Below are 122,022 nucleotides of genomic sequence, written 5' to 3' on the forward strand. Positions count from 1 at the left end.
GTGCTTCAGCAAAGAGGCTAGTACTGCAGAAAGAATGTACTCACTCAGACCCCATGCACACGATGGTCTGCAATTACGGACCTATTCACTTCTATTGACCACGGGCACCTTCCCGTATATTTGCGGGAAGGTGTCCAGGCCATAGAAAGCCTCCGCAAAAGATAGGACATGTCCTATCTTTTGATTTTTATGGTCTGTTTTCCCATAATTTGTACGGGAGCATGGGCCTGAAAATGCGGGTGGCAGTCCATGACCGCTAGCGGCCCGTCGTGCACGTAATCGCGGACCGTGATTACGAGCACGGCAGTGTGCATGAGACCTCAGACCACAGCAGATTGAGGACTTCATGTAGCCACAGCCTAATCAGTTTAAGGCTACGTTCACACAGAGCGGATACACTGCGTAAAGGTACACAGCTGATCCACCCTGGCACCCGCAGGGAATTCCTGTTGAAAAACCGCACCAAATTGTGGTGCACTTTTTTGGACTGAATGTCCGCTGCGGAAAACAAAAAAGTGTATACTTACCCCTCAGATGTCCTGCAGATCGGCCTCCTGGGATGAAGTTTCATTCCATGTTACCGCTGCAGAGGCTGACCTGGACGAAGAAGCCGAGAATTCTGGGTAAGTATAAGATGTTATTTTTTGCTGGATCGCAGCTTTTCCGCCACAAAAATCGCAACATCTGCTATTTGTTGTGGGTATTACCTCTCCATTGAATTCAATGGGGAAAACCCGCAACAAAAAAGCAGCGATTACGCAAATACTATTGACATGCTTCAAATTTCCGCTTATCATTTACGCAGCATGCGGATGACATTTGTTCATATCTCATCCACTCTGCTGCCACTGTATTATGCTGCAGACTTTAATTTTTCATGGTGAAGGTAACGTCGAGAAATTATGTGTATTCATTAATAAATTAAACAAATTCAGGTTGTTTGGGATATATCTAGCCCTTAACTCTTTGATTTTGGAAAAAAGATTCAATTTTATGCGGTAAATGTATTCTTCACTCCTTCAGTCATTTCATAGTTTTTTTTTTAGCACATCTGCAGCAGACACACAGCAGTCGTGATTCTACCGTATATCTCAAGTAAAAGACAAAGTCATAGAATGTCCTTGAAAAATGTGGACAAAACAATGGGCAGCAGCTACTTCTGGATTCCATTTGCATCCTTTGTCTCCAGTAGGAATGTATTAACCATTATTTATCTTGACCAAGTAGACATTATTCACTGCTAGCTCAGCTCTCCGCACTAATTCCCTGTGGCTTCCCGCACTCCCTCCCATATTACAAGTATACAGCAGTTTCCATTGGCAATAAAAGTGGTCTGTGTTTTCCCACAGAAGTATATAGGCAAATATATTATGTTAACTGCATTGGCACATAGAGACACAAGTTTTATTCTTTTTGTGTGAATTTTGCTGAAAAGCAAAAAAATAAATAAAATAAATAATAATAACAAAATCCTCTTTTATATTTCCGCCACCAATTCCTTGACTTGCTGAATTGGGATCAGGATACCGCCGCTCTCCTGATAGTTAGGACATTTATGGTAAACCCTGTTTATATATTATAAATACCAATTTAATGAAGATCAGCCTTTGATGAATTCCGAAATATTGAAATATTCGGAATATTCTGTAATTATGTTTTTATTAATTATTACATCGTTCCTATAATAACCTGCAGGGCTGATTAGCAGACCCGTCTGCAGATGTTGACTGTTTTATGACATCCTGAAGAAATCCGCTTTCATGGCAGAATACAGGCAGCCGTAGCTTTCATTCTGCTGATGGGTCTGTAGGGCAAGGTTGGGGAATATGAAATTATTTTCAGCAGTCCTCAGAACATTCCTACACCTAAGTTAACAATTCAGGTAAGAAATTCCTAATAATGCAAATCCCTAAAACGCAGTAATATGAAAAAGTATACGTCCTCCTTTCAGATCGCCACTTTTATTGCATATTTGTCACACTAAATGGTTTCTGATATTTAACGGGGTTGTCTCATCTCGACAATCCCTTTTTCATTTCAAACTGACCCGTTCTTCAGCTGATCGCTGCGAGTCCGGCTTCAGAAACCCCCTGGCCATCCACTCAAATGCATGGCCGACCTTGTAATAGTGGTTAGCGGCTCCTCGCTTTGACTAATAAAAGGGAGTTACAAACATAGAGCCAGTGAATATGTAAAACGATTGTTGAGATAAGTCAATCCAATTAAGCAATTGAAGTGAACAATAAATTTTCCAGGGGCCGTTCACACGGTTCATTAAAAAAAACGGTCGTGGCTCGCTAAGGTTTCTAAAATGTTAGATGGCTTTTCCAAACCTATGTTCTCGAGGGCAGGTAGAGTGGCTATTCTTAAAATTATGGTTTTATCTATAATATTGTATCTATTTCGTACTGTTGTGATCCCTGTCTCCAAAAGTTACCTCCTCAAACTTCAAAAGATTCTCAAAGATTTAGGCCCCATGCACACGAACGTAAAAACGCCCGTAATTACGGGCCCATGGACTTCTATTGGCCACGGGTACCTCCCCGTATGCTTACGGGAAGGTGCCTATGCCGTTGAAAAATATAGAACATGTCCTATTTCAGGCCGTAATTACAGCACGGGCAGGCCCATAGAAGTGTATGGGGCTCCCGTAATTACGGGTGACTACGTGTGTGCACCCGTAATTACGGGAGCGTTGCTAGGCGACGTCAGTAAATAGGCACTGTCCAGGGTGCTGAAAGAGTTAAGCGATCGGCAGTAACTGTTTCTGCACCCTGCACAGTGACTTCCGATCACAATATAGAACTCCCTGCTTCTTCCTCCAGTCCGGCCTCCCGGGATGACGTTTCAGTCCATGTGACCGCTGCAGCCAATCACAGGCCAATCACTGGCTGCAGCGGTCACATGGACTGCCGCGTCATCCTGGGATGTCGGGCTGGATGTCAATAGAGGGACGCGTCACCAAGACAACGGCCGGGTACGTATGAATTTCTTTTACTTTTTCTGCGGAAAGGGCTGTCCCTTCTCTCTATTCTGCACTGATAGAGAGAAGGGCTGCCGATTAGTGCAGTGTAATTTTGCAGCGAAAACGTGCCCGTAAATACGGGTGGAATACGGGTGACACCGGACCCGTATTTACGGGCACGGGTCCGTAAATACTGGTGCAATACGGGTCGAATACGTGTGACTAAGGACCCGTATTTACGCCAGTATTTACGGGAGGACAAAAATACGTTCGTGTGCATGAGGCCTTAATTTGGGCTGGGAGAAAACCCAGAATTTGTTTCTGCACTATGACTAGACACTGGTCCTGTTGGGGTATGGAAGTCCTAGATGTCAAGAAGTATTATCATTCCACAATTCTAACACACCTTAAACAATGCTGGAATGGCAATACCGACCTAAAATGGGTTGAGATTTAAAAAGCTGCCTCTGATCTCTCTTTTACCGATTACTAGAACTCACCAGAATCTGACCTCTGTGAACATTTCCTCAATTACTGCCTCAATATCTTCCTGAAGATAAACTGCAGAATTTAGCCAGCATGCCGGCCTCCTGGGATGACGTTTCATCCCAGGAGACCGCTGCAGCCTGTGATTGGCTACAGCGGCGGTCACATGGGAGGAAACGTCATCCCAGGAGGCCGCGCTGGAGGGAGGAACACAGACTTCTGGGTAAGTATAAGATTTATTTATTTTCCCGAGTTGCGTTTTTTGCGGCAGAATTGCTGCGAACCCGCTGCAAATAAACGCAACAACTGCTATTTGTTGCGGGTTTTACTTCCCCATTGAATTCAATGGGGAAAACCCACGATAAATAAGCAGCGTTTACGCAAATACAATTAACATGCTGGGGAATAAAACTCCACGCCTCAGGTGAATTTCTGAGCGTTTTTTCCGCACTGTATTTACGCAGCGTGTGGATGAGATTTGTTTTATCTCATCCACTTTGGTGGTACTGTATTTGCTGTGGATTTTCTGCAACTAATTCCTTTGCGGGAAAAAGCACAGTATTTATGCAACGTGTGAACTGACCTATATTCAGAGATTCCGCACCGAAATTTACCAGCGGTGCGAGTTTTTGTGGTTGCGGAATCGCCGGTAGTTTGTTGCGGGTTTTCCCCATTGAATTCGATGGGGATCTAAAACCCGAAACAAACAGTTGCAACTTTTGCAGCGGAATCGCAGCGATTACGCCAAGAAAACACAACTTAGAAAAAATAAAAAGGATAAATACCTTATACTTACCTCTGACGTTCCGCAGGCCGACCTCCTGGGATGACGTTTCAACCCGTGTGACTGCTGCATCCAATCACAGGCTGTAGCGGCGGTCACGTGGATGAAACATCATCCCGGGAGGCCGACCTGAATGACGTCAGAGGGCCGGCCTCCTGGGATGACGTTTCATCCAATGTGACTGCCGCGGCAGCCAATCACAGGCTGCAGCGGTCTCCTGGGATGAGACTTCATGCTGCAGTTTTCCTCAGCTGACATTCCGGGCAGAAAACCGCACCACAGTTTGGTGCTGTTTTTCGGCCGGAATATCCTGCGGCCACCGGGGCGGATACGCTGTGCAACTTTACACAGCATATCCGCCCCGTGTGAACTTCGCTTAACTGTCCATCAAAGCCAATGGGAGATATAGGTTGCTATTATAAACAGTCAACCAGCCTGTTGTCAGAACCCCCCCCCCCCCCCCCCAAGACAGAAAAGCCGCTGAATTTCCATCCTTAGGCTATGTTCACACGGAGTATTTTGGGGGAGGAATATCTGCCTCAAAATTCCGTTTGGAACTTTGAGGCAGATATTCCTCTCCCTGCACGCCGATTTTCGCGGCAATTATCGCGCCGTTTTTCGCCCACGGCCATTGAGCGCCGCGGGCATAAAACAGCGAGAAATACGCTTTCTCCTGCCTTCCATTGAAGTCAATGGGAAGTCAGAGGCGGAAGCGCCCGAAGATAGGGCATGTCGCTTCTTTTTCCCGCGAGGCAGTTTTACTGCTCGCGGGAAAAAGACGCCGACGCCTCCCATTGAAATCAATGGGAGGCGTTCTCGGGCCGTTTTTGCCGAGTTTTGCGACGCGGTTTCCGCGTCAAAAAACTCGGCAAAATACCCCGTGTGAACATAGCCTTATTATCTAGAAAAGATTGTGATCATAATAAGAGCATATTACAATTTTGCTGTTTTTTTATTTTTATTTGAATAAATGCTACATTTATATACAGATGTTGACTAACATGTGCGTGCGTGTGTGTGTTTATGCAGCCTACAAACGTTTATTAAATTTCCACACAAAATAATTTATATCATATTTTACAGCTCTAAATTTACAAGCACAGCTGAACACGCAGCCATATAAATATGGGGTCAGAGCAGACACCAGACGTCTCGTCCAGCTCAGTCTCCTCTGTCTGAGCTGTAATCGACGGAACTGTGCAGCTCTTAAATCTCCCCGCATCGACAACGCGCCGCAATGCATGCTGGAAAATGTAGTCTATTACCTCACTCGATCAGTGGATAACACAGTAGGAAGAGACTACAAATCCCATAGCCGGTTGTGAACACAACCAGAAAAACTAGTCTGTCGCTGCATTGTCGATACTTTGCTCCAACCATTCAAATCTGTGTGCGATGGTAAGAAGTGAGTGAAGCTGCTGGTTGTATGTAGATCGTGTGCATATCGTTTACTAACGTTGATGAAAGTATGTGCACCTCTGTGTATTCTGCTTTATGACAGTGTTACTTTTTATGTGAATAATAATATAGCAGGCGCATCATATGTGAAATATGAAGTTATATGGGATCCAGGGAAAGTTGGGTGACAACCAGTTAGGTCGGCGTAATAAAGCAGCGCTGTCACGCAGAGCTGCGTATCGCCGTATAGCGCTTCAGTATGACCTCATAGCGTGGGTTAATTTTCCCATAAAATATTGTTTCCAGATGAGAATACCTGCATAATATAGCATGCGGCCATATTTTTTACTCATGGTTCTGGATTAATCTGCAAAAAATAAAAAAATGTGCTTCTGTATGAAAACTGAGGCATAAGGAGATACGTTAGGGCTCCATAGATTCGTGATAGTGTCATAATATGGCGCCCTACAATACGGCACTTGTATACAGCAGTAATATAGTCGTGCATGAGCCTTAATTCTTATAGTGATGGGCACCCATTTTTTTTTCTGTCTCCAAAGTGGTAAATCATACAGTCATTCACCCTTTTTGCGATGCGTAAATACATTTTCAGCAATAAAGTTCTAAAACCGTAAAATCCGTGCATATTTTGTTGTTTTTTTTTTTTTGTTTTTTTTTGCTTCCCATTGATTTGAATGAGAATTTTTGGGGCGGATTCCGTGCCTAGATAGGTCCAGACGCTGTTTCTTTAGCAGCGCTTCTTATTCTAAGGCAGCGCGTGGAAAATTGAAAACGATGGGAGGCAAAAATAGAGCTGTTTTCCACGCTGATTCTGATGTGGAAAAAGCATCCGTATCAGGCTGCAAGAAACCACTGCATTCAGATTTTCAGTCGCAGATATTTCTGCAACAAATATGCCACATGTGAACATACCCTAACGGGTCGTCATTCAGGTTTCCCAGAAAATAATATTGTTCAGATAACAATAAATAGGATAATTTACAGCAGAAATGGACAAATCCTGGACTGTTACTTACTGGTTTTTTTAATTGGAAATTCTCACATCTATCTTTAAACAATCTGTCTCTTTGTTTCGATATTTAGTTGTCTGTTTTTAATAATCTGACATCTCTTTTCTTTTAGAGGCTTTCTAAACCCTTTGCGTTGTGATGAAGACCTGCGATCATTGAGTAACAATGCAATTACAAAATGTAAAACACATTATTAATATTCCCTGAGCAGCAATGAGCACTGACGTGAACCCAAACCCCAGCGCAGCACCACAAAGGACTTGCAGAACATTATATTCAAGGGCAGGGACTGTGAAAAATGTCTGTATCCTCGCCAATAGAAGGTCCCTGGGATCCCTCCCAAATGCTTCTTATCACAGGATTAACATGGATATTTTAAGGAAAATTGTCTGCCAGGTAATGGGACTATTTGATAGATATCATTGTGTCCGTAGAGGTTTCTCTGAACATATATTTTGCCTCATTGATGTTATATCACACAAGATATGCTGGGTGTTGTGTTCCGAAATCCTGACCACGATAGACCTTTTACATAAAGATGTACATTCTGACTTCATGTCTGTGCCAGGTTAGGAATAAGGGGGAGGCGCAAACAATGTCCGTTCATTTCAGGGGATATAAAACATCCCTAGCATTTTCCCCACAGCTGAAACGCATGGAAAGAGGACGCCACCGTATCGGGAACCCACCCCTGCAACCTAGTATAATAAAATACACAGAATCAAAACATGTCCATGTAGACAAAATGTCTCTAAGGCCTCATGCACACTGTCATATTACATATCTGTATGTGCATATTTTATATGGAGACAAACAATGTTGTTGTTTTTTCCCTACTCTCAGGAAAATCTTGACTTGCTCCATCACGTGCTGTATTACGGAGATATTCTCTAGCAGTATTTCTTCTATGGGATAATATGATGCCTCACTGGCACCAGGGCATGGGTATAACTGCAACCTGTGCACCCACCCATAGTTATACCCCTGGTAGCAGTGTCTTTGCTAGGACCCTGATCAACTTTTGTCAATAGGTAGACTTTTACTGCACCAAAAGCCACCATGGATTTGCTTTTTTGGCTTTAGCGATCGGGTGGACGCTTAATCAGCACTTGCTTCTGTAAGGTATACAAGTCATTTGAAAATAGGTATTGTGTTAGTGAAAAAAACATTGAAATAAATGATTAGATAGTTATTTATTTCTCTGTATTTATAGATCACCAACATGTTCCACAATGCTGTACACAGGATGTGTCCATTCACACCCGATCCCTTCCCCTTTAGAGCTCATAATCTTATAGGGAAATCTTATAGGAAACCTGGTAACCTACCAGATCTACTAAAGGCTATCAAATCTTAATCGTGTATCAACTGTGGTCCTTGTATTAGGCCAGTGCACCCAATGGGATGAGTCCATGACACATTTTTTGCATCCAAAATAGAAAATAATTTGGTTTTCGATTGTCAGAAGTGCTCCATAACCCACTTATCCCCCAATCTTAAATGGGCGGTTATCGAATGGCTTAAAAAGATGCTCTGCTAATGGTTTTCTTGACTGGGACAACAATGACTTACAGTACCTGCAATTCAGGCAGGGTGACACGGCAATCTTTGGCCACGCGACCTGTGTCACGGACAAAGCGACCGTGCAGACCTAGCCTAAAGGAAAGGAACAAATGTTGAGAGTTGCAATCAGTGAGATGTTTTGTAGGGACAAAAAAAAAATGTATATCTAAATTTTTGTCTTTTAGAAAAATACCACATTTAAGAAAGTCTGGACTAAGCATTCAAAGTCTTCCATCAACTATGTAAACGGAAGAATTTATTTTGCTAACTTTGGCTGTTGTTATAGCAGGTAATGAATGTGATCATAAGTATATATCTGGATATGTGTTGGGCTCTGTCCAGACTTGTGTTAATGGGGTTTGTCGGGCATTCTGGCATTTATTAAGGCAAGAATAGCGCAGTCTGCAGTGCTAATCTCTCCGTCAAAAATACCAGAACCCCAATGGGATCCCATTACAATCAGTGGGGTCCATCAAGAATCACTATTCAAGTACAGATCTGACATACAGTAGCTGTCGTGGCTCCGTTATGACCACAGCACCGTTTGAAGGGTCATAACGATGATTGCCTTCAAGTGAGCCAAACCATGAGCAGTATAATATTGATCCTCAGAGACGAAATAGATAACTTCAAGATATAAACAATTTTCCCACATGCATGGAAATTTATAATTTTGCGTATTACAAATTTTCATTCACAAATAATTCTGCTCAGTTTCTGGAAGATCTCAGGGATATGTGAGATGAAGTAGTGATTATGATGGAAGATATTTTTTCCATTAGTAACACTACAATCGGCCTTCCCCAGCCTAACATGGCTGATCACATTGGACAATTGATTGGATAATATAACACGACATTAACTTTAATGGGGTTTTCTGAATTATTTAAAAAATTGTCCACGGTAGGAGGGATGCAAAAAAAAGCGCCATTGCTCCCCTTGCATATCCCCATATTTCCAGCCTCGCCGCTTCCGGTCCTCCCCGCCGCTGTGTATTGACATAGCTGCGGCGATGATGTACTTGTATACCCACATGATTGCTGCAGCCAATTACTGGTCTCAGTGGGTATACGGCACAGTATCGCTGCGGCCAGTGCTTGGCTTGAGCAATCTCGTGGGTATACAGGCCCGACATGTCAGTAAACAGCGGCGGAGAGGAACGGAGCGGTGGCGCTGGAATGACTGGGATCTGTGAGGTAATGGCTTTTTTTATTCTTTTGCACCCTTCCTACCTTAGTACAACCAAGGAATCTAGTAGTGATCACACACCAACTAGTATCAGATAGTGTATACAAATAGTTTTTTAGGAGGTGATCAAATGGCACATATATATTGCCTGCATCATGTCATGATATATACCAAAGATGAAAGAAAGATGCAGATAGCAACAATTTGGTATAAAAAAAAAAGAAGGAAATCCTTAACAAATAATAAATACATATAAAAATGGTCCACAAACACACTAAAAAGGGGACAGCCTAATCCGAATGCTCTAGTTAATAGGGGACAGAGTATAGGTATAATACATACTGGCAGCATAGGAATACATAGAAAATAGTCATTTCAACAGTATATTACAATCATATGCCTATGGCACAGTTTAGTTAATTAGAGACCATCATACTGACCCATGATGTAACAACTGAACAGAGCAACAGATGTCCACCCTGATGCGCGTTTCGGTGCACTTGCTTTTGTCTGTGGGTGATTAGGGTGTCCTCTTTTTAGTGTCTGTGGACCATTTTTATATGTATTTTTTAATAAAGATTTTATACCTAATAGTTGCTATCTGCATCTTTCTTTCATCTTTGGTATATATTTTTCCTATCTTGGCCAATTTTGGAAATAATTTGGAAAATCCATTTAGTTACACAAGTTTAGATTCCCATCTATTACATATGAAATAATAAAAAAAAATTCATTAATTGATATTTTTTGTTTTCATAGTATTGTCCCTAAACCACAACTACTATATGAAATGCCTCGATGTTTAAAGTCTGAGAAAATTGAGGATGCAATTCTATGTGAATGTGCATTGGTAAGTACTCTATGTAATGTGTAGGTGCCACATCATAAGTGAACTAGCGTGTAAATTCAGAGTGAAACTCCTTCCATAAAGAGAGCACCTCCAGTGATAACATTATGCTAGGCTATTTAAAGAGGCTCTGTCACCAGTTTATAGCTGCCCTATCTTCTACCTAATCTAATAGGCGCTTTATGGTTCAATCTTTTTATTAAAGTTTTTCATATATAACAAGCATGACATTACACTTATTAATTCCATAAGCATAGTATTGCAAATTTCTGTCATACATAACTTCAAAAATATATTCATCAACCAGACGCATTGAAAAACACATTAAACAACACATATACATGTATTTCTTCCACAAAGTTGACGTTAAGATGTCTCGTTTAGCTTATATTTATGTTCGATTTGCATATATTTTTAACATTCTTATCTCAGGTTGATTTCAGTCATCTCTTCTTTCTCAATACTATTTGGTCCTCCCAATCCGAGCCTCCCAAACACACTTCACTTGAGGTTGTTAGTTCTTATAGTTGGAGTTAAGTCTCCATGCCTCCCATACCTTCGAAAAGGATTGGGGAACCGATGATCCATATGCCACTATCTTCTCATATAAATATGTATTATTTATTTCCAATATTACTTCTTCAATTGAAGGAACGAAACTGGATTTCCAGTATCTGGACAGAATAATTTTAGCTATAACTAATATTTTGCAAATCAGAGCTCTGAATCTCGGAGGGACAACCCGAAGCTCCATGAATAGCAAGGCAAGTTGAGGCGATCCTATGACAGATGTTCCTATAATATCAGACACTAGATTAAATATCAATCCCCAGTACCCTACAATACTTGGACATTTCCATAAAGTATGCAATAAAGTACCCTTTTGACCACACCCCCTCCAACACAGGTTCGAGGATGTTGGATACATTTTACTTAACCGTTCTGGAGTATAATACCATCTTAATATTGTTTTCATTGCTGATTCATAATGTGAGCTGCAGTTTAGAGATTTGTTAATCCAGCTTAACGCCTTAGCCCACTCCTCATTATCAAAGGTAATACCTAAATCTCGTTCCCATTCCCGATATGGGTATGTCTTAACAAACGTATTTTTTCCCTCGATAAGAGAATATATATGTTTTAACCCTTTTTTCCGCTGTGTGAATATCTGAAAGATAGATGTATTACCCCTAGTCTCCTCCTGACTTTGAGTTGTTATGAAGTGTTTAATTTGTATATATTTATATCTGTCTCTGTAAGGGCATATGTACCAGATAATCTTTCAAAAGGCAAAATTTGGGAATTTACACATATTTTGGAGATGTCCAAGATACCCTTTTGGATCCATGCTGTCATATTTAAATTTGGAATCGCCACTTCCAATAATTCCGTGGGGTATGAATATCTATCTAAAACAGTATTCGGTACTGAAAGCTCGTGAAATTTTGACCAAATATGTAGGGAGGTTTTAATTAATGGAGATGTTTTTGAAGAAATGGGCATCTTCCAGTATGCTGCCATCATCATCAGTTTCAAGTTAAACGGTTGAACTCCGTGGTTTTCAATTTGTACCCAATGTTTGTGTGTGTCTAGTCGCCACCATGATACCAGCGGAGAAATTAGAGAAGCTATATAGTAGTGGTATATGTCTGGTATCTAATAGGCGCTTTAATGTAGATAAGTAACATGTTGTTTTTGTGTTTTTTTTTAAAAAAAAAGCTTATTTTTGACAAAGTTATGAGCATTTTAAGTGTTCTGCAAATTTGTTCTTAATGCCTAAGTGGGTGTTTGTTTTTTTTTACTCTTGACCAAGTGGGCGTAGTAAAGAGAAGTGTATGACGCTGACCAATCGGCACCCTACAGCTTAATCCACAACACAGTGTGATCTCGCGAGATCACGCTGTGCTGTCACTCCCGTAGCTCCTTCACACAAGCGACAGGAGAATGACCAGACATCGCCTCCAGCCTTTCTCTTTCATTGGATTCATCCAAAACAGGTAGACTCCCTCTCAAATGGAAGATAAATGTGTCTCTTTTGACAATCCCGGAATTTCGCAACACACTCTCTGACATAGAGCAGTTCTTTCTAACTAACAATAAGTCTGCTTTGGATCCTCACTGGGTATGGTTGGCTCCTAAAGCCTATATTAGGGGTAAATTTATTTCCATGGCATCTAAGGTGAAAAGGGAGAGACAGACCCAAAGGGACCTAAAATACAAACTGATTCGGTTGAATAAAGTATACTCCCGAAAACATTCTGTCTACCTCAACAATGCCATCAGAGACACAAAATAGGAATTAGATACAGTCTTGACTCACTAGACTGAAATGGCCATTAGGTGGACTCCGATTATTACAAATGGGCAAACAAACCTCACAAACTACTTGTGCAAAAATTGAGCTACCACAGAGGCTGAACCATATATATAAGATACAAAGGCAGGTAGGCCAAACTACCTCCAACCCTGAGGTTGTCTATAAAATCTTCAGAGATTATTAGAAATTATATAATACCACGCACACTGTTTTCAGATTTTGGTATTTTTTGACTATTCCCATCCCTAAGCTAACATTTCAGGCCAAGAGGTGTCTGTGCAGGACATTCTCAAAAATGGTAAATTGGGAAAAATTCCCCCTCTTACTATCCAATTACAGTCCCATAAAATGCTTACATCCATCCTTGCCAATAGATTAAATGCTATCTTTCCGGCACTCATACATAGGGATCAGGTTGGGTTCATTTCCCTGAGGCAAGCCCCTGACAATTCTAGAAATGTTTTGAAAATTATTCATTGGCCAAGCTCACATTTACAGCTCATATGTGTTTAGCTCTTGATATCGAGAAGGCTTTGGATAGCTTTCCATGAAGTTACCTTTTTAACATACTCTCCCACTTGGGTATTGACAGGAATTTTGTAGCATCCCTCCGCATTTTATACTCCATCCCTAAGACCTACCTTATCAGTATTAGGGTATGCTCACACGGTAAAAAACTAATCGGACTGAAACGCGTTTTTTCCCATTGAAATCAATGGGCAGATGTTTAGAGGCGTTCAGCTTCCGTATTTTCAGCCTTTTTCGGGGGGTTTAAGGCTCGAAAAAGGTGTGAACATATCCTAAGGCTTAGATGAGGTGTCAGAGGCACACAGAAGCCGCTGTCAGCTGAGCCATTCGTCCAGCTTACTGACCGATTCAGCTGACAGTGGTGTCCTGCAGCTTCTATATACAGAGAATACATAGAAGCTAGAACGGAGCAATATTTTTTTTATAAAGTATATAACAAAAGTGAATTGTATCCCAAAATGCATAAATTTCCTTAAAAAAAAAAAAGCCACTAAAAATTTCCACAGCCAGGGACAGGGGTTATCCGGGGACCAAAAATTGCATTGCAATAATAAATTTATGTGAAACTAAGTAACTTACTAATATACCGGTACTTTAATTTAAAATTCTGTACTAAATGGTGCAGTTCAAACCTCCATGAATTATTCCCGGAAGTGCTGGAGCTTTTCTAATAATGATGACGTACCGACACGGCCCCACGTGACTGAGCGCTTGCTTCATGTGCTGTTCGTGAACATGACCGCAAGGGGCTGTCACATTGCCTATTGCTTGAGTCCCAAGCAGAGCATCAGCTAGCGCTTTGCTCGGGACTCCAGCACTGCTCCCAACGTCCATATTTGGTCAATTCAGGGGTTTCCTATCACTGGAGTTCCTGAGCAGAGCATCAGCTGATGCTCCGCTTGGGAACTCCAGCTATAGGAAACCCCTGAAGTCACTGACCATATATGGACAGTGACGTCGGGAGCAGGGCTGGAGTCCCCGGGCAGAGCATTGATTATGTTCATGAACAGCACATGAAGCAAGAGCTCAGTAACGTGGGGCCGTGTCCGAGCGTCACCATTATTAGAAAAGCTCCAGCACTTCCGGGAACAATTCACAAGGTTTGAACTGCACCATTTAGTAAAGAATTTTAAATTAAAGTGCCGGTATATTAGTAAGTTACTTAGTTTCACATAAATATATTATTGCAATGCAATTTTTGGGCCCCGGATAACCCCTTTAATCCTCAAAATGGTTATTACGCATATTAACCAAATATATGAGGAATTAAACGCAACCACCAGGGATGCAATGGAAAGCTACCTAAAAGATATGGCAGCCTTCGATGTCCTCCTCCCATTCCCCCAATATATTGTTTCATATTACTCTGTGATGGTCTGCGAAATTAGATTTCCTTTGGCTAAGGGGTTTGAATTTCTGACTTCTCCTTTCACAAAAAAATGGTGGGACACGTTTAGAACTAGACTTTCTACCCGACTAAATCTTTCCGAGACTTAAAAACAAATTTCAAGCCGTAGTTCTGTTCATTGCATTATTTCTCTAATACTCTGTTACATCAAACAACTGTTTTCTTGCTTACAAACTGATTCCCTCAGTGCGGGGTTAATACTTTTGTATTATTGCTGTGAAAGCAACAATACAATAAATAACTTTTGAAACCTAATTTGATCTTACTCTTCAGGGGGAGCCCCTTGCTCGGGCTTCGGACTATACCTCCTCACTCATTGCTATAACTGGCCACAATTGGTTGCTTCGTATTGCAGCCGATACTGGGCAAACGCTACAGAAGGTGTACCTTGGATCATACAGAAAATTCAGGTAACTGAGAAAATATATTTTATTATGATGAAAACCCTGCTTAACCCCTTAAGGACGCAGCCTAGTTTGGGCCTAAAGGCTCAGAGCCCATTTTTCAAATCTGACATATTTAACTTTGTGGTAATAACTTCGGAATGCTTAAACCTATCCAAGCGATTCTGAGATTATTTTCTCGTGAGACGCTGGGATTTATGTGACTGGTAAAATTTGGTCGGTATATTCAGTCTTTATTTGTGAAAAATTGCAAAATTTAGAAAAAAATTACATTTTTCTGAATTTAAAGGGAAGGTGTCATGAAATTATTATTTTTTTTATCATATTGTTTTTAGTATGATAAAAAAATATTTCTTTGTGTTCGTGTGTCCTACTTTTTTGTAACATTTTTACTTCTCTATGGGGGCTGCCATTTTACGACACATACAGAGATGGAATACGGCACATACATCCCCATAGAGGATGGGAACGGGAGCCGTTCCATTCACTGCAGCGTACGCCGTCTGTGTGGGAACGGCGCATGCGCCGCTCCCACACAGACCAAAACGAAGCTCATAAGCAGAGCGAAATCCGGCTCCATTTTCATGTGGACCGGAAGCCGCAGCCAGACAGATAACTACTTCCGGCCATATGTTCAAGGAAGCGAAGGCGCAAGGAATAGGAGCGGAGGTGGCAGGAGCAAGGTAAGTTATGTTTGTGTATGTGATGTGTGTATTATGTTTGTGTTATACTGTCTGCTTAGCACTGTATTAAATCCTCCTACACTGTGCATTCGCTCAGAAAATGGCGGGACACCGTGTAGGAGGTTTGAAGATTCAACCCCCTCCTTCTCCAGGCACTAGCCAGAATGAGGGAGGGAGGATTGTGTGAGGACACTAGAGGAGAGTGTGTCTACCCCAAATTTGCAGCATAAAGCAATGAGGCTGCTTTACCACATTGACCATGCTGCAATTTTTTGGAACAGCTCCCTCTAGTGACCAGCACATGGAAATGTTATAAAATGTGAAAAAATTAAAACCATGTGTAATCACTCAAATAATGATTGTTTAACTAAAAAAAAAAGAAATTCTAGTGACACATTCCCTTGTAAAAGAGATGGTTATACCACCCAAAATAGTTACTAGTTCACATTTCCCATATGTCTACTTTAGATTGGCATCGTTTTTTGAACATTCTTTTATTTTTCTTGGACGCTACAAGGCTTAGAACATAAACAGCAATTTCTATTTTTTAAGAACATTTCACAAACCTTTTTTTTAAGGTACCTGTTCAGTTCTGAAGTGGCTTTGAGGGGCCTATGTATTAGAAACTCCCATAAAACACCCCATTTTAAAAACTAGACCCCTAAAAGTATTCAAAACAGCAATTAGAAAGTTGTTTTTTTTAACCCTTTATGCATTTCACAGGAATTAAAGCAAAGCAAAGTGAAGGTGAAATATGCAAATTTAATTTTTCTTGCTGAGTTTAAATTTTATATATTTTTTTTTCTGTAACGCAGAAGGTTTTACCAGAGAAACACTACTAAATATGTATTGTCCAGATTCTGCAGTTTTTGGAAATGTCCCACATGTGTCTCTAGTGCGCTCGTGGAATAAAACACAAGCCCTAGAAGCAAAGAAGCACCTAGTGCATTTTGTGGCCTCTTTTTTTTTTTTATTAGAATATATATAATATATGACTAAAAAACATTAATTCTACTATTGTTTTTTTATTCTATTTTTTTTACAGCGTTCACCGTGCGATATAAATGACATATTCACTTTATTCTGCGGGGCGATACGATTACGGCGATACCAGATGTTTATAGTTTTTTTTTATGTCTTATGGCGTTTGCACAATAAAATACTTTTTGGAAAAAATGATTTACTTTTTGTTTCGCCATATTCAAGAGCCATAACGTTTTTATTTTTCCATCAAGAAAGCCGTGCGAGGACTTGTTTTTTGCGTAACGAATTTTTAGGTACATGCGACTTTTTGATCTTTTTATTAAATTTTTTTTGGGAGGTGAAGTGACCAAACAATTGTGATTCTGGTACGGTTTATTGTTTTCTTTTATGGCGTTCAATGCACGGGATAAATATCAAAATGCTTTTGTAGTTCAGGCCGTTACGGACGTGGCGATACCAATTATGTATAGTGTATTTGTTTATTTTTGTTAATAATAAAGGACTGATAAGGGAAAAAGGGTGATTTTAACTTTTAACACTTTTATTTTCTTATTTTTACACAACTTTTTTTTAACTTTATTTCTTTGTCCTACTAGAGGACTTGAGGGCAGGAGGCCCTGATCGCAATTCTAATACACTGCACTACAAGCGTAGTGCAGTGTATTAGAGCTGTCGGCTACTCACTGACGGCAAGCATAGTGGGTCCTGACATGTAGCGGGCCGACGATGGTAGCTTAACCCCTAAGAAGCCGCGATCGATATTGAACGCGGCTTTTAAGGGGTTAATCAGCAGGGACACAGCGATCGGTCTCTGCTATGGGAGCTGCGGCAACTGCTGTACGAGATGGCAGCTGTCATGGCTCCTGTATGTGTCGGGAAGACGGCCGAAATGGCCAATCCTCCCGTGACGTACTATTCCGTCATGGAGCGCAAACGGGATGGTTACCATGACGGAATAGTACGTCACTGAGCGTTGAGGGGTTAAATTGTCTCATACTCTGATCACATTTCTGTTAAGGTGTTCCGTTGGGGTTTTCCATATTTTGGAAAGAATAATGCAGTGACCTAATTAATTAAATAAGTTTGTATTAAGACCACCAGTTATGGTGTTATCACAAACTGCGGTTATAGAGCATTTTTTTAAACCTGCGGACTAGTGTTTTACAAAAATTATTGCAAAAACTGCTATATCACCACAAAGTGTGAACACACACCGAGTCAGTCATTTTTTGGAGATTTGACTCACCTGTGTAATTAGTCTTCTGCCATAGAACGTAAATTTAATTTGCAGGGAAACTATATTATTTTATATTGGGTGTTTTTTGTTTTTTACAACAGGTATATTATGTGGGATGCTCCCCAAGAGACATTAGTGGTCAAGTCTATCCAGAAGAATTGTTTCGCTGAAAATCAGCAGGTATGTGAATTTTCTAAGCACATGGACGGAATCCGCAACAAATATTAATAGTTTTATTGTGTTCTCCTAGTCTGGGAAAATTGTCACTATATGGCTGTGGCTGTCAGAATTGTCCTTTTCTCAACTTCATGTTTTATTGCAATATTACATTAATGCATCTAAAATGAAGAAGTAGCAACTTTGCAAATATTAAACCGGATCTGTCATTCTAATATGCTCTCCTGTTATAATGTGGTGACAGAGCCTCTTTAAAGTGCCCTATATTGTACGTGATGTGATCGGCGCTGTAATGTAGATTACAGCAGTGTTTTTTATTTAGAAAAACGATCATTTTTGATGGAGTTATGACCTATTTTAGATTTATGCGAATGACTTTCTTAATGAACAACTGGGCGTGTTTTACTATATGGCCAAGTGGGCGTTGTACAGAGGAGTGTATGACGCTGACCAATCAGCATCATACACTTCTCCCCATTCATTTACACTGCAGATAGCGATATAGCTATATCACTATGTGCAGCCACATAAACATACTATAACGCTACTCATGTGTCCTGACAATGAATATACATTACCTCCAGCCAGGACGTGATGTGTATTCAGAATCCTGACACCTCGCTAACACAATCTCGACACTACACCACAGCAGCCGTAATCTTGTTTGAAATGACAGTTTACAGCGTAATCTCGCGAGATTTGCTGTGCTGTAGTGTCGGGATTGTGTTAGCGAAGTGTCAGGATTCTGAATACACATCACATCCTGGCTGGAGGTAATGCCTATTCATTGTCAGGACACTGCAGTAACGTTAGTGTTTGTGTATGTGGCTGCAAATAGAGATATAGCTATATCGCTATCTGCTGTGTAAATGAATGGGGAGAAGTGTATGACGCTGATTAGTCAGTGATTGGTCAGCGTCATACACTCCTCTGTACAACGCCCACTTGGTCATATAGTAAAACACGCCCAGTTGTCCATTGAGAAACTCATTAGCATAAAGCTAAAATAGGTCATAACTCCGTCAAAAATGATCGTTTTTCTAAATAAAAAACACTGCTGTTATCTACATTACAGCGCCGATCACATCATGTACAAGATAGGCCACTTATAATGTGGTGACAGAGCCTCTTTAAGGGCAGTATAATATGGGGACATGTCTACTCTACTGTCCCCATATCATGCTGCCCATAAACAGGAGAGCATATTATGACAGAGCCATTTTAAAAATATGCCATTTTTTTGTGTTCACCACTCCTGTACTGACCTATGTATCCCCATGGTAACAGACTACAAACAAACCTACTAATTGTAAGTAATTAGTAAGTAGAGGGCATATAGAAGCAGGTTTGACTGCAGGATCAGGCTACACAGGGTTTGTTTGTAGTCTGTTACCATGGAGATACATAGGTCTGCATAGGAGTTTTAACCACAAAACTATAGATTTATAATGTTTTGTTTTTTTTAAATTAAAACTGCTTGCAAAGCTGCTTCATTTTATATGTACTAGGACTATAACAAAAAATCTATGTGAAGGTAAACTACGCTTTTAAGTACCTACAGACTCCTCAGCCAGTCCTGCTTATAAAAACCATCTATTTCTACTTTTCCTACACAACACAAATTTCATGATTTGTAAACTCTGGAAAAACACATAACATACATTATAAAGAAATAAAATCTGTACGTGTTATTTTCTAAATACATATATTGTGTACGATAATTGCTGTTTAATCTTTCTTTCAGCAGAATGTGATGTTTTACTTCGCAGTGTTCAACGTCTTCCCACTCTCACTAGTTGGAATCCTGGAAATTGATAAAAAAGTAAGATTACAGAAAAATATTTTGCAGTTTTCATACAGAAGTTGTTGACTGCAAAATCTATAGCATGACCCATCTCCTCCGAAGCTCAATTCATAAGGGGGGTGTAAGTGGTTGCCAGACACCACTGGCAACGCTTATCTCCAGGAAAACCAATTGATCAGACAAATTAGAAGCCAACCTGTAGAAGACATCGGGGACCGTTAGGTAGTCCTTGTAGACAGTAGAATTTTGGAGGATCCCTACAAAATCATTGGGAGCCACAGACCGAAATCTAATGTCAATGACAAGCGTTTACTTTTTTTTTAACATCCCGGTGCATTGCCAGGCTACTTTCCATTTAGACAACTGATGCCTTTACAATAGAATTTTTTCATTTCATCAAATAAAAAAAGTTGCTTCATTATAATACTATATTAGACATGTGTATCTTCTGTTTTGTCTGCCTGTATTTGGGTGAATACAGTCATCTGTAAACAATGCCTGTACTCTGCTAATAGTCCTCACAAGGACTGGGGGAAGGGGGTCAAAATATTTTAACATTCCTGCTTATGAAAAGAAAACATTTGGAAGACATTTATATTATGGAATTATTTATGTCATTTATATAATCAGTGTAATATTTTTACAGCCTCACATTTATTTGTGGTAGTTCTGGTGCTGCTTGGAATGTGAAGTGGATGACCACTAGAGGGCATGTCTATACATTGTATACTTCCTGCCTTTTAGTTTTTCCAAATTCTGATAACCAACGCTCCTACTGTCTGCTATGAACGAAGACAATATAATTGGAATCAGTAGCTGATCGGTGTCATGGTTTATTTCAGGCTATTTATCTATGGAATCTTTACAAGAGAGAATACATGGAACAATATTTTATTTTCTACATTTAATTTATTATTACAGATGAACTGTCTCTTTTTTTTAATTTGTATCTCATGTTTTTTTAATTTAAAGAGACCCTTTTATAAACCAGTGCGCTGGAGGCAGCAGTCGTATGGGGCTGTAGAAGAGTATGTCAACCATGAAGAGCTCTCATTTTTCTATACTATGGGCATTTCAGCAAGCAGGATGATGTATCCAGGACATACTCTTCTACGACTCCACTACTGTTCTCCTTTAAAGCCCCACGATTGGAGCAGTGAGCAGAATTGGGACAGGGGGAAGTGTATTAGAAGATTACACCCTGTCTCAGTTACTGCCTTAGGGGTGTGTAGGACTCCTCCAATGAACCCTGACTTCCTCAGTATGGGATAAACTATTGTCTACTGGTTCCTGCAGTCTCAAGATACTCAAAGGGGTTTGTGGTCACCCCAATTTTTGTTATGCTTCGCGCAGCTTTAAAGAAGATTTGGAAAGAGTCGAAAGGACGTGCTTTGTATGGAGCAGCATCGTGCGTTTTTAGGGCTCATTGACACGAGCGTGAATCTCGTCCGCATGCCGTGCGTTGAAACAACGCACAGCACACGGCCCCATTGATTTTAATGGGACTATTCACACGTGTGAGTTTTCATGCAGCGAGTGTCCGTGACACACGGATGCAAGTCCGTGCGCTGTCCGTGTTTTACCATCAATTATATTGAGAAAAAAAAAGTTCTTGCAAGTGCGTAGAAACCACATGCAAAACGCAACGCACACGGACAGATTTACGTGCGTTTTTTACGCGTGTAAAATCTGTCACGCTCGTGTGAATGTAGCCTTAGCCACTGTTCCATACAACTACTCCTCATCGTGGCCATCCTGGTGGGGAGGGACAGGGCACAGGGATCACCTGTGCATAGATGATGATTTTATTTGTGAGAAAACTCTATTAATTCTTAAATGGAAAGTCTACATTAGGTTATTTCTTATCTGCCTTGCAAAAGTATGGTTGTTTTATAGCAAATGCTGAAGTCTTCTATAAGGCAGATTCATCCAATTGGTGACATTATGAATCGCTCGCCGACAGTAAAATTTGTATTCATTTTTTTGTTATGTCCGTGCAGTTTATTAGTTGCTGCAGTAAGTAATTGAAGTAAAGAGTAAGCAACTTTATATCATCCCTTTTTTTTTTTTTTTTTTTGGTCCCAAACAGGTTTTTGGATCTAATGTGTCAGATGCGATGATATCTAATGGCATGTTGATTGTAATGCACAGTCCGGGTCTGGTTCGTCTTTACAGTTTTGAGAACATTTCTAAGGAGGTATGTCTGAAATAGGTGCGCCGGTATGAGGCATTATATGGCTGTATTTTAGCTACCGTGCTTTGGCTGCAAGACCTGGACTTCTGTTTAACCGAACTTCACCCTATAACCCTACTGTGATCTAAGTTCACCTCACTTAAGCCGTGGAAGGTGGCTGGGTTTTACATCCATATTATAGATATTTTAAACCGGTCTCCTTTGCTATTTAACAGACTCTGCTAATAAACCAATACATGGTTAATTCAACCATTTATTTTTTTCCAACTACCAAACACATGCGACAGTACTGAATTTGTCCAAATTTTAATTTTATTCACCCATGTGCAACTAGATTGAAAATAATTTTTAACTTTTTTTTACCTCTTAACTTATAAAAAAAAAAATCTTTAGTTGAGGTAGTCGTAGCCTTCTCTCCAATCACTTTCAGGAGCTTCTAGTCCATATGAATAGTGAGTTTCTTAATTTGTTCGATGATTTTAACTGGAGCAGCTACGACAGACTCTGTTCAATGTGTGTATTATTTGACTCGTAGTCTATTCGCAACCCAAAAAATGCAATCTGGCTCCTTGTTAATTATAGTGGCCCACACAATTACCTCTCCTCTAACTTGCTGCCCTTTTATTCAAACCGGTCCCATGTCCATTAGTGGGTTATATATGGACCCGCACATCTGGTCCATCTAAAGTTGCTCTCATTTGTTCTTAAGAAACCATTCCTAAAATGTACCTCCAGTGATGAGAAAAAACACTGCTAAGAGTGCTTTGGCATCATATTGCAGCATAGACCCAGTGTTGTAATGGTGTATGCTAAACTTGAGAAATGGATAGATAGTTGCAGGCAGTTCTGTCTCTATTAATCATGTTTCTCTTCTGCACGCACAGGGTAGACTTGCTGCTATATCGTACTAAAGAAGAAGAAGCCCCTGATGAAATATACAGGATTTTAAACACTTGGGCTTTGTTCAAACTGGGCGGATACGCTGCGTAGAAGTACACCTTGTATCCGCTCTGGTCCCTGCAGGGAATTCCAGACGAAAAACGGTGTTAAATTGTCGTGCAGTTTTTCGTCCAGAATGTGCGCTGCGGAAAACAGCCGGTAAAAATAAATAAATACCTATACTTACTCGTAGTCTTGGCGATGCCTCCCTCTAATGTCCTGCAACCCGGCCTCCTGGGAGGACATTTCAGCAGTCACATAGGATGAATTATTGTCCTTGGAGGCCGGGCTGGACTGAGGTTTTTGAGTTGTGATTTTTGCGACGGAATCACAGCTTTTTTTTACTGCTGCAAAAATTGCAACATCTGCTATTTGTTGCAGGTTTTACCTCCCCAATGAATTCAAACCCACAACAGAAAAGTAGTGATTCCAAAGCATAAATTGACATGCTGTGGATTAAAAAAAAACACACCGCAGCTCAATTTATGAACTGGTTTTCAGCGTATTTTTTACGCAGCGTGTGGATGATATTTGTTCAAGCTTCTTCCACTCTGCTGCTACCATTACGCTGCGGATTTTCCCACAATGAAATACGGTGCAGAAAATATGCAGTGTTTATGCTCTGTGTGGACGTACCCTTAGTAGATGTTCAGGCAGGAGCTCAAAAAGTCTAGCTAGGATGCCTGCAGAGAGTCTGAGGTAGTCTAAAATTCACCTCCTGTCTCATCATTGGTACAAGCTGCTGCTCTCTCCCGCCCACTGCAGCTCTGACTCTTCTGATTGGCTGCTGTGTATAAACATGGAAGTCGGTGCATTGAGAGCGGATTTCTATTGCAGCAAGGGCAAAATAATTATAAAGTACAGACTACTAAAAACAACACAAAAAAGCTAATCAAGTAATTGCCACATATATAATGAGCTAAACAAGTAAGGGGGAACCTGGAGGGCCTTTAAAGAGGCTCTGTCACCAGATTTTGCAACCCCTATCTGCTATTGCAGCAGATAGGCGCTGCAATGTAGATTACAGTAACGTTTTTATTTTTAAAAAACGAGCATTTTTGGCCAAGTTATGACCATTTTTGTAGTTATGCAAATGAGGCTTGCAAAAGTACAACTGGGCGTGTTTAAAAGTAAAAGTCCAAGTGGGCGTGTATTATGTGCGTACATCGGGGCGTTTTTAATACTTTTACTAGCTGGGCGTTCTGATGAGAAGTATCATCCACTTCTTTTCAGAACGCCCAGCTTCTGCCAGATCACGCTGTGACGTCACTCACAGGTCCTGCATCGTGTCAGACGAGCGGGGACACATCGGCACCAGAGGCTACAGATGATTCTGCAGCAGCATCGGCGTTTGCAGGTAAGTAGCTACATCGACTTACCTGCAAACGCTGATGCTGCTGCAGAATCAACTGAAGCCTCTGGTGCCGATGTGTCCGACACGATGCAGGACCTGTGAGTGACGTCACAGATCTGCACTGCCAGAAGCTGGGCGTTGTGAAGAGAAGTGGATGATACTTCTCATCAGAACGCCCAGCTAGTAAAAGTAGTAAAAACGCCCCGATGTACGCACATAATACACGCCCAGTTGGACTTTTACTTTTAAACACACCCACTTGGACTTTTGCAAGCCTCATTTGCATAACTACAAAAATGGTCATAACTTGGCCAAAAATGCTCGTTTTTTAAAAATAAAAACGTTACTGTAATCTACATTGCAGCGCCTATCTGCTGCAATAGCAGATAGGGGCTGCAAAATCTGGTGACAGAGCCTCTTTAAGCTGGTTATATACAATAGATGACACAAGTCTCAGCTGATCCTGACTAATCTAATGTGAATGGGGGGCTCACGACCCTTACCCAAATTTCTTTAACTTCTTGGGAGATGAGCACTGCCAGAGGTGCTTGTCAGCAGCAGCTTATCCCTTCTGGTTTAAATAAACATGCACGCATGGACAGTCTGAGTGCAAGCTTATGGGGGAATAGGGGGAGAGAGTTATCATCTAACCAAGCATTTGTTCTACAGCGATCTTCTGTTTATTACGATAAGTCCTACCTGGTTTTTCTTTTCTCATAACTGGAGGTACAATTACCCCAATCCTATTGCTTCACCTTGTCGTTCTTATGAAGTGGGGATTATATATCTGTTTCCCTGAGCAATTGACAGTTTAAGATTTTAAGATGGTGACACTAAAAGCTAGAGGGTACCTAGAGGCTTCATGTTTAATTCGTCCTGTCTTTTTTGCAGTCTTTTCTTATCTACATGTTTTCTGCAATGTAGCTTATTAAAGCTTTGAAATGTGTAATGATCACACCTTAATGGGTTGCTAACTAAAGTGTTACATCCTCTTGACGTATCACAATGTTTGTGTGTGCAGTGTCACTTTAATCCCTTTAAAAAAACAAACAAAAGAAAACCGTCCTCTTATTATCCAAATTGAAATGTGATGTATTTCTAACTTTAAACACTATGTCCAGCTTTGCAACCATTTTTTTTTTTATTCCCATTGCATCTAAAATGAAAAATGAAGCAACTTTGCAAATCGTCTTGTTTAAAAATTTCCTATAGTTTAGTGTCAACAGCTCCGATATAGATCTTTGAGTCTCTATGGTAACAGACTACAAGCTAACCATGTGTAGTCTGATCCTGCTGTCAAAATGCTTTCCATTTGTCCGCTACTTCTTTCTAACATACATTTGGTAGGTTAGCAAGTAGGGGACAGGTGGATGGCAATATAACTGCAGGAACAGACTACACCGGGTTGGTTGCAGTCTGTTACCATGGAGATGCATAGATCTACATCTAAAGACTGTAAAAAGATGCTTCATTTTTCTTTTCAGGTGCACTGGAACAATAAAAAAAATTGTTTGCAAGTGTACATCGCATTTAAGGGTACAATCACACGGAGCGGTTACTGTACAGCGTCTTATCACATGTAAACGCTCTGTTTTTTTTTTTCACTGACTTAAAGAGAGATTTGGCAAAACTGGTGCAAAGGAAAAGTACAGCTTCTTCCATTTTTAAAAGGGCTCTTAACAAATGAAAACTCGAATCGAATGGGTTGTTATAAGCAACTGCTGCACTTTTTTTCTTTTGCAGCAGTTTTGATGATTCTCTCCCTCTGTCTGCATTGCTGTCTATAACTTGAAATTGGATTATATCCCATAAAAGCCAAACGTGTATGTAGTACGGTATGTGTTATTTTTGGATAAATCTGTTATTGTGTACTGTCCTTCCAAGCAAATTTTGTATTTTTAGTGTATGCAGCAGAAATTTGTCATAGGGGAGATTTGCAATTGGAGAGGTGAAATGGGGACAATTGGAGACTTTCCATTTGGAATTCCTTGCAACATTGCTGTAACAGGTAATGATTTTTTTTGTTAAAAGGTACTAATTAGAGTGAGTTCAAAGTGAATTTCTGCCCTTTAAATACCATTTTGTTACTTTTTTTTTAACATTTCTTCATAGTAGTCAGAGCTTTGGTTTTCTGATCCAGAGCTTGAAATCCCCTGTATAGACATGGATTTAAAACATAATCTGCTGGCTATCTGCAGCCACCACTAGAGGGAGCTTACTGCACACTGTCAATGGTAGTAAGCTCCCATGCTCCCTCTAGTGGCTGCTGCATTTAGCCGACAGGTTAGCTATTAACCCTTTACCAACATTTGACGTAAATGCACATCATAGTTGGTGGCGGGGAGGGGGGGGGGCATGGGACAAGCCATAAATATCTGATAGATACTGGTCCCAGCTCGGGGACCTGCACCAATGTTGTGAAAAGGGGTCCCCTTGCCCTGCATCCAGGGGTAGAATAAATAGAGCGGTTGCTCTACGTAAATCTCATGAAACAGATTGAAGATAACCACAGGTGTGGCGATCTCTCCATTACTTCTCGACCTGGCAGTGACTCTCACCAGGTGGGACATGGCTTGGGGGACCCCCGTTCTCAACATAGATGGTGTAGATAGTGGTGTGGTATGAAAACTTAATATCAGAAGTTTCACGTGGTGAAAATCCTCAATTGGCTCCAAAGAATTCTGTCACTTATTCACTACAGCACTTACCTCTTATTTGTAAAACCCAGCCCATGGACTTCCACGGATGACGTCTTCCGACGTGTCTGAGGTTGTATTATGGTACATTTCCACTTTTAGGCTAGGACATTGCAACAACTTTGAGTTGTGCAGAAATTGTGTTCAATTGCGGGTAAACTTATATCTTGGTAACCCTTTTAATGGACTATAAATGTTCATACCGTTGGAGTAATATATCTTATGAGGAAAATTGTTTCTCTGCTGCCACCACCGTACATTAGAGTGCAAATTACTTTCACTATCTGTAATTAGGGGGTTTGTCCAAACCAATTTAAAGTGTAGCTAAACGTTTGACAAACTTCTGACATGTCATAGTGACATGTCAGAAGTTTGGATTGGTGGGGGTCCGAGCACGGAGACCCCCACCAATCTCTAGAACGAAGCAGCTGAAGCGCTCGTGTGAGCGCTCAGCCGCTTCGTTTCTGTTTGGCTTTTTCCGGAAATCAATGTATCGGAGTACGGGCTCATAGACTTTCTACTTTCCGTACACCGATACATTTATTTTAGCTACACTTTAAGGGATATGTCCACTATTGCAAATTATAGAAGTTTCTAGCCAGGACGTAACAGTTATGTGCTTGGCTACAAACCCTCATCCCTGCCATGATGTAACTGTTACAGCTTTTGTACCTTGTAAATTTTTATAATGCAACTAAAAAAAACCATGAAGTAACTTTGTAAACCGCCTTAGTTAAAAAAAACAAAAAAACAACAACCGTTTTGTCTTTACACATCCCTTGCAGACCTATGCGTCTCCATAGTTACAGACTACAAAAAAAACCTTGTGTCTGCAGTCCTACATTAAAGCAATATAAAAAAAAAAATGGTTGTAAAGGTGTACATATGCTTTGAATTCTACAGTATATACATTTGGTGCTGCACGTCTCATGAGTTAAAAGCATTTCCTCCTAAAATTTAAAAACTGAAATGTCTTCATTTCCATTTTGGATCCCAAAGGGATTGCCACCCAGGTTTTTCCTTGACTCATTAAGGGTGAATCTAATTTATTATTTACTTAGAAGTCTGGGAGAGCAGAGTAACAGCCTCTATGGGAGATGCAACGGCTTCCAGGTTTTCTAGACATTAGCTGAATACAATTTTTAACAACTCGATAGAAGTTCATTCAATATAATTTTATGCATTCTTTAAATTAATGTAATTGGATCATTCTTATATTTTTTTTGGTGTTTTTGTTTAAGACCAACGAGCTGCTGAATATTATTAGTTAAGTTACTGTACCCATCACAATAATTTGTCCAGTGCCTTTTTTACTTTTAGAACGACCCCCAATTCTCTTTGAAGTGCCTTGTTTTGAAAATGCTTTTCAAGTTGGTGGATATCCCTGGCATTATATAATAACACCCAACAAGAAAAAAGAGAAAGGTACCTATCACATCTGCTCCATGGACGACCACAACCTGGTAAATAATCCGCATTTTCTAGTGTTTCTCTTACATATGCCATGTTTTTATGAAGTTCTTACTTAAAGGGGTTGTATCTCTGAAGGCAATGATCGCTAGAATGATGAAGCATTTTTGATCAACCGTGCAGCCTCCAAAAAAGCTCAGCGGAGCCACTTGCTTCAATCGGCGGGGACCTCCACCGATCGGACATTGAGGCATGTCCTAGGGATTTGCCATCTAATTCATTAGCGAGATGGACCCTTTAATGTCACTGAAAACCTGAAATTTCCGTACAATTAGCCTACCCCCCCCCCCCCCCCCAGTCATACTCACCGGAGTCCAGGAAGCTCATAGTGGTTTGCAGGTTCCTAAATAATATATAATATATCGAATCTGAGTTCGTCTAATTCTATAAAATCTTAAAAAAAATATTTACAACTTCTTTACTATCGTTAAATATTTTAAGGCCTTATTCACACGAGCAATGAAAACTGTCATCACCTGGCTGTATAAAAATGAATGTATTTCTATGGGGCTATTCACACGCTCATTTTTTTTTCTTTTACGGACCGTGTAAACAGCCCGTGAAAAAATAGGATGTGTCCTATTTTTGGCAGTTTTCACCGATCCCTCAATAGACTCAAGTCTATTTGTGAAAACGGGTCCCGCATGGATTTAAATCGGTCATAAAAAACTGCAGTTTTTCATGGTCGTTTTGTCACACATTCATTTGAATAAGGCCTTAGGCTATGTGCACACGTTTCGTATTTTGGTGCCGAAAATACGCAGCAAAACCGCAAGTAATTCGTAGGAAAAACCCGCAGGTGCATTTTTTTCATGCTTTTTTCGGTGTCGTTTTTACGTTTTGCTGCGTTTTTATGCTGCGTTTTTGCTGCCTATCTCTTTAGAACTACAGGGATAGAATTCGCAAGCGAAATCGCGAGATAAATTAACATGCTGCAGTTTTGAAAATACTCCCCTCGGGTCAATTTACGTTCCGAAAAATACCGCAGCGTGGACATGAGATTACCTGAAATCTCATAGACTTTGCTCCCACTTTATTACGCTGCGGTTTTGCCTTGGCCAATAGCGGTTTATGTAACTACAAGCACACTTCTAGTAATCATAGTTACTCATATGACTAAAAAACAGGCGAACAGAAAGATAGAATGTCCAAAACGGAAACCTGATCCCAGGTGTTCGCATAACACAATATGTTCAGTGAAGACCACAAAAACAAACAAACCTCTACTATATGTATCACGTTGGTTTATTGTATTATTATCACTTCCATCTCTGTGGTTTTACCCTGGATTTTCTTGTATTACATTTGATTGTTTCAGGCAAAGAATGGAATACGTGACATGAAATACTGCTCTTTAGAACCGGACTGGATTCACTTTCACCCTGATGCTTCCGAAAGAATCATTCATGTTGGACCTGATCATATTGGGTAAGTAAAATTTCTGACGCTGTGTTTTGTTTTTTTTGTATTTTTTTTTTTTCTTTAACTGTATTCATTACTTGAGGCAATACAATCCATTGTGACTATATTTCTGAGCTTTTTATGGCAATCTGTATTTTTAGATCGAATACACGGTTGAAGGGGTTTCGCGGTGCTTGTGATTTAGGCTTTTTAGCCAATCACGTGACAAGTAGTGTTTCTCATTTGTTTTGTGATTGGTAAAAAAAAGCTGCACATGTATAATTTATATTGGCAGCAAGGAAAGTTTGGGGGCTTTGGTCTTCCGGAATATTTCTATATGGAATTATATTTGATTGCAATTAATTTATAAATTCCAGATGTGATTTTACAACTATAACAAACTAGTCTTTGTTTTTTACATAGTTAGAATCTTTACTGCTTGGTGTTTTACTGTAGTGTTTTAAGACTGAAGGAACTGGAAGATGAAGCGTGTAAGTACGAGGTCGCAGAGGATTTTGTCATTCTTGCAGCGAGAGACCATACGGTATGTAGAACGTTGATTGTATGTACACTATCTTGTCTGTATTTCATTCTGGCATCGAATTATCAGTTGAGCTTACATTTATTTTGTTCTGCTATTTATCCTATCGCCAGCATGCACTTATACATTTAAGGCTTCGTTCAAATCTGCATCGGGGCTCAGTTCTCGGGTTCTGTCGGACCTTTCTGTCAGGGGAATCCATGAACGGAATCCAAACTAACGGAAACCATAGGCTTCCGATTGCATCACCATTGATTTCAATGGTGACGGACCCGGTGCAAATGGTTTCCGTTTGTCACCATTAAGGGTTTCGTCGTTTTGACGGAATCAATACTGTAGTAGACTGCGGTAATCATTCAGTCAAAACGACGGAACCCTTAAACAACGGTGACAAGTGGAAACCATTTGCACCAGATCCGTCACCATTTAAATCAATGGTGATGCAAACAGAAACCTATGGTTTCCGTTTGTTTGGATTCCGTTCATGGGTTCCCCTGATAGAAAGGTCCGACGGAGTCCTGACGAAGATGTGAACGAAGCCTAAGACCACTTTCAATAGAAAGCTTATTAACCGTAGCGTGTCTTTGGAGGAAATTGGAACACAGGAAGAGCATACAATCTCCAGTCAGATTCAATCTTGTAGACCCAGTTCTGTGCAGTAAGGGTATGTTCACACGCAGTGTTTTCAGGCGTATTTTGGGACGTTTACACCTCGAAAAACACCTGAAAAAACTGAAGCTGAATGCCTACAAACATCTGCCCATTGAAATCAATGGGAAAAAACGCATTTAATTCATACAGGGCGTCTTTTTACGCCTCTGTTTTAAAAAAGAAGTAGCATGTCGCTTCTTGAGGCGTTTTTTGGAGCGGATTTTCCATTGAACGCTATGAAAAACGCCTCAAAAGAAGCTCCAAATTAAAAGAAGCTTCATTTTCAGTTTCAAAAACGCCTGAAAATCAGAGGCTGTTTTCTCTGAAAACGGCTCCGTATTTTCAGACGTTTTTGATTAAGCGTGTGAACATACCCTTACTGTGCTAACCACAAAAATCACCAGATAGCATCGCCCATGTTTTTGCTGTGAGGCTGTGTTCACATACGGCAGCTTTTCGTTATATTTCTTGTTTTTTTTAGGTTGCAATCCTGATTTTATTCCAAAACACCTTCAAGAAAGCAAAAAAAAAAATCAGTTGCACTAAACAATACTATATTTTGTGAACACAGCCTAAGGCAAGGGCTCCATGTCGACTTTTGGCCACCCAAAAGTTTTAGTAAAATTACTGGATTATCGCAACTTGCTCACTACCTCAATGTTTACATATGCCGCAAAAGATAGCTGACAACTTGTAACCAAGCTGGAATTCTTTTCATTGTGGTGAAATTTTTCCCCAATAGAGAAACAATGGGGACAGTATATCGGTGTGTAGCGTCTTGAACTTTTACACTACACTATTAAAACAAGATGATTGTATGGCTCTTCCACAAGAATGGAACAAAGATCTGTTGATTGTCATTACATGCCAACCACTTGGAGAGCACTAATGTCTTTCTGAGATTATCCTAAGAATTTTTAAAATGATTTTTGTTAACATCGTCTGTCATTTAGACAATTAACCCTATTTCTTCCAGGGGCTTCTGGACATTTTGCACCCCAGGTAACCAGGGCAATTTTAACTTTTTTTTTTTTGTCATTTACAAATGAAACCTGACTTATAAAATGAAAAAATCATACTTAAGACCCCATACCCGTATTTAGAAAAAAAAAAGGACACCTAATACTTTATAAAGACAGGCACCTCTATACAATTTTGCGCCCAGATGAAATGTATAAAAATTCATGTTTGTGGCTAAAAATCAGAAAATTAGACACACATCACCTTCTAAAATGATGTGCAGAGTTCATACATGTCACTTCTATGACTACAAAAAAAATCTTCACAAAATCACTAGAACTGAAGAGTCCAAAAATATGATTATAATCTGGAAATTTTAAAAAAAACTGTAACCACGTATAAAAAAGAAGAATTCTAAACCTTGAAAAGTGAGTGCACCCCACACATTTATATATTTCCTGAAAGCAGACAACCTGGCAATTGCTATTGCCTTAACATGCTGTTTACAGGCATTATCACCTTCATGTAACTTTGTGACAAAAAAATGCACTAAAGGAGTTTTCCCATAATCAATATTTATCACTTTTCCACGGATAGGTGATCAATATCTAATCAGTGGTAGGTTTACCTTGCCCTTCCTGGGAGCCCCATAGGAATGAAGCGGTTGTGCGCATTCTTGACCACCGCTCCATTCATTTCTATGGGGCTGCTGAGCACCATCTTGGGCAGCCCCATAGAAATTAATGGAGCGCTGGCCGAGCATGCGCAGTACCACTCCGTTTCTATAGGGCTCCCATGAACGGCAAGGCAAGCCCGTTCTCGTGATTGGTGGGGTTTTTAGGTGGTAAATATTAATCATGGGTAAACCCCTATAAATCTTATATTTGTACCTAAATCCAATCAACAACTTAAAAAATAATAAATCCAGATGTGCAAAGATAGTAAATATATAGTGTGTGTGTGTGTGTGTGTGTGTGTGTGTGTGTGTATATATATATATATATATATATATATATATATACACCACAAACCTCAACAAGAGGAAATAGAGGCCATGAAACATTTTGGCCCTCTTACACAATTAATAGCGTAGTCGACTACGCTATTGCTTCTGGCAAAACTACGGATCCGGTGCACAACAGAGACAAACGGAAACCATGGGCACCGGATCCGTCACCATTGAAATCAATGATGATGAAACCTCTGGTTTCCGTCTGTGTCAGTTTGTGTCTGTTCAGGGTCCCAATCCGACGGAAAGCTCAGATGGAACGTCAGAACGGGACCCCAACACAGATGTGAACAGAGCCTTAACTGTTGTGAGTGCTAACAAAAACACCACACCCTAATTCATAATCAGAAGTCTCTAAACCATATTTGATGCGTTAAATAATACTGTGGTGGAACTAGTTAGATATGATTGTTTATAACGACAGTCATTGGGTAAAAATGTAATTTCTGAATGACAGAAATCTGTTCCATCAGTCAAATATTTAGTACACAATCTGTGGGTAAATCTGGGGCCGGAGAATTTTGCACTGAAGATTGTTTAAGGACAGTGTAAGAATCATTGATGTCTGTTGGTGTAGTCCGAGTGCTTTGTGCAACTTACTTGATGCCATGATCCAGATGCTGGTAAACGCCCGCGTTGTGGAGTAAAACAAAAAGGCCTAATTATTCACTGAGTAGTGATTACATAAGCAACTCCTCATAGTCTCACCCCTTTTTTTGAAAACACACACAGTAGTACATGTCGTCTCTGCCCCAGGAGTAATCTTAAGCCTTACAGGCACAGTATGAGGATCACAAATCCTCCTCCTATCCCTGCATGATGCCAGCACATCCCCTGCTGGCCCCTTCTGCTCTTTTACAGAGGTTCAAGAGGTAGCTGCACATCTATTCAGCTACTACTTCAGCTTGTTTTACCTTGGGCTAGATTGTTAGATTTTTTTTTTTAAAGCTAAGATTCTTGGCTTTGAAACATGACTAAGATCTTGGCTCTAGCAAAGATGTGTTTCAGATTAGTCCTTGGCTACTGATATGCTTCCCTGCCAGTACTGATGCGTCCTTGGCAGGGAAGGGGTTAGTATACAACTTGTTTAGGCTCTTTCTATATTAGTACTGGCAATACTGAAGTCAATAGCTACAACGTGCAGGAGTTAATTTGTAAAACGAATGAAAAATGATATTGCTGTTTACCTATAACAATCATTTCAATCAATGCTATTTTTAAAACCTCTTACTATTAACAGCTGGAATCTGATTGCCAGTTGCAACCAAATAAAATAAAAGCTCTGCTTTTCTCATATGTCATCACTTAGTATGTTGAGAAAACCCCTATTGTTTTTTCACTTTATAGGTGAATAATCTGGTGACTTTTACAGCATCTGGGAGGATGGTAAAAAAGCTTTATAATAGACTAGATGACGATACAGATCAAGAGGTAAATGGGTTAATTGTCTACAGTCCACTTTCCGAAGAGTAAAAAGAGGATTTTTTCTTCCCACCATAAAAACTCTTTCTCGTAGTAGTTAATTGGGGGACACAGGAACCATGGGGTCTAGGCTCTAAGAATAAAAGTAAGTTCCTCCGTCTATTCTCTGCCTACTGATACTAAGCTCATCCGTTTGTAACCTAGCAGTAGGAGAAGCAAAACTAAACATGTCAGAAAACAGATCTTAACCCCTTAGTGACCAGCCCATTTTAGGCCTTAATGACCAAGCTATTTTATTCGTTTTTCTATAGTCGCATTCAAAGAGCTATAACGTTCTTATTTTTTCGTCTACATAGCTGTATGAGGACTTGTTTTTTGCGGGATTAGTTGTGCTTTTTAATGGCACCATTTTTGGGTACATATAATTTTTATATTAACTTTTATTAACCTTTTTGGGGGGGATTATAAAAAAAACCTGAAATTCCGCCATTGTTCTATGCGTTTTTAAATTGACGCCGTTCACTATGCGACGTAAATAACATGTTACCTTTATTCTATGGGTCGGTACGATTACGGCGATACCACATATGTAGAGGTTTTTTTATGTTTTACGACTTTTGCACAATAAAAACACTTTTGAACTAAAATTATTTGTTTTTGCATAGTCGCTTTCCAAGAGCCGTAATTTTTTTATTTTTCCATCAATGTAGTGATTTTTTGGGCTTGTTTTCTGCGGGACAAGACGTAGTTTTGAATGGTACTGTTTTGGGGTGCATGGGACTTATTGATTCATTTTTATTATGACTTTTTTGGGGGGCAATGGAAAAAAATAGCAATTTCGCCATGGTTTTTTGCGTTTTTTTTTTACGGTGTTCACTTTGCGGTTTAAATTACATATTAACTTTATTAATGGAGTCATTACGGTCGCGGCGATACCACATATGTGTACTTTTTTTTATTTTTTTACACTTTTACTAAATAAAACCACTTTTTATGGAAAAAAATGGTTTTATTTATTTTTTTACTGTACTTTTTATTAATAATATTTCACTTTGATAACTGATTTTATTAGTCCCACTAGGGGACTTTACTGTGCGATGTTCCGATCGCTGCTATAATGCTCTGGTATACTTCGTATACCAGAGCATTATTGCCTGTCAGTGTAAATCTGACAGGCAATCTGTTAGGACGTGCCTCCGGCGCGTCCTAACAGGAATATGTCCAGGGCAGACCTGGGGGCTTTTATCAAGCCCCCGGCTGCCATGACACCCCATCGGAGACCCGCGATTTCATTCGTGGGCCGCGGATGGGTGACAGAGGGAGCTCACTCCCTCTGTAAACAAAGTTAAATGCCGCGGTCGCTATTGACGGCGGCATTTAACGGGTTAAATGGCCGCGATCGAAGTAAACTTCGATCGCGGGCGTTGGAGCAGGAGCTCAGCTGTCATCAGACAGCAGAGCCCCGGCTCCTGCCTGCACGGGAGACCCGTGCAGGACTTAGACTAGGCTGACGTGAAAAGGCGTCAGCCTAGCCTAAAGCCCATTAGTGACCGACGTAAAAAGGCGTATTAGTGGTCACTAAGGGGTTAAGAACCACCAAACCGTTCATCTGAATCTCAGAAAAAATATGGGTTGGAGCTGTCCCCCAAGGAACTACTACAAAAAGAGATTTTGTGGGGAGTATAAAAAAAAATCCTTTTTTTCTTGAACGTATCATTAGGCGACACAGGACCTATAAGATGTCCTAAAGCAGGCCCTGGGGTGAAAAAAATTCTAGTAAATGGGGAAAAAAAACAGCTAAGTGCACGGTTGAGTCACCTCCGCTTGCAGCGCCTTGAGACCAAGGAAGCCGTGTTGTGCACTGCCCAAGAAGCACCAACGGTTTGGGTAGCGTGAGAGATCCCTCTCTCTTGCACGATATGTCTCAGAAACAGCTCAGCGGATCCCACAAGCTATGGTTGTCTTGGAGGCTGGTAGCCCTTTGCGTCGACCGTCTGGGTTGAAAAGTTGACAAAGTTACAAACCTATAGCCTGCACCATGTCCACATTGTAAAGAGGCTGTTCACTCAGATGAGGGCGAGGGATAGAAAGATTGAAGACTATCTCCTCTTTAATGTGGAAGGCAGAGACAACCTTAAGGTTTTGGACTCAGGACCACCTTGTCCTGGAGGAAAATTAAGAATGGAGAGTGATAGAAAAGAGCTGCCCACGCGGACACTTGCCTGATGGAGGACAACTATCGGTATATGAGATGCTATGAGACAACTCTCATAGGTTTCAAGTGAGGAGTTGGAGAGCGTCCAATACTAAATTCTATTTCCGTGCCAGAGACCTATATGAAGGGCCCACAAGGAATATTTTTACATGAGGTTTTAAGGCCAATGGTCGCTGATAGAGGATGGACAGGGCAGATACCTGACCCCTCAGAAAACTAAGAGCCGGTCCCTAGTCCAGACCGGACTGTATAAAATATGTAGAGAGAAAGGCCTGGGGGAGATTTGTTTCCCTCCACACCACTAAAAATGTGTCTTCCAAGTGCAGTGGTTAATGCGGGAAGAGGCCGTTTTATACGTCTTTATAATGGTCTGAATAACCTTTTCATAAAAGTTGACCGTTGACTCCCAAGACATCGGCCTTAATAACCATGCCATTAAACTTTGGGACTGTAAAATAAGTGGAAGAGATGGGCCCTTAGAAACCAGGTCTGGACAGGTAGGTAGATACCAGAAAACGTCTGCCACAAGGTTGACTACAGCGTACTAGGAGCACCTTGGCCAGTACTGAGCCACTGGTAGCCCTTGAGCTTTGACCACCTATGGAAGCCCATTTTGGAATAAGGTGGTCTGTGAAAGGGTAGAGGATGTCTTCCATTTCTTAGTTATTACCTCCTGAAACTCAGAATGGTTACCAAAAAGTTTAGGGGAGCGCTTGGGACATGTATGAGACACCTCTTCTGGAGAGGCCGGGGTCTTTGTACCTTTTTATATTTGGGAATATCCAGGACTGATGAAATAGGACTTTCCATCATGCCTCCCATTTTTAAGAATGTCTCCAAATCAAACTTAGACACAGAGGACGTATTTTTACCGACGTAGGTGTTTTGGCATTTAAAGTTGTTGTCCAGGTTGGGAGCTGTTTTTTATACTGATGAATTATCCACGAGGTAGGTCATCCTTATATGATTGGTGGGGGTCTGCACCCGGACCCTACACTGATCAGCTGTTCCTGCTGCCTCTGAGTGCAAGAAGCTATGCAGGGGTTGGTGCCGAAAGCAGAAGACTCCTACCACTGTATAGCGGTTGTGATGAGTAATTGCAGCTCTGCTCCTATTTACTTGAGTAGGAGCAGAACTGCAGCACCTCAGCACAGCTGCTATATAGTGGTGGGAGCCTCCTTCTTCCGGCACAACCCCTGCATAGATTACGTTGCCCGGAGGCAGCTGATTGGTGCAGGGTCCGGGTGTCGGACACCCACCGATCATATACTGATGACCTATCCTTTTGCATAGGCCATCAGTATAAAAAAAAAACAGCCCCCAACCTGAATGCTGACTGGTCCTTAATAACCCTGAGGCGGAGTTGGAGGGTGGGGACTTAGGCTTTTGTAACCTTCTTTGTCGCAACTTTATTCCTGGTAACTCAGACTTCCCATGAGTGGTCGACAGAGCACCAGAGGATACTGGTCGAATAGATTAGCGCGCCATGACCATGGATTGAGAAATCCTGGTGGGCTCCGCAACCGAATTGGATGTGTCCTACATTCCTGAGGTGGGTCACTGCAACCCTGGGTTGTGGGAGTTTTTTCGGCAGTCTGCAAGCGCTGGTCATGTGCAGAAGCTGAATGTGGATTCAGCGTGCCCCAAAGGGAATTTGCGTCTGCATATAGAGCAAGCAAAGTGGGTGACTGAGATGGACAATCTTGTCTGGTGGGAACCCTCCTCCCTAGGTTCTCAACAGATTAGGGATTGTAGTGAAACACACCTAAAAAGTAATGAGGGACAATAAAGTAATAGCTCAGGAATGAAGAGCGATAGTGCCTGCACCCAGCACAAAAAACAGGACAGAGCCTACCAGAATACAGAAGGAGTATGTCTGTGGTAACCAGTTAGCAACTGTAGTATAGGCCTATTGTAAAGCAGGAGCCAAAAAGTGGAAGGATCCTATGGGTAAAAGGGCAGCTAAACTGACCTGTTCCTTTTTCTTTGGTTCCGGCCATTGAAAAAACTAAAATTGGTTAAAAATAGACCTGGAGAAACCAGATCTGTGTCCAACTGACACCAAGTTGGATTGGCAGAGTCTATATCCCATGGCTCCTGTGTTCCCCCAATGATACAAGAAATGTATTTTTGTATTTCTTCTTCTTTTTTTTTTTTTTACAATAAATACATAATTCTTAAAGTAGAGCGTTGACTTTCTAGTCTGATGTTGTGTGAACTTTTGTTTGCCTTTTTCCATTTATTGATATCCTTTTCAGACGTTCAAGGCTGTGGTGTATGAAGATGAGCTGGACCTGCTGACAGTGGTGGCCGTGACGCAAACAGATGAAGAAGACAAAGCGGATGTAGATCTACACTGCAATGAAACAGGAAAGATTCTAAAGAAGATCACACTGCAAGAATCTTGGGATGTGGTAAGAAATATACAATATAAATAAGATGTATTCGGTCATTGACAACTTATTTCCTATAACAATACTCGACTCAGAGATTAATTTTTCCGCCACCGGTATCTAAGTACCCTGAACAAAGCGGAATGGCTTGTTTGTGCCCCCACTTGCAAAAAGCACCTGAGGCAGATGCCTTGTCTTGCTACACCTCTGCTCTTACAGATTATCATTGGTATCCTGCCATAATGTGGACTCAAATTATCCTAATGGGAATAGTATGTATCCCAGTACAGTATTTGTGTATTCTAGGTATCATGGAACCTCATTAAAGTGGTTTTCCCACCATTATATATCATATGCATTGTATAGATCATAAAAAAATGAATGTTTCCATTTACATGGTGTTGAAAACAAATGATCCCATGGAGATTTGAGATTTACTTACATAGTATGGCTCCACCTGGTGTTCAAAGTTTATAGCAATGTGCAGGTCCACCTAGTGAGCGGAGTGTTGGTGGACATGCAAGCACAGTCACTCTCCCTGCAGCCAGGTCTCTGCATAGTGATCCTTTTTTTTCACCACAGAGAAACCAGTAGAAACCTCTTTCTGTCCTGCTTGTCAGGGAAGTAGCAAATCCACTGCAGTAGCATAGCAGTACAGCTGAGAAGACTCCTTCTGCAGGTGAAGTAAGAATGGACAATATCTTCAACTGCCAGAGGGGGAAGAAGACTAATTTTGTTCAGAGCCCCTCCTCAGCAGAACAGATTAGCCGCAGCACCAAGGGAAACACACGGAAAAAAATATAAAAAAGGTATTTGTCATTAATATCATTGGGGCACCATGGGTATGAGCCCTTACCACTAAAATGTTGACATTACATAGGAAAGAGTCTTCGCTGAACCTATGCAGACCATACTCTTCCCACAGACACTGGCTTAATCCGTTTTTATCCTAGTGTCGTAAGCTTTGTGCTTTCTATCTGTCAATTTTTTTTGTTGTACTAGTTGGGGTCCCTCCAGCGGTCACTTCCCTCAGACACTAATAATTGTGTGTCCCTCGCCTTTGTAGCATGTCTCCATCTAGGTTTTAGGACCCCAGCAGGCTCAAGGGTGCCAGGTTACATACCGTGCTTGTGGCAACTGTAGAATAAATTTAGCCTGTGACCAGGTCTTTTTCCCAGGCCCTAGCGGACATTTCCCTACTCTCCCACGCTATTGTTGAGTCATTGGAGCCCTTGCTATCCCAAATAGCAGCCAAGATTAATGCCACACCAGCCTCTCCCCTAGATACCATGCTGTCTTCGTCCTGACCTGACTTGCACTTGACCATTTCAAAACGTATGAATACATGGTTTCCTTTTCAAGAGCATTCTAAACGGGCTGTTTCTCCTTCAGTGGGAAAAACTGGACTCACAGGTCATCTGGCTGGGTGGTGGCAGGATCTTTCAGATCCACTCTTTGGCCTCCTCTGATGCCAGTCTGGGTCGTAAGGTGCTGCAGGCAGCTGTGCGTTAGGCGGGTCGCATGGCTGTTTTTTCTCAATTTTTGTTTTCCCACCCTCGGACTGCTGTAGGATGTCCCATGGTGCGGTGTCCCAATGATATTGACCAGAACATTAAAGTTTTTGTGCTCACCATAAAAATCTCTTACTTGTGGAATTCATTGGGGGACACAGAACCTGCCCTCCATCTTTTTTTTTTTTTGCAAAGTCTTTGTCTGTGGGAGAGAGCTGGTTTGCCTGGATGGACATGATGTCAGCCTCCAAGTGTCCAGGGCCTATACCTATGGTGCTGTGTCCCCCAATAATTAACAAGAAAGGGATGTTACGGTGAGCAGAAAAATTCAATGTTTATGTAGGGAAAAAAAAAGACTGCTCTCTTTTTCTGACATTTTTCCAGAGTATCAAAACAATTAAAACAAACTCCATTCACTTTAATTACATCGGCAAAGTGTAAACAAGGCCTTATAGGTACTCAAGTAGAGGCAGGGAGCGGCCATTACAGCTGCCCATATTCATGTCCTGTATTCAAAACCTGTAAGATATAGCAATAAACCTGCTGACCGGTTCCAATTAACAGCTACTTCGAATCCCTTGTCTTGTACATGTGACTAATATGATTCTATTCACTTCTTATTTCAGACTTACAGTCATGTCTTAGTGTTTGACCGGGACACCTTGATCCATATTGAAGAGAGACCCAACCATTGCTTCTCATGTCATGTGTATAAAATGCACTGCAGTTCTGAGGAATCCCAATGTATTTGACTTTCTTGTGGTAATGAGAAAATGCTTGTTTTAAAGCCAATAAATATGTATTTTTGAAACATTGCTATTCATTTCCACTGAAAATACTTTCCCCCCCCCCCCCCCCCCCACACACACACACACACACACACGCCAATCACCTGCAGCATTTCAGACAATTTTGACTTTACAGATATCATCAGAAGCTGCGGTGTATATATCCACAATATACCTCATTGCCTTTTCCTTATATCCAGCATAAACTTTATTCCCTCTTCCTCTTGTAGTATGAGCTGCCGGACACCCTATGTCGTTAAGTGTAACCACGTGTTATATGTGTTTTCTACCTAGGGCTGCGGGTAGATCTCCAGCATTAGTTATACTCCGACATTATGAGATGTTATTTAAGAACTGTATAATCTAATCTATAGGGAGGGGAAAAACAAGGAAAAGAAGAAAGCAGCAAATAAGTTTGTTGTGTTTATACAAGCTGAATTGTATTATTCACTTTTTCAATGAAGACCGACACTGGAGAGAAGCTGTAGAACAAGTCAACCGGGAGGAGGGGGATGCAGCTTCAGCTGACATAAAGGCTATGTACACCTTTGAGGGCATTTATTTTTTCTTTTTTTATAAATAAATAGATTAGTCAGTGTAACTTTGTAAATAGTTTTTATTAAAAATTTGTTTTACTTTTGGAGATACTTCTCTGTATAGAGAATACAGAAAAGCTGTATCATTCCCTTTACCCTGAATCTGTCAGTCCCACGGAACTGACGGGTTTACTGCCGGCGGGTCCTGCGTGTTCTGTGACACGCAGGATCTACCTGTAATCGATCACAGATTGAATGACAGATTACGTGTAAAGGGAACGATACAGCTGTTTTGTATAGAGAATACAGAGCAGCTGTATCTCCAAAAGTAAAACAAATTTAAAAAAAAAACTATTTACAAAGTTACACTGACTAATCTATCTATTAAAAAAAAGAAAATCCCTCAAAGTTGTTCATAGCCTTTACAGGGGTTATGCGGGTTGTTAAATGTTTTTACTAACAGCTGCCAATGTCCTGAAATTAAAAAATAAAAAAAACAATCCGTACTCTCCTATTCTTTCCCCTGGAGATCCGGGGCAGACTATGCGGCGGTCTTCCTGGTGTTTGTTTACATGCATGCGCCATGTGACCGCTGCAGCCACTCAGAGGGCTCACCGGTAACTAATCGTATTCCTGGCATCATGGCGCCCATCACTGGGCATTCATGCCAGAAATACACCGGGTGGACCTCCGCTGGGAAAGTACTGGATAGCCAGAGGAAAGAATAGGTCAGTGCAAGATTGACAGATTATAAAGTCATAATAATCTTTATATAGCACTAACCTATGCCGCAGCGCTTCACAATTGGGCAAATAACAAACAAGTAAAATGAAAACTAATATGAACTAAAACTGAGACTGAAGGAGAGAGGTTCCTGCTCATACAGTCTTAATGATAATGTATCAAAGCAAGCAAATAACGGAACTGTCCTAAGTGGTAAGTCTTGAGTAATCAATCTTCCCTAGGTGCCATATTATTTGTAAAATAGCTATTTATCCTTTTGTGGCTAAACCAAGACTTGTGCTGTCAGCTTAACTAGGAATTTTGTAGTAAATGCATTTATTGTCCGAATTGGCAGAGGCATCTATGAATTCAATATAGACGTACTGAGCTGGACTTCCTGCCTAGTGTTTAGTGCCAGAGCTGCCAGCATATGCTATGACTGCATTTTCCGCACAGAATTTTTAACCGGTAATAGTATGCTTTCTAAGGAGGGGATCTGTTAGGAAGTCAATTATATATGCTAAAATCCCTAAAAAATGGGATCTGGCAGTGACAAGATTTCTATATTATTTTTTTAACTATAAATGTATTAAAGGGGTCGTCCGGTTTTCTCAAATGAATGTTATTTTATTGATTATTAATGATATAGAGGAAGGGATTAATAGCACTATTTCTATTTTTGCAGATGACACCAAGCTATGTAATATAGTTCAGACTATGGAAGATGTTCATGAATTACAGGCAGATTTAAACAAACTAAGTGTTTGGGCGTCCACTTGGCAAATGAAGTTTAATGTAGATAAATGTAAAGTTATGCATCTGGGTACCAACAACCTGCATGCATCATATGTCCTAGGGGGCGCTACACTGGCGGATTCACTTGTTGAGAAGGATCTGGGTGTACTTGTAAATCATAAACTCAATAACAGCATGCAGTGTCAATCAGCTGCTTCAAAGGCCAGCAGGATATTGTCGTGTATTAAAAGAGGCATGGACTCGTGGGACAGGGATGTAATAATGCCACTTTACAAAGCATTAGTGAGGCCTCATCTAGAATATGCAGTCCAGTTCTGGGCTCCAGTTCATAGAAAGGATGCCCTGGAGTTGGAAAAAATACAAAGAAGAGCAACGAAGCTAATAAGGGGCATGGAGAATTTAAGTTATGAGGAAAGATTGAAATAATTAAACCTATTTAGCCTTGAAAAAAGACGACTAAGGGGGGACATGATTAACTTATATAAATATATTAATGGCACATACAAAAAATATGGTGATATCCTGTTCCTTGTAAAACCCGCTCAAAAAACAAGGGGGCACTCCCTCCGTCTGGAGAAAAAAAGGTTCAAGCTGCAGAGGCGACAAGCCTTCTTTACAGTGAGAACTGTGAATCTATGGAATAGCCTACCGCAGGAGCTGGTCACAGCAGGGACAGTAGATGGCTTTAAAAAAGGGTTAGATAATTTCCTAGAACAAAAAAATATTAGCTCCTATGTGTAGAAATTTTTCCTTCCCTTTTCCCTTCCCTTGGTTGAACTTGATGGACATGTGTCTTTTTTCAGCCGTACTAACTATGTAACTATGTAACTATGATAGTTAAAAGTTATACAATTTTACAAAATACTTAATGTTTTAGTTCCAAGATCTCTGCTAGTTGTTATTTAGTAGGATCATTTATTGATTACTTCCAGTGGCTAAAATTCTGTCCATGGTCATGTGATGGACACACAGATGCTGGGATCATCAGAAGACACAGCTCTGATACACAAACTGTAACGAGCCATGCACCTCTGTTTCCATCACATGACCATGAACAGAATTGTATCCGCTGGAAGTCAATAATGAATGTTCCTACTGAATACCAGCAAGCAGAGATCTTGAAAACGGAGGAATTAATGCAGAAAGTATATTAGAAAAATGTATAACTTTTAATTATACCAAAAAATATCATTAAAGGGGGCTTTCCAGCCAGTAAAAATTGATGGCTTGTCCTAAGGATAGGCTATCAATAGCTGATGGGTCGTGGTCCCACTCCCGGGACCCCCACTGATCAGCTGTTTTGTGAATGGAAGAAAAAGGCTGCAATACCGGTGTGTCATCGCTACAAGTGTGTCGAAGATTCACAGTGAGCAAGTAGAAATGAAGGGGAAGCAGCGCTCGTACAAGCGCTTCACCCCCTTTAGAATAGCTGATCTGCGGGGGTCCCGGGTGTTGGACCACAACCCATCAGCTATTGATGGCCTGTCCTTAGGAGTCCAAAGAGTATTGACTGAATCATATAAAATAGCTGGGGAAAAAAAATATTCGAGTGATCACGATGTGAAGATTATGGTAGTGGAGGAATTGGATGCATGGGGAGAGTATTGTCACGCTTCATTCAAATCGACTACGCTCTTGATTCCACAAAGAAAATGGAAATCTTGCGTAACGGAGACAAATGGAAATTATTAGCAACGGAAGCGTTCCCGTCGACTACGCAAAAAAAAATTGGAGACCTTACGGAACGGAGACAAACGGAAACCTTTAGCAACGGAAGCGTTACCATTGAAATCAATGGTACTGCAATACAGAAAGCTATGGTTTCCGTTCATGGGTTCCCCTGACGGAAAGGTCTGATGGAACCCCGATGCAGATGTGAATGAAGCCCAAGGCAGATTAACCTCACTTGTGACTGAGTGGTAGGAAATATATATCTAAAAAAAAAAAAAGACAAAACATGAGGGGGGAGATGTTTATAATCACTAAGTGACGGGTAATAGTACAGCAGGCAGAGGGAACAAGGGACTGTGTCAGTAGGTATCCATTAAGTATTCCATTGGGACCATAAAGCACCAAATTGCTCCAGTCTGTCATGCATAGGGGATGCCAAGTTGTTCCATCTGCCTCAGTTCTTTCATTTCAGATCAGTTTAAGAAGGGGGAGGGTTGTTTCCAGGATCGGGCGATCAGATATCTGGCGGCTGTTAAAAAATAAAGGAGCAGCATGGCGGACCTGCTGCTCATATCAGTGGGCGGGGCATTTAATACATAGAGCAAAGGCTCTAGTGGGACGTCTTTATTGGAAAGGTAATAAATTAATGTTTTCATTTTAATCCAGAATGGATTAGATACACCGGTTTAGCAGTAAACTGTCACTGAATATTACTTGATAATGAAAATCGGTTCTGTGGGACTTGGAACCTGTATCCATAAGGCCCTCTTCACACAGCTTTTTGCCACGGAAACTGCGGCAAAAAAACGTCCGAAATTGCCACCCATTGCTTTCAATGGTGGGGTGGAGGGGTGTTTTTCCCGTGAGCAGAAAAAAACGCTCGTGGAAAAAAGGAGTGACATGCCCTATCTTGTCGTTTTCTGCCTCAAAAACCCCATTGAAATCAATGGGAGACGGTAAAAAACGCCGCAAAAAAACGCGTAAAAAAGCGCCTGTGGTGCAAAACCACTTAAAAAAAGTGATTTTTTTCCAGCCAGTATTTTCTGCCTGCAAGAAACAGTGTGAACATAGCCTAAATCTGCCTCAAAATAATTTGCCCTGTCATAAAAATGTATCTATACCTCTAAATAAGTCATAGTTACCATGTAATACCAAAATACATCATATCACAACATCATAACCGCATGTTACATACCTCATAGTGTGTGAATAATACCACCACCTGTTAGTTAATAAAATTTAAAAAAAAACACTATACAAAGACCATATCTATCCCCATACAGTGACCGTATAGTGATAGATACCAGTTCATTACAGTTACATCCGGTGACACACAGGTGATGTCTTCTCTGATTGGAGTAGTTCACTTTCCCTTTTCTTCTCCATTCGACCCAGACCGCCATCAAGAGTTCTCCTGACCATGACATGTCTCTTTGGGCCACGCACAGTAATATATTAACCTTAGTGGCATCAATACAGTAATAGTACTCATTTTTGTGGCGTCACACAGTAGTTTTACCACCAACACAGTAATAGTGGTCCTTAACAACAATAATAATACTCCCTTACTGCCCCAACACAGTAATATGGCTCTCTTACTAGCCCTAAACAGTAATGGTGTCCCCTTAGTGTCCCCCACTAAATAAAAGTATCCACTTAGTGCCCCCTAAGCCACAACACAGTAAAAAAGCCCCTTTAGTACCCCCACATAGTTACAGTGCCCCTTATCTTAGTCCCGACAGAATAGAGCAGCTCAGGCTACAGGCTTCATTCACGTCACATAGCCTGTGGCCTACGAGAGCAAATGGCAGCGCCAATGGCTGTCTGCTCCGCCAAAGTATTCAACTTTATCTGCATCCTAAGAACGCGCTTACAGTTGAAAGTGGCAGGGCGCAGAGGGGCCTCTTTTAAGAGCGCCCTGTCGGCCAAAATAAGTTCCAGGGTGCAACTATTGCACGCTCTGGCACTATGACACTCCTGGTAACGTTCCTTTATGCTTTCCACGTCGCCAACACATCTGGAATGAATCATTTTGTGGAGCAACTTTAGTAGGAGTTAGGAGTATAGAACAGCTAAATAGATGTATATAAACTATCACTTTGAGAGTAAATCAGTTGAGTCTGATATTTGGTTATCACTGTTTCCTGTCCCTAGTTTTGTGAGATTCCAGATGATCTTGCGATCAAGTGCCAGAATTTCTGGTCTTTTGAATAAGATCTTATTTTTGTACAGCTTACAGAGGACCTGTTTGTTCTCTTGTTTTTAGTAAATACTTGTACTCCTCATGAAATAACAATTCTGGAGCATATTTTCTTAAAACTCTGCGTTGTGCCGTTCCTCTGTTATCACTAATTGGACAAATCCTTTTTATGAAGAGGTGAGCAGAAGTCTAGACAGAGGGGCCGCTGTGGATTTAGTGTTTTTGGACTTTGCAAAGGCATTTGACACTGTCGCTCATAGACGTTGAATGGGTAAATTAAGGACTATAGGTTTAGAAAGTAGCATTTGTAATTTGATTGAGAATTGTCTCAAGGACCGTATCCAGAGAGTTGTGCTCAATAATTCCTACTCTGTATGGTCCCCGGTTATAAGTGGTGTACCCCAGGGTTCAGTGCTGGGACCACTATTATTCAACTTATTTATTAATGATATAGAGGATGGGATTAATAGCACGATTTCTATTTTTGCAGATGAGACCAAGCTATGTAATATAGTTCAGACTATGGAAGATGTTTGTGAATTGCAAGCAGATTTAAACAAACTGAGTGTTTGGGCGTCCACTTGGCAGATGAAGTTTAATGTAGATAAATGTAAAGTTATGCATCTGGGTACCAACAACCTGCATGCATCATATGTCCTAGGGGGAGCTACACTGGGGGAGTCACTTGTTGAGAAGGATCTGGGTGTAATAATCCGCATGCATCATATGTCCTAGGTGGCGCTACACTGGGGGAGTCACTTGTTGAGAAGGATCTGGGTGTACTTGTAAATCATAAACTAAATAACAGCATGCAATGTCAATCAGCTGCTTCAAAGGCCAGCAAGATATTGTCGTGTATTAAAAGAGGCATGGACTCGCGGGACAGGGATATAATATTACCACTTTACAAAGCATTAGTGAGGCCTCATTTACAATATGCAGTTCAGTTCTAGGCTCCAGTTCATAGAAAGGATGCTCTGGAGTTAGAAAAAATACAAAGAAGAGCAACGAAGCTAATAAGGGGCACGGAGAATCTAAGTTATGAGGAAAGATTAAAAGAACTAAACCTATTTAGTCTTGAAAAAAGACGACTAAGGGGGGACATGATTAACTTATATAAATATATGAATGGCACATACAAAAAATATGGTGAAATCCTGTACCATGTAAAACCCCCTCAAAAAACAAGGGGGCGCTCCCTCCGTCTGAGGAAAAAAAAGGTTCAACCTGCAGAGGCGACAAGCCTTCTTTACCGTGAGAACTGTGAATCTATGGAATAGTCACCGCAGGAGCCGTCACAGCAGGGACAGTAGATGGCTTTAAAAAAGGCTTAGATAATTTCCTAGAACAAAAAATATTAGCTCCTATGTGTAGAAATTCACTGCGTTTTGTATCTCAAAGGATGTATTGTATATATTACCATCTAAATGCGGTTACATTTGTTACATTGTTTTGTCATTTTAGCATAAATGAATTGTGGCAACAATCTGCCTTATTTAACTACTGCCTGTGCACTTTACATTAACACCATTAGATGTAGTGCGGTAGATAAGGAATACAGATACTACCTATGCGGATGCAATGATCTCTATATAATATTTCAATTTTTTCCTCCTCCCAGTTTTTATTCTTATTTTTTTAGATTTTCATATTTTTCTTTTTCACCCTATTAATATTTTTATTTTGATATTATTATAATATTCTTGATATTTTTGTGTTTTTTTTATATATATTGTGTTGTTTTTTTCTTTTTTTGTTAAATATTTATTATTATTAGGTGAACTTATGTCAGTGTAGTGGATATATCTGTTTCTTCCACTCCGTTTCTGATGCTTGTCAATCAGAAGTAACTGAGATCAGGAAGTATAACATTCCCGCATTCAGGAAGTGTTATCCCTGTCTACCTTCTATCAGCCTTTCTGATGCTTATCCTCAGAGGTGGCTGAGCTCAGGAAATATAACACTCCTGTATTCAGGCAGAGTTCTCCCTATCTACCTACTTCCAGCTCTATGCGTTTCTTTACTAAGTTATTTATCTGCTGTAAATCGTCAGGGGCTTGCAGAGTCAGAATGTTATAGCTTCTAGCATTCTAGAAGTGCAATGTACTGAAACAATGTGGCGTGGAGTAACAATGCCAGCCACATTCTTTGAGTACACAGTCACAGGTCAGGTGACCGGATTGGTCCACTCTCGAGCCGTCACCGACCTCACTTGGCAGCATTCTGCAGAAGTCAAGCGGAATTTGAAAATATGCCCGGCCGCGGCCTATTCTTCCTTTTGCACTGCGCATGTACATTTCAGCGCAAAGTTCCGAAGAATGAGGGAAAAAATCCCGGACGGTGTTTTTTTCTGCCGGACGCTACAGACGGCAGAAAAAAAACACCTTTTTGCGGACTATCCGTAAATTTACGGACGGTTGGCAACCCTGCCCTGGAGTGGAATCCCCGGTCACAGCGTCGGCAACGCTGTGGACGGTGATTCCGCTTCAAGAGTTGCCCCTGATGTCACTGTGCATATATATGTACAGAGACATCAAGCGCTCCCTCCAGGAGTGGAATCCCCGGCCACAGGAAGGGGGGTGCTATCTACAAGGGGGGTGTGTGGCACCCGGGGATTCCACTCCTTCAGGGAGCTACAGTGGCGCTAGTAGATAGCAGAACAGAGAGATACCTCCCTGCTCTGCTATAGTGTTCAATAGTATCTGCGTCCTAAGGACTCGCTGGGACCGGGGGCTTCTGAAACACAAGCAGGGGAAGGGAGCCAGTGCAGCACCCACTTCTACCTGCTGGAGTGACGCGCCCTGTGCAATGGCACAGGTCAAACACCCCTAAGGCCGGCCCTGCATCAGAGTCTCTGAAGCAGTTTCTGTCAGATTTTATGTGCAAAAATAACGCTACATGCTGCATTATTTTTCCTGTCAAAACGACTAACGCCACGCCAATGAACCCCATTGCAAGTCAACGTCCTAGGTTTGAGTGACACATGTGCGGCATGTGTCCTAGGTGTGAGTCTCACATTTGTGGCATGTGTCCCCAGTTATTCATGTCTTCAGTATATATGGCAGCATTATTTATGTCTACAGTAAATAGTGGTGTTATTAATGTGTAATATATATATATGGTGGCATTATTCATGTGTATACTGTATATAGCAGCATTATTTATGTGTACAGTATAGAGTGGTGGCAAGGATTTGTAAAATATTAATTTCATTCACCTAATAATGAAATGAATACTTCATTTATTCTTACTGCCCAGAAACAAATTTGGGACACGTTCTATATCCTGGTGGTGTGTTATATTTATTGCACACAAATATTAATAGTCCTGTAATATTCTATTATTAGAAATTTTATTATTTCTGGATATCGTCCCCCATTAACTCATCTCCATCAGGTCCTCATTCCTGCTGCCTTCCTTCTGTGCTGCTCAAAATGTTATAATGAGTAATCGGACACTGTTAGGCCAGATTCACACGAACGAGTGCAAACTCGGATGTGAAAAACGTCAGGTTTTTCATGTGCGGGTCCCGTTTTCACGGATCCCAATAGACTTGAGTGACAGGACACTTCTTTGGCGCGGGCGTCTATTTACGCGCCGTCTTTTGACAGCGACGCGTAAATATACGCCTCGTGTGAACAGACAAACGTCAGCCCATTGCTTTCAATGGGCAGATGTTTGTCAACGCATTCAAGCCGTAATTTCGGACGTAATTCCAGGCGTAAAACACCCGAATTACATCCGTAATTTGGCCGTGTGAACATACCCTAAGAAATCTGCCGTTCTTCACCCTGAACTCCTGCAAGGAGTTAGACCTGTCCCGGTAGAATTTCCAGATCGCGGACTGCAGGATAGTCCGCAATAGGTGACCAGGCTGCAGATGGCGGGTATAATTAATATCATTGTCAAAACAGACCCAGATCTGTAACAGCTGTGCAACGTCAGGTCCGTAAATCAGTATGAGGAGGCAAGGTCAGGCCAGGTCGGTACATGGATTATTGGAATCAAGCAGACTCAAAACAAGGTGGGTAAAACATAGGGAGCAACAGGAAAAACGCCAGGAAATTCAACACCAGGGCTGAGAATCATGGGAGGAATTCCAGGAGCAGTTGTCCTTTAGGCTGGGTTCACACGACCTATTTTCAGGCGTAAACGAGGCGTATTATGCCTCGATTTACGCCTGAAAATAGGGCTACAATACGTCGGCAAACATCTGCCCATTCATTTGAGTGGGTTTGCCGACGTACTGTGCAGATGACCTGTAATTTACGCGTCGTCGTTTGACAGCTGTCAAACGACGACGCGTAAATTGACTGCCTCGGCAAAGAAGTGCAGGGCACTTCTTTGCAACGTAATTTGAGCCGTTCTTCATTGAACTCAATGAAGAGCGGCTCAAGATTTACGAGCGTCACAGACGCCTCGCAAAATACGAGGAGGAGCTTTTACGGCTGAAACGAGGCAGCTGTTTTCTCCTGAAAACAGTCTGTCATTTCAGCCGTAAAAGCCTCTCATCGTGTGCACATACCCTAAGGGTATGTTCACACGGCCTATGTTCAGCAGTTTTTGGGCTGGAAATACAGGGGGCTGAACGCCTCCAAATATCTGCCCATTGATTTCGATGGGAAAAAAGGTGTTCCGTTACCACGGGGCGTTTTTTACACGGCCGTTTGTAAAAATGGCACGCAAAAAAAAGCCCCGTAAAAAAGAAGTGCATGTAATTTCTTGAGCCGTTCTTGGAGCTGTTTTTCATTTAGTCAATAGAAAAACAGCTTCAAAAACGGACGTAAGAAACGCTTGATGGTTAAAAAACGGCTGAAAATCAGAGGCTGTTTTCCCTTGAAAACAGCTCTGTATTTTACAGCCGTTTCTTGTCAAGCGTGTGAACATACCCTTAGGGTATGTTCACACGCTGTATTTTCAGGCGTATTTCGGGGCATAAATGCCTCAAAATACACCTGAATGAACGGTAGCTAAACGCCTACAAACATTCGCTCATTGAATTCAAAACTGTGCGTAAAAAGAAGGAGCATGTCACATCTTGAGCCGTTTTTTGAGCTGTTTTTCATTGTGTCAATAGAAAAATGCCTCAAAAAAAATGTTTTCAGCTTCAAAAACAGCTGAAAATCAGAGGCTGTTTTCTCTGAAAACAGCTCCATAATTTTTTGTCGTTTTTACTTGTGCGTGTGAACATACTCTTAAGGTCTCCAAGCTATAATGTCATCCACTGTGGCCAAGCCTTGATCCTGCGACTGAGCCGCACATAGTGCAGAGCAGGGAGGGAGTGAACGAGTCAACAAGTTTCCTGTCGGCTACATGGAGCGCCGCGGCAGGTCGGGGAACATGACTTCTGGCACGCCTGGCAGGTAGAGGGTGATAGCAATCCCTGTTAGCTTTAAGGGCTTATTCAGATGAACGTATAATACGTCCGTGCTACGAGCGTGATTTTCACGCTCGTCGCATGGACCTATGTTAGTCTATGGGGCCGTTCAGACAGTCCGTGATTTTCATGCAGCGTATGTATGCTGCGTAAAACTCACGATATGTCCGTATATTTGCCCGTGTTTCGCGCTGCACGCACCCATTGAAGTCAATGCACACGCTCGTATGAATCCGGCCTTTATATGTAGTGATTTCCTGTTTTAGGCTATGTTCACACGGGGTCTTTTGCCGAGTTTTTTGACGCGGAAACCGCGTCGCAAAACTCGGCAGAAACGGCCCGAGAACGCCTCCCATTGATTTCAATGGGAGGCGTCGGCGTCTTTTTCCCGCGAGCAGTAAAACTGCCTCGCGGGAAAAAGAAGCGACATGCCCTATCTTCGGGCGCTTCCGCCTCCGACCTCCCATTGACTTCAATGGGAGGCAGGAGAAAGCGTATATCTCGCTGTTTTATGCCCGCGGCGCTCAATGGCCGCGGGCGAAAAACGGCGCGATAATTGCTGTTCACACGGAGTATTTTGGGGGAGGAATATCTGCCTCAAAATTCCGTTTGGAACTTTGAGGCAGATATTCCTCCCCCAAAATACTCCGTGTGAACATAGCCTTATAGTTGTTTTTAGGTATTTTTTTTTTTTTATATGAAATGATAAGTCTCTTGGTTTTGAAAATGTTCTCTTTCCACATCTGTTTCCTTTTTTCAAAAATTGCTCTGCATCATCCAGACATTTGTGAGAATTACTTTTTTTTAAATTTTTTTTATTTTTTTATGCCTTGTTTCATAACATCAGTGTTGTAAGATGTGAAATGGAATGCAGTATGGAATCTGTTTTTGATGACCTCCTCTGTTATAAGAGCACAATGATCTGAGCCATGTGTAATATGTTGCGGATAGATGCAGCATTGACAAAAACTTCAAGAGACACTTCGGCAGTGTGCGCCTCCCTGTGTAAAATATTCAAGGCTAGCAGGAAATATAACCTAAAAAATCAAGCTTTACATTGCTCTGGAAACCTACAGCTCCCGGCACCCACTGAAGCTTTTTGCTAAATTCTTGGAAGTGAAAAGAAAATCAAATTATTATTTTTTTACAATAATCTATGTTTACAAGCAAGATTAATAGATAGTGGATTTCTAAATTGTGGCTCATTATGGTGTATTTGTCTGCAGTTAGCACTTTTTGAAGTGGATGCAACTTATACCATCCAACATTTAAATTCAAAATAATTTAAGCGCCGCCCAGGGATTTCCCAATCTGCATTAAAACGCCCCTTTGCATGCAAAAGCCCCACCTCTCCGTTTTCCCGTTCACGGCACTGATAAGAGGTACGGTATATGGTAAACAGCTCAGTTCCAAGATCCAAGGAGGGTAAGGCTGGGTTCACACACACTATTTACGGACGTAATTCGGGCGTTTTAGCCCCGAATTACGTCCGAAAATGCGGCTCAAAAGCGTCGGCAAACATCTGCCCATTCATTTGATGTTCTGTGCTGACGGTCAATTTTTTTACGTAAAAAAGACGCCCGCGTCAAAGAAGTGCCTGTCACTTCTTCAGACGTAAATGGAGCCGTTTTCCATCGACTCCATGGAAAAACAGCTCCAATTCCGTCCGTAATGGACGCAGCGAAATACGCCTGCACATGCCATTACGGCTGAAATTACGGTGCTGTTTTCTCCTGAAAACAGCACCGTAATTTCAGCCGTAATGGACGCTGCTGTGTGAACATACCCTTATAGATCCTTGAACGACGTGGCCTATTTTGTCCGTCAGGATGCAGCAAATCTTTATTTTTTTCATTGTCCATATTCCTGAGAGCCATAACTTTTGTATTTTTTCTCAGGATCAGCCATTATTAAGAGATCGGTGGGGGTGCTTCCAGTGTCCTCACCAATCTGTTATCACTGCGTTCCCTTCATTGTTTACCAGGCACAGTGCCGCACATTGGTAGTGGCTGTGCCTGGTATTGCATCTCAGTCCCATTAGGACCTAGCTGCAGCGCTGGACAGAGCTGCTACAAAAGGTATTGCCCTGTGCCTGGTAAACAACAAAGGGGACACACTGCAGCCCCTTCAGTCAGCTGATGGACAGCGGTGCCGAGAGTCAGACCGATCTGATATTGACGGCCTATTCTAAGGATAAGAAAAATCTTAAACATGAGGATTTTTTATGCGGAATGATCTGTGCATAATTTGTGTCATTTTTTTTAGCAACACATAGGGCACACAGCGGAAAGATTTTCCACAATGGATACAATTAATCATGGAAAATTCTGTATGTATGAATTGTGGATTTTTTTTCTCAAAAGGATAATATGAAGCAATTTTACACATTGGAAATTCCGCAAAAGAAAGGGAGGATAGCTCCATACATACGGCACCCGTTGGAGCCTGCACGGAGGCTATATGGTTCCTCACAGGCACCGTGCACTCAGGTTCGACATATGCGTGGGACCTTCTCCAGAACCAAAATACAGTTATGTAGATGAGGCCCAAGCGTTTGCTTATATATCACTACAAAAATTACAATCTATGGTTACAAGCATTAGACCCAGATCACATGTGATCAGATTTTGGGTCAGTTTTTTGAGCCAAAGCCAGAAGTGGATCCAAAAGGAAGGAAATTGATAAAAAAAAAAAGCCTGATGCATCTCCTTTCTTTTATGTTCACTCCTGTGTTTTGCTAAATAAAAAAAGAACTGCATCAAAACTGCGTGTGTGATCCCGGCCTTACACATACAAAGTCAAGTGACCTCCCAGCTGCCTTTATTCCCCTTCCCACAGTTTACAAAGTGAGTTAAGTAGCTTCAAAAACTGCACTGTGTTAATATATCCATAGACTGAGACATAAGTTATTTAATTGTGCAAAATGAAACACTTTAGTTCTTTGCTGTTTGGATAACGCGCGACTTTATTCCAAGTTTTTATAACGTTCTCCTGTACACCGTTTTGGTAACTGGCACTTACAGTAACACATAAATGCGTTTTGGGATTACGGCCAGACTGAAGTTGCAAAACACGATCTTAGGGCTCTGCTATTTCACCACAAACTTACTCAGTAAATTCTCCCCAGGAGTGACCCTCCTCCATCCTCCCTCTCTCCTCCTTCCTTCCATCATTTCAGGGGAGGGGAGGAGGTGTAGGCCCTTTGGCTGGTTCACTGCAACCACTACACAGTTGAGTAGCAGAGTATGTGCTGCTAAACATGGAAGGTTACAAAAGTTTTCTGTTTTTCCTTGTGTCTTCCCTGATTTTAGGATTTACGTTGGTCATTTTTGCTTTGGTCTGGGTTTTACATTACAGTGACGGATTGGCATGGGATGGAGGCAATGCCGAATTTAATTGGCATCCAGTATTAATCATCACGGGCTTCATCTTCATCGAAGGGATTGGTATGTGCTTGGTATCAGTTGTTACTAATCTTATATTATCTCAGTTCTAAAACCTAACTTAATTTTGGAACAGATGCAGCAGAGCTAAGTTTGTTATTTTATTGCCTTAAAGTTGCAATGCTCTGATACATTTTTAGTTTTACTTTTTCAATGTTGGGCTGATGCAGCGTATGGCCTAGTGCAACTTGGCTGGGTATGCTGGAACTTGTAGTTCTTTAAAAGCAACTGTGGCACTTGATGCTGGATGATAGAAAATGAAGAAGTCCGTCATTGTAAACAAATGCACATTTCATAACACTACCCACCCAACATCTGACAGGAAACCGGCACTACAGGGAGTATTCTTACATAAGTATCTGCTCAAGTATTTGAATATGTGGATTGTGTGTGTGTATTATAATTATATTTATATATATATAATGCAAAATAAAATATATAATCTGTAGTTCTAAACTATATAAATATTTTGATTATGAAATATTTTTGTTAGAAATTTCCAGTTTACATGTTTAGTTTCAAGTTTAGATACAAGAATAACTAAAGTTTTTTCCTTAAAGAGGAATTCCCAGAATCGACAGTTATCACCTATCCACGGGATAAGTAATAATTGTGTGTTCACTGCGACCCCCACTGATCACTAGAACCAAGTTCTTGAACCCCCCTGTACCGCCTCACTGTTCAACCACAGTGAGGGGGACGTTGAATGGTGTGGCGATCAATAATGTTCGCTGCCGCTCCATTGAAAGTCTGTGGGAATGACGGATGCTCGGCTGTTTTCCGTCAGTCCCATAAACATTGAATGGAGCAGTGGGCACATACTCGACCACAGCTTTATTCAAGCTCTTCTTTACTGCGAGGGGGTGCAATGAGTAGAATCTGAGGATTTGGAACCCCTGTTTTTGCGATCGGTGGGTGTTCCAGCGATCAGAGAACTATCAACTATCCTGTGGGCTGTGATAATTTTAGTTTCTGGGACAACCCCTTTAATTTCACATATAAGACGCCTTTTTCTGTAGCAGGTAAGTTGTACAGACATACAGCATATTATTAATTTAAAGGCTCATACAAATGGCGTATTACGCACCCACAGAATTTCTGCAGCAAAATCTGCAGTGTGTGCATTGGGCCTAAGGCCCTGTTCACACGGCGGAATTTTTGCGGCGGCCACAGATTCCACGGCAAAATTCTGCCTCCCATTCATTTTAATGGGAACCGGACGCCACTTTTTCACGCTAGCTGAACAAAATTAGCTAACGGGAAAAAGAAGCGTCCTGCCCCATCTTCACGCGGTTTCCACACGAACCTCTCATTGAAGTCAATGAGAGGAGTCTTCCTGCTGATGGCAGGAATAATTTTGCGGCAGGACCCGCCACGCAAAATTCGCCGTGTGAACTGACCCTAAGGGTATGTTCACACGCAGTGACCAGAAACGTCTGAAAATACGGAGCTGTTTTCAGGCAAAAACAGCTCCTGATTTTCAGACGTTTTTCTATCAACTCGCGTTTTTCGCTTAGTTTTTTACGGCCGTTTTTTGGAGCTGTTTTTCAATGGAGTCAATGAAAAACGCCTCCAAAAACGTCCCAAGAAGTGTCCTGCACTTCTTTTGACGAGACGTAATTTTACGCGCCGTATTTTGACAGCGACGCGTAAAATAAAGGCTCGTGGGAACAGAACATCGTAATTCCCATTGAAAGCAATGGGCAGATGTTTGTAGGCGTAATTCGAGGCGCAAAACGCCCGAATTACGTCTGAAACCACTGCGTGTGAACATACCCTAAGGTCGGATTCACACGAGCGTGTGCGTTTTGCGCGCGCAAAAGGCACTTGACAGCTCCGTGTGTCATCACCATTTGATGCGCGGCTGCGTGATTTTCGCGCAGCCGCCATCATTATGACACTCTGTTTGTATGTTTCCAAACAGAAAAGCACGTGGTGCTTTTCTGTTTACATTCATACTTTTCACTGCTGTTGCGCGAATCACGCGCATCCCACGGAAGTGCTTCCGTGTGGTGCGCGTGATTTTCATGCACCCATTGACTTCAATGTGTGCGTGATGCGCGAAAAGCGCCCAAGGAACGGACATGTCGTGACTTTTTTTCAGCGGACGCACGGCCCCATAGACTAATATAGGTCCGTGCGACGGACGTATATCCCGTTTCGTCTGAATAAGCCCTAAGAGTGTAGTCACACATGGCAGTTTTTGTTGAAGAAATACAAAACAAGTTCATTTATCTGAATGGAAATTACAGAAATGTATCCACCCGCTGCAGAAAAATCCCCATTCAGATGAATGGATCGGATTTTCAGTCGCAAAAAATTTCTGCACCAAAATTTGCCGCATGTGAATCTACCCTTAGACACCCTGCACATGCTGCAGATTTTGTTGCAGAAATTTGTGCAACTAAAAATCAGTTCCATTGATCTGAATGGGGTTGTTTCTGCAGCATGTGCTGGGGGCCTTATGGCTCCATACAAGTTCCAAGTTGTACAGAGCTGTGATATGCCACCCATACCAACCCCATACTGTATTTCTATATGCCTCTGATTTCATGAATATATGAATCCGAGAGAAAACAGATTGTGCGATGTTCCATCAGATGCCTTATAAAGAGGGTGTTCGGAATACTCCTGTAATATAATGCAGTACAGAGCACGAAACGACAACACCGCTATAGCTCCCTAGTGCCTATAGCTCTCCACTATGGAACCATAGGGACTCCGTGTGCTGTGTCTCTGACATGCAGGAACCACCTGTTATCGATCACATCTAAGTTATGAACTTAGATGTGATCAATAACATCTCGACCCTTCGTGTCAGAGACCTGCAGGCAGGGGTGTAGCTAGGGGGGGGGGTAGGCGGGGCATGTGCCCCGGGTGCAACTAGGTGGTAGGGAAGGGGGGCGCTGTGGCAGAGCAGCTGATCGCTGCTGATAGACGCCCTGTATGTCGGACACAAGCAGCAGCGATCAGTGTTAGGGCGGATTTACACGAACGTGATTTACGTCCGTGCAACCCCCGTGATTTTCACGTGGGTTGCACGGACCTATACAAGTCTGAGGCAGTGCAGAATGTCCGTGGTTTTTGCGCAGCGTGAGTCCGCTGCGTAAAACTCACGACAGGTTCTATATTTCGGCGTTTTTCGCGCATCATGCACCCATTGAAGTCAATGGGTGCGTGGAAATCACGCGCACCGCACGGAAGCACTTCCGTGGGACGTGCCTGATTCGCGCAACAGCAGTCAAAAGTATGTTTGCAAACAGAAAAGCACCACGTGCTTTTCTGTTTACAAACATCCAAACAGAGTGTCATAATGATGGCGGCTGCACGAAAATCATGCAGCCGCGCATCCTATGTGATGCCACACGGAGCTGTAAAGTGCCTTTTGCGCGCGCGAAACGCTGCGTTTTTTGCGCGCGCAAAACGCACACGCTCGTGGAAATCTGCCCTTAGGAAGAGCCAGGAGTTCATGCGGCAGCATTCTGACTTGGGTCTGTGACGGCCTGGGAGTGGACCAGTCCAGTCACATGACCTGTCACCTGACCTCACTGGTCCACTCCCGGGCTGTCACCGAGCCTAGTCAGAAGGAACTCCACCGCTGCCTGCGCCGCATGACCTCCTCGACTCCTTAGGTGAGTCACATCAGGCAGAGAGGAGAGTGGTAGGTAGGCTACTGCTCTCCGCTCTGTTTACAGTGTGGCGCTATTTACAAGGGGGGTGGCGGTCTGTGTGTGGCACTATCTACAAGGGGGGAGTGTGCCGCTATCTACAAGGGGGGCAACAGGCTGTGTGTGGCACTATCTACAAAGAGGGTTGCGTTGGTGCTGTTTACAAGGGGGGCTGTGTATGGTGCTATCTATAAGGGGCTGTGTTTGGCACTATTTACAAGGGGGGCTGTGTGGCGCTGTTTGGCGCTGTTTACAAGGGGGGTCAGTGTGGCGCTTTTTACAAGGGGGTCAGTGTGGCGCTATTTACAAGTAGAGGCTGTGTGGCGCTATATACAAGCGGGGCTGTGTGGCATAATCTACAAGGGGGCTGTGTGTGCCACTATCTACAAGGGGGGGTTGTGTGGCACTATCTACAACAGGGGGGCTGTGTGGCACTATCTACAACAGGGGGGCTGTGTGGCACTATCTACAACAGGGGGGCTGTGTGGCACTATCTACAACAGGGGGGCTGTGTGGCACTATCTACAACAGGGGGGCTGTGTGGCACTATCTACAACAGGGGGCTGTGTGGCACTATCTACAACAGGGGGGCTGTGTGGCACTATCTACAACAGGGGGGCTGTGTGGCACTATCTACAACAGGGGGCTGTGTGGCACTATCTACAACAGGGGGGCTGTGTGTCACTATCTACAACGGGGGCTGTGTGGCACTATCTACAACAGGGGGGCTGTGTGGCACTATCTACAACTGGGGGGCTGTGTGGCGTTAACTACAAGGGGGGGGGCTTTGTGTGGAGCTATCTACAGGGGGCTGTGTGGCGTTATATACAAGAGGGGGGCTGTGTGTGGCACTATCTACAGGCAGCTGTGTGTGGCACTATCTACAGGGGGCTATGTGTGGCGCTATCTACAAGGGGTCTGTGTATGGCACTATCTACAGGCATCTGTGTGTGGCATTATCTACAAGGGGCTGTGTGTGGCCTCTTTAATTTATTTTCTTCTAATTTAATGTTATGGTAACTCCCTTATAGAACTATATCGCTTGTAAAAATTACAAATAGTTTTATGCTCGAGTTACATTAAAAAAATTGTGAAAAAAAAATTACACCTCATTGATTGTTAGAGCAAGCAAACACGGCGAGGGGGAAGGAAATGCCGGGAAAGAAGTTGGGGGGGGGGGGCAATCTGAATCTTTGCCCCGGGTGCAGGAGAACCTAGCTACGCCTCTGCCTGCAGGACCCGCTGACACTGAACCTGTCAGTGCCGCGGACCTGGTGGATACAGGTTTCAGCGCTAGATACAGCTGCTCAGTATACAGGATACAAAGCAGTTTTATCTCAAAAAGTAAAAATAGTTTTTAATAAAAAGTAATTAGAAAGTTGCACAAAACACAATAGTTGTTTTTTGTTTTAAATTAAAATGTCTATTTCAAAGGTGTACATAGCCTTTAAGGCCATATTATCCCAGAGTTTCCTAGAAAATCCCTTATTTGCTAAGCAGGCACCCAGCAGGTGACATATCCTGATCTCCACAATCTCATATACACTGCACTCCTTGATCAGCATGGCTGCCATTCCTGAATGCTGATGAAAAATAATGGTCGTTTTTACATGGCCAGATTTCCTGCCTGTTAATATGATCGTTCGCCCCCCATACGTGTTTTATTTTGTCGGCAGCAAATCCCCTGTAACACGGGGAGACGTGCTGCCGCCAAGTGACTGTTTTTTTGGCCTTTTGGTATAAAAGATGCGATCAGCTGACAAATGAGCATTTGCTCGATTGTCGGCTGACTGCTGCCCTGTTTACGCAGGGCAATGATCAGGAACAAGCGTTTGTACGAGCGCTCTTTTACCCGGTCATTGGCCTGTCTGAAAGGGCCTTTACTCTTACTTCAAGAATTACTCCCTGAAAGGGTTACTTTGACGTGGTTGTGAAATAACCAGAAATAATTTCCAGAGCCAAGATGCAACTGAGCTTGTCATGAGTGATGTCATTCAACCACTAAAAGTTCTATAATTCCACACGGTGCATATTAGGTCTGTTTTCGGTCTCTGGGGTGAAATAGAATGTTTTAATTCACTGACGGCAAGCAGAGTAGTTACAATCTAGCAAAAATTTTCAAGTGCGAGAAGTATTAAAAACGGTGCAATAGGAAAACTCTCCTCATTGCTGATAGCAACCAATCAGTGATTTTATTTTTTCATGTTTGTCTACTTTTATTTTATCTTTCTTGACCATACCAAAAGGTTTTACATTCTTCGCCGGTGGTTACTTTTATTCTGCATGTGAATTGTTTGGCCTACGTCATTAATCATATGACCGCCAAATATCAATGCTTTGGTTAATTCATGCACACTACCATAAGGTCTGTGTGTGATTGTGATGAGATACTACTGCTGTCTTTATAATGTGGGCTGACAGATGAAATGACTCTGTAGGGAAAGGCAGAGCTTGGCACATACATCGGCTACTGGGAACCCTAGTTTTCTGTCCTCTGATTTTTGTGGGTCACTAATTTTTTCAGCACCAAATTGCAACTCCAACTTGTGACTTTCCCGCTGTTGGGACGCTACAACACCCTGTTACTGTCGGGACATGCTGGGAGTTATAGTTTCCCAAACAGTTGGACAGTCTACTGGTCTTAAGATACATTTTTGTTTTAAAAAATAGTGGACATGTATGACAGGTCAGAGCTGGCACAGAGTTTCTGTGTGTATTATCAGTGTGTGTAGTATTAGAGACCTTTATCATAAAACATGAGACATTTTAAGCAATATGCTACAGGGATCGTTACATAAGTCTTCTTCATATAACATTTAAACCATCCCAGGGACATAAATCTGCTCAACAGTTGTTTTGCTAAAAAGTAATTTGGTCTTTATTGCTGCATATTTGGAACACAGGATGTGGAGAAAAATGTGGAATAACAAAATCCTGGACTGCACACAAAAAAAATTCATCAGGAAAATAAGAGCGAGCCGCTCTAGTGGAAGGGTTGCACATTCTGTGAACACGAGATCTTATAATTGTCTGTTCGGTATTATTTACAGCTGACTGACAGATTTCGAAGGTGTTAGCTGCAGATGAGGAATAAAAGCAGCAGCTGACCTGTCTGCATTCTTACTCCATAGAAATGTTAACATTAAACTGAACTTTTATCAGTATGTCGTTTCTCGAATGAAAAGTTGGATGCTGATTCATTTCTAGCAGTTTTCCAGATACGGAGCTCCAAATCCCCTTAAAAATGACATTCTGAATGTCTGCAGCTGCCACTAGAGGGAGCTCAGGAGCAAACAGAATACTGTGTTATTATTGAGTTCAATGGGTATGCAATAAGCTCCCTCTAGTGGTGGCTGCAGTCAGCCAGAATGTTATCTTTTAAATCTATGTCTATGCAGGGAATTTGGAGCTCTGTATCAGAAAAAAAACCTGTTTAAACTGCTAAAAATAAATATTAAGAAACTATTCAGCACAGAATTTTGTGCCTACTTAGATTAAAAACAAAATGGTGTTCAAGGGTAGACATTCACACAGGGCAATTGTGTAGGGGTATATTTTCTTAAAGGAATCTGTTAAGGATCTGCCAGGCACAGCTTCTGTGTCAACGCCCATAGGTAATCAGTCTGCACCTGCTTCTATGTCTGTGAGACTGACCCCATCTTCCACCACTCAGGATGGCAGGCTTAGGAGTGGGAGAGCCTATCACAGCCTGGCCAGACGGAGCTAGCTCCCGCCCTCTGTCTATTTATACCTGCCTTTCCTGTTCCTCCTTGCTTGTGATTCTTCTCGTTTGGTTTCCTGGCCCTGCTGCAGCTTCTTGAACTATTTGACCCGGCTTCATATTGACCCTGGCTTACTGACTACTCTCCTGCTCTGCGTTTGGTACCTCGTACACTCCTGGTTTGACTCGGCTTGTTCACTACTCTCCTGCTCTGCGTTTGGTACCTCGTACACTCCTGGTTTGACTCGGCTCGTTCACCACTCTTGTTGCTCACGGTGTTGCCGTGGGCAACTGCCCCTTTTCCCTTGCTTCTGTGTACCCTTGTCTGTCGTGCACTTATTGAGCGTAGGGACCATCACCCAGTTGTACCCCGTCGCCTAGGGCGGGTCGTTGCAAGTAGGCAGGGACTGAGTGGCGGGTAGATTAGGGCTCACTTGTCTGTTTCCCTACCCCCATCATTACATAATCACAAGCCCTTATACCTAGTCTACCCTGGTCCTTCACACTACTATGGACCCCCTTGAGACCCTGGCTCAGCAAATGCAGGGTCTCTCCCTACAGGTCCAGGCCCTGGCTGGTGAGGTCAACCAGCCTGATGCTACCATGGTAGTGCCCCTCACCTCACCTCTTGAACCCCACCTCAAGTTGCCTGACCGGTTCTCAGGGGACCGGAAGACTTTTCTCTCCTTTCGGGTGAGTTGTAGGCTCTATTTTCGCTTAAAGCCCCACTCCTCAGGTTCTGAGAGCCAGCGGGTGGGTATAATTATGTCCCGGCTCCAGGAAGGGCCCCAAGAATGGACCTTCTCCTTGGCTCCTGACGCCACTGAACTTTCCTCCGTTGATCTTTTCTTTTCTGCTCTCGGATTCATTTATGACGAGACTGACAGGACTGCCTTTGCCGAGAGTCAGCTGGTGACCTTACGTCAGGGTAAGAGACCTGTTGAGGAGTATTGCTCTGACTTTAGGAAGTGGTGCGTAGCTTCTCGGTGGAATGACCCTGCCTTAAGGTGCCAGTTTAGGTTGGGTCTGTCGAACACCCTGAAAGACCTGCTAGTTAGCTATCCCTCTTCTGACTCCCTAGACCAGGTTATGGCTTTAGCGGTACAACTTGACCGACGTCTCAGGGAACGACAACTTGAACGTTTTTGTGTTTTCTCCTCTGACTCCCCCATGACACCTCCCGAGGTTCCATTGCTTCGTTCTTCCACGGAAGACTCGGAGGTACCTATGCAACTCAGGGCCTCCGTGTCCCCCCAACAACGTAGAGAATTCCGCAGGAAGAATGGTCTCTGCTTCTATTGTGGGGATGACAAGCATCAAGTGAACACCTGTCCTAGGCGTAAAAATAAGCAGCCGGAAAACTTCCGCGCCTAAGTGATCATCGGGGAAGTCACTTGGGCGCGCAGGTATTTCCCATAAATATGAAACGTAATAAAATCTTGCTTCCCTTTCAGGTCTCTTTCGGTGGTATGTCTGCTACCGGCAGTGCCTTCGTGGATTCAGGGTCTTCTGCTAATATCATGTCTGTGGAATTTGCTATGTCTCTAGCTATGCCTTTGATTGATTTGCCTAAACCTGTCCCGGTAGTGGGTATCGACTCCACTCCTCTTGCTAATGGTTATTTTACACAGCATACCCCTGTTTTTGAACTCCTTGTTGGCTCCATGCATTTGGAGCAGTGCTCTGTACTGTTGATGCAGGGATTATCGTCCGATTTGGTTTTAGGCCTTCCCTGGTTGCAGTTGCATAATCCCACGTTTGACTGGAATACTGGGGAGCTTACCAAATGGGGTAATGAATGCTTGACGTCATGTTTTTCTGTTAATTCTATTTCTCCCCCTGAGGAGGTGAACACGCTACCTGAGTTTGTTCAGGACTTCGCTGATGTTTTCTCTAAGGAGGCCTCCGAAGTGTTACCTCCTCATAGAGAATACGATTGCGCTATTGATTTGGTACCAGGAGCTAAGCTCCCTAAGGGTAGGATATTTAATCTCTCTTGTCCCGAACGTGAAGCCATGAGAGAGTATACCCAGGAATGCCTGGCCAAGGGTTACATTCGCCCCTCTACTTCTCCGGTAGGTGCTGGCTTCTTCTTCATAGGGAAGAAGGATGGTGGTCTTAAGCCATGCATTGACTACCGTAACTTGAATAAGGTCACTGTAAGGAACCAGTATCCCCTTCCTTTGATTCCTGATCTCTTTAATCAGGTTCAGGGGGCCCAATGGTTCTCTAAGTTTGATCTACGGGGGGCGTATAACCTTATCCGCATCAAAGAGGGGGATGAGTGGAAGACTGCGTTTAACACGCCCGTCATTTTGAATACCTTGTCATGCCCTTTGGGTTGTGTAATGCTCCCGCGGTCTTCCAGAATTTCATAAATGAGATTTTAAGAGATTACCTGGGGGTATTTCTTGTAGTGTACCTTGATGACATACTTGTGTTTTCCAAGGACTGGTCCTCCCACATTGAGCATGTCAGGAAGGTGCTCCAGGTCCTTCGGGGAAACAAACTGTTTGCGAAGACCGAAAAATGTGTGTTTGGGGTGCAGGAGATACCATTTTTGGGTCAAATCCTCACTCCTCATGAATTCCGCATGGACCCCGCCAAGGTCCAGGCTGTGGCGGAATGGGTCCAACCTGCCTCCCTGAAGGCGTTACAGTGCTTCTTGGGGTACGCTAATTATTACAGGAGATTTATTGCTAACTTCTCGGTCATCGCTAAGCCTCTTACGGATCTCACTCGCAAGGGTGCTGATCTCCTCCGCTGGCCTCCTGAGGCTGTCCAGTCTTTTGAGGTCCTTAAGAAGTGCTTTATCTCGGCCCCGGTGCTGGTTCAGCCCAACCAAATGGAGCCATTTATCGTGGAGGTTGACGCGTCCGAGGTGGGAGTGGGGGCTGTCTTGTCCCAGGGTACCAGGTCCCTCACCCATCTCCATCCCTGTGCCTACTTCTCCAGGAAGTTTTCGCCCACTGAGAGTAACTATGATATTGGCAACCGCGAACTCTTAGCCATTAAATGGGCATTTGAAGAGTGGCGCCACTTCCTGAAGGGGGCTAGGCACCAGGTAACGGTCCTTACCGACCACAAGAATCTGGTTTTCCTAGAATCTGCCCGGAGGCTAAACCCGAGACAAGCTCGATGGGCATTATTTTTTACCAGATTCAACTTTTTGGTTACCTATAGGGCTGGGTCTAAAAATATTAAGGCTGATGCACTGTCGCGTAGCTTCATGGCCAGCCCTCCTTCGGAGGAAGATCCTGCTTGTATTTTGCCTCCAGGTATAATCATTTCCTCTATTGATTCTGATTTAATCTCTGAAATTGCGGCTGATCAAGGTTCAGCTCCCGGGAACCTTCCTGAGAACAAGCTGTTTGTTCCCCTGCAATTCCAGCTAAGGGTACTTAGGGAAAATCATGACTCCGCACTATCTGGTCATCCAGGCATCCTGGGTACCAAGCACCTCATTGGCAGAAACTATTGGTGGCCTGGGTTGCCTAAAGACGTTAAGGCCTACGTCGCCGCTTGTGAGGTTTGTGCTAGGTCCAAGACTCCCAGGTACCGACCAGCGGGCTTACTACGTTCTTTGCCCATTCCCCAGAGACCTGCGACCCATATCTCCATGGATTTTATCACCGATTTGCCTCCATCTCAAGGCAAGTCGGTGGTGTGGGTTGTAGTAGACCTCTTCAGTAAGATGTGCCACTTTGTGCCCCTCAAGAAACTACCCAATGCTAAGACGTTAGCTACCTTGTTTGTCAAACACATCCTGCGTCTCCATGGGGTCCCTGTCAATATTGTTTCTGACAGAGGGGTACAATTTGTTTCTTTGTTTTGGAGAGCCTTCTGTAAAAAGTTGGAGATTGATCTGTCCTTCTCCTCTGCCTTCCATCCTGAAACTAATGGCCAAACTGAGAGGACTAATCAGTCTCTAGAACAATATTTAAGGTGTTTTATCTCTGACTGTCAATATGATTGGGTCTCATTCATTCCCCTCGCCGAATTTTCCCTTAATAACCGGGTCAGTAACTCGTCAGGGGTCTCCCCCTTTTTCTGTAATTTTGGGTTTAATCCACGGTTCTCCTCCGTTTCACCTGGTAGTTCCAACAATCCCGAGGTAGAGGTCGTTCATCGGGAACTGTGCACAGTCTCGGCCCAGGTTCAGAAGAACCTAGAGGCGTCCCAGAGCATACAAAAAACTCAGGCAGATAGAAGACGTTCTGCTAACCCCTTGTTTATGGTCGGGGATCTGGTGTGGCTATCGTCTAAGAACTTGCGCCTTAAAGTCCCGTCCAAGAAGTTTGCTCCCTGGTTTATAGGGCCGTACAAGGTCATTGAAGTCCTCAATCCTTTCTCCTTCCGTCTGGAGTTGCCCCCTTCTTTTCGAGTACACAACTTGTTTCATGCCTCCCTCCTTAAACCATGTGAATGGGAATTTAGTAAATTGTATAAATTCCCCTTTTCTGACATTGTACCCAGGCCAGAAAAACATCCCCTGTGAGCCCCTGTTAAACACTTAATCTATACTAAAATCTGAGTTTAATGTGTCACGTCTACTTTGTTTGTTATTGAGTTTCCAAGTCTCACATTGTAATTGATAGTTATGGAAATATAGTATATTCAGGAATTCTAGTTTTTTGTGGACCAGCATAGTCTCAAATATTAAAATATTATGATTTACGTGCAATTTCTATTAGAGGTTGTCTCATGCAGAAGACGGTTGATTGCCACAGGTTCTGCTTCTCTACCCCACAGCGATTAGCTGTTATTGCCAGGGAAAGCCCCAGCCAGCCACACATTTCTGCTGCAGGGGAAATATAGCATTGCATGCGAGCCATTCAAAAGATGTTATAGAGCAGGGGTCTCAAACACATGGCATATGAGGCTATCATCTGCGGCCCGCGGGACACAGAGCCACTAGTGTAGGCTTTGCTCCGGGACTCTGTGGAATCCCCTGACATCGCTGTCCATATATGGACACCGATATCAGGGGCTTCCCCAGAGCCGGAGTCCCAGGAAGCGCGCTAGTATAGGCTCTGCTCTGGCACTCTGGAATCCCCTGAGATCACTGTCCATATATGGACAGTGATGTCTGGGGCTTCAGGCTCTGCTCTGAGACTCTGTGGAATCCCCTGACATCACTGTCCATATATGGACATTGATGTCAGGAGCTTCCACAGAGCCGGAGTCCCAGAGCAGAGCGCTAGTAGCATCGTGACAGTACGCTCAGGCCATGGACTCCGCTGGTCAATTCAAGGGCATGTCACCCGCCCAAGCCATGCAGGCGGACCTGCAGGATCTCCGAGCTAGACAGGATCAACTTCTTGTGGCAGTGGACTCCATGGCACAGCAGCTAGGGACACTAGCTGCTTCTCTTCCTGCCTCTATGCGAGCTCCTCAGATCGACCCTCCTGCTACACATCCTGGCAGTTCCGGCTCGGATCCTCGGTTCTCGCTGCCATTACCTTCTCGGTTCTATGGAGATGCCAGTACGTGTCGGGGGTTTCTGAACCAATGCTATATCCCTGCACGCCCGAGCATTTCGTCGGACGGAACCAAGATCAACCTTCATCGTGTCTCTACTTGCCGGCAAGGCCCTGACATGGTAAAACCCTATCTGGGAACGTCAGGGACCCGAGATCCAAGATTTCCAGGGGTTCGTGCAGTTATTCCGGACTATTTTTGAAGAGCCAGGACGAGTCTCTTCGACAGCCACTTTAACCTTCGCCAGGAGAACACATCCGTGGGCGAATACACCATCCAGTTCCGGACTCTGGCACGAGAACTATCCTGGAACAATGAGGCTTTGGTGGCATCCTTTTGGCATGGTCTGTCGTCCGAGATCAAGGACGAACTGGCCGCTCGAGATCTGCCACCTGCCCTAGACGACCTGATTCTGCTTGCCACTCGGGTGGACATAAGGCTGAAGGAGAGATCTCATGAAGTTCGTCCGAAGAGACGGCTGCCTAGACTGGCGCCCAACTTCTAGCAACCCCTCTTGCCTCCTTCTACTGCTTTGCCCGAGGTTCCGATGCAAGTGGATCGGCTAAAATTGTCCATCCAGGAGAAAGCGCAGGCGCACCTCTGGACTCGTCGTGCGTCTGTGTCCTCAGAAGCCAAAAAACCCCAGCGCCTAGGTTTCGTTGGAGAGACAACCCTGGGAGCCACTGCATTTAATCGAGAATGCTCCTCCAAACTGTTCATTCCCGTAACCATCATTGCTGGCGAGAGGCCCCATCCGGTCTTTGCCTACCTGGACTCTGGCTCTGCAGCCAATTTCATCTGCCAAGACCTTGTGGACCTTCTTCAGTTGCCCACTGTCCTGCTGGAAAGGCCATTGATCGTTGCTTCGGTAAATGGACTGCCATTGCCAGACCCAGTTGTGTCTGTGACCAAACCATTAAAACGTCAAGTGGGAGCTCCTCATGCTGAGCTCATCTCCCTGTTTGTTCTGTCCAAGGCCATCAACCCTGTGCTGCTGGCTTTGCCTTGGCTCCGTTTGCATGCCCCAGTTCTGGATTGGAACTCTTGGGAGGTTCTCCAGTGGGGCCCGAAGTGTCTTGACCGCTGTCTGGGTCATATCCAGCCACTGCAGCCTCCTCCACTTCAATCATTGGCAGGGTTGCCTTCTTGTTTCTCTATGTTCTACGATGTCTTCGATAAGAAGGAAGCTGAGACCTTGCCGCCACATCGAGCATATATGATTGTCCGATCTACTTGGTTCCTCAGTCGTCTCCTCCTCGCGGTAGAGTGTACCCTCTCTCCTTGCCAGAGACCCAGTCTATGTCGGCCTACATTAAAGAGAATCTGGAGAGGGGCTTCATTTTGTAATCCTCATCCCCGGCCGGAGCTGGGTTCTTCTTTGTCAAGAAGAAAGATGGATCCCTACGACCTTGCATTGACTACCGAAGCCTCAACCAGATCACGGTGAAGAACAGGTACCCACTGCCTTTGATTTCAGAACTGTTTGATCGCATATGGGAGGCACAGTTTTTTTCTAAACTGGACCTGTGGGTGGCCTAAAATCTGATCTGAATACGTCGAGGGAACGAGTGGAAGACTGCTTTTGATGCTCGTGATGGGCACGATGAATACCTAGTTATGCCCTTTGGCCTGTGTAACGCCCCCGCGGTGTTTCAAGAATTTGTCAATGCCATTTCTCGTGATATCCTTTATGTTTGTGTTGTGGTGTATCTCGATGACATTTAGATTTTTTTTCCCCAGATCCAGTAACTCATCAGAGTCCTGTCCGCCTGGTGTTGCTTCGTTTAAGAGAGAATCATGTTTCTGCCAAGCTGGAGAAGTGTGTGTTTGAGGAAAAAGTCTCTTCCCTTCCTGGGCTATATCATCTCCGATCAGGGTCTCAAGATGGACCCTGAGAAGGTAAAGGCTGTCCTGGAGTGGCCACACCCCCAAGGCTTAAGGGCCAAGGCTTCCTGGGATTCACCAACTTCTACCGGTTGTTCATTCCCAACTTCTCATCTTTGACTACTCCCATTTCTACCCTCACTAAAAAGGGTATGAATGCCAAGGTGTGAACTCCGGAGGCAAAAGCCGCGTTTGAATCCTTAAAGAAAAGCCTTCACGTCAGCCTCTATTCTTCACCACCCTCATGTATCCCTACAGTTTTCTTTAGAGGTGGACGCTTCCTCTGTTGGTGCTGGTGCACTGTTGTTCCAGAAAGGTTCGAAGGGCAAGACTGTAGTATGTGGCTACTATTCCAAGCTGTTTTCTTCCGCAGAGCGCAACTACTTGATTGGGGATCGTGAGTTACTGGCCATCAAGCTGGCCCTGCTGGATTGAAGACACCTACTGTAAGGCGCAGACCATCCTATCCTGGTCTTCACGTATCACAAGAACTTGACCTACCTACAGACGGCCCAGTGATTGAATCCTTGTCAAGCCAGGTGGTCGTTGTTCATTGCTTGGTTCTGGTTCGAACTCCACTACCGACCTGCCGACAAGAATGTGAGGGCCGATGCCTTGTCTAGGTAATTTGAAACTGAGGACACTGTGGAGTCCCCACAGAATATTATTGACCCTTCCTGCATCTTCTCTGTGAACCCCCTGCAAGTTAGAAACATTCCTCCGGGAAGGACTTTTGTGCGTCTGGCAGACAGAGGAAGAATCATCCTTCGCTAGGGTCACAGTTCCAAGCTGGCAGGTCACGCGGGTGCTCGTAAGACCCAAGATCTAATCGCCCGCCAGTTCTGGTGGCCCACGGTGCCCAAAGACGTTATGGACTTTGTCTCCTCATGCACGTATGCGCAGCAAATAAAGTTGCTCACTTCAGACCTGCTGGCCTGCTCCAACCACTGCCTGTGCCCTTTGCTCCCTGGCAGCATGTCGCAATGGACTTTGTCACGGATCTTCCTCCTTCTGCGGGTTGCAGTGTGATCTCGGTGGTGGTGGATCGATTTTCTAAGATGGCTCATTTAGTTCCCTTGACCGGTCTGCCTTCTGCTACATGATTGGCTGACCTCTTCATTCAACACAACTTCTGTCTGCACAGCTTGCCCCTGCATATTGTCTCGGACCGAGGGGTCCAGTTCACCTTGAAGTTTTGGAGAGCACTCTGCGGTCTCCTCGGTGTAAAGTTGGACTTCTCTTCGGCCTATCATCCCCAATCCAATGGGCAAGTCGAGAGGGTTAACCAGATTATGGAGAACGATCTGTGTCACTTTGTTTCCAGGCGACATGATGACTGGATGCAGCTGCTCCCGTGGGCAGCGTGATCCTATAATAACCACACTAGTGAGTCCACCACTTCCAGTCCGTTCTTCATCGTCTACGGCCAACATCCTCGTATACCTCTTCCTTTCTCTACTATGTCCCAGATGCCTGCAGCTGCCTCTACCTTCAGGGATGGCAACAGACCCGATCTTCTATCCTGCTGGCGGTGGACCGCATGAAGAGAAAGGCAGATACAAGAAGACGGGCTCCTCCTCCGTTTCTTCCAGGTATAAAGGTCCGGTTGTCTTTAAGGAATATCCGGCTGAGGGTGCCGTCCTGCAAATTTGCCCCTAGGTTCCTCGGACCCTTCGAAATCCTGCTACAGATCAACCTGGTGTCTTACAAGCTGCCTCCTACCCTCAAGATCCCTAACCTCTTCCATGTCTCCTTGCTGAAACCCGTGGTCCTGAACCGCTACTCCAGGACTCCTAGTTCCTCAGTGGTCCCTGGCGGCTCATCCGGGACTTTTGAACTAAGGGTGATTCTGGCCACCAAGAGGGTGGGAGGAAGGACATTTTATTTAGTTGATTGGAGTGGGTTCAGTCCAGAAGAGAGGTCTTGGGAGCCGGCGGAGAATATCGATGCCCCTGTCCTCATGAGGAAGTGTTTCTCCCGCTCTGGTCCCAAGAAGAGAGTGCGTAAGAGGGGGGGTACTGTAACGTCTATGGCCACGGCCTGTCGTTCTGACTTAGCCCTCGACAGCTGTGGCCATGGACATCCGAGTTCCTTGCAGCGTCGTCCTCCTGTGAGGCTACGGCACTTCCGGGTATCGAGACAGTCTCCGGAGGGTGCGCGCACCCGCGCGTGCATGGTCTTAAAGGGCCAGTGCGCGCATAATTGCAGGAAGTCTGCAATCTAGCTCAGAATGCTACTGGGCTATAAAAGGGGCCCTGCCCTCTTGTTCTTTGCCTAGTGTTCCCTGTTCCTGTATCCTGTTCATTACCCAAAGTTTGTCTTGCTAATGGTCCCCTAGTGTCTTCCAGTTTCCTAGTGTTCCCTGTTCCTATATCCTGTTCCCGTGATATCCAGATCTAGTGCCGTGCTGAGCTGTTGCCATGTTGTGCTGTATTCCACGCCTGTTCTGCTACGCCACGCCTGACGTCTACCTGCTCCCAGCCAAGCCTGCCTTGTTACTGTCTACATTGCCTCAGGTACCCTCTCTGGACTATAGACTCTGTACTATACCTGTTTGGCCAGCTGCCATCCCGCTACGCGGTACCGCCCAGTGGGTCCACACCCTGAATCGTGACAAATGTAATGTAGTATAGTCATAGTAATGTAGTATTGTTATAGTAATATAGTATTATTATAGTAATGTAGTATTGTTATAGTAATGTAGTATTCTACTAATGTAATGTAGAATAGTTATAGTAATGTAGTATTATTATAGTAGTTCAAATAACTAATTGTTTAACAATAATATTGTATTGTATCAAATTGTAAAGTAACGCGACCCGTCAACTTCAAATTTTTTCTATATGTGGCCCACTTACCCGGCCGAGTTTGAGACCCCTGTTATAGAGTGTCTCTCCATTCCTTCCAAGCGGAGGACCCTCCTCTATGACAGCCATATGCCAGAATAGGGCATATGGACAGGGGTTGTTGTGGTGAGACAACCCCTTTAAGACAAAAAACAAATATGCATTTGTGCTCATTTAAGTTTGTCTAAAAGCAAAGGGCCCTCACACTTCCTCAGTTCAACTTCTAGCTTTCTTGAGTTTAGTCGTGTGAACTTTTTATAAACTATTTCGGCTATGTAACTAAGTAGTCTTACTCCGCCAATGCAGCACAATTCCACACAAATTATTTTAGTTACTTAGGCTCCTTTCAAGGTTCTACAGAGAAGTCTTGGCTCTTACCATCATACCACCCTATTCTCATCATGAACCAGGAAGCCATCTCTCCACTGCCAGAGGTTAAAGAAGTGGAACACTCAATATACAGCTAATGGCTGTTTTCATGAGACAACCCCTTTAAGATGGTCACACATGTAAAAATTTGTTAGTTTGCAATTCAACAACTTTTTGCTTCTATGTCTACAGCAGATAAGGTCATCAACGTCTAAATAAACTGGCTCACTCATTGAAAATTTATCATTTATATAATTCTTTCACTGTCCCTTCAATATCGTAGCCCGCATGCCTGCAGAGGTTAATAATTTTCCTTATATTGTTTTCATAGTTGATAAACTGAACAAGAAATTGTTTTATTGTTTGTTTTTGTCATTCCTGGAAAAGCTTTAAGTTCATTAGCGTGAGCAAATATTTTTCTAGCTCTTATGAATTAGAGAGATAAGACGTCTATGATGAGGTCTTGGCTTTATGTAGTTGGAGTAGTCATGAGTCAGCTAATTCTATTCCTCTTCACCCGTTATAACGTCCTCTGCAATATGTAAAAAGAAAGGAGAAGATAATCAGCACAAAACGTCCTGTATTAAAGTCCCTGGTTTCCTGAACGTCCTCACTGGCCAACTTGTATCGCCTGGTTACTTATCGCATTAATTCAAAAAGAAAAAAACAAAAAATATTTTCCAAAACATACCAGGCACTCTTTGGGATAAGAATAATTTTATATAAATTTTTATTAAATTCCATATAAAAATATATTTTAAAGATTTTTCATATATAAATATATCTCTTTCCTCTTTTATCCATAATACAAAGATTTTTTATAGGAAAAGAAAAGGGTTTGAGAAAACACATTTGTTTCAAACTAGATGTACATAATTTAAAAAAAAAAAAAAAAAAAATTGTCTCCTGGCCAGGATACCAACACAGACTTTTATAACATTACTGCCATTAATTTATCCCCCTCTAAACACAATGACATGTCATGATGAGATATCTAGGTAATAGGTGTTCTATACATAAGCCAAAATCAGACCCATATAAGAGATTAGCTATAAGAACCGGTTCTGAAGATTTTTTTATCCAGACACCATTGGTCTCCGTTCACACTTGCGCTTTTTTCTTTTTACTCCTTCTTTTCTAATTTTGGTCCGAAACCAACAGAAACAGTTCCTCTTGTGTGATAGCAATGCAATTGTATATAAGGAGTTAAATATTCATCTTTAAATCTTCCTATACTCGGGGGCAGCCGAGATTTCACCCAAAGGTGAGCAAATTTAAGCAATGGAGCACGCTCCTACATTTAAGAGTCGGAATCCTGCTATGCTGGCATCCACGTTAAATTTTTATTCAGACACCATTGGTCTCAGTTCACACTTGCAGTTTTTGCTTTTTCCTCCTTCTTTTAGAATTTTGGTCCGAAACCAACAGGAGCAGTTCCTCTTATATAATAGCCATGCAAATATAGATAAAGAGTTGAATACTCATCTTTATGTTGATCTCGCAACTCAAGGTGGACTGAAAGTTCACTCTTTTTCACTATGTTCCTCCTCCTGGAGCAATTGTAGAGTTAAGGCAGATTTTAAAAAAAATATATCAATCGCGTTTTTCACCCCTACTTATCGCATTACCCTATAATTTTGTAATTTGGAAGTACCTGCAATTTGTTTGTGCTCTTGTTCCATCTAATTATTAAAGAATGTTATTGTAATGGCAAAATTTACTTCTGGAATAATTCTCTGGGCATATTACCATCTATCCTCTAAGTGTGGGATTCCTTATACCCTTTATATACTGTATGTGGTGTTGTGGGTGTTGGAGAAGTCAAGAAACTGTCTGTATTAAAATTTTTCGACTGTGAGCTGTTCTTGTCCTCTATGATCCCATTATATATTGGGTCTTGGAGATATGGACTGCTGAACCGGCAGTGATGTGGGTATACGCTGCTCGTATAACAATACAGGTACGACAGTTCCAATACTCCGCTGTAATATTTTTGGGTTGCCAATTTCCTGTGTTGCCTAGCATCTGTGGCTACTGTCAGGGCCGGCCTTAGGATAGATGGCGCCCCGTGCAAAGTTATCAATCGGCACCCTACCCCATCATAAAAAAATGCCCCACAAAAAAGTATAATGCCCTTTAAAGTACCCCTACACAGTATACTGCCCCCCATACAGTATAATGCCCCCATAGCTGCCCCATACAGTATGATAATATTTAATATATTATAACCCCTTCAAGGACACAGTATTTTTTCCTCTAATTGTGCCCACACAGTATTATGCCCCCTAAGTGTCCCTACATAGTAATTTGTCTGCTTAGTTGCCCCCACACAGTATAATTCCCCCCTCCCCTGGGTGCCACACACAGCCCCCTCTTGTAGATAGTGCCCCCTGTAGATTGTGCCATACAGCCCCCTGTAGATTGTGCCATACAGCCCCCTGTAGATTGTGCCATACAGCCCCCTGTAGATTGTGCCATACAGCCCCCTGTAGATTGTGCCATACAGCCCCCTGTAGATTGTGCCATACAGCCCCCTGTAGATTGTGCCATACAGCCCCCTGTAGATTGTGCCATACAGCCCCCTGTAGATTGTGCCATACAGCCCCCTGTAGATTGTGCCATACAGCCCCCTGTAGATTGTGCCATACAGCCCCCTGTAGATTGTGCCATACAGCCCCCTGTAGATAGTGTCATAAACCCCCACCTCTCCCTTGTAGACAATGCCATAATTCCCCACCTCCCCCTTGTAGACAGTGCCATAATCCCCCACCTCCTCCTTGTAGACAGTGCCATAATCCCCCACCTCCCCCTTGTAGACCGTGCCATACAGCCTCCCACCTCCCCCTTGTAGACCGTGCCATAATCCCCCACCTCCTCCATGTAGACCGTGCCATACAATCCCCCACCGCCCCCTTGTAGACCGTGCCATAATCCCCCACCTCCTCCATGTAGACCGTGCCATACAATCCCCCACCTCCCCCTTGTAGGCAGTGCAATACAGCCCCCCCAACTGCCCTTGTACACACCTAGGCAACATAACCACGACGAACGGAGTTGCTCCACAATGCCGACGACAGCATCCTTGCGTAGGCCGGCGTGATCCAGTGACGTCATTACGCCAGCCTGTGCAGGGATCCTGTCCCTGCACCTGATAGGCTGCAGGCCTCACATGTTCATATATTTCTCCTTAAGCACTTCTTACTTTTATTCTTTTCAAAGATAATTTCATGCTATATATTAGCACCTCATATTTTGGTCGATTGGAGAGATTATTTGCTAATTTACCGTTGTCTGGTCTCTTCCCATATTTTGGGCTATGGCCACAGGAACGTCACATTATTGCATGTGACCCTCGTTTTGAGTAATTTCCCTTTTTATTAAAAAAAAATATTGTTGATGGGTTTATATATATGTTTTTGTCCTTTTAATAAAGTGTTTGTATTTTTTCTCTACTTTGAACTATTGTGGGTGTGCATACTTTTTCTTTAAGTAGTTGCTTGTTGCATGTAAATCTAGTATATTTTATGCTGGTTTTGCACTTTTACGCTTTTTAGTGGTGCCCGCGGTTTCCTTGTGGTTTAGCAACGTTGCCTTTTAACTTTGCATCACAAAGAACAATGGCGGCATTTACAGAAACACCTGAAAATATACCTGACAACGGTCTCATTTTTAAGACTCAAGGTTCCCAAAGTTGGTAGTTTAATTCCTAAACTTGTGGGAGGCAGACAGAACAGATTCTTTTGGGGGGCAGAAACTTCACTTGAATTATTAGGTTGGTGAGAGAACAGCTTTATGTGAGTTTTGTGTGTAATTCTGCCATTTCATTGGGTTGTCTGCTCAATCAAGAAGCCACAAATATACAATGTAAGTCTTCACACATGGCCATATTATGGCTCAATGCATCCTCTGAGTGGTAGCAGTTTATGGGCTATGCTGTACCTTTTTTATTTGCCTCCAATTTCACATAAAAGTTTATGGCATGATCCATTGGGTGTGTCCAACTACTTCTTGGGAAGAATATCTCCATAACGCAATCCTGCGGAGACACCATATGAAAACAAATGGAATTATGGGGCTATAGGGGGAATTTATTAAGACTGACGTTTCATACACCAGTCTTAATTTAAACAGCGCTGGAGTAAGTTTTGCCTAATATTTTAAGAGGTTTATGCCTCTTAATAAATTAGAAGCATCTCGGTATGTCTGTGCACCAGAAAGGTAAATTTATGCTAGCTATAAGCTGGAGTGAATGTTCGATATACTTTATGCCAGTTTGTACTAAATTTAGCGTACCTGGAGTGCCACGCCTACTTATGCGAAGCCCCTCCCACATTAAAAAAGTGTCAGGGGTGGCGTAAAACGGCAAAGTCACAAATTATAGGGGCCAATATGGGTGTGCCATGATTTGCAACTTTTGTAATGTCATGTACAGCCATTAATAAATTCCCCTCATGTGCACATGGTTCTGCAGAGATTGTAGTGTGAAATTTCATTACATCAAACAAAATTCAAACATTAAGACTTTTTTACTTTATATTTTATTAGTATGACGGTGTTAATGTTTTTCCAAACCATGGGAGGTACCAGCATGTGAACATTATTCTTGTGCTAATTTTGGGTAACAAACAAGTAAATGTTCAGATACCATGAGAACCTTTATGTGATATTAACCTTCTGAAAGCTGACCATCCTGATGTGTACCTTTTTCTTTCCAGCAATTATAGTGTACAGGTTACCATGGACCTGGAAATGCAGCAAGCTGCTCATGAAGTGCATACACGCTGGCCTGCACCTTACAGCAGCGATTCTTGTGGTGGTGGCTTTGGTGGCTGTATTTGATTTCCACAATGCCAAAAACATTCCCAACATGTACAGTCTGCACAGCTGGGTTGGGTTGACTGTGGTCATACTGTTTTTTTTGCAGGTGAGACGAGTTAATGTTTTCAATATAAAATAACATTTTATGTAATTGATCGAAACCCGTTCCTCCACTTTCATCAACAATTTGAAGAAATTTTGAATTTACCATGTGCCATAATCTAGATCTTTTCTTTTGGTGCGGAGATCTTTTTTTTTTCAATCCTGAGCTCTTATCCAGCCTGCTCCATAAAGTTAAGAACTTGAAATAAGTGAATATTTTGGCTCTAGTGCATTGCATAGCTAATGCCCTTTTTCCACCGTAGAGGACACTTCCAATAAATAACAGAATAACTAGTTATTAGTAGCTACCAGTGTTTTGAAGGCTAAGTACATTTTTTTTAATATTTTTTTTTAAATAAATATTTGAAGTGATTTAAAAAACTTTTTGATTGACTTTTATTATAAATTGATTTTACTTTTTAAGATACTGCTTCTATGTATCCTGTATACATAGAAGCTGTATGCTTCTATCAAGGCTGATTCCGTCTGGTCAGCTGGACTGACTGCTCCGATGAGAGCTGGTCCTGCGTGTCTCTGACATGTAGGATCCAGCTATTAATGATCACATCTAAGTTTATTCTGGGTGTCAGAAGAACGCAGAACCAGTACTTAGATGTGATCAGAACTAGCTGGATCATTGTGTCAGAGACACGCAGGACTGTTTTTCAATGAGGCCGTCAGTCCAGCTGATGAGACAAAATCAACTTTGACAGAAGGATACAGCTTCTATGTATACAGGATACATAGAAGCTGTATCTTAAAATGTGAAAATCATTTTTCAAGTCAATTGATACGTTTTTTTAATATCTTAAAGCTTTGATTTATTAAATTATTATTTTTTTTAATTCAAATGTGTACATAGCCTTTAATGTCAATGTCCACTTTTTAACACCCTGAAGTTTTTCGGTCCAAAATTATGTTTTTACTAATTTCTTCATATATCTTTATAGTGGTCAGAGCTTTGTTTTTTTAATATATTGCTCCAAATCCTTTGCATAGGCATAGATTCATAAGAAAACATTCTGACTGCGTGTAGCCACCAGTAGAGGGAGCTTAGAAGTTTATTGCACACTAGAGTTCAATGTATGCACTAAGCTCCTGAGCTCCCTCTACTGGTGGCTGCAGTTAACCAGAATATTATGTTTCTGATACAGAAATATTTATAACACCTATTCTAAACCTAGCTATCCCCATTATTGGGTATGGACTCATGGATCAATCTAGAACCAACAGTACTGTAATAGTCAAAATCCAGATATTCCCCATGACCACTAATGAACCAGATCAGTGCAATATGTTGATAAATACCTAACCAAAGCATCATTATTGATCAGATGTTACAATGTTCTACAAATGTAACTTGAGAATTAGATTTCAAACTCCTTCTGAGAAAATCTCAATCATTAAAATACATCCGTCTCCTCAAAGCTAATAAATATACTTGTCTTTTCTCATATCAGACACATCTATGTTCTAAAAAATGCTAGTTATTGACTTCATACAAATTTGTTATTTTATTTTTCAGCTTGTTGTAAGTATATTTGTCTATCTTCTTCCGGTCACCCCTGTTTCCATACGAGCAGCTCTCATGCCTATCCACGTGTACTCTGGTCTCCTCTTGTTTGGAGGTGTGATTGCAACAGCACTTATGGGAATCACAGAGAAACTCATATTTTCATTGTAAGTATTGTCACAGAAAATATGACTCTCCATTTTGAATCTGTATATGATTTTTCTATCTTACTTTGGAAAACTGTTTTGGATTGACCTATATGATGAGGCCTCCTTTAAATACCCTCCATTGGTTGGGATCAGGTTTACTTACCTACAGCTAAGACATTTTACAGGCTCTATTCCATGGCTAATACCTGAGGATGCCCGAGATCAATCTCTAGATTTGGTGTCTCGAAGCTAGAAACTCACCGTTATATTTAAGCTTCCTTAAAACAAATTATGAAGCTTACTATGCAATGCTTCTCCGGGTCCAGGCAAATGGACGCAAGAATTACCATCCCTCGTTGTTCAGAATATATTTAAAAATGTTTTCGATATTATACCATGATAATTCTAAGACAATGGCGTTAATTTTTCAGAGGGCATATATATATATATATATATATATATATATATATATATTATGCCTTGGAACAAGTTCAAGATGTCACCAACAGAGCATTATGTCTGCTCCAAATTCTCAATGCCTGAAACTGATATCTATTTTTGCCTTTTGAGTTTGTCAAAAAATTCAGGATGTATGTCTCTGTACATCAGACACTTTCGCAATGTTTGGCGCAAGAGACACCACCTGCCATAAATATTATTAAAAGTAAAGTTGATTTCCTTTTTAGAATGAACTGGATTTACACATTACTTGGTAAATAAAAACAAGCTGAGGATTTTTTTTTATATGACGTGGAAGTTTTTTTCTGATACTCGGTCATCATCGACTAGAACTGCTTTGTTTCACTGTTTTCGACTTACTGACTTGTTTATGAAATGAGGAGATCCAGCTGATAAGGAGTTTTTTAGGCAATGCGTCCTTGAAAAAAAGTATACAAAATATTTCTCCTTCAGAAGGAAGAAAACGGTCACTGTAGTGCCACCTATAGATGACTACCCTGTAAGTTAATGTCCGACCCCTTATGGAGCCTTAAAACATGACTTGGGTTATTAGCCAAATCAGAGACTCTCATCTGTAGACAGCAACATTTCGTAGTTGCTCCTTTTCAGTACAAAGTAGGGTTCCGTTTGGCTGTGTGAGATAGACCGTAAATAGAAAAACAACTTGGCCACAGTATTTGCCAGTCACCAGTGTCAAAATCTTGCAAAGAAAATGGGTTTTCAAAATATCATCTTCAGGGCATCCAACCTGTTGGAGACTAGAAGGTGCTTCTCTATATTGTTATATTTTTCTTGTATTTCGATTTTTACATATCACTGTCATCTTTTTGTTTTGAGGTGGAATTTCCCTTTACATTTGTCCAGATGCATGGAGTCCATACAATTTACATATGGTATAGATAAACTACCTATGATCTATAAGCAGCCATACATTTGTGCCAATAATTGAAACCCTTATTAACCTTTGCCTTTAACAAATGTGTCTAAAGGTACATTTCGAGCTTGGCCATGCCTACTTTTTTTGCTCAGTTTCTTTTTAGGAGTAAGGAAACTTATGGCACAAATTTGGCACAATTTAACAGTAGATGCAATTTTTTAACCAGTGCCATTTCTGACAAAATCAGGCATAAACTGAATAATAAATGTTGGCTAATGTGTCCAAAATGTAGCACCCAAATTTCGTTTTTTTTACTATTGATGTTTGATGTTGAAAGTTTACAGTATTTTGCAGACCACTGCCATAATCTATGTTCTTTAATCAAATCCACATTTTCTGTTTGAAGGAAAACCCCACCGTACAGTAGTTTACCCCCACATGGAATCTTTGTGAACACGTTGGGGCTTTTGATTGCTGTTTTTGGTGGATTGATTGTATGGATAACCACACGGCCAGGCTGGAAGAGGCCACCTGAGCACGTTGAAAAAGACCAGCATCCATTTGGAAGTACCGCTGATGATGGGAGCACAACTGACTACAGCAAAGAAAAGTCTGATGTGGAGTTAAACAGTGAAGCCAGAAAAAGGAACCTGAAATTAGATGAGGCCGGGCAAAGGTCAACCATGTGACAATTATCCAAATGAAATATGTAACATTAATGTTGGAGAAGGTTCAACTGGACGCCAAAAAAGTGTGTTTTTGTGAATAAAATATATACTTAATTACTTTATGTATGGTGAGCCATAAGTTTATCTTGATGATTAATGGAATGACAATTAATACACCAAATTTGTTAATTGATTTGCAATCCACTCACCATTAGTACATATTGGGCAAAACTGATTGCCGAGTGTTAATGATAATTGGATTGTGAATCCAGTAGATCAATTCCGTCATGTAGTATTTCCTCACCAAATAATAGCTGCTAGAAAACCTGAACACAGAGCTGGAGTTTAATGTGTTTTTTTTTTGTTTTTTTTAAAATAAAGTTACTTTTTTGCAAGCTTCTTTACAGCATATCCTTTTTTTAATAAGTTTATAATAGAAAAAAAGTATATAAATATTAAGCTAAAAGAACAAGGGTATTGTACTAAGAATTTCAAAGCTGTGCCACTCTCCACTGCGTGACGTAGCCAATGGAATTGACTGTCACTGGGCCAGCAGGGAGCAGAGTCTAGGGCAGGGGTCTCAAGCACGCTGGCGGCATGCGGCCCCTGGGGCTGTCATCTGCGGCCCGTGGGACACAGGGCCGCTAGTACAGACTCTGCTCCGGGACTATAGAATTCCCTGAAATCGCTGTCCACATAAGGACAGCGATGTCTGAGGAAGGACAGCGATGTCTGGGGCTTCCCCAGAGCCGGAGTCCCGTGCAGAGCGGTAGTATAGGCTCTGCTCCGGGACTCCAGCTCTGGGCAAGCCCCTGACATCACTGTCCATATATGGACACTGATGTTAATGGCTTCCCCAGAGTTCCGGCACAGAGCCTATACTAGTGCAATTACTGTGAAATTCCCTGACATCGCTGTCCATATATCGACAGTGGGTCAGGGTCTTCCCCAGAGCGGAGTCCCGGGCAGAGCACTAGTACAGGCTCTGCTCCTGTACTCTGTGGAATTCCCTGACATCGCTGTCCATGTATGGACAGTGTGTCAGGGTCTTCCCCAGAGCGGAGTCCCGGGCAGAGCGCTAGTATCGGCTCTGCTCCAGGACTCTGTGGAATTCCCTGACATCGGTGTCCATGTATGGACACACGATGGCTGGGGCTCCCCCAGAGCCAGAGTCTCGGGCAGAGTGCTAGTATAGGCTCTGCTCCGGGACTCAGTGGAATTCCCTGACATCGCTGTCCATATATGGACAGTGTTGTCAGGGTCTTCCACAGAGCGGAATCCCGGGCAGAGCGCTAGTATAGGCTCTGCTCCGAGACTCTGTGGGATCTTCTGACATTGCTATCCACATATGGACATCGATGTCTGGGGCTTCCCCAGAGCTGGAGTCCCGGGCAGAGCGCTAGTATAGGCTCTGCTCTGGGACTCTGGGGAAGCCTCTGACATCGCTGTCCATACATCCACAGTGATGTCAGGGACTTCCCCAGAGCAGGAGCCCCAGTGATATCAGGAGCACAGCTGGAGTCCCAGGAAGAGCCTACTAGCGCTCTGCCCGGGACTCTAGCTCTTGGGTTGGCCGTGACATCCATGTCCATATATTGACAGTGATGTCAGGAGCAGAGCTGGAATCCAAGGCAGAGTGCTAGAAGCGGCTCTGCTCCGGGACTCCAGCTCTGGGCAAGCCCCTGACATCACTGTCCATATATGGACACTGATGTTAATAGCTTCCCCAGAGTTCCGGCACAGAGCCTATACTAGTGCTCTGCTCCGGGACTCCGGCTCTGGGGTTGCCCATGATATCACATTCCGGTCCAGGAGGATCCCCTGACGTCGTTGTGTATGGACAGTGATGTCAGGGGCTCCAACAGTAGAGGAATCCCCATCCAAAGCGTTGGCAACGCTCTGGTTGGGCATTCCACTCCTAGTGGGGGCCCCAATGGAGCTATCTACTTGGGGTGTGTGTGGCATTATCTGCGGAGGGCACTGTGGCAGCATCTGCAGAGGGCACTGTGGCAGCATCTGCGGAGGGCACTGTGGCAGCATCAAAAAGGGGCTTCCTATTCTTGACATGTGTGTCTACCAAACACTGCTAGCTGAGCCGCCTGACTGGATTTAGCGCCACTTAAACTGGACAACTGGATTGTTGAAATAAGCACGTGGAGAAATATCTCAAATTTTAAACCTAGCAGTATTATTATAGTAATGTAGTAGTATAATTATTTATTTATTATTATTATTCTAGTAATATAGTGTTATAGTAGATACAATACTAAATTATTGTTAATCAATTAGTTATTTTATCAAATTTGAAAGTAATGCGGCACGTCCACGTCACATTTTTTCTATATGTAGCCCACTTACCCGTCCGAGTTTGAGACCGCTGGTCTAGGGGAACATATGGTCTACCCCCTTTAACTCCTGTACAGGGAACTGGAATTTGCTGCAGGGGAACCCCAGTTTGCTACCCCCAGAGTAGTCTCCCTTGGTAACGCTGATGTAGAAGGTGTAGCGTGGTCTGGTGAGCCAAATGTCAATTCAGGCTGCAGAGGTTTGTCACAGGTAGAGATGAGCGAACTTATCAAAAGTTCGGTTCGGCTAGTTCGCCGAATTTCACAAAAAAGTTCGGTTCGGACCGAACTAGTTCTGACCGAACCTGTCACTTACGTGCGCCGAGCATGCTACTGTCCGGGGTGCTGATAGAGTTAATGGGCTGCACTAACTCTTTCAGCAACCTTCACAGTTCATGCTCGGCGCGCGGAAAATACAATTTTAATAAATGTAATAAAAAAATAAAAATTATACGTTCGTACTTACTTTCCTCCTGTCCGGCCTCCAGCGATGACGTTTCATCCCTTTCGCCGCTGCAGCCAATCACAGGCTGTAGCTGCGGTCACGCACGCCAGGATGACGCTTCATCCCACGTGACCGCCTCTGCAGCCAATCACAGGCTGCAGCGGCGACATGGATGAAACGTCATCGCTGGAGGCCGGACAGGAGGAAAGTAAGTATGAACGTATTATTTTTTTTGGCATGTATGTATGTATGTATGTATGTATGTTGTCATGTATGTATATCTGTGCATGTATGTTGGCATGTATGTATATATTTGCATGTATGTATGTTTGCATGTATGTATGTTTGCATGTATGTATTTTTGCATGTATGTATGTTTGCATGTATGTATTTTTGCATGTATGTTGTCATGTATGTATGTTGTCATGTATGTATGTTGTCATGTATGTGTGTATGTATATTTGTATGTATGTATGTTTGCATGAATGTATGTATGTTTGTATGTATGTATGCATGTTTGTATGTATATTTGCATGTGTGTATATATATGTATGTTGTCATGTATGTATGTATGTATGTTGTCATGTATGTATATCTGTGCATGTATGTTGGCATGTATGTATATATGTGCATGTTTGTATGTATATTTGCATGTATATATGTATGTTTGCATGTATGTATTTTTGCATGTATGTTGTCATGTATGTATGTTGTCATGTATGTATGTATATATGTGCATGTGTGTATGTATGTTTGCATGAATGTATGTATGTTTGCATGTATGTATCTATGCATGTTTGTATGTATATTTGCATGTGTGTATATATATATATGTATGTTGTCATGTATGTTGTCATGTATGTATATATGTGCATGTATGTTGGCATGTATGTATATATGTGCATGTGTGTATGTATGTATATTTGCATGTATATATTTGCATGTATGTATGTTGTCATGTATGTATGTATATATGTGCATGCATGTTTGCATGTATGTTGGCATGTATGTATACATGTGCATATTTGTATGTATATTTGCATGTATATATGTTTGCATGTATGTATGTTTGCATGTATGTATGTTGTCATGTATGTTTGTATGTATGTTGTCATGTATGTATGTATGTATATATGTGCATGTATGTATGTTTGCATGTTTTTATTTTTGCATGTATGTTTGCATGTATGTTTATATATATGTGCATGTATGTAATTATGTTTGCATGTATTTATGTTTGCATGTATATTTGTGCATGCTTGTATATATGTATGTATGTATCTTTGCATGTTTGTTTGTATGTATGTATGTTTTCATGTGTGTGTGTGTATGCATGTATGTATGATAGTTTGCATGTATATATGTGTGTATGTTTGCATGTATGTATATTTGCATGTATATATGTGCATGCTTGTATGTATGTTTGTATATATGTATGTATGGCCATGTATGATACTGTCTGCTGGCGCCCTGTATCTAAGTCAACTTCGCGGCAGGCTTCTATACATGGTATAACAGTCAGTATCACACATTAAACTGAATCTAAGCCTACGACATGTTTTATTTCATTTTTTTTTTCACAGGTTTGGTGTTTGGACTACGTCGGTTTCGAGGACTACTTAGATGACGTTTTTTTTTCTACAATAAAATGGTTAATGAGGGTTGTGTTGGGGGTGCTTTATTTCAATAAAATATTTTATCTATATCTTTGTCTTTTTCTTTTCAAATTTTATTATTACAACTTTAGTAATGGCCGCTGTCTGAGTGACAACATCCATTACTAAGGCGAGGCTTAGTGTTAGCCGGTGCAGAGGCTAACACTAACCACCATTATTACCCCGGTACCCACCACCACCAGGGGTGCCGGGAAGAGCCAGGTACGATCCAGTACCCGACCATCTGTTGGGATGGTCGGGCTCTGGGGCGGCCGCAGGCTGGTATTATGGGGCTGGGAAGGGCCAAAAACAGTGGACCTTCCCACCCTTGTAATGCTAGGCTGCTGCTGCTGTGTTGTATCTGGCTGGTTATAAAAGTGGGGGGACCCCACGTCATTTTTTTAAATTATTTATTTAAATTTTTTTTTTTTTAAAAAGACATGGGGTTCCACCCAATTTATCATAACCAGCCACATACAACACAGTGTTATTAGCCTGGGAATGGACAAAACCAGTGGCCCTTCCCACCAATGTAATGCCAGACTGCTGCGGCCTTGTATATGGCTGGTTATTAAAAATGTGGGGGACCCGTCTATTGCTAAATTTGTTAAATTCAAAAAAAAAAACGACGTGGGGGTCCCCCCCATTTTTATAACCAGCCCGATACAACACAGCAGCAGTAGCCTAGCATTACAAGGGTGGGAAGGTCCACTGATTTTGGCCCTTCCCAGCCTCATAATACCAGCCTACGGCCGCCCCAGTACCCGACCATCACAACAGATGGTCGGGTACTGGATCGTACCAAGCTCTTCCCGGAACCCCTGGTGGTGGTGGGTACCGGGGTAATAATGGGTGGTTAGTGCTAGCCTCTGCACCGGCTACCACTAAGTACCGCCTTAATAATGGACGCTGTCAATCAGCCAACTGCCATTATCTAGGCACTAATAAAGTTTAAAAAAAAACACAAAGACAATTCTTTTTTATTGAAATAAGAAATCCCCAACAAAACCCTCGTTAACCATTTTATTAAAATTTGAAAAAACGTAGATCTACGCAGTAGTCCAACGAATCGAAGATGAAGTCCAATCGGTACATCAAAATCTGCAACAACATAAAAACAGTTATCAATGTGAACAATACCAATACTTCTACTCACCTACACACATATATACACGCACACACAAACAAACAACCATACACAGACACACACATATATACACAAACACAACAAGATATAAACACACACACACACACACACACACACATAAACAGACAAACACACACATATACACGAACTCACACATATACAAACAAAAACACATATCCAAACAAACACACACACACACACAGTTATACACACACATACACGAACACATATACACAAACACATATACAAACAAAAACACACATACCCAAACACACATATACACAAACACATATACACAAACACACCCATATATACACACAAACACACACCCATATACACACATATACACAAACATCTACACACAAACATATACACAAATACACCCATATATACACAAACATACCCATATATACACAAACATATACACACACACACATATACACAAACATACATATAAAAACAAAAACAGACAAAGTCACATACCCAAACACACATATATACACAAACACACACATACACAAACACGGTTTCTTTTAAATGCTGCTGGGGAACCCGCTCGATCCACTATATAAGGCTGCGCTACAGTGCAGCATTTAAAAGAAACAGGATCCTGACCTGTTCATAGAGTTTAAGGCAGCACAGAGTATTTCAGGAGATGAGCATGCAGATTCAGTGCTGCTGTGAACTCTGCTCTTACCATTACGTAGCTCTCAGTCTGTTACCTCTCCTCCACTCCTGTCCTCCAGAACACCTTCACATGATTGGCAAGTCACCACGTAATGGTAAGAGCAGAGTTCACAGCAGCACAGAGTATTTCAGGAGATGAGCGTGCAGATCTTGTGCGGGGTGGTGACTTGCCAATCATGTGAAGGTGTTATTGAGGACAGGAGTGGAGGAGAGGTAACAGACTGAGCTACGTAATGGTAAGAGCAGAGTTCACAGCAGCACTGAATCTGCAAGCTCCTCTCCTGAAATACTCTGTGCTGCTGTGAACTCTGTTCTTACCATTATGTAGCTCAGTCTGTTACATCTCCTCCACTCCTGTCCTCTATAACACGTTCACATGATTGGCAAGTCACCACCACGCACAAGATCCGCATGCTCATCTCCTGAAATACTCTGTGCTGCTGTGAACTCTGCTCTTACCATTACGTGGTGACTTGCCAATCATGTGAAGGTGTTCTTGAGGACAGGAGTGGAGGAGAGGTAACAGACTGAGAGCTACGTAATGGTAAGAGCAGAGTTCACAGCAGCACTGAATCTGCACGCTCATCTCCTGAAATACTCTGTGCTGCCTTAAACTCTGTGGACAGGTCAGGATCCTGTTTCTTTTAAATGCTGCACTGTAGCGTAGCCTTATATAGTGGATCGAGCGGGTTCCCTAGCAGCATTTAAAATAAACAGGATCCTGACCTGTCCACAGAGTTTAAGGGTATGTTCACACGTCAACAAAAACGTCTGAAAATCCAGAGCTGTTTTCAAGGGAAAACAGACCCTGCTTTTCAGACGTTTTTTTTATCAATTCGCATTTTTCGCGGCGTTTTCACGCCGTTTTCGCTGCGTTTTTTACATCCGTTTTTGGAGCTGTTTTCATTGGAGTCTATGAGAAAACAGCTCCAAAAACGTCCAAAGAAGTGTGCTGCACTTCTTTTGACGAGGCTGTACTTTTACGCGTCGTCGTTTGACAGCTGTCAAACGACGACGCGCAAATAACAGGTCGTCTGCACAGTACGTCGGCAAACCCATTCAAATGAATGGGCAGATGTTTGCCGACGTATTTGAGACGTATTTCCAGACGTAAAACGAGGCAAAATACGCCTCGTATACGTCTGAAATTTGGCCGTGTGAACATACCCTTAGGCAGCACAGAGTATTTCAGGAGATGAGCACGGGCAGCCGTTCGTTTTTCCGAGCCGTGCTCCCATTATGCACACGACCGTAAAAACACCCGTTATTGCGGGTCGGAATTACGACCCGCAATAACGGGCTCATAGACTTCTGTTACCCACGGGTACCTTTCCGTATTCTCACGGGAAGGTGCCCGTGCCGTTAAAAAAATAGAACATGTTCTATTTTTCTATTTTACGGGCCGTGCTGCTATAATTATAATGACAGCACGGTTCGCAAAAGCGGCCGGCTGCCCGTGGCCGGCCGGCCGTGCTCGTAGTTACGAGTCGTAATTACGAGCACGGCCCGTAAAATAAAAAAATAGAACATGTTCTATCTTTTTAACGGCACGGGCACCTTCCCGTGAGAAAACGGGAAGGTACCCGTGGCTAACAGAAGTCTATGGGCCCGCTATTTCGGGTCGTTATTACGACCCGTGATAACGGGTGTTTTTACGGTCGTGTGCATGAGGGCCCGTAATGACGGGTGGCTACATGTGTGCACCCGTCATTACGGCAGCGTTGCTAGGCGACGTCAGTAAGGGTATGTGCACACACACTAATTACGTCCGTAACTGACGGACGTATTTCGGCCGCAAGTCCCGGACCGAACACAGTGCAGGGAGCCGGGCTCCTAGCATCATACTTATATACGATGCTAGGAGTCCCTGCCTCTCCGTGGAACTACTGTCCCGTGCTGAAAACATGATTACAGTACGGGACAGTTGTCCTGCAGAGAGGCAGGGACTCCTAGCATCGTACATAACTATGATGCTAGGAGCCCGGCTCACTGCACTGTGTTCGGTCCGGTACTTGCGGCCGAAATACGTCCGTCAATTACGGACGTAATTAGTGTGTGTGCACATACACTAAATAGTCACTGTTCAGGGTGCTGAAAGAGTTAACTGATCGGCAGTAACTGTTTCAGTACCCTGGACAGTGACTACCGATCACAGCACCTGTAAAAAAAAAGACGTTCATACTTACCGGGAACTCCCTGCTTCCTCCAGTCCGGTCTCCTGGCCGTTGCCTTGGTGACGCGTCCCTCTCGACATCCCTTGATGACGATGCAGCCCATGTGAGCGCTGCAGCCAATCACAGGCTGCCGCGGCCTCTGCAGCCAATCACAGGCTGCAGAGGCCTCTGCAGCCAATCACAGGCTGCCGCGTCAGAAAAGGTCGGACTGGAGGAAGAAGAGGGACTCGTCCGCAAGACAACGACCGGGTACGTATGAAATGCTTTTTATTTTATTTTTAATCAGCAGCCTCTTTTCTCTATCAGTGATTGATAGAGACAAGTGGCTGCCGATTTGTATAATGTTTTTGACCGGGTTCGGTCAAAACGGGTTCGGCCGAACCCGGTGAAGTTCGGATTCGCTGCGAACCGAACTTTTCCGGAAGTTCGGACCGAAACCGGGTTCGGTTGTCCCGGTTCGCTCATCTCTAGTCACAGGTAACATTGTAAATGGTCAGGGCAAGCGGCAAAGGTTTTTGATAGGTAACATAGTAAATTTTAGGGCAGACGGCAGAGGTTTATCACGAGTAATGTAACAAATGGTCAGGGCAGATGGTCAAGAAACAAGCAGAGGTCAATACATGGAAATCCAAAAACGAGAAAGCAGACATACACTATGGACACTCAAGAACACTAGGGAACCAAATTGCTCTGGCAATGAGTTTCATAGAGGGAAGGCTAAGAAAAACTATTTTGTCACGCGCTGGCCCTTTAAGAAAGAGATGTTCAGTGTGTGCATGCTAGGAGCCAGTGTAGGGCATCCAGACGCTGAGCCAGAAGCAGAGGAGCGATGTGGGGCAGAAAAAGGATCCCGATCAGTAAACAACACGGTTTGAAAATTAGTCTTCATGTATTTCTGAGCCCACTGCAACCGTTTCTGCTTGTGAGCATTGTTTAGGGGTGGCCGAATAATAGCTTTATGCACACTTGAAACCTCTGGAGGATCCTACACCTTGAGGTTCGCGGGACTCCAGAGGCACCAGCGGCTTCAAATACCTGTTTGCTGCTTTGCAATGGCATTTTAGCAGCTGCTCTCTTAATCCTATTAATTTGTCTGGCAGAAACCTTCCTCATTATGCCTTTATCTGACCGAACCCATCTGTGCTCTAAATCAGCCACAAATCTTTTCACAGTACGATGATCACGCTTAAAGAGGCTCTGTCACCAGATTTTCAAACCCCTGTCTCGTATTGCAGCTGATCGGCGCTGCAATGTAGATTACAGTAACATTATTTTTTTTTTCAAAAACGAGCATTTTTGGCCAAGTTATGAGCATTTTTATATTTATGCAAATGAGCCTTTCTTAAGTACAACTGGGCGTGTTTAAAGTTAAGTACAAGTGGGTGTGTATTGTGTGTGTACATCTGGGCGTTTTTACTTGTTTTACTAGCTGGGCGTTGTGAATAGAAGTGTATGATGCTGATGAATCAGCATCATCCACTTCTCTTCATTACCACTCAGCTTCTGGCAGTGCACAGACACACAGCGTGTTCTCCAGAGATCACGCTGTGACGTCACTTCCTGCCCCAGGTCCTGCATCGTGTCGGACGAGCGAGGACACATCGGCATCAGGCGACAGGTCTTGTTTAGTTAGCGTTGGAATGGCTTTAATCTCTCTAGAAATATATCATCTAGAGTGCAAATAACACATGCAGGGCGGAAGTAAGGCCTCATGCACTAAGGCTATAGATAATGGATGCTACGTAACTGGTTCCTTCTTCACTGCTATGAAATAAATCACAGGATTGACAAAGGTCATTTAAACATTACAAGGAATATATAAATATTAACATGATTTGTCAGACTGACATGATCCAAAATTGGTTCAATGTTACATTCACATAATATGGGCATAGGGTACCATTTTAGGAACCAACATGCCAGTTTTTGGAAAGTTGGGTTTATTCATAGGCTGGGTTCACACGACCTCTTTTCTTTTTTTTTTTTTTTCTTTTTTTTTTTAAATCTTACATTTTTATTGAAAGATTTTTATACATTACAACCAAACAAAAATACACATAAGTAACAGACACACAATACTGTTCGTATTAGAATGACACTCCATACAAGTAAAACACATCTCCAATTAGCCATTTAAGATCATAATTAAATATAGTATTTTGAATGAGTCCAAGAATTCCATCTCCTCACATTCCGACCATGAAAAACTAAATCAGAAACTAAATAAGTTTCATGATAACATTGGCTATTAACTCTTCTAATGACCTTCTGGATAGAGGGGGAAATCGGAGATTTCCAAGATTGTGCGATGGCCATTCTAGTGGCTATAAGAATATGATGAATAAGTAATCTATCTAGCGGATCTATTTCCTCTAGATTAATATCCAAAATTGCTATGGCAGGGGATAACGGCACAGGAACCTGTACGAATTCTGAAATAAGTGCAAATACCCGAATCCAAAGGCCAGACACTGCTGGACACGACCACCACATATGTAAAGGGGATCCTATTTGTCCACAACCTCTCCAACAAAGTTTAGAAGAACCTGTGATGATATGCGCTAGTCTAGAAGGTGTTAAATACCACCGCAGGTGAATTTTCCGCATTAATTCAGTATGGTTTACACATTTAGAGTGTTTTGCGGCCCAATGTGAAGCTTTAATCCAGGTATCTTCAGGAAAAACTGAACCCAGTTCCCTCTCCCATTTTAACATGTAACTTGTTTTACCCTTATTATCCAAAGCAAGGATCAAATCATAAAACTGTGGTAAACCCTTTGAATATCCCTGCCCTTTATTTAAGAATTTGTGGAATGAAGTGAGATTAGTAGGTGATTGGGGAAGTTTCATGGATTGGATACAATGTCTGATTTGCAGATATTGGTAAAAAAGGTTATGGGAGAGTTGATAAACCTTCTGTAAGTCTTCAAACGTCTGAAAAGTGTCAGAGTCATAAAAATCAGAAATAACCTTCACACGACCTATTTTCAGACGTAAACGAGGCGTATTATGCCTCGTTTTACGTCTGAAAATAAGGCTACAATACATCGGCAAACATCTGCCCATTCATTTGAATGGGTTTGCCGACGTACTGTGCAGACAACCTGTCATTTACGCGTCGTCGTTTGACAGCTGTCAAACGACGACGCGTAAAAATACAGCCTCGTCAAAAGACGTGCATGACACTTCTTTCAGACGTAATTTGAGCCGTTCTTCATTGAACTCAATGAAGCACAGCTCAAAATTTACGGCTGTCAGAGAAGCCTCGCAAAATGCAAGGAGGAGCATTTACGTCTGAAACGAGGCAGCTGTTTTCTCCTGAAAAGTCTGTCTTTTCAGACGTAAATGCCTGCTATCGTGTGCACATACCCTAACTCTATCAATTTAAAATGTACTGCTAGAGGGGAATAAAAAGTAATTGGTTATAGGGCTTGTCCCATATGGACAACCTCTTTTTATTTGCAGCTCCGCCAATGCTGAGTTGAGTTGTGAATTTTCCGCTGCTAGAACTCCTATACAATCCGCTGTTATCGCCTGGGAAATGTTGTATTGCGCAGCGCCCATTAAAATGAATGGTGGACCCTTTAATACATTGTCACGTCTATCAGAGTGAGAGCTGCTCTTTTCTAATATAAGTGGGGACTGCCAGTTGCAACTATTGTCAGCCATTTTGGCGGCCATGGAAAAACTTAAAGGGGTTGTCCGGTTTCAACAAATTATTGTTAGTTTTTTTTTTTTGCATAATTAGAAGTTACACAATTTTCCAATATATTTTCTGCATTAAATCCGCACGGTTTTCAAGATCTTCGCTTCTTGTTATTTAGTAGGACAATCATTGTTTACTTCCAGTGGATACAATTCTGTCATGTAAGGGACACACAGGTGCACGGCTCATTAGAAGACACAGCTCTGATACACATGCTGTAACTGTAACAAGCCGTGCACCTGTGTGCACATCACATGACTATGGACAGAATTTTATCCACTTGGAGTAAACAATAAATGTTCCTGCTGAATAACAACAAGCAGAGATCTTGAAAACCGTGAGGAATTAACACAGAAAATATAATGGAAAATTGCATAACTTTTAATTAAACAAATAAAAGTAACATTCATTTGCTGAAATCCGACAACCCCTTTAATTTGGTCACATAGTCACCCAAAATGCATATAATAATAAACGCCAACATATTCTGCAGCGCTTTACAATTAGGGCAGTAACTAACACGTAAAATGACAAATAATCATAACAAATGGACAAACAATGAGACAAAAGAAGAGAGGTCCCTGCCCAGTGAGTTTACTATCTCTTTGGTATAATTTGGCATGACCCTGCTCTCCAGATCCCCTCTCTTCACTTAGTGTCTGTCAATCTTATGTATGTTTCCCGCATAGTCCATTCTCCTGTGCCTATGTGGATTAGTACACAAGGGGAAATCACTCCAAAACTGAGGGAGGAATAGCCACAGGACATCCGACATACACCCTGCCAGCTGGCAATGGAAACACAGGCTTTTCATTGTTTTGATAGAGGGCACAGCCTTTGGGTTACATATGAAATTTTATTAATACAATTATAATGTTTTTAAAATGCACACATTTCTACAAGAAACTTTGAAGGAGTAACGAAAAATATGCTTTTCGGATACAACTGATCACTGGTGTCGGCCAAAAAAATGCTGCGATAAAATAATTTAAACACAATTAAAAGTCATTATTAATGTGATTGTTGTTATTGATGCAAGGCTAGGTTACCATCCGTATGATTTTGTTTCATACATTTCTTTGTCATGAAACCACATTGTACTTGCATACCGTGCAGCTTTCTACTTTTTAATCTTTTAGGTGACCTGATCTAACTTGCCAAGGTTATATGTTGTTTAGCTGCATGCAAACGTATCTTGGCACACACTGATAGCCTTGATTTTCTTCAACATATATTCGGTTCAATGAGAAAGCATTTTTTTAATGACGTGCTTCTTTGGTTGGGAAGATCTACTGGACAACCTTGAGATGCAGGTAGTATTTTACAGAACATTTCATCTCCTATTCTTAAAGTCTTTTAGCCATTTTATTGTTGGGCACAGTGATGTTTTCTTTTAATATGTTTGGTAGCAAAACTTAATAGCTCATAATAAAAATGTACAGAATTATAGTTAAAGGATTGTTCGCTTTTGACAAGCCCTTTTTGTTAGACGGGTCCTCTGAAAATAAGCTGTTTATAGGGTATCCAAGTATTGGAACCCGCAGCAATCAGCTGAAATCTGCGGGGGAACCTGACCGCTATTTTAATTCCCTTGCAGCGCCATCACAGTGGAAAATTAGCATTACAATGGCTGCTGAAATCAATAGGCTGTCTGTGTAATCCATGCATGTGGCAAATCCTCCAAATTGAGAAAGCCATTTACAGCTGCTCCGCTCTGACCATTTGAAAAAATTCTTGAAATAGGAACTCCCTACTATTAACTCAAAGTTCCCTAAAAGAGTATTTGGAGATAGTATTTGGATAACCCATTTAGTATCTGTATCTTACATCTCTGAGTGATCAAAGCAGTGGCAAAAGATTAAATACACATGAATAACATTTATATATTAAGTCTTAAAGTGAATCCCTTCTTTTAAGCAACATGTCTGTTTTAGGTCCAAAATTCTGTACTGATTAATTTCAATATATATCTTTATAGCGGTCGGAAGCGCCAAATCATCTGCAAAGAGTTGAAATACTCAATTCTGACTGTCCACAGCTGCCACTAGAGGGAGCATCGGAGCTTACTGCATACTGTCTTGTCTTATTGAGTTCAATGCATAACCCTATGCAGAAAGCTCAGAAACTCCCCCTAGTGGTGACTGCAGACAGGCAACATGTTATGTTTTAAATTCTTGTCTATGCAGGGGATTTGGTATTCTGTATCAGAAAGACAAAGCTCCGACCACTATGAGAATATATTAAGAAATTAATCAGCACAGACTTGTAGACCTATTTAGATTTAAAAAAACACCAAATGATGATCAAGGGTGGACATAAAATAACGCTTCAGTTTGAGAGCTACTTCAAGTGTCCCCCATGTATTGCAGCCATTGTATATGGTTGAGAAAAAATTGCATTAAAATTCACTTTCCTATATCCAACCCACAATTCCCTAGGGGAAGCTGCACAAAGCCACTCATGAAGTATTAAATGGCCCCCATTCAAATGAAGGGGCCGATCATGTAATAAATGGTTGTGTTGAATCTGCCAGAGCCAGATTTGCCCCTTTCTAGCAGCTCTCTGCTCTGACTAATAGGGGGAGTTCCCAATAAGGCAGATGGAGAGGGGTTGTCCAGATGAGAAAACCCTGTTAATAATTCTGAATACTACAGAAAATTATATTATCAACTATTATACTAATCTATATAATTTTCACATTATTTAATTAAAAGTCCACATAGTTTAAAATTAAAATGTAACCAATTTATGAAATAATTTAAAATGAAGCTGTAATAAAAACTGTCCGTCTTATTAATATTTTAGTTGTGGGAAGCTGTATTAAATTTATGGACATTGGTGGTGTAGCTTATTTCCTGCCCATCAATGGCTCTTTCATACCCGGCGAACAAAGAGTCATATTCACAGGGCTCCTTACATTCCTCCGGTTTCTTGAGTAAAGCAAATTCTCCTTTTCAGCTACGAGGTTTGAGCAGGAGATTCTAATCAAGCATTGCTGACCCCACTCCCCTACTATGGAGAAAACACTGATCTCAGACTGACACGCAGCTTGGCACACAACCAGTATCATCTTATTTATTTATTTTTTTAACGCCCTCGTGCAGTAGTATTTACACAGCTCTATAACGTTATGTCAACGTGCATTCCTCTATATTTCAAGTTCATGCCTAATATATACGCAGCAAACACAAAGCTGACTCACTGATACTTTGGGAGAGGACATAACTGGCATATGCCAAAGGGCCACGTGCTGTTTGGGGCATCTTAAAGGGGTTGTCTCATCACAGACAGCCTTTTTCTAATGAAGCTGTCATAGTAACCAGCCAATTGCCACGGGTCTGGCTCACGTTACCCCTGTCTAACAGCTGATTTTTCCAGGTGAAGCCTTCCTCTGGCCAAACATTTCCCCTGCAATGGCAGCTGCAGATGTACGGCTGTCCATATAATACCTAGACGGCTCAAACCCACCAGTACGGACAGGGTAAGACTGGAACACAAGACAACCATAGGATCCTATGGTGGGTCCAAACTATGATACAATAATGGGCCCAAAAGGTCTAGAAGAGGACAACCCCTTTTGGAGATAAATTTTAAGACGATCACGAGCCACTAGGTTCTATTTTTTAAGGGATGGTTGACAAATAACCTATTAGACCTCATAGATGATATGTTCTGTGTGAGCAATGATAACAAAGATTATGATGCAATTAAAAGTGGACATGCACATTGTAACAAATGGCAGGTATGTGGACCCACTGGGCTACTCCGCCGTAACAGAGCAGCTGCTGGGCAACAGAGTCTGTGAGAGGCAGTAATGATAAAGTACCCAGAAGGTCAGAAGTGGGTATATGCCAGACAGTCAGGGGGAAGCAGGCCTGTACAGGATAACGAAGTTTGGCTAGGACACCAGACTGGAGTAGTGCAGTCGTCTCGGACACTGGACTTGGCTAGGACACCGCACTGAAGTAGTGAAGTTGTCTCGGACACTGGACTTAGCTAAGACACCGAACTGGAGTAGTGCAGTCTTCTCGGACACAGGACTTGGTTAAGACACCGGACTAGAGTAATGCAGTCGTCATGGACACTGGACTCGGCTAAAATACCGGACTAGAGTAGTACAGTCGCCTCGGACACTGGACTTGGCTAGGGTACCAGACACAGATGGTGAAGTAGCCTCGGACACTCAGTTTGGCACAGGCACCGGACATTGATGGTGAAGTCGTCTCAGACACTCGGTTTGGTACGGGTACCAGACACAGATGGTGAAGTCGTCTCGGACACTCGGTTTGGCACGGGCACTGGACACAGATGGTGAAGTCGTCTCGGACACTCGGTTTGGCACGGGCACTGGACACAGATGGTGTAGTCGTCTTGGACACTCGGTTTGGCATGGGCACTGGACATTGATCCTGAAGTCATCTGGGACACTCGACTTAGACACTGGAACTAGACACAGATACCGGATATGGGAAACTGGAAACGGGATTCAGAATACAGGAAACAGGATACCATTTGCTAGACAAACATAGGAAAGACACAACATAGCTCAGGCACAGGAGAAGAGGGCAGGCCAGATTATATATCCCAGGAAGTACAGGGATAGGCTAGGGAAACTTTAAATGGTGCGCGCTGGTCCTTAAAGAGACTACCAGAGCACGCACACACCCTACGAGAGAGCAGGGACCAGGAAGCAACACACGCCAGCGTCCCCGTGGAGGAGGGAGACGCCAGCATTGAGGTGAGAGACGCTGGCAGCCAACAGGGGAGGTAGAATGGCTGTGGTCGGTGGCCATCAGCATTACAGTACCCCACTTTATGCCCGCTCTTCTTAGGACCAGAGAGTAGAAGGAATCTTTTGATGAGCACAGGGGCATCAATGTTCTCTTCAGTTTCCCACCTGCTCTCCTCAGGACCAAACTCTTTCCATTCCACCAGGTAGAAGATTTTTTTCCCCCTACCTTCTTGTAGTCCAGGATCTCCTTTACCTCAAAGACATCAGAAGCACCACTGGGAGAAATTGCAGGGCTAGGGGATTTGCTGTAACGATTCAAGAACTCAGGCCTCAGGAGAGACACATGGAACGAGTTAGGAATCTTGAGAGTCGGGGGAAGCCGTAGCTTGTAGGACACAGGGTTGATTTGTTGAAGAATTTCATAAGGACCAAGGAATCTGGGAGCGAATTTGTAAGAGGGGATTTTCAGATGAATACTCTTTGACCATAACCAGACTTTGACTCCAGAAAGAAACTGAGGAGGGATTTTTCTTTTTCTATCCGCATTTTCTTTCACAACATCTTTAGGTAGCGTGGGCCACCAATAGCTATGAGAGATAAAGTCTCGTGCCTTACGGACACAACAGTGCCCAACCAGCTTGGAATTATGTCCCCAGATGAGAATTTTTTTTCTGTCAGCAGGACGAACAAAAATTGTTCCAGGAAGAATGTTTCTAATCTACAGAGGCTTAAAGAGGCTCTGTCACCAGATTATCAAATCCCTATCTCCTATTGCATGTGATCGGCGCTGCAATGTAGATAATAGTAAAGTTTTTTTTATTTTTTTTTAACTATAAGGGTATGTGCACACACACTAATTACGTCCGTAATTGACGGACGTATTTCGGCCGCAAGTACCGGACCGAACACAGTGCAGGGAGCCGGGCTCCTAGCATCATAGTTATATACGATGTTAGGAGTCCCTGCCTCTCTGCAGGACAACTGTCCCGTACTGTAATCATGTTTTCAGTACGGGACAGTAGTTCCACGGAGAGGCAGGGACTCCTAGCATCGTACATAAGTATGATGCTAGGAGCCCGGCTCCTTGCACTGTGTTCGGTCCGGGACTTGCGGCCGAAATACGTCCGTCACTTACGGACGTAATTAGTGTGTGTGCACATACCCTAATTTTTGGCTAAGTTATGAGCAATTTTATATTTATGCAAATGAGCCTTTCTAATGGACAACTGGGCGTGTTTTCTCTTGTTTCCAACTGGGAGTGTATTGTGTTTTTAGCAACTGGGCGTGTTTACTTCTTTCACTGCACAATCACACTGTGCTGTGGACCATGCTGGGCTGGAACAATGAGAAGTGTAGGACACTGATTAGTCACTGATTGGTCAGCGTCATACACTCCTCTGTACAACACCCAGTTGGTAAAAAGTAAAAACACGCCCAGTTGTCCATTGAGAAACTGTAATGGCAGGAAGGAGGTGAAGGGAAAGTGAGCCCTAATCTACCCACCGCCCTGTCCCTGCCTACTTGCAACGACCCGCCCTAGGCGACGAGGTACAACTGGGCGGCGGTCCCTACGCTGTCTAAGTGCACAGGAAAACAAACAGGGAACACGCAGGGGAAGGGGCAGTAGCCACGGAACGCCACGAGGAAACGGAGCGGCGAACTAACAGTCAGGACCAGGACGAAGTGAGTACATCCCGAGCGGGCACGGAGACAGAAGCAAGCCAGGGGCAAAGCAAAGCAGGTCAAGCAGAACTGCAGCAAGGCAGAAGCACGGCAGAAGCAGGCTGGAGCAAGCAGCAGTGGGGCCAGGAATCCAAAAGAATTACAAGCACTGAAGGAGAGAACAGGGCAGGTAATAAAGGACAGGGGGCGGAGCTAACTCCGACAGACCAGGCCGCGATAGGCTCTCCCACTCCTGAGCCTGCCACCCTGGTTGGTGGGAGATGGTGTCAGTCGAACAGGTCTGGCCTCAGGTGTGGACTGATTAATCCCAGGAGTATACCTAGATGAAGTACCTGGCAGATCCCTAACAGTACTCCCCCTTTTATGAGGGGCCACCGGACCCTTACTAAGGGGACCCGGTTTAGTGGGGAAGAGAAGGTGGAACCTCCTGATCAATACCCCAGCGTGAACATCCCGGGCAGGTACCCAAGTCCTCTCCTCCGGCCCGTATCCTCTCCAATGGACCAGGTACTGGAGGGAGCCCTGGACCATCCTACTGTCCATAATCTTGGCCACCTCGAATTCCACCCCCTCAGGGGTGAGAACGGGAACAGGAGGTATCCTCGAGGGGGACCAGGACGGGGAGCAGCGTTTAAGGAGGGAGGCATGGAAGACGTCATGTATGCGAAAGGATGGGGGGAGCTCCAGACGGAAGGATACAGGGTTGAGGACTTCAATGATCTTATAAGGTCCAATAAATCGGGGAGCAAACTTCCTGGATGGGACCTTAAGGCGCAAGTTCCTGGACGACAAACCGGGGGTTAGCAGAACGTCTACTATCCGCCTGAATCTTTTGTGCGCTCTGGGACGCCTCTAGGTTCTTCTGAACCTGGGCCCAGACAGTGCACAGTTCCCGATGAACATCCTCTACCTCAGGATTATTGGAACAACCAGGGGAGACGGAGGAGAACCTTGGGTTAAACCCGAAATTACAGAAAAACGGGGAGACCCCTGACGAGTTACTGACCCGGTTATTCAGGGAAAATTCAGCAAGGGGAAGGAATGAGACCCAATCGAATTGACAGTCAGAGATGAAACACCTTAAATATTGTTCCAGGGATTGGTTGGTCCTTTCCGTTTGGCCATTAGTTTCGGGATGGAAGGCGGAGGAGAAGGACAGATCAATCTCCAACTTTTTACAAAAAGCTCTCCAAAATAAGGAAACAAATTGTACCCCTCTGTCAGAAACGATATTGACTGGGGCCCCATGGAGACGCAGGATGTGTTTCACAAACAAAGAAGCTAACGTCTTGGCGTTAGGTAGCTTCTTAAGGGGCACAAAGTGGCACATCTTGCTGAAGCGGTCGACTACCACCCACACCACCGACTTGCCCTGAGATGGAGGCAAATCGGTGATAAAATCCATGGAGATATGGGTCCAAGGTCTCTGGGGAATGGGCAAGGAACGTAGTAGGCCCGCAGGTCGGGACCTAGGGGTTTTGGACCTAGCGCAAACCTCACAAGCGGCGACGTAAGCCCTAACATCTTTAGGCAACCCAGGCCACCAATAGTTTCTGGTAATGAGGTGTTTGGTGCCCAAGATGCCAGGATGACCAGATAGAGCGGAGTCATGGTTTTCCCTGAGTACCCTCAGCCGGTATTGCAGGGGAACAAACAGTTTGTCCCCAGGGACGTTCCCGGGAGCTGCACCCTGATCAGCCGCGATATCAGAAGCTAAATCAGAATCCGTGGCAGAGACGATTATACCAGGGGGTAAAATACAAGCAGGATCCTTCTCGGAAGGAGGATTGGCCATGAAACTACGTGACAGAGCATCAGCCTTAATATTCTTGGACCCAGCCCTATAGGTAACCAAGAAATTAAATCTGGTAAAGAATAGTGCCCACCGAGCTTGTCTAGGATTAAGCCTCCGGGCCGATTCTAGGAAAACCAGATTCTTGTGATCCGTAAGGACCGTTACCTGGTGTCTGGCCCCCTCCAGGAAGTGCCGCCACTCCTCAAAAGCCCATTTAATGGCTAGAAGTTCGCGGTTGCCAATATCATAGTTACTCTCCGTGGGCGAAAACTTCCTAGAGAAGTAAGCACAGGGGCGGAGATGGGTGAGGGAGCTGGTACCCTGGGACAAGACGGCCCCCACTCCCACCTCGGAAGCGTCAACCTCCACAATAAATGGCTCCTCTTGGTTGGGCTGAATCAGCACGGGGGCCGAGATAAAGCACTTCTTGAGAGTCTCAAAGGCCTGAACGGCCTCAGGGGGCCAATGGAGGACATCAGCACCCTTGCGGGTAAGGTCCGTAAGAGGCTTAGCGAAGACCGAGAAGTTGGCAATAAATCTCCTGTAATAGTTGGCGAACCCTAAAAAACACTGTAACGCCTTAAGGGAGGCAGGTTGGACCCATTCCGCCACAGCTTGAACCTTGGCAGGGTCCATGCGGAATTCATGAGGAGTGAGGATTTGCCCTAAAAATGGTATCTCCTGTACCCCAAAGACACATTTTTCAGTCTTAGCAAACAGATTATTCTCCCGAAGGACCTGGAGCACCTTCCTGACATGCTCCACGTGGGAGGACCAGTCCTTGGAAAACACCAGTATGTCATCAAGGTACACAACAAGAAAATTACCCAGGTACTCTCTCAGGATTTCATTAATAAAATTCTGGAAGACAGCAGGGGCATTACACAACCCAAAGGGCATGACCAGGTATTCGAAATGACCCTCGGGTGTGTTGAACGCAGTTTTCCACTCATCCCCCTCTTTGATGCGGATAAGGTTATATGCCCCCCGTAGATCGAACTTAGAAAACCATTGGGCTCCCTGAACCTGATTAAAAAGATCCGGAATCAAAGGAAGTGGGTACTGGTTCCTTACGGTGACCTTATCCAGGTTACGATAATCAATGCACGGCCTAAGACCACCATCCTTCTTCCCCACGAAGAAGAAGCCAGCACCTACAGGAGAAGTCGAGGGGCGAATGAAACCCTTGGCCAGGCATTCTTGGATATACTCCCTCATAGCTTCACGTTCAGGACAAGAGAGATTAAATATCCTACCCTTAGGAAGCTTGGCACCAGGCACCAAATCGATAGCGCAATCGTAATCTCTATGGGGGGGCAACACCTCGGAGGCCTCCTTGGAAAACACATCGGCGAAGTCCTGAACAAACTCAGGAAGCGTGTTTACCTCCTCCCGGGGAGAAATAGAGTTAACAGAAAGACATGACATAAGACATTCATTACCCCATTTGGTGAGATCCCCAGTATTCCAATCAAACGTGGGATTATGCAACTGCAACCAGGGAAGGCCTAAAACCAGATCAGACGATAATCCCTGCATCACCAGTACAGAGCACTGCTCCAAATGCATGGAGCCAACCAGGAGTTCAAAAACAGGAGTATGCTGAGTAAAATAACCATTAGCAAGGGGAGTTGAGTCGATTCCTACTACAGGGATAGGATAAGGTAAATCAATACAAGGCATCTTTAGAGACATAGCAAATTCCACAGACATGATATTAGCAGATGAGCCAGAATCCACGAAAGCACTGCCCGTGGCAGACCGGCCAGCAAACGAGACCTGAAAGGGAAGCAAAATTTTATTGCGTTTCACATTAACGGGAAATACCTGTGCGCCCAAGTGACCTCCCCGATGATCACTTAGGCGCGGAAGTTTTCCGGCTTCTTATTCTTGCGCCTGGGACAGGTGTTCAGTAGATGCTTGTCGTCCCCACAGTAGAAGCAGAGACCATTCATTCTGCGAAACTCCCTACGTTGTCGAGGGGACATGGAGGCCCCGAGTTGCATAGGTACCTCCGAGTCCTCCGTGGAGGGGCGAGGAGACGGGACCTCGGGGGGGATCGCAGAAAAGTCAGAGGGGAGCACACTGAAGCGTTCTAGCTGACGTTCCCTGAGACGTCGGTCAAGTCGTACTGCTAGGGCCATAACCTGGTCAAGGGAGTCAGACGAGGGGTAGCTAACCAGCAGATCCTTCAGGGCGTCAGATAATCCTAACCTAAACTGGCACATTAGGGCTGGATCGTTCCACTGAGAAGCTACGCACCACTTCCTAAAATCAGAACAGTATTCCTCAACCGGTCTCCTACCCTGACGTAAGGTCACCAGCTGACTCTCGGCTAAAGCAGTCCTGTCAGTCTCGTCGTAAATGAGTCCGAGGGCAGAGAAAAAACGATCAACAGAGGAACGTTCAGGGGCGTCAGGAGCCAAGGAGAAGGCCCACTCTTGGGGCCCTTCCTGGAGACGGGATATGATGATACCCACCCGCTGGTTCTCGGAACCTGAGGAGTGGGGCTTTAGGCGGAAATACAGTCTGCAACTCTCCCGGAAGGAGAGAAACGTCTTACGGTCCCCTGAAAACCGGTCAGGTAACTTGAGGTCGGGTTCTAGAGGTGAGGTGAGGGGTACTACTAAAGCAGCGTCACCCTGATTGACCCTTTGGGCCAGGGCCTGGACCTGTAGGGAGAGGCCCTGCATCTGCTGGGTCAGGGTCTCAAGGGGGTCCATGATAGCGTCAGCGTAGGAGAAATGGTAGACTAGGTAAGGGCTTGTAATTATGTAATGGCAGGAAGGAGGTGAAGGGAAAGTGAGCCCTAATCTACCCACCGCCCTGTCCCTGCCTACTTGCAACGACCCGCCCTAGGCGACGAGGTACAACTGGGCGGCGGTCCCTACGCTGTCTAAGTGCACAGGAAAACAAACAGGGAACACGCAGGGGAAGGGGCAGTAGCCACGGAACGCCACGAGGAAACGGAGCGGCGAACGAACAGTCAGGACCAGGACGAAGTGAGTACACCCGAGCGGGCACGGAGACAGAAGCAAGCCAGGGGCAAAGCAAAGCAGGTCAAGCAGAACTGCAGCAAGGCAGAAGCACGGCAGAAGCAGGCTGGAGCAAGCAGCAGTGGGGCCAGGAATCCAAAAGAATTACAAGCACTGAAGGAGAGAACAGGGCAGGTAATAAAGGACAGGGGGCGGAGCTAACTCCGACAGACCAGGCCGCGATAGGCTCTCCCACTCCTGAGCCTGCCACCCTGGTTGGTGGGAGATGGTGTCAGTCAAACAGGTCTGGCCTCAGGTGTGGACTGATTAATCCCAGGAGTATACCTAGATGAAGTACCTGGCAGATCCCTAACAGAAACTCATTAGCATAAATCTAAACTAGCTCATAACTTGCTCAAAAATTATCGTTTTTCAAAATAAAAACCACTGCTGTTATCTACATTACAGCGCCAATCAGATTATGTAGGAGATAGAGCACTTATAATCTGGTGACAGAGTCTCTTTAAAGGGGTTGGCCAGGAAAAAAATATTTTCTAAAAAGTATCCCCCAGCCTTTGTTTGCCTTCCCTAAAACCCCCTACATACCTTCTAACCAGTTTCTGTTTGATCTAAATCGTCACTGCTGCTCTTTCTGTTTGTTTACATTTCTTACTTCTGGTCCTGTCTGTTTCCTGTCTTGTAACCCACCATACCCATGATCCCTTGCTGGATCTGAGGAGACACCTTACATCCCCCCCTTCCTACCTCCATAGCATCTCAGCTATTTGCATACTGCCACGCCCTTTTATGTTCACAGGGTCATTCCCTGCTATAACTGAAGGCAGACAGCTCCCTCCATGCACACGGTCACACACAATAATAATCACACAGGGATGATGGGGGTTATATACAGGAATGTGGGGGGTAATACACAGGGATCACAGGGTATATGCAGCGATGATGGGGGATGATATAACCCCCATCACCCTTATATAACCCCCATCACCCCTGTATATAAATAACCACATCACCCCTGCATATAACTGCCATCATCCCTATGTATTACCCCGAACAACCCTGTGTATAACCCCAAACATCCCTGTATATAACCCCAACATCCCTATGTATTACCCCCAACACCTCTGTAAATAGCATCATTCCTGTGTATAACCCCCAACATCTTATACCGGGATGATGGCACTTATATACAAGAATGATGGGGTAATAGACAGGGATGATGGGCATAACATACAGGGATGATGGGGGTCACATACAGGGATGATGGGGGTCACATACAGGGATGATGGGGGTCACATACAGGGATGATGGGAGTCATATAACCCCATAAGCCTTGTATTTATGTAACAATCGGGGAGCAAGAGAGATTGAGGAATAACAACGCTGCCCCCTCCTCCTTCTACATCAGAGAGGAGGAGGAGCAGAGGGTGTGAACTAGGATAGATGACGCTCCGTGCAGTTCCGGCTGAACAGAGGCACGGCGCGTCATCAACGACATTTAGGCTCTATTCACAAGACCGGTTCCAAGTGTCGGCCGATAAAAACGGCCGTTTTAGTCCGTTTTTCTCGGCTGTTTTGCATCCGATCCAGGCCGTGTTTCCGTTTTTAAAGCACGATTTTGACCCGTTTTGCATCTGGTTTTTTTCCCTGTCCGTTTTAAAAACGGATGAATTTCATTTGTACATTTTCTGCCACACACTGCCCTCTGTAGATAATGCCACACCCTGCTCTCTGTAGATAATGCCACACACTGCCCTCTGTAGATAATGCCACACACTGCCCTCTGTAGATAATGCCATACACTGCCCTCTTTAGATAATGCCACAGCCCCCCTGTAGGTAATGCCACACAGCCCCCCTTGTAGGTAGTGCCACAGAGCCCCCCCCTGTAGGTAGTGCCACAGCGCCCCCCTGTAGGTAATGCCACACAGCCCCCATGTAGGAAGTGCTACACAGCACCCTTGTACACACGCCCACCCATAGATGGCCCCCCTACCTTCCTGTAGGGGACCGCTCCAGGAGAAGTCCGTGACTTCAATGTCCATATATGGACAGTGAAGTCAGGGACTTCTTCTGGAGCAGAATCAACGGCTCACAGACTGAGATAGTGCTCTCTGCAGAACCAGCAGTCTGTGTGTGTTCTCGTGGGAGGGAACACAGCGCAAGCCGCCCTGACACTGTCCGTAGCTGGTTGGACAGTGTCAGAGCGAAAACATCACGCCCCCTTGCCATTTAGTTACATGGAAAAGCCCCATTGACAGTTATGGGGCGTATTTACATATCGGGTGCAAAATATAAAGGCACCGATATGTAAATAACGGAGGAAGATAGGAAAAAATGTAAAGTGAGACAGTATTTGTGAAGCCATGCCTATTAAATGCTGCACTCAGCTGCACATGTATGGGCAGGTGAAAGATTCTCTTTAAAGTGTAACTAAACTTTCAACAAACTTCTGACATGTCATAGTGACATGTCAGAAGTTTTGATCGGTGGGGGCCCGAGCACTGAGACCCCCATCGATCGCTAAAACGAACCAGGTGAGCGATGAGTCGCCCGGTTTCTGATCGGCTTTTCTCAGAAAGCAGATGTAACGGTGTACGGACTCAATAGAAAGTCTAGGAGCCCGTACACCGTTACATCTGCTTTCCGAGAAAAGCCGATCATAAACTTAGCGGCTGAATGCTCGCCCGAGCGCCTTTGCCGCTTCGTATTAGCGATCGGTGGGGGTCTCAGTGCTCAGACCCCCACCGATCAAAACTTCCGACATGTCACTATGGCATGTCAGAAGTTTGTTAAAGTTTAATTACGCTTTAAGGCTGGATTCACACGAGCGTGTGCGTTTTGCACACGCAAAAAACGCGGAGTTTTGCGTGCGCACAAGGCACTAAGCTGCTCCGTGTGTCATCACCATATGATGCGCGGCTGCGTGCTTTTCGCGCAGCCGCCATCATTATGACACTCCGTTTGGATGTTTGTAAACAGAAAAGCACGTGGTGCTTTTCTGTTTTCATTCATCCTTTTCACAGCTGTTGCGCGAATCACGCGCGTCCCACGGAAGTGCTTCCGTGTGGTGCGCGTGATTTTCACGCACCCACTGACTTCAATGGGTGCGTCATGCGCAAAATATGCAAAAAGAATGGACATGTCGTGAGTTTTTCGCTAATATAGGTCCGTGCGACGTGCGTGGAAATCACGCGCGTTGCACGGACGTATATCCTGTTCGTCTGAATAAGCCCTAAGGGTTTAAAGGACCACTGATTACCCTTTCAATACAAGGCAGCACGAAGGCTGGGCTTTGTAATACTGTATGTCTTGTATGCAGCATGCAATTATACTACGGAAATATTCATGAGTGCAAACACTTTTAGTCACTTTTGCCTTTCCCACAAGATATTCTAATAAACCGCTTATAAGATTCATGACTCACATGATGCTAGACAAGCAAAACATGCCTAGGACTGAGCTTTCCAAACTTGAATACATTTTCCATAGTTTATCCCATTCTGATTTCAGGACTGGCTTCTTCCCTACTCATCTATGAGTCATATGATGGAAACTTGTCTAGGACAGAGCTAGTAATGGAAGTAAGCTGCCCCCTGCTGGACAAATGAGGAAAGTGCTCTTTAGAACAAAAAACATTAATTTATGGGTGAGAGGTCAGAGTCGGTTGCAGCACGCAGGCTTTATTACAGTGTATGTTATATTCTAGCAGAGAGACACATGTGGGTGCCTTCATCTATAGCACAGATAAATCTACAATCCATAATTTTAGAACTACAGATTACTGCATTTCCAGAGAAAAGGACAATGGATTATGTATTCTTCTCTTCAGGTCCCGTCTCCCCCTCCCCATTTTCAGCTGTCAATGGTAGGTAATGGATAGAGGTGTCTTATTCTGAATGGTTTCTTGCCATACAGCCATTCTACGTACCCAACCCTAACAAAAAATGTTATTAAAACCAATACGACAGGGACAGTCACAGACAGTTGAGGGCCTTCATTATATGGGCCCGTTGCCCTCCATAATTTCATTATAGATCACCCCCATATATGTCTCTAACAATCCATCCATCCATCAGTAATTGTTAGCCATAAAATGAATCACCTCAGGGATTTACATGCACTCTAACAGACAGAAGACAGTGGGCCTCTTACCTACTGGACACCTGTGCAGCTGCACAGGTTGCACCAATGGTATGTCCGCCCTGGCTAATCTTTCTTAGTGCCATAGATCTGCTATTTTCTGTCTAAGACCCGCTCTAGAGAGGGTAGAAATGGCAGGAATTAGTTCCATTATTTACTTTACGCCCCAATCTCTTGTTGGTGCCACTTGCTCATGGTGATTGACTTGTGTATGTGTAGAGCTGTGCATGTGTGCAGCTCTCTTCATTGTAGTTCATGGGAGTGTGAAACGCTTACGTATTTCCGTATCTCCCGTAAACTAGAATGGCGATAGCCGCACACAGAAGTGGCGTCATTTTCGCCAATTTCTAAGTTAAGACTTGGCTACTTTATTGACATTTGTTTCATCAAATTTATGACTGCATTTGCGCCCTTTGATAAATCTGTGACAACATACATCACTAACATTAAATTTCACACTTGCCAAAATTGCACCAATTTTTCTACGACGGGTCTGTGTGAAGTAGACATGAAACTTTTTTCTCAATTTTTTTTATAAAAAAAAGTTGTATTTCATGAATGTGTCTAAATCCTGACCAAACAGTAAGCCAAGCCCACTTTTCACTCCACTTTTACGAAGTGACGTGCATGGTGGAAATGGCTTTAAATTTTAGCACAAATGGTTAATAAATATGTCACACAGCAGATTAGACACTATTTCGGAGGAAAATGTGCCAAAAAAATGTACAAATACATTAATAAATGTGGGCCAAAGTCTATTAGAAAGGTTTATAACGTTTCATTTTGACAGTAATTAAAGGGGTATTCTAGCCTTTAGTATTTTTCCCCTATCCACTGGATAGGTGAAAAATGCTAAATCGGTGGGAGTCCAACTGCTGGGATCCAAAATGATCACCATTACGGGGCACCCTGGTCCCCTCAGACGCACAACGGTGGCTAGGAGGACTTTGAATGGAGCGGAGGCCGGATATGCGCCATGTCGCTCCATACAAAGTCTATGGAGCTGGCGGAAAGAGCCAAACGCAGTGCTGGGCTGTTTCCGTCAGTGCCATAGACTTTGAATGGAGCGGCACGGCACATGTCTGGCCTCGGCTCCATTCAAACTCCTCCTAGCCACGGCTGGGGGGAACAGGGGACCAAGGACAAAAAAACAGGAAACCTCTACTAAAAAATAACTAAAACTAAACTCAACTAAAACTGCACTGTCCCAGTATCTTAGAACAGTCTAAGGTTTGGTAAGAAGTGCAGTCACTCACTCACTGGGAAATGCACTTTCCTCATCAAAGAAGCAGCCCAGATTGATTTCCACGGTTATGGCATGTTTCTGGTAAAATTCCTACAGTAATCCATGATTTAGCCCTAAAACACACAGCAATCAGCCTGACAGCATTAGATAGTATCTACAGGACTCCACCAATTCCCCACATTTCAAGAAGGAGCTGTCCAAGAACTTCAGCACCAAGTATTTCTATAACAAGAAAGATGCTTGCATGTGATGGTCAGGGCAGACTCAACCCCTTAACAGTAATCATGTGTCCAAGAGCTTCGGCCCCATAGGAATACTGCTTTCCACATACTTTACATTATACTTAAGGCCATATTAGCATTCCTTCCTCCATAAATATGATGAGCTAGATATATCAATATGGGAAACTTGCCTCTTTTTGTGGCTGAGTAGGTATAATCTTTTTCTGCTACCAATGCAGTTTAACAACTCTCTTGTTAATCTTGTACATTCTGTGTAGGGAGCTACAGGTACAGAAAAAAAAGAATGAAGCGGCTGTCACTATTCAGCCGCTCCCATTCGTATGATAACAGAAGAACTTTGCTAGACAATAGATGCACCCATGTGACTTTGTGCGTTTTGCAACAGAATAGACAGGAATACTTGTCATATTAAGTTATTTAGTTGACATCATTAAATACTAAATCCAAGTATTTGCAGTATTTAAAGAGGCTCTGTCACCAGATTTTGCAACCCCTATCTGCTATTGCAGCAGATAGGCGCTGCAATGTAGATTACAGTAACGTTTTTATTTTTAAAAAACGAGCATTTTTGGCCAAGTTATGACCATTTTTGTAGTTATGCAAATGAGGCTTGCAAAAGTACAAGTGGGTGTGTTTAAAAGTAAAAGTCCAAGTGGGTGTGTATTATGTGCGTACATCGGGGCGTTTTTAATACTTTCACTAGCTGGGCATTCTGATGAGAAGTATCATCCTCTTCTCTTCAGAACGCCCAGCTTCTGACAGTGCAGATCTGTGACGTCACTCACAGGTCCTGCATCGTGACGGCCACATCGGCACCAGAGGCTACAGTTGATTCTGCAGCAGCATCAGCGTTTGCAGGTAAGTCGATCTTACCTGCAAACGCTGATGCTGCTGCAGAATCAACTGTAGCCTCTGGTGCCGATGTGGCCGTCACGATGCAGGACCTGTGAGTGACGTCACAGATCTGCACTGTCAGAAGCTGGGCGTTCTGAAGAGAAGAGGATGATACTTCTCATCAGAATGCCCAGCTAGTAAAAGTATTAAAAACGCCCCGATGTACGCACATAATACACACCCACTTGGACTTTTACTTTTCAACACACCCACTTGGACTTTTGCAAGCCTCATTTGCATAACTACAAAAATGGTCATAACTTGGCCAAAAATGCTCGTTTTTTAAAAATAAAAACGTTACTGTAATCTACATTGCAGCGCCTATCTGCTGCAATAGCAGATAGGGGTTGCAAAATCTGGTGACAGAGCCTCTTTAAATACAAAATATAAAAAATGTATATATTATTCCTACACTGACGGGTAATATCTAGACAGCTTTGTCATATTATTTCTGCTTCTGAGGACAAGGGTACAACTGCAAATAATTTCAAATACCTTTTTGGCTTTTTAGAGCAGCACTTTCTTATCCTTTACTTTGACATCTTCACAGAATATTAAGCCTTTGCCATACAAGTTGTAAGTCTACCATGGTACTTAGCTATTAGGGTTAAGTACAAGTCATCCAGAACAATTTTATAGGATATAAAATGTGAACATGCTACAATCTTGATCATTCTAAACCCTATAATCAAAAATATTATCTAAAATGCCAGGAAAAAGGTAAGAGAAAAGTGGAACTTGACATTTATCACGTTCACCACTAGGTGACACGCTAATTCTAGACATACTGTAACTGGAAAGTACATAAACACATATGAAGTGCGGCTCATAACAATCTACTGACTGTTCTAATTTGCAGGAACATTTCTGTGGTAAAAGAGCAAATTTTAGTAGTCATTATAAGATATACAGATGATGAAGCGGCATTGAGCTTCCCAGTGTGCAAGAGAAGACTAGCTTCTAGGTATTGTACAGCTCATTTGTACCTAAAGCTTTGACCTCCTAAACCCTCGCCTTCTAAACCTTTATTATCTGGGGTGGCATATTTCTGAGATTGTAGCTTGGGGCACTGTGGGTGACACGTCTGCATAATTACTTGCTTTGAAGAATCAATTTCGGGAGACTTGCGCTGTGAAAATTATCTTCTTTTTTTTTAAAACCCTGTCCACAAGTAATTACCACACCCCATATTGACAGCCAAAGGGCCTCCCATAGCAGCGCCAACAGAGGGACCCATTTAAAGACTCTGACATTTATGACATATCCACAGGGGCCCCCTGAGCACTGCCCTACCTTTTTCCGCGGTCACTGGGCTTAGGCCACTACTGTGCTAGCTGAGCTACGCCGTTTCCATAACTCCCATAGAAGTGAAGATGAGTTCCGGAAACAGCATAGTTCAGCAAGCACAGCTATTTCCGTAGCCCCGGCCAACTTGTTTCTTATGATGGCACTCTCAATGGAGGCACATTGGCTGTCCCCATGGAGGTATGGTCTGTATTTCAAATCTCTTTGAAAGTGGGGATTCTTAAATGTAAACACGTTTAAGACGCCCTTTTCATTAAAAGGGTTATCCAGGAGTGTTAAAATTTTGCAGGAGAGGGTATAATATATAATATACAGAGGGTATAATATAATCAACTAACAGCTACACACCCTTTCAAACACCTCCCGTTCCATCGTTAACACCCTCGTTCGCCATCGCTCAAGTCCCAGAAGCTCTGGTTGCGGTCACATGTCGTTCATTTGTCAGGTGCCGCTGCAGCTAATCGCTGGCCTCAGCGGTGATGCTGCCATGAACACCACGTTTTCACTGAGGTCAGCGATTGGCTGCAGTGGCATGTGACCGATGAACGGATCGCGACCGCTTACAGTACCAAAGGCGAACAAGAGTGTCAGTGTGGAGCAGGGGGCATTTGGTTTATTTTATTTTTTTCTTAGAAGTTGTTTATTTATGAAAAATTTTCTGCCTAGACCTTTAGATCTCTAACCCACTCTGCTTCTACTAATGTCAGCCGTCACGAAGGAGACTACTGCGGGGGTAGCGACTTGGGGTTCCTGTGCAGCAAAATCTACTGCCCTGTACAATAGTTAAAGGGTGAAGACTGTGGATTCCCTTAGGCTCCATTCCCTGAAGTAGCCCCAACTCAAATCCCTTGGTAACAAGGAGGGTTCACACTGCCCCCTGCTGGTCCTGCTACAGCCCAATCCTCGGGCTTCGTTACAATTGCCCAGTATGTCACCCCTTAAAACCGTCCCTCTGGCTAAGTAATGGGTTTGGAGGAAGGGTATAAGATGCCAGGGACATAACAAGATAGAGCCATGTCACGTGGCAGGGGAGAAGAGTTAGCTGCTATGTAAGTATAAGGGGATGGATTCGTTTAACTCCTTAACGCCGAAGGACGGATATATCCGTCCTCAGCAGCTGCTAGTTCGCGCAGGAGGACGGATATATCCGTCCTGTGATCGCGCGGGTACTGACAGCGTACCCATGCGATCAGCGGCAGGAGCACGGCTGTTATACACAGCCTGGCTCCTGCTGCAACTGCCGGAATCGAAGCGCGCTCCAATTCCGGCAGTTTAACCCATTAAATGCCGCTGTCAATAGTGACAGCGGCATTTAATGTGTTTGACAGAGGGAGGGAGCTCCGTCTGTCACCCGATCGGCGCACCCGCAAACAAATCGCGGGTCGCCGTCGGATTTCCATGACAGCCGGGGGTCTAACAAAGACCCCCAGGTCTGTCTTCAGCATCTGCCTGTTAGGCGATGCCAGAGGCATGACCTAACAGATTGCCTGTCAGTTTTACACTGACAGGCAATAATGCTTCGGTATACTAAGTATACCAAAACATTATATATGCGATCAACAGATCGCATAGTGAAGTGTCCTGATGGGACTTAAAGGGAACCTGTCACCAGCATTTCACCTATTAAACCGACTATACCTGGTGGTAGTGGGTGAAAAATCATTTCTATATAACCTATAATGGTCTTCTTAGTCGGCTCTGTAGCTTTAGTATTTAGCTTTTTAGTGTTCCCACATCATATGCTAATGAGCAGAAAAGAGTCAGATCTTCATTTGAAAAGAGTCAAATCTTCGTTTGGAAAGAGTCAAATCTTCTTTCCAAGTTTACTTTGCCTCCTTACTTTTGATTGACAGCTCCTCGCCTTCCCCCAGCACACAAAATTCTGTGCTTGTGCATTGATGTCCTCTTTTGGTGTGTGCGCACAAAGGGACACCGCATAATTACGATAAAAGGCGCAAAACGTTTGCAGACCGATATTTACAGTCGGAAGAGGAGTTTAGGAGCGGGGATAACGGCAATGAACTTTTTATAGCAGCGGCCAGTGAGGGAGAAGTAAAGTTCAACAGGTGAAATGCTGGTGACAGGTTCCCTTTAAAAAAAAAATGACAATCAGTTAAATAAAGTTTGTGAAAAAAATAAATAAAAATTACAGTCAACGTCAAATAAAACTAAATTTTTCGCACAAAAAGTTGTTTTATTTAGTAAAACTGTCAAAACAAATCACACATACACATATATGGTATCCCCGCGATCGTAACAACTTGACCAATAAAATGAACACATTAATTAAACCGACGGATGAACGGCGTCCAAAGAAAACGCAAAAAACAACGGCGAAATTCTCTCTTTTCTCCCATTCCCCCCATAAAAAATAAAATAAAAGTTAATCTATAAGTACCCCAAAATAGTACTAATGAAAACTACACATTGGCCCGCAAAAATCAAGCCCACGTACGACCACATTGACGGAAAAATAAAAACGTTACGGCTCTTGGAATGCGGCGATGCAAAAACAAGTAATTTTTTTCTAAAAGGCTTTTTATTGTGCAAACGTAGAAAAAACATATAAAACGTCTACATATTTGGTATCCCCGTAATCGTGCCGACCCATAGAATAAAGTTAACATGTTATTTACGCTGCATAGTAAACGGCGTAAATTTATAACGTGAAAATCAATGCTGGAATAGCTGCTTATTTTCAATTCTCTCCTAAAATAAAGTTAATAAAAGTTAATCAATATATTATAAGCATCTAAAAATGGTACAATTACAAAATACAACTCGTCCCGCAAAAAACAAGCCCTCATACAGCTATGTCGACGGAATAAAAAAAAAGTTACGACTCTTGGAATCCGACCGTGAAAAAACAAGAAATAATCCTTGGTCATTAACGCGCAAAATGGCCCGGTCATTAAGGGGTTAAGGGTGACTGTATTTAAGGGGTCTGTATTCATTTAATGGGTCTGGCGTCTGTATTTAGGGTTTCTTTACCGGGGTCTGTGTTTAGGGATCTGATCTGTGGGTCTGTATTAGTTTAGGGGGTCAGGTCTGGGGTCTGTATTTAGGGTGTCTGGTCTGGGGTCTGTATTTATGGGGTCTGTATTTAGGGGTCTGGGGTCTGTATTAGTTTAGGGGGGTCTGGTCTGGGGTCTGTATTTAGGTGTCTGGGGTCTGTATTAGTTTAAAGAGGCTCTGTCACCAGATTGTGCAACCCCTATCTGCTATTGCAGCAGATCGGCGCTGCAATGTAGATTACAGTAACGTTTTTATTTTTTAAAAACGAGCATTTTTGGCCAAGTTATGACCATTTTCGTATTTATGCAAATGAGGCTTGCAAAAGTACAACTGGGCGTGTTGAAAAGTAAAAGTACAACTGGGCGTGTATTATGTGTGTTACAGGGCGTGTTTACTACTATTACTAGCTGGGCGTTGTGTATAGAAGTGTCATCCATTTCTCTTCACAACGCCCAGCTTTTGGCAGTGCAGCACTGTGACGTCACTCACAGGTCCTGCATCGTGTCGGCACCAGAGGCTACACTTGATTCTGCAGCAGCATCAGCATTTGCAGGTAAGTAGCTACATCGACTTACCTGCAAACGCCGATGCTGCTGCAGAATCATCTGTAGCCTCTGGTGCCGACACGATGCAGGACCTGTGAGTGACGTCACAGTGCTGCACTGCCAGAAGCTGGGCGTTGTGAAGAGAAATGGATGACACTTCTATACACAACGCCCAGCTAGTAAAAGTAGTAAAAACGCCCCGATGTACGCACATAATACACGCCCAGTTGTACTTTTACTTTTCAACACGCCCAGTTGTACTTTTGCAAGCCTCATTTGCATAAATACGAAAATGGTCATAACTTGGCCAAAAATGCTCGTTTTTTAAAAATAAAAACGTTACTGTAATCTACATTGCAGCGCCGATCTGCTGCAATAGCAGATAGGGGTTACAAAATCTGGTGACAGAGCCTCTTTAAGGGGTCAGGTCTGGGGTCTGTATTTAGGAGTCTGGTCCTTGGTCTATATTTAGGGGGTCTTGTCAATGGTCTGTATTTATTTAGAGTGCTTGTTCTGGGGTCTGTATTTGTTTAAGGGGTCTGGTCTGGGGACTGCAATAGTTTAGAAGGTCTGGGGTCTTTATGTATTCTAGGGTATGGTCTGGGGTCTTAATTAGTCTGAGTAAAAGGGGTTGTCCATGCATGGACATCTGATGACCTATCCACAGGATAGGTCATCAGTATATGATCGGTGGGGGTCTGACACCCAGACCCCGCACCGATCAGCTGCTCCGGCTGTCTCCACGCTCCGGATGTTCATGCTGGGAGCAGGGGGCTCCGGTCACAGTCTAGCAGGTGTGCTGCAATACTGCAGTTCTGCTCCTATTCAAGTGAATAGAAGCAGAGTTGAAGTTCTGCAGCACAGCCGCTATGAAGTACATGGAGTCATCTGCTTCCAGCACTACGGGCTCTGAACACTGCACAACATCCGGTGCCCAGAGGCAACCACAACAGCTGATTGGTGCGGGTCCGGGTGTCGGACCCGCACCGAACGTATGCTGATAACTATCCTGCGGATAGGTCATCATTATGAAAAACTGGTCCGTGCCTGGACAACTCCTTTAATGTATGGGCCTGGGCCTTGGTGTCTAAATATTTCTGTTTTTAGCGAGGCTGGAAATGGCTGCAGAAGCGGGAGGCAGAGATTTCTCATCAAGAGTAGTCGCCGAAACGGTCTGTGTCAGATTGAGAAGAAAAAAGAAAGACTCCCCTCAGAGAAGAACGCACTTGTGAGTCACTGGATTTATGGAGGATCTGTCGCCTCTCCTGACATGTCTGTTGTAGGAAATCCTTGTATTCAACATAAAGTCTTTGTCATACCTCCCAACTTTTGAATTCGGAAAAGAGGGACATTTTAAGCCACGCCCCCTAACCACGCCCAATATCCAGCATAAACACATCAAATCACGGCCAGATCCTTCTGCAAATAACAAGCACACATTCTCACTGTGGATCTCTGGACTGTCTTGATATTACAGATATTATGGATCCGGTTATATCGTCTTTATGTTACTTTTCCTATCTTGGGTATAACATTTGCTCATCACGGCGGCAGCGGCTGCAGGACAAACCAAAAGGCTCAGAACAATGAAAGTCAAGAGGGAGACCCTGTGGTGGATGACTTTTCAATTGACAGGTAGCAGAGTTACATGATGGGGATTTTTTTTTTCCAGTGGTGTAACTCTGCTACAGGTCAATGGAAAAATCATCCACCAGAGCCCCCCTGTAGATAGCGTCACACACAGCCCCCCTGTAGATAGCACCACACAGCCCCCCTGTAGATAGCTCCACACACAGCCCCCCTGTAGATAGCTCCACACACAGCCCCCTGTAGATAGCTCCACACAGCCCCCTGTAGATAGCTCCACACACAGCCCCCCTGTTGATAGCTCCACACACAGCCCCCCTGTAGATAGCTCCACACACAGCCCCCCTGTAGATAGTGCCACACACAGCCCCCTGTGGATAGCTCCACACACAGTCCCCCTTTACATAGTGCCACACACAGCCCCCTGTAGATAGCTTCAGATACAGCTCCCCTGTACATAGCTCCACACACAGCCCCCCTGTAGATAGCTCCAGATACAGCTCCCCTGTAGATAGCTTCAGATACAGCCCCCTGTACATAGCTCCACACACAGCCCCCCTGTAGATAGCTCCAGATAAAGCCCCCCTGTACATAGTGGCACACACAGCCCCCTGTAGATAGCTCCAGACACAGCCCCCCTGTACATAGCGCCAGATACAGCCCCCTGTAGATAGCTCCACACAGTCCCCCTGTAGATAGCTCCAGATACAGCCCCCCTGTAGATAGCTTCAGACACAGCCCCCCTGTAGATAGCTCCACACACAGCCCCCCTGTAGATAGCGTCAGACACAGCCCCCTGTAGATAGCTCCACACACAGCCCCCTGTAGATAGCTCCAGATACAGCTCCCCTGTAGATAGCACCACACACAGCCCCATGTAGATAGCGCCACACACAGCCCCCCTGTAGATAGCTCCACACACAGTCCCCCTGTAGATAGCTTCAGATACAGCCCCGCTGTACATAGCTCCACACACAGCCCCATGTAGATAGCGGCACACACAGCCCCCCTGTAGATATCTCCAGATACATCGCCCTGTAGATAGCGCCAGACACAGCCCCCCTGTAGATAGCTCCACACACAGCCCCCCTGTAGATAGCTCCACACACAGTCCCCCTGTAGATAGCTCCACACACACAGCCCCCCTGTAGATAGCTCCACACACAGCCCCCTGTAGATAGCTCCACACACAGCCCACTGTAGATAGCTCTAGATACAGCCCCCTGTAGATAGCGCCAGATACAGCCCCCTGTAGATAGCACTACACACAGCCCCCCCTGTACATAGCGCCAGATACAGCCCCCCTGTAGATAGCTCAAGATACAGCCCCCTGTAGATAGCGCCAGATACAGCCCCCCTGTAGATAGAACCAGATACAGCCCCCCTGTAGATAGCCCCAGATACAGCCCCCTGTAGATAGCTCCAGATACAGTCCCCCTGTAGATAGCTGAAGACACAGCCCCCCTGTACATAGTGGCAGATACAGCCCCCCTGTAGGTAGCGCAACACACAGCCCCTTATACTTTGTGCGGAGAGCGGTAGAGGTAGCCGGCCCTACTGCTGCCACTCTCCGCTCTGCTTTCACTCACCGTCAGAACAAGTCTGGAGTCTTGTAGCGGTGTTCTCACTGGTGTCGATGGCGGCCCAGTCCAGTCACCTGACCGGTGAGGTCAGATGACAGGTCAGGTAACAGGTCAGGTGACTGGACTGGTCCACTCCTGGGCCGGCATCGATCCCAGTGAGAACACCGCTGCAAGGCTCCTGCCTTCTTCTGATCGCTGCTGCAGTCAGCAGCGATCAGCTGTTTTGATGCAGCGCCCAGCGGGACATTTTCAAGACCGGCCGGGACGGCGGGACAGCGGTGAGAAACCGGGACTGTCCCACCATAATCGGGACGGTTGGGAGGTATGGTCTTTGTGTAGTTCAGGACTATTAGACATATGCGTGTTACCATTCCCATTGTCAGGATGATGTGTCCCTACACAGTGTGATACTGTAGTGCAGGGGTCTCAAACTCGACCGGGTAAGTGGGCCACATATAGAAAAATTGGGAAGTTGACAGGCCGCATTACTTTCAGATTTGATACAATACAAAATTATTGTTAATCAATTAGTTATTTGAACTACTATAACAGTATATTGCTATAATAATACTACATTACTATAATAATACCGCTAGGTTTAAAATTTGAGAGAATTCTCCACATGCTTATTTCAACAATCCAGTTTTCCAGTTTAAGTATCGCTAAATGCAGTCCGGCGGCTCAGTTGGCAGCGTTTGGCAGACACACGTCATGATTGGGCAGCCCCTTTTTAGATAGTGCCACAGTGCCCTCTGTAGATAGTGCCACAGTGCCCTATGTAGATAATGCCACAGTGCCCTCTGTAGATAATGCCTCAGTGCCCTCTGTAGATAATGCCACAGTGCCCTCTGTAGATAATGCCACAGTGCCCTCTGTAGATAATGCCACTGTGTCCTCTGTAGATAATGCCACAGTGCCCTCTGTAGATAATGCCACAGTGCCCTCTGTAGATAACGCAACACACCGCTAGATAATGCCACAGTGTCCTCTGCAGATACTGCCACACACCCACTTGTAGATGCTGCTACAGTGCCCTCCGTAGAAGCTGCCACAGTGCCCTCCGTAGATGCTGCCACAGTGCCCTCCACAGATGCTGCACAGCACCCTCCACAGATAATGCCACGCCCCCCCCCCTCCCCAAGTAGATAGCTCCATTGGCGCTCCCTCTAGGAGTGGAATCCCTAGACAGAGCGTTGCCGACGCTTTGGCTGGTGATTCCTCTGCTCTTGGAGCCCCTGACGTCACTGTCCATACACTGTGACGTCAAGTGATTCTCTTGGAATGTGATATCAGGAGCGACCCCAGAGCTGGAGTCCCGGGCAGAGCACTAGTAGGCTCTTCCTGGGACTCCAGCTGTGTTCCTGACATCACTGGGACTCCTGCTCTGGGGAAGCCCCTGACATCACTGTCGATGTATGGACAGCGATGTCAGGGGATTCCACAGTCCCGGAGCAGAGCCGATACTAGCGCTCTGCACGGGACTCCAGCTCTG

At 43.4% G+C, this 122,022-nt stretch overlaps 2 protein-coding genes across 8 annotated transcripts; both read left to right on the forward strand.

Annotated features, from left to right (window-relative positions):
* The first annotated feature begins 5,559 nt into the window (after positions 1–5,559).
* On the forward strand, positions 5,560–41,347 carry DCAF17 (DDB1 and CUL4 associated factor 17). Of its 7 annotated transcripts, XR_012849630.1 has the most exons (16): positions 5,560–5,633; positions 6,777–7,060; positions 8,413–8,516; positions 10,175–10,265; positions 14,789–14,925; positions 17,925–18,003; positions 19,745–19,822; positions 21,894–22,001; positions 26,194–26,299; positions 28,290–28,450; positions 29,776–29,885; positions 30,315–30,402; positions 34,367–34,450; positions 38,915–39,070; positions 39,632–39,858; positions 41,187–41,268. XR_012849630.1 is itself a non-coding variant. In XM_075831120.1 (15 exons), exons 2-15 carry the CDS (start codon positions 6,878–6,880, stop codon positions 41,310–41,312), a joined length of 1,611 nt encoding a protein of 536 aa, XP_075687235.1. In that variant the 5' UTR covers positions 5,560–5,633; positions 6,777–6,877; the 3' UTR covers positions 41,313–41,347. The 7 variants fall into 7 exon arrangements, 6 of the variants coding, with proteins under 6 accessions (XP_075687235.1, XP_075687237.1, XP_075687236.1 ...); XM_075831120.1 differs by lacking the exon at positions 39,632–39,858 and having other exon boundaries at positions 41,187–41,347; XM_075831122.1 differs by lacking the exon at positions 39,632–39,858 and having other exon boundaries at positions 28,308–28,450; positions 41,187–41,347.
* Positions 41,348–55,795: 14,448 nt separating this feature from the next.
* Positions 55,796–83,008, forward strand: CYBRD1 (cytochrome b reductase 1). The gene is made up of 4 exons (XM_075831127.1): positions 55,796–56,057; positions 78,739–78,947; positions 80,469–80,623; positions 82,348–83,008. Exons 1-4 carry the CDS (start codon positions 55,871–55,873, stop codon positions 82,628–82,630), a joined length of 834 nt encoding a protein of 277 aa, XP_075687242.1. The 5' UTR covers positions 55,796–55,870; the 3' UTR covers positions 82,631–83,008.
* The last annotated feature ends 39,014 nt before the right edge of the window (positions 83,009–122,022 follow it).

This window comes from Rhinoderma darwinii, chromosome 6 (genome assembly GCF_050947455.1).
Source record: "Rhinoderma darwinii isolate aRhiDar2 chromosome 6, aRhiDar2.hap1, whole genome shotgun sequence".
NCBI classification, from domain to species: Eukaryota; Metazoa; Chordata; class Amphibia; order Anura; family Rhinodermatidae; genus Rhinoderma; species Rhinoderma darwinii.

Coding starts and splice junctions, on each gene's coding strand:
- DCAF17 (XM_075831120.1), top strand. CDS start 6,878: ATGAGCACTGACGTGAACCCAAACCCCAGCGCAGCACCACAAAGGACT. Junction 19,823..21,893: donor TCCTGGAAATTGATAAAAAA/GTAAGATTACAG, acceptor GGTCCCAAACAG/GTTTTTGGATCTAATGTGTC. Junction 22,002..26,193: donor TTGAGAACATTTCTAAGGAG/GTATGTCTGAAA, acceptor TTGTATTTTTAG/TGTATGCAGCAGAAATTTGT.
- CYBRD1 (XM_075831127.1), top strand. CDS start 55,871: ATGGAAGGTTACAAAAGTTTTCTGTTTTTCCTTGTGTCTTCCCTGATT. Junction 56,058..78,738: donor CATCTTCATCGAAGGGATTG/GTATGTGCTTGG, acceptor TTTTCTTTCCAG/CAATTATAGTGTACAGGTTA. Junction 80,624..82,347: donor GAGAAACTCATATTTTCATT/GTAAGTATTGTC, acceptor TTCTGTTTGAAG/GAAAACCCCACCGTACAGTA.